Source organism: Artemia franciscana, chromosome 7 (genome assembly GCF_032884065.1).
Source record: "Artemia franciscana chromosome 7, ASM3288406v1, whole genome shotgun sequence".
In the NCBI taxonomy this organism is placed as follows: domain Eukaryota; kingdom Metazoa; phylum Arthropoda; class Branchiopoda; order Anostraca; family Artemiidae; genus Artemia; species Artemia franciscana.
The window spans coordinates 55,419,059-55,563,237 of NC_088869.1; the positions used below are offsets into that span (position 1 = coordinate 55,419,059).

A 144,179-nucleotide genomic window follows, 5' to 3' on the forward strand; every position below is an offset into this window, starting at 1 on the left:
AGTTCCCGTGGGAGGGGCTGCAAGTTATAAACTTTGACCAGTGTTTGCATATAGTAATGGTTATTGGGAAGTGTACAGACATTTCAGGGGGTTTTTCTAGACGTTTTAGGATTTTCTAGCATTATCTAAAAAAACAATGAAAAAATAAATTTGAAAAAGAGTTTTCAACTGAAAGTAAGCAGCAGCATTAAAAATTAAAACGAACAGAAAAATTACGCATATAAGGGGTTTCCCCTCCTTCTAATACCTCAATCTTTATGCTAAAGTTCTCTTAGTAATTGCAACTATTTATTCTACAGCCTTTGTGATTCAGGTGTCTTTCTTAAGGAATTAGGACAAAATTTAAGCTTTAGAGTAAAGAGCAGGGTATTTCCGAGTGGGCAAACCCCCTCATATACGTAATAAAAACATACGAATACAAAAGTTCGTTACGTAAGCTAATTCGTAAGTTACGTAAATGTTTTACTAAGGAAAACGTTCGTAAAAAATTAAAAGTTCTAGTTGCCTTTTTCAGTAACCAAAAAACTGGAGGGTAAATGTGCTTCTTCCCCGCTCCTTTTTTCTCAAAATCGTTCGATCAAAACTATGAAAAAGCCATTTAGCCAAAAATATAATTATGCAAATTTAGTTTTAATTATTCATCTGCGGAGAGCCGAAATCAAAACATGTATTATCAAAAAAATGTTCAGAAATTAAATATAGAAAAAAAGTTTTTTTTTAACTGAAAGTAAGGACCGACATTAAAACTTAAAACGAACAGAAATTACTCCTCAACGTTCCGCTCTTTACGCTAAAGTTTTTACTGTTTTAAAAAGTATAGTTGAGAGAAGGAGTCAAACTTTAGCGCAAAGAGTGGGGCGTTGAGGAGGGAACAGCCCCTTTCATATAAGGTTTAATTTCTGTTCGTTTTAAGTTTTAATGTCGCACCTTACTTTCAGTTAAGAAAAAAACTTGTTTTTTTATGTTTAATATGTGATAAAGCACGTCCCTTATTCCTACAGTTCATTTCCACAGTCTTCTGTTGCAAAGGAATCTGTATATTAAAAAAAGAAAGAAAACAGAGAACAAGATTGTGGGTTAATGAAGACGCTTAAAAAACAAACAGGATTGTTTTGATTTTGTTCTGCACTTTTAGTGAATTAACTTTATCTGTTAAGATATTTCTTTACTTGTTTCATGTTTTAACAGCTGGCTTTTGCATTTATTTACTGATTGATTTTCTTAAATATAATTTATTTTTTTATTTTCCTCAGTTTTGATCCCTTGTATAAAACTATAATATAAGGAAATTACTTTGCTTCTTATTCAGATTTATTTAACTGCCTTGGAAATAAAAAAAAATCAAGAAAACTAAGCAGAAATGAAGAACGAAAGGAATGGAAAAGGCCAATGGCCAAACCATAAAATTTCTTATTCTTCCTTAGCCTCCATATATGGTAAAGACAAACAAACATAAACAGCTTAGAGCGACTAGGCATAAATTTCCATAGAAACTAATCATTTAGAAACAAAATAAAACGTGCAGTATAAGAAGTATACCTCAAGAATTTACTGTTCGTTCCTCTAGTTTTAGAATCAGCTCAGTACAAGGAAATATAAACTAGATAATTTTCATTGATTTAAATCTATTTTAAAATCGAGTTTAATATTAATTTCTGTTATTTTTATATTATTTTTGATTTAATTTTTGATTTGTTATTTATATGAAAAAGAAAACAGCTAAATTTTTCAGGGTCATAATATGGTTTGTTATATATGCATGTTGATGGATAGCTCTAACTTGATTCATGGTCTCAAACACTGGATCCTGCGCACAGATAAAAAAAATAAAAATAAAAATCCCAGTTCAAAATAGGGATGATACCTTTTTACTGACAATGAATAGATATAAAATTATTTAACTGGATGTTTCGAACACATATACAGTGTTCATCATCAGCAGTAAAACTAAAAGACATGAATAAAAATAAACAAAATTTATACCTAATAAACTAATTACATATAGTTTATTGCTCTTATTTTTTTCAATGCAACAGCCGAGGCAAATCTCTTTGACCTTTTCGGTTCCGGTTCATTAGAATTATCTGACATATTACGTGGACACAGGTCATAGCTCTTAGGTGAGGTGATATTTACTTTATTTGACCTCAGTAAATTATCATAAATTGAGTTCAATCCAAATTCACCTGTATCTCTGTCTATGGAATTATTCTTGAATAGAATTTTTTTTAATTTCGATTGTTTCCCTCAAACCTGTGGGATTTGTGAAAATCCCACAGGTTTGCGACCTGTCGGCCGGATGAAATCCCTTTCTTTAGATACAGGGGGTGCACTTTCTCATAAATTCAATAATGTTTGCATGCAAAGGTTAAAAATTTTGTTCGGAGGTGTCGCAGCCCCTTTCTACACCTTCTTACTTTGATTTTCAGGGAATTCTATTGAACCAAATAATTAACCGTAAGAGGTGGAAGAGAAATTCATAGACCGTTTCTCTAGAGACTCTAAGACTGCAATAAATGGAAACAAAAACTAAAAAAGACTCTGTGTAACTAGTTATTAGCCACAAAATCGCCGTGTTTACCCTAGCGGGCGCTATTAATACGATAAACTATTCTTTAAAGTCGTGGTTGAAAATCCCGATGTAATATGGTATTCCTTGTTTTGTCCACACATTATGTTCAATAATGAGGTTAAGTACCCTGAGACCAATGGCATGATAGCCTTTCAAGTTGAAAATTCAAGATCTTTTAAGTGAATAATCATAGTTACTAATCTTTTATCTAAGTCTGAAATTTGACATTCACAAATAAATGAATAAACAAAAAAACAACCTGTTTTTTAGTTTTTTAACAACCAGTTGTTAAAAAAACAACTGGAGAATACCTATGAGGATTAGCAATTGCACGAACGTCCACGTAACTTTTCACTTATTAACCCAACTATTAAGAAAATCCTCAACTATTTAATTAATTCTATTAGCTTCACTTAATTCTAATTAACTTCAATTGGTGACTCTTTTTTAATTGATAGTTGTTTCCAAAGCACGTTTACAGAATTTCAGTTACTATAGTTCAAGGTTCATTCTTTACTAGGTTGCCCCTAGGAGGACAACCATAATAGTTAACACGCGATGATGAGTTGATCGCTTCAGTCTTGAATCCTGTCCGTGCTCAGCAAGAGCAAGTATTTCAACTGGCTGTAAAACTCTTGTTTTTGTATACCACCATAGACAACACTGATATGTGAGCTAGCACAATAACCCCTGCCAAATAGTGAAGTATATTCTTAATCTTCAAGCTGATTGCCCAGACTATGTTATAAGATTCCCTGCAACGTGGAAGTATTGTGTATCGTAACTGTTGATTGTCTACTACTACTGTTACTACTATTACTATTACTACTATCAATAGTACTACTAACACATCAATGCAGCACCGAGGAACTTGAGGCCAACACAGCCACACACGCTCGTCATCAGTCCTAATTTATTCACAGAATTTAAGAAAGAAAAAGCACGTGTAATTTAAATAAAACAGTCGAAAAAACAAAAAAAAAACAACGATAAACTTTCAATAAAAGAGATTGAAATAAAAGAAATCATTTTCACTAAGCACGCATTTCAGTTCTTTTGTTTCATTTGGGGGGGGGGGGTTGTAAATGAATAATTCAGTAATTTGGTGTTCATCGCACTTTTTCATCTTGTAGAATTTTGCAAATGTCATAGGTGATCGCTCAATTTTGTTTTTTAAAATTAAAGACTCACCCAAAGTAAACTTAGGCGTCCCTTCAATGCATTTTAATTTCGTTTCATCTTCTAAATTCTCACGCATGCTAAACTCAGACATGCCTTCATTCCATTGTGATTTTGCTTAGTTTTGCTTAGTGTGATTTTGCTTTGCGCAAATTTCGTTTTGCTGCATTTTCATTTACTATTCAATTTGGTTTTTACTGTTTCTTGTTGCGTGCCTTTTTCTTTAGCTGTTTAGTACAGTTTGTCATATTCTGTAATTTTGATTACGACATAATTGCTAAAATTGCATTATCATCGTCTTATTTGTTTTAGTTTGAAGTCGTATAATTCTAAGTCAGCAATTTCGGTTTAATGGAGAAATTCTGTCGTGAGTCCGATTCCTCCTTCCTGCCTATCCTTTACAAACACTGAAATAACAGACCCCTTATTCAATTATATATATTCAACATAAAATAAGATATGATGGTTTCATTGATATTTTTCTTATAATCTTAATTCTTACATTGTCATAACTTTCATCCAGGAGCTGACTTTTCTTGCAAAAATTTTCGTATACAAACACAGGGGCAAAAACCATTGAGCGAAAAATCCATCCTCTTCCCCCTAAAACAGTTATATTGAGATTCAAACTACTATGTATAATCATATTTTATGTTTAACCTATTTTTAATGTTATTTTTCGAAGCTACTGTCCCTTTTAAATATCGTACACCTCTTCCGAAATAAGTCTTTTGTACTTTGATAAGTTGTTTGACATGGTAAACAGAAGGGTGAACTCTTTCTTGTAAATAGAAAACAATAACATTGCATTTACTATGAAGGATGTAGATGTAAATAGCCATGGTAAAAATTGTGAGTATTTTTTTAGGAAGGCTCTGTCAAGGTTACCTTGTCGCCTTTTCCGAATGCTTATCTTTATCTCCGTGCTAGAATTATTCACATCTATATTATGCATATTAAATTCAAGCCAAAATTACGACAGCCTTGTCCATGAAAATATTTACCGGAAAGAAAAAAGTCAGATTTTCTTCGCTGCTAGATATTTCCTTCTCTGGAAAGTTTCCTTTCTCCTTGTTCATTAAGAGGGCAATGGAGTGTTTAGCCTAATTTCATTATCACACTTTAAGTAGACTGGTTCCCGACTTCTACACAAGTTGTTTGATTTCGATTATTTGATTTAAAATAACCCTTGTGAAGAACGGTTATATTTATTTCGAAAAAGGAAATGTATAAAAACAAATCCTTTCCTGTGTAGTTCCAAGTAAGCTAAGATATTGCACATACATAAGAAGATAGTTGACAGGACTTTCCCCCATATAAAACTGATGAACTTGGTAAAACATCTTGGAGTTGTTTTTGATGAATTATCGAGTTAATTTGAGAATAATTAATATATTCCTCATAGGTGGCAAGAGAAATTAGTTTTATTACAAAAGTTGAAACATTCTTTTTCATTGTCAGTTTTATAGTTATTATAGTTTTCTACTAGCGCGTTTTACCTTTTACACTTTTATTCAAATAGGTTTTGTATGTCTTATCCTCAATCTGAATTTAAGCCAAGATATGTAAATTTCAGCAATTCGTGTTTTGTACACTTACGATTCCTGCATTTCAGTTGGGTTTGTTTCTGAGAGGATTTGTTCTGCACCACCTGGGCTTTTTTATTTACCACAAAGGTCAGTAGTAGTATGATAGTAACAAATACAAGCGTCACCCTATCGCGATGTACTGACGGAGTTACCAATCCTTCATATCTCTTCAATAAATACAAGCGCAGCCATATTACAATGTGGTATTTAAGTTGATAGTCTATTGTATCCAGCTAAAAACTTCTAAAGAAAGTCTTATAATTTTCCAGAAATGATATGTTCTCGGTGAAACCATTCAATTAATATAACAAGAGTCCTATACATATATGATATTATCTAAATTTTCGGTTGATGAGGAAGTTTCTAGATGTATTATAATCTGAGTTTCGTTTTGTCAAGTATGTTGGCTCAATAATTGTAGTGAGTTTAGAGTAACATGATGTCTAATAAACGGAGTTTTGATATGGATTATAATATACAATTGGAAGGGATCTTTTTGTTCTTTAATGTTTTCGAGCGAATTATTGATTATTGATAATTTTTTATGACTACAACCGGTCAGGTATCACTTTAGTAATGCAATGGTCCTGAGCGCTTCTGTTTTCCATTACTGGGCTTGCCCATGAGTTTGGGTCCCAACACTAGTATAGAAAATGTATACTCTGCCTCATCTAGATTACCCCATCAATTTATGTCATTTTCAGTCCATTTTACATCATTTTAACACCGATTATTGCACATTTTGAACGTTTTCAATCCCTATATTTCACATGAAAATAGGTTCATGGAAATCAAATTTAGTCTAATTTGTATGCCTTTTCACAATGTAAACATGGGCTCTAGACCCCACTTACATCATTCCATCAATTTATCCCATTTTCAATTGAATTTAAACCATTTTAAATAAAAATTTCCAACTGATCAAAGCCAAAACCCAAACTGACAAAGCTCTTCTTCAAACTCGAATAATTTTAAGCCTCGCTGGCTACTTCAAGGGTGTATAGCTGGTATAGGCCTATATTAGCTGAACTTGGAAAGTTCTTGGGTTTCTTACGATATACCTACCTCGGTATACTACCTCTGTTGTTTAAAGGTAGCTCAATTGCATTCGAGCTATACTCTCAGCCTTGAGTTACCTAATATTTTGTATATTTTGGTTATATTAAAAGAACCCTTGAACCTCGGAACAATCAAGAAGAACAAAGAGAAGATATCGAATATTCTTTTCAAATTACAGAAGGGCGATAGATTCCCCTATTCTATGCTTTAGAAACGAAATGATCCGAACATCCTATGTTTAGAAGTAAAATAAAACGGTTTGTCATACATTTTCTAGGCAGTTTTCTGCTGAAATTACTGAACAAACCAGCAGACCAGAAATAATCTTGACGATTTGTCCAACAAAAATCAGGGTCGACTCTCTTCGCAAAAAAATGGGGAAACTATTGAAAAGTTGTGGCGGAAAAAAATGGCTATGGCAGTTTGAAATACAATCCAAGGGCGTCGTTGGAGTGAACCCTTATGTCCTACTACATTGTTCAAGTCCAGTTAAAGTAAACCTGAGCCATAGAAAAATGCTGATAGGGCTTGAGCGTTTGCTCGTTTATCTGTAACCAAGGGTCAGAAAAATATAATTTTTTAAATGTTTAAATTGTACTTCGACCATCTCGGGACATGATTTTCTCTATCAGTGGTACTCCACCAAAAGTCATTCTCATGGTTCTTTGGTCAAAATCTAGCCCACCAAAAGATTCCCACCCTGGGTGTTCAAGATTCAACAATCGAAAGTTTAAGTTTGCATGAATAATCGAAATACTGTGTTTGTATGTGCCGTATCTACATTTAATTAGATGTTTTACATACTGTATTTCTACGGTATAGTTTTAATACTATAATAACATTCCAGGTCCTATTTTGCGACTTAAGTTGATTCTGTCTTCGGTCTAAGCTATATTTAAGGGTAATGGCATAACATTTGGGTTTTGAAAAAAGTAACACAAATATATTATGTACATAACTTATAGTAGGTATGATAAGATGAGAGAAATCCAGTTAAAAGTGTGTTTAATATTTCCGATGTTCCTCTGTTATATAATAGGAATAGGGAAGGAACTAGTTTTTTTTACTAGAGGATCTTCGATCATGAGAAACATTTGGGAAGGAGGGGGATCACAAAGCCATATTTGTGGACGTGCTTATTAAGAAAATTTGTTACGCAATTTTCCATCTAATTTAAATATATGCTGCTAAAAAAAAATTCATTTCTGCTTCCTCATAGAGTGTCTGCAGCCGTGAACAACCTTGGAACATGCTTCACTGAAACTAAATTTATTTTTACTTGTCCTGTTTGGGGAATTGCATCATGAAAGTAAATTTCATTATAAGGTTGAAAGGACTTAGAACAGAACATCCAAGTTGACAAGTTCCTCTTTCACTTTTCTAGAGAAAATATTATTAAGGTCTAGTGCACTTTGTATACAAAAAGGCTTTTACTATCGGTTATTTCTATTTTTCAGAGATATTGAATATATTTTCATCAAAAGTTTGAAAATATTTGCACATCACAAAAAAAGAAAAAAGCCATAAGATAAAAAAATGTCACGAGCTGGCGGCGTATCACCTTATACTTGGAGGAGGTGGAACAAGTATCATTCTTTATGTGAAAAAACGAAATGAATAGGCCTTATAATATTTTTTATATTCTTGATACTTTCAATAGAAAAAAGTAGCAAAACGTTAGGGTAAACAGTTAGTCGTTTAGGGTGGTGGAAACTTCATTTTATAGGGCAATTCTGTTTTGTTTATATTTTAACATTAGTCTCTACTCTGACCCATTAAAAAATATCCAAGAAAATACAAGATTTGCTTAAAATTTACAGCGAACTGATTTTTATTCTTCCTTCCGATTGGAGCAAAAAGTATAAATTAAGTCAAATAGAAAACGAACTAACACGATTACGAGTAAAACGACTAGAAATTAAAGAGATACATATTTCAAACTAAATACAATTTTCAGATTTTACAAGAGGTGCAAACTTCCATTATAAGTGTTACTATGCATGAGTTAATGAAAGCTACACCGAAAACAATTAAGAAAGTGTTCAGGCTAAGCGCAAAACAAACACAAATTATTGTAAGTAAATGTGGAGCTACTATCCTTCAAATATCTACAGACTATATCAAGAGCCATTTAAAGGAAGGGGTATAAGAGCATAGTGCCCCAGGTTGCGTGGCTGGTGAGTGGGCCGTGGATGGGCATGCCCACTTTTCTCACTAAATTGTTTACTTTGATTTGACTTTCTATTGCTTATATTTGCGTCAGAAGTGGGCGCTGTCTTGCTCAGAATTCTCAAACTTACAGGAGCTTTTTATTATACATGTTACTATATTAATATGTTTTTTGGAAATAGTTTAAAATTATTTTATTTTATTCTCAAATCATCGAAGTTTTATTATTGAAATCGTAATTTCGTAATTCTATAATTTTAGAAATATATGCAGTGTCTGCAACTTTTCTGCATAAAAGCGAATTCGTTGGATTTAAACCATAATGTTTTGACCAAATTTGAATATTCAGGCAAAATTTTCGATTAATCGTAGTCCGTTCGATAATTTTTGGTTCGAAATGATTATGCAAGAGAATTTAGATTTGATGGAAGCAAGGTTTTTGCGGCTAATAGCTTATGTATAATATTCAGAATTCTGGCTCTAAACATCCTAGCCCCCTTCTGTGGATGCTTTGAATAACTACGCATTCTAATCTATCATTTTATCTTGTATTCTGTCATATTGTAATTTTTAAGTTTTTTTTTTAGTAAATGCATTTTTAGATTATTTATAAAAGATTATTTCCTAAAAAAACTTTTGGGCATCATGAACCATTGCAGCAAATTCTGTTACCCAAATTGATTGTGTCATTTGAGGTCACATTGGCGCTGTCTATAAGCCCTGTAAGTTTCAAGCAGATAGGTAAAGAAAAAGGTAAAGGATACGGCATTAGACTTCACAGTCCCTACCGGCAGTGCTGATCTCCGTTTCTTGGCTTTTCAGCCAGGAAGTGCAATGGGGGGTTGGGGGTCAACCATCCTGTGCTTTCGCATAACCTTACTGTTTACCTTCACCAGATTTCTCCAGGTACCCATTTAGAGCTGGGTCGACTCTGGCTAAGCTTACAGAGTCACATCACTGACCCCCGTCCCAACTAAATAATTGGGTACGCTAGGATTCGAACCCTCGCCCTCTCAGACAAAGGGTCCTGAATAAATATGCTCTAAGTCGCCACAAGCCAATTTTAAAAATTTTTCGCCCCCATCGATGTTTATTTCCGCTGACCCTCATAATAAGTATGTTCTGGCTTGTGGCGACTTAAAGCATACCAGAATAGGTCCAAAGTTTTTTTTTCTGATCAGCCTCAAACTCAATTAGGACAACAAATTTAAAATTAAATTTGGCTGCATCAGTTTGTGAAGCAAATAAACATTTTGTTTTTACCTATGAGCCGTCCTGGCCGAGTGGATTAGTGCGCTGGATTCAGGACCCTTTGTCTGAGAAGGCGAGGGTTCGAATCCTAGCGTACCCAATTATTTAGTTGGGACGGGGGTCAGTGATGTGACTCTGTAAGCTTAGCCAGAGTCGACCCAGCTCTAAATGGGTACCTGGAGAAATCTGGTGAAGGTAAACAGTAAGGTTATGCGAAAGCACAGGATGGTTGACCCCCAACCCCCCATTGCACTTCCTGGCTGAAGAGCCAAGAAACGGAGATCAGCGCTGCCGGTAGGGACTGTAAAGTCTAATGCCGTATTCTTTACCTTTTTCTTTACTTATCTGCTTGAAACTTACAGGGCTTATAGACAGCGCCATTGTTACCTCAAATGACACAATCAATTTGGGTAACAGAATTTGCTGCAATGGTTCATGATGCCCAAAAGTCTTTTTAGGAAATAATCTTTTATAAATAATCTAAAAATGCATTTACTAAAAAAAAAACTTAAAAATTACAATATGACAGAATACAAGATAAAATAATAGATTAGAATGTGTAATTATTCAAAGCATCCACGGAAGGGGACCAGGATGTTTGGAGCCAGAATTCTAAATATTATACATAAGCTATTTTCCGCAAAAACCTTGCTTCCATTAAATTTAAATTCTCTTGAATAATCATTTCGAACCAAAAATTATCGAACAGACAATGATTAATCGAAGATTTTGCCTGAATATTCAAATTTGGCCAAAACATTATGGTTTAAATCCAACGAATTCGCTTTTATGCAGAAAAGTTGCAGACACTGCATATATTTCTAAAATTATATAACTACGAAACTCCGTTTTCAATAATGAAACATCGATGATTTAAGAATGAAATAAAATAATTTTAAACTATTTCCAAAAATATGTTAATATAGTAACATGTATAATAAAAAGCTCCTTTAAGTTTGAGCATTCTGAGCAAGACAGCGCCCACTTCTGACTCAAATATAAGCAAAAAAAGTCAAATCAAAGTAAACATTTTAGTGAGAAAAGTGGGCATGCCCATCCACGGCCCACTCACCAGCCACGCAACCTGGGGCACCATGCTCTTGTACCCCTTCCTTTAAATGGCTCTTGATATAGTCTGTAGATGTTTGAAGGATAGTAGCTCCACATTTACTTACAATAATTTGTGTTTGTTTTGCGCTTAACCTGAGCACTTTCTTAATTTTTTTCGGTATAGCTTTCATTAACTCATCCATAGTAACATTTATAATAGAAGCTTACACCTCTTGTAAAATCTGAAAATAGTATTTAGTTTGAAATATGTATCTCTTTAATTTTTAGTCGTTTTAGGTTTCATTTTTTTAAACGTGATCGTGTTAGTTCGTTTTCTGTTTGACTTAATTTATACTTTTTGCTCCAATCGGAAGGAAGAATAAAAATCAGTTCGCTGTAAATTTTAAGCAAATCTTGTATTTTCTTGGATATTTTTTAATGGGTCAGAGTAGAGGCTAATGTTAAAATATAAAACAAAACAGAATTACCCTATAAAATGAAGCTTCCACCACCCTAAACGACTAACTCTTTACCCTAACGTTGTGCTACTTTTTTTTATTGAAAGTATCATACAATATACAAAAATATTATAAGGCTTATTCATTTCATTTTTTCACGTAAAGAATGATACTTGTTCCACTTCCTCCAAGTATAAGGTGATATGCCGCCAGCTTGTGACATTTTTTTAATTTATGGCTTTTTTCTTTTTTTGTGATGTGCAAATATTTTCAAACTTTTGATGAAAATATATTCAATATCTCTGAAAAATAGAAATAACCGATAGTAAAAGCCTTTTTGTATACAAAGTGCACTAGACCTTAATAATATTTTCTCTAGAAAAGTGAAAGAGGAACTTGTCAACTTGAATGTTCTGTTCTAAGTCCTTTCAACCTTATAATGAGATTTACTTTCATGATGCAATTCCCCAAACAGGACAAGTAAAATAAATTTAGTTTCACTGAAGCATCTTCCAAGGTTGTTCACGGCTGCAGACACTCTAAGAGGAAGCAGAAATGAATTTGTTTTTAGCAACATATATTTAAATTAGATGGAAAATTGCGTAATAAATTTTCTTAATAAGCACGTCCACAAATATGGCTTTGAGATCCCCCTCCTTCCCAAATGTTTCTCATGATGGAAGGTCCTCTAAAAAAAACTAGCTCCTTCCCTATTCCTACTATATAACAGAGGAACATTGGAAATATTACACACATTTTTAACTGGATTTCTCTCTTCTTATCATACCTACTATAAGTTATGTACATAATATATTTGTGTTACTTTTATCAAAACCCAAAATGTTATGCCATTACCCTTGAATATAGCTTAGACCAAAGAAAGAATCAACTTAAGTCGCAAAATAGGATCTGGAATGTTATTATAGTATTAAAACCATACAGTAGAAATACAGTATGTAAAGCATCTAATTAAATGTAGATACGGCACATACAAACACAGTATTTCGATTATTCATGCAAATTTAAACTTTCGATTGCTGAATCTTCAACACCCAGCGTGGGAATCTTTTGGTGGGCTAGATTTTGACCAAAGAATCATGAGAATGACTTTTGGTGGAGTACCACTAATAGAGAAAATCATGTCCCGAGATGGTCGAAGTACAATTTAAACATTTAAAAAATTATATTTTTTAGTCAAAAATGCTTTTATTAAAATTTGATATTTAGTCGGCAGTTAATACATTTGGAATTCGCCAATTAGTTAATTTTGCTGTACTTAAGAGTGTTGTAACTAAATTTCTGTTCCTCAATTACCAAATAAAAAATCTTATTTTAAGAAAAAATACATTTTGAGTAAGAACTTCGTATATTTTATCGTCTTATTTCAAGCAGTAAAAGATTTTGAAGAAAATAATTTGAATTTTTGAATTTTTTATTTGCTTATTTCCCTCTTATTTCAAGAACAAATACATTTTGAGAGACATCATTGTATATTTCCCCACCGTATCTTGAGCAACACTATCACATATTTCATCATCTTATTTTAAGCAGTAAATCATTTTCAAGAAATTCTTTGGTATTTTTTAATTATGCATTAGCTTGTTTTCATCTTTTATCAAGAAACAGCATGTTTTTAGAAACATCTTCACATATTTCCCTTCATCTTATTTCAAGCATCAAAATATTTTGGTGAAAATAATTAATATTTTAAATAATGCACCTGCTTATTTCCATCTTATTTTAAGAACCAATATTTTTTTTTAGCAACACCATCGCAGATTTCCTCATATTATCACAAGCAGCAAAACATTTTGATAAGAAAATTTGATATTTGGAATAATACATTTTTTTATTTTCGTCCTGTTTCAAGAAATAATGCATTTTGAATATCACCATGGCATATTTGCTTGTCTTATTTCAAGCATTAAAACGTTTTGAGGAAAATATTTGGTATTTTTGAATCGTGTTTATTTGCACTTTTATATTTTTCTTTTTCTACTTTTTTTTTACTTTTGTACTTTTTTGTGGTTATTTTTACTTTCGTTCAAGAAACAATACATTTTGTGTGACGCCAATGAATATTTCCTCATCTTATCTTAAGCACCAAAACATATTGATTAAAATATTTGACATTTCGAATAATGCATTGGATTATTTCCGTCTTATTTCAAGAACCAATACAGTTTAAGCAACACTACCACATATTTCCTCATCTTATTTTAACCAGTAAAACACTTCGAAGAAAAATATTCTTTATTTATAAAAAATATATTTACCTATTTCCATCTTATTTCAAGAAACCACACATTTTGAGCGACATCATTGCATATTTTCTCATCTCATTTCAAACAGTAAAACATTTTGAAGAAAATATTTTGTATTTTTGAAGAACCCATTTGCTTATTTCAATATTATTTCAAGAACCAACATATTTTGAGCAAACCCATCGCATAATAAACCAACTACTGTTAATGACCAACCATAGACTACCACAAGAGCGGCCGCATATAATGTTATAAATATAACAAAGTAATTCAATGAAGTATTCTTATTGAAATATTGGCACATACAATCCTATATATTTGTGTAAAAATTAACTTGTTTTTATCTTCAGAAGTTTTTATCTTACTCAAAAATAATATAATTCATTTTCCAGTAATAACAGTCAATTTCTTCATGTTCTGCATTCACTTACAAAAGTCCACTTTCAAATATAATGTTAAAAGATGGTGTTTTCAAGCTAATAGGAAAAGAAACTCACTTGTTATAATTTTAAAATACAAAATGAAAATTATATATAAATTTAGTTTTGTTAAGAAAAACAGTATTGATAATCGAACATTCCTTGTGTCCCAGTCGCTTTCTCTTTGAGTGTCCAGGTCGTCATTTATATTCCCTATGTCCGGGTGTCCCGGTCGAAATTTGTGTCCCGATGTCCCGGTGTGTAATTTCGTCAATCAACAAACATGACGTCAGTCGACACACAAACATGACGTCACTCGACACACAGACACACAAACAACTTATTTTTATATATATAGATAGATGTCCCGATGTCCCGGTCGTCATTTGTGTCCCGATGTCCTGGTGTGTAATTTCGTCAATCAACAAACATGAAGTCAGTCGACACACAAACATGACGTCACTCGAAACACACACACACAGACAACTTATATATAGATTAGTGCATGTGTTCTGGCATCCCAAAGGCCTTTAAATACCTAAAAAATATATCTAGGTTCTATTCTACACTCTATTGTTTAGTCTTAAAATTTTAAAGCATGAGGGTAACCTGGAAAAAGATTTTTAATAGTGATATTAACTTGGAAATAAAACATATATTAATTCTAAAAATAAGGGTTTTCGCTCCTGTAACCTTGATTGGTGTTATAATTTCATTTATTTTCTTGTTATTGCGTTTCAGGTTAAAAAAAGAAAAAATGCAGGAAAATTATGACATTTTGGTATTTAAAATTTCAAGTTTCCAGGTGGTATTAAAAATATAGTTTTTTAAGTTGTAGTTTATTTGGACGTTAGATTCTTTATCTCGTTATTATTCGGTCGTTTTTAGAACTTTTAATTTTAAAAGCTAAGTATAGGCTTCTTACAACGGTCAAGGGTTACTCAAAATAGCTCAGGTGTAATTACGGACGAAAATTGTTATTGCCCCTCTTGATTTAGGATCACAAGTTCTTCGTTATAGACTCCCAGATACTTAATTAAATCGAAAAAATATCCAATATAATTTATGGCTTGCTGTTACATGTATAATATTTCACTTTTATCTTTCCAAATATTAATAGCTCCTGTTACGAGAGGTGTATATTCTGGGGACAAGAGTCATTAATTATTTATTTTCTCTATAATGAAGGTTAGGGGAAGGTCATATTTTCAGTTTATGAACCTTAAAACATCAATTCTCCTGAAGATTTATTATTTGCTCCTGTTTTCTTAGCATCTCTAGGAAATTTAATCGTTCTGAGAATCTTATTGGCCTATTATGACATCATTTCCCGGGAGGGCGAACAACCCTTTAATCAGCTTTTGAGAAAAATCGAAAGTCATTCTTGAATAACACACCATAATTGACAATGTATCTATTATAGTATTGTATTTTGTGGTTTATCTCATTAAGCCAAAACGAAAAAGTATTCAGCAAGCGATCATTGATCAATTGCGCTTTCTATGACTAAATAATTTAGTTGGAAGAAACGACCCGTGATGTAAATACAGTGATTTTTAAAACATTAGAAAAGAAGTAATTTATCTGTTAAATTTATGATATAGAATTATATTCACCGAATCAAGTCACCGGGTCAAAATTCTGAAATAGTCATTTTATTTAGCATAGTCAAAACACCTAAATACTATGTCTTTGGGACGACTTACTCCCCCACAGTCCCCGTGGGAGGGAATGCAAGTTGCAATCTTTGACCAGTTTTTGCACATAGTAATGTTTATTGGGAACCGTACAGACACTTTCAAGGGAATTTTTTTGGTTAGGGGGTGAGGGGAGGGGGTTATGCAGGGGAAAATTTCCATGAAGGAATTTGTCTTGGGGGTAGATAATTTCCATGTAGGGCGCAGGATTTCTTAGTATTTTTTAAAGAGCAATCGAAAAATAAATATAAAAAGTTTCTTCAACTGAAAGTAAGGAGCAACATTAAAGCTTAAAACGAACCGAAATTATTACGCACATGAGGGGTTCACCTCCTCCTAATACCTCGCTCATTACGCTAAAGTAATCTTATTAATTTCAACAATTTATTCTACGGCCTTTGTGATTCAGGGGTCATTCTTAAGGAACTGGGACAAAATTTAAGCTTTATCAAAACATGCATTGATTCAAAGACGTTCAGAAACTAAATAAAAAAAAAAGTTTTTTTTAACTGAAAGTAAGGAGTGACATTAAAACTAAAACAAACAGAAATTACTCCGTATATGAAAGGAGCTGTGCCCTCCTCAACGCCCCGCTCTTTACGCTAAAGTTTTTTATTGTTTAAAAAAGTAGAGTGGAGATAAAGAATGAAACTTTAGCGTAAAGGGCGGGGCCTTGAGGAAGGAACAGCCCCTTTCATATACGGTATAATTTCTGTTCGTTTTAAGTTTTAATTTCGCTCCTTAATTTCAGTTTTAAAAAAAAACTGTTTTTTTATTTAATATATAGAATGAAACACTTCGCTTCGATTAAAGTTATTAATGACCAAGAACGACCATTGTGTTTGCTTTGTATTAATACTTTGGCCTCAGACAGCATGAAACCAAATAAATTAATACGACACCTTGAAAAAGTAGATGCACATCACGTTGGCAAGACAAGAAAAATTTTCCCAAGAAAATTAGAAAATTTAAATAAACAACAAGAATTGTTTTCAGAGACCATGTCTGTAACACAAAAAACATTGCTTGCGTCATATAAAGGTCCTTATAGAATTACTAAATGCAAAAAAAATTCAATAGAAACTTTGGTCCTACCTACAGTTATTGACATGATAGAAATGATGCTCAGTGAATCATATGCTGATCAACTTAAATTCATTCCACTCACAGATAATACGGTGGGGAGACAAATATCCAATACATCTGAATATTTTCGCGATCAATTACTATAAAAAGTAAAACTGTCTTCTTTCGCATTGAAAGTAGATGAGGCTACCGATGTTCTTAAGGATGCACACTTAATAAAATACGTGAGATGTGTTGCGGAAACTGATGTTAGAGAAGACATGTTATTCTGTAAACCTATTGAATGCATTACTGCAGCAAGGGAACTTTTTAAAATTGTTGATAATCTTTTTTTAATGAAAATTTTATTCTGTGGGAGAACTATGTTGGACTACGCACAGATGGAGCTCCATCTACGGCAGGAAAAAATGCTAGTCTACAGGCACTAGTTCGAATGGTAGAACCTCGTGCAGTTCGGAAACATTGCATGATTCATCGACAATCACTTGTTTCAAGAGATATGGGTGAAGATCTACTAACAGTATTTGAAGTTATTACAAGAGTTGTAAATTTTATCAAAAATAGCCCGCGAAGAGGAAGGCTTTTCGCATCATTGTGTGATGACATGGGTTCAGAATATTAATCACTTCTATACTATTGCGAGGCACGTTGGCTTTCTCATGCCAAAGTTCTTCAAAGGGTGTTTGAGCTGAAAGACGAGATCGCCATATTTCTTATTGATAATAATAGAGATGAATCGCACTTGTTTTATGACACGAAATTCCTTGAAAACTTGCGACATTAGTTGATATTTTTCAAAGACTCAGTATTTTAAATAAATCAATGCAAGGGGCTCAAATTCATGCTTTTAAACAGAAAAACAAGATTACTTTATTTATGAACATATTGGATCTGTGGATAATAATTTTGAAAAATAATAACTTTAACATGTTTCCCAATTTTTAAATTACATGTCTTGCTGATGAAAGAGAAGAAAGTTTAGTTCTTATTAATATTCATTCAACCCGTCTATGGAAGCATTCTCGTTGTACTTTCAATATCCAAATATGAATGGATTAGAAACCCATTTGTGATTGAAAAATACGGTGATTTTTGCCTTACGACAGCAGAGCGGGAATCGAAAATGTGCTATCTGTTGATAGCGCATTAAAGCAGATGTTTCGAGATGAAAATAATATTGTTACGTTATGGCTACAAGTAAAGAACGATTTTTCTACTTTGACAAACAAAGTTTTAGAAATTTGATTGCCATTTTTAACATCCTACCTATGTGAAACTGGTTTTTCTACAATAGCTTTCTTAAAAACAAAGTATTAATCTCGCTTAATGATTGAAAAGGAACTGAAAACCGTGATTTCTTCAATGATACCATGGTTTGAAAAACTTGTGCTGAAAAACAAGCTCAATGTCGCATTAAATTTTTTTGTTGTAGTAGTATTAATCATATATTCTTTTTTTGTTTTATTATTATATTTCTTATAATAAATATATTATATTCTTTCATAATTTTGTATATTATTTTGTAGCCCATTAAATAAACTAAAATACCAGTTGAGTATCGATGATATTTTATGTTTAGATAAATTAACGGGACACAACAGTTTGTTTTTTAAAGGGGGCGCACCTATTTTTTTAAGAGGGGTGCCAGTGCAAAAAGATTGGAAACCGCTGCATTATAGACAAAAGACGAAAAAAAATGAAGAAAAGAATGCATCACCTCCACAAACCCCGATAGATATCGTCACATTGGTGGATGATAAGAAACTTTTTACTCTTCTACCCTACATTCCAAAATTGAGCGACAAACTGAAAAGAATCCTTAAAAAAAAACATAAAATTAATGCCAACTTTAAAAATTCAAGTACAATATAGAGCTTTTTCAACAGCAGCAAAGATAAAACCAGCCCCATTCTGGGTAGTGTAGTTTATAGAATTCCCTGTTCTTGTGGTTGTTTTTATATTGGAAGAACGCAACAGCAATTAGGGGAGAGGTTATCGGAACATAGGTGCTCAATCAATAAGGTCATGGGGCTGTGCCAAAGGCCTGAGATTTTCCATTCCGCCATGGATTCACATTTGTATGACAATCCACACCATTTAATTTTATTTGATAACAACTCCATTACAGTCCCCGTTTAAGGTCCCATACAAGTTTTCAGGGAGGCAGTTAAGATATAAAAAAAAAAAAAAAAAAAAAAAAAAAAAACCATACACCGAGTCCCATTTATAGTAAAATTATTAAATTCTGATCGTTTTCACGTACATCCACAAAATTATGCTGTCGAATCAAATAGAATCTCTGATAATAATCTACCCGGAAAGAAATTAGCCTTTAAGAGTGCTTTACGTAAGATGAATTTGTGAAATGCAATTTAGACTTGTGTTTTCTACGCAGTTACCCTTTCACTGTTACTCTGAAAGGGTCATCATGTCTTAGCTGTGTGTTTTGTTTTAAGGTTTTTATTATATATTTATCAGCTTTATTCTGCGCTGAGGACGGTCAAACGGAGGTTTTGACCGAAGTATTTGTATAATTTTTCGACTTTTCACTGGCTGTTTATTGTCCTCATTTTCTTGCTTTCTTCGCGATTTTATGTTTTATCCAGACTAGCGACAATAAGAATCAATATAGTTAAACCTGCCGCGGGCCAAATACCGGGCCCAGTGGTGAATATATTGTCTTTTGTTGATTTTCATCTGCAATTTTTCCATCCATTACTTCCAAGAACTGCATGCCTACTAATTGCGGTCTTTTTCATTCGGAATTGGGGTTCAATTTTTCTTAATTTTTAAATGCATTGCCTATAGTTTTGAAAACTCCAAATTGACCAATTCAAACAATCTAATTTAATTATTTTCTCTTTATAGTGCTTTGATAAATTTCAAGGAGTTTGAAATATCTGCTACGACAAAGGGTTCAGACCTCAACTCCTTCAATTTTAGCAAAGGGCCAATAAATGAATCAGATCTACATCCCCATTCTGGTAATCTTAAATATTATAAACTTGGGTATATTTTATAATTCTATATCATAAATTTAACAGATAAATTACTTCTTTTCTAATGTTTTAAAAAATCACTGTATTTACATCACGGGTCGTTTCTTCGAACTAAATTATTTAGTCATAGAAAGGGCAATTGATCAATGATCGCTTGCTGAATACTTCTTCGTTTTGGCTTAATGAGATAAACCACGAAATACAATACTATAATAGATACATTGTCAATTATGGTGTGTTATTCAAGAATGACTTTCGATATTTCTCAAAAGCTGATTAAAGGGTTGTTGGCCCTCCCGGGAAATGATGTCATAATAGGCCAATAAGATTCTCAGAACGATTAAATTTCCTAGAGAGGCTAAGAAAACAGGAGCAAATAATAAATCTTCAGGAGAATTGATGTTTTAAGGTTCATAAACTGAAAATATGACCTTCCCCTAACCTTCATTATAGAGAAAATAAATAATTAATGACTCTTGTCCCCAGAATATACACCTCTCGTAACAGGAGCTATTAATATTTGGAAAGATAAAAGTGAAATATTATACATGTAATAGCAAGCCATAAATTATATTGGATGTTTTTTCGATTTAATTAAGTATCTGGGAGTCTATAACGAAGAACTTGTGATCCTAAATCAAGAGGGACAATAACAATTTTCCTCCGTAATTACACCTGAGCTATTCTGAGTAAACCTTGACCGTTGTAGAAGCCTATACTTAGCTTTAAAATTAAAAGTTTTAAAAACGACTGAATAATAACGAGATAAAGAATCTAACGTCCAAATAAACTACAACTTAAAAAATTATATTTTTTAATACCACCTGGAAACTTGAAATTTTAAATACCAAAATGTCATAATTTTCCAGCATTTTTTCTTTTTTTAACCTGAAACGCAATAACAAGAAAATAAATGAAATTATAACACCAATAAAAGTTACAGGAACGAAAACCCTTATTTTTAGAATTAATATATGTTTTATTTCCAAGTTAATATCATTATTAAAAATCTTTTTCCAGGCTACCTTCATGCTCTAAAATTTTAAGACTAAACAATAGAGTGTGGAATAGAACCTAGAAATATTTTTTAGCTATTTAAAGGCCTTTGGGATGCCAGAACACATGCACTAATTTCTCATTAATCTTATTATTGTTCTCACCATACTTAAGAGTTTGTTGAAACAATTTGTGGGAGGATAATTTGACTTTTAACTTATAGGTCTGGTGGGAGCTTTACGGTATAAAGTGACTGGAGGCAACCAGCCTCTTTCTATGCGCTTCCCATATAGCCTCCGCTTTCCACACCTCCCTTCTCATAAAAACTTTATATGTTAACAATTGTCAACTTGCATAGCTCACAGCTTGTGCCCCGAGGCTGGAAAGGGGACTGTCAAATCCCAAGGCATGGTTCTTTGACCTTAGAACAATTTCGAACAAAATGGCTGTCTCAAAATTTTCATCGGATGCTTTCGGGAAAAAAACTGTGTGGGATATGACTTGTTGCCCTCCGATCACTTTTGACTCTTAAAATAGCACTAGAACTTTTAATTGGCAATCAAATGAGCCCCCTCCGATGTTTAAACATCCACCCCTTCCATAAGAAATGCCACTAGGAAAAAAAAATTAAATAATAATACGTTGAACCCCCTAGGCTCTTTACTATAGGCTTTACAATTGCAGTAGTATGGCCATTTTGGAGGCTAATCTTATGCTTGAGGCTCTAAAGATGATACCCTAAACCTCATTGCATATACCCTAAATATCATTAGCCTATTACAGATGGAACATCTCATTAGTGTATTCTGGAGGGCATATACTAACAATTAAGTAATCCCCTGACAATTCTATGAATACAGTTTTTATCTGTATTCTGTATTATCATTATTTTTATCTGTAAGTCGAAAGAAACCGCCTTATATTATCAAAAATTCACTTTAATCAGAGAATATAAACCGGGATTTTAGATGTACTATATTAAAAGGTATCGAGAATAGAATTTTAATAACATAGAAATAAAAAAAAGCTTAAAAACAAAATGACAAAATATTTTTAAAAAATGTCACAACAAATACTGTTTTTCTAAACAAACTATATTTATATATAATTTTCATTTTGTATTTTAAAATTATAACAAGTGAGTTTCTTTTCCTATTAGCTTGAAAACATCATCTTTTAACATTATATTTGAAAGTGGACTTTTGTAAGTGACTGTAGAACATGAAGAAATTGACTGTTATTACTGGAAAATGAATTATATTATTTTTGAGTAAGATAAAAACTTTCGAAGTACTGTATTACGCAATATGAATTTTTACGCAAATATATAGGATTGTATGTGCCAATATTTCAATAAGAATACTTCATTGAATTACTTTGTTATATTTATAACATTATATGCGGCCGCTCTCGTGGTAGTCTATGGTTGGTCATTAACAGTAGTTGGTTTATTATGCGATGGTTTTGCTCAAAATGTATTGGTTCTTGAAATAATATTGAAATAAGCAAATGGGTTCTTCAAAAATACAAAAAAAAAATTCAAAATTTTTACTGTTTGAAATGAGATGAGAAAATATGCAATGGTGTCGCTCAAAATGTGTGTTTTCTTGAAATAAGATGGAAATAGGTATATATTATTTATAAATAAAGAATATTTCTCTTCGAAGTGTTTTACTGGTTAAAATAAGATGAGGAAATATGTGATAGTGTTGCTTAAACTGTATTGGTTCTTGAAATAAGACGGAAATAATCAAATGCATTATTCGAAATGTCAAATATTTTAATCAATATGTTTTGGTGCTTAAGATAAGATGAGGAAATATTCATTGGTGTCACACAAAATGTATTGTTTCTCGAACGAAAGTACAAATAAGCACAAAAAAGTACAAAAGTAAAAAAAAGTACAAAAAAATTTATAAAAGTGCAAATAAACGCGATTCAAAAATACCAAATATTTTCCTCAAAACGTTTTAATGCTTGAAATAAGACAAGCAAATATGCGATGGTGATAGTCAAAATGCATTATTTCTTGAAACAGGACGAAAATAAAAAAATGTATTATACCAAATATCAAATTGTCTTATCAAAATGTTTTGCTGCTTGTGATAATATGAGGAAATATGCGATGGTGTTGCTAAAAAAAATATTGGTTCTTAAAATAAGATGGAAATAAGCAGGTGCATTATTTAAAATATGAATTATTTTCACCAAAATATTTTGATGCTTGAAATACGATGAAGGGAAATATGTGAAGATGTTTCAAAAAACATGCTGTTTCTTGATAAAAAGATGAAAACAAGCGATGATGAAGTATGTGATAGTGCTGCTCAAGATACGGTGGGGAAATATGCAATGATGTCTCTCAAAATGTATTTGTTCTTGAAATAAGAGGGAAATAAGCAAATACAAAATTCAAAAATTCATATTATTTTCTTCAAAATCTTTTACTGCTTGAAATAAGACGATAAAATATGCGAAATTCTTACTTAAAATGTATTTTTTCTTGAAATAAGATTATTTATTTGGTGATTGAGGAACAGAAATTTAGTTAAAGCGCCTTTGAGTACAACAAACTCAACTAGTTAATAAATTCTGAGTATTTTAGTTGCTGACTGAGAACCAAAAATTTAGTGAAAACACTTTTTTTTGAAAACACTAACTAATTGGTGAATTCCAGGTGTTTTAACTGCCGACTAAATATCAAATTTTTAATAAAAGTACTTTTGATTACAACAAACTCAGCTATTTGATAATTTCCGTGTGTTTAACTTGCAGGGAGTGAACCAAAAACTTAATAAAAGCTTTTTTGAGCAAATTAAACTCAGCTAGTTGGTAAATTCGAAGATTTATAGTTACCGAGTCTTTTAAACTCTGTATTTTACCGAGTATTTTAATTGTTGACTTAGTACAAAAAATTAAATTAAAGCACTTTTGAGTACAACAAACTCAACTAGCTGATAAATTCCTAGTGTTTTAGTTTCTAACTGTACATTAAAATTTGCGAAAGCACTCTTGAGCAGAAACAACTCAGCTAGTTGGTAAATTACGATGGTTTTGGTTCTTGACTGAGTAACAAAATGTTTAAATGTACTTTTGAGTACAACACTAGCTGAGTTTGCTGTACTCAAAAGCGCTTTTGTTAAACTGTTGCTAGTTGAAAAATTCCGTGTCTTTTAGGTACCGACTTGGTTTACAAAATTTAATAAAACCACTTATTAGTACAACAAATTTGAGCAGTTTATCAATTCTTGGTTTTTTAGTTGATGACTGAATTTCACAAATTTAAAAAATCACATTTGAGTAAAGCAAGCTCAGCTATTGGTAAATTCTGAGTGTCTTAGATGCCGACCGAGCCAAAACTTTAACAAACGAACTTTTGAGTACAGCAAACTCAACTACATGAAAAATTCCGAATATTTTACTTAACGATTGTGTATCAAAAACTTATTAAAAGCACTTTTGAGTTCAAAATTTTCAGCTAGTTAGCAAATTCAGAGGTGTTAGTTGCTGACTGAGTAAGAAATATTTCATGAAAACACTTTTTAGCACAACAAACTCAGCTAGTTGATAAATTTCGTGTGTTTTAGTTGCAGGCTGAGTACCAAAAGTTTATTAAATGAACTTTTGAGCAGAGAATACTCAGCTAGTTGGTAAATTCCGACTGTTTTAGTTACCAACTGGAGGTCAGATAATTTTATAAAACCACTTTAGAGTACAACAAACTCAGCTAGCTGGTAAACTCTGTGTGTTTCAGTTGCTGACTGAGTAAAATGAAATTTAAGGAAAACACTCTTATGCACCAAAAAAAGCTAGTTCATAAATTCCGACAGTTAATAGTTCCTGGGTGAGTATTACAAAATTTAATGAAAGGACTTTTGAGCACAGCAAACACAACTAATTGGTAACTTAGGACTGTTTTAGCTGCTGACTGAATATGAAAAATTAAATAAAAGCACTTTTGAGCACAACGAATTCAGCTAGTTGATAAATTCTGTGGAAGGCTGAGAACTAGAATTTAATAAAAATCACTTTTGTTTACAGCAAATTTGGCTAGTTGATTAACTTTGTTTCTTTTAGTTGCAGGCTGGGTACCAAAAATCTGTTAAATACACTTATGAGTTGAACAAACTCAGCTAGTTGGTAAATTATGAGTGCTTTATTTACCCACTGGAGGTCAGATAATTTAATAAAACCACTTTAGAGTGCAACAAACTCAGCTACTTGGTCACTCTTGTGTACAAAAAACCAACTAGTTCATAAATTCTGAAAGTTAATAGTTCCTGGGAGAGTATCATAAAATTTAATGAAAGGACTTTTTAGTACAGCAACCCCAACTAGTTGGTAACTTACGCCTGTTTTAGTTGCTGACTGAATATCAAAAATTTAATAAAAGCGCTTTTGAGCACAACGTATTCAGCTAGTTGATAAATTCTGTGGCAGGCTGAGAACTAAAATTTAATGAAAAGCACTTTTGTGTACAGCAAATACGGCTAGTTGATAAATTTTGTCTGTTTTAGTTGCAGGCTGAGTACCAAAAATTTACTAATGCACTTATGACTAGAACAAACTCAGCTAGTTGGTAAATTGTGAATGTTTTAGTTAAGGACTGGGAATCAAAAAATTAAAAAAAAGTACTTTAGAGTACAACAAACTCAGCTGGTTGGTAAATTCCGAGTCTTTTAGTTGCTGACTGATTAACAACTATTTAATGAAAACGCTTTTGAGTAAAAAACCATCTACTTCATAATTTGCAAAATTTTAAGTTCTTGGCTGAGTATCATAAAGTTTAATAAAAGGACTTTTGAGTACAGCAAACTCAAGTAGTTGGTAAACTCAGAGGTTTCTAGTTGCTGAGTGAATATAAAAAATAATAAAAACACTTTTCAGCACAACAAATTCAACTAGTTGTTAGACTTCGTGTGTTTTAGTTGTAGGCTGATTACCGAAAATTTATTAAATGAAGTTTTGAGCAGAGAAAACTCAGCTAGTTGGTAACATCCGAGTGTTTTAGTTACCCAGTGGAGGTCAGATAATTTAATAAAACCACTTTACGGTACAACAAACTCAGCTAGTTGGTAAACTCCGCGTGCTTCAGTTGCTGACTGAGTAAAATTAAATTTAATGAAGACACTGTTGAGTACAAAAAACCAGCTAGTTCATAAATTTCGACAGTTAATAATTCCTGGGAGAGTATCATAAAATTTAATGAAAGGACTCTTGAGTATAGCAAACCAAACTAATTGGTAACTTAGGACTGTTTTAGTCGCTGACTGAATATCAAAAATTTAAGAAAAGCACTTTTGAGCGCGACGAATTCAGCTAGTTGATAAATTCTGTGGCAGGCTGAGAACTAGGATCTAATAAAAAGCACTTTTGTGTAAAGCAAATTCGGCTAGCTGATAAATTTCGTGTGTTTTAGTTGAAGGAAGAGTACCAAAAATTAATTAAATGCACTTATGAGTAGAACAAACTCAGCTAGTTGGTAAATTATGAGTGTTTTAGTTACCCACTGGAGGTCAGATAATTTAATAAAACCGCTTTAGAGTACAACAAACTTAGCTAGTTGGTAAGGGTCGCGTGTTTCAGATGCTTAATGAGTAAAACAAAATTTAATGAAGACACTCTTAAGTACAAAAAAAAAACCAACTAGTTCATAAATTCTGAAATTTGATAGTTCCTGGGTGAGAATAATAACAGTTAATGAAAGGACTTTTAAGTACAGCAAACCCAACTAATTGGTAACTTAGAACTGTTTTAGTTGCTGACTGAATATCAAAAATTTAAGAAAAGCACTTTTGAGCACAGCGAATTCAGCTAGCTGATAAAATCTATGGCAGGCTGAGAACTAGAATTTAATAAAAAAGTACTTTTATTTACAGCAAATTCGGCTAGTTGATAAATTTCGTGTGTTTTAGTTGAAGGCTGAGCACCAAAAATTTATTAAATGCACTTATGAGTAGAACAAACTCAGCTAGTTGGTAAATTTTGAGTGTTTTAATTAGCCACTGGAGGTCAGATTATTTAATAAAACCACTTTAGACTACAACAAACTCAGCTAGTTGGTAAGCGCCGCGTGTATCAGTTGCTGACTGAGTAAAATAAAATTTAATGCTAGACATTCTTGAGTACAAAAAAAAACAACTAGATCATAAATTCCGAAAGCTGATAATTCCTGGGTGAGTATCATAAAATTTAATGAAAGGACTTTTGAGTACAGCAAACCCAACTAGTTGGTAACTTAGGACTGTTTTAGTTGCTGACTGAATATCAAAAATTTAATAAAAGAACTTTGAGTACAGCGAATTCAGCTAGTTAATAAATTCTGTGGCAGACTTAGAACTCGAATTTAATAAAAAGCGCTTTTGTGTACAGCAAATTCGGCTAATTGATAAATTTTGTGTGTTTTAGTTGCAGGCCGAGTACCAAAAATTTATTAAATCCACTTATGAGTAGAACAAACTCAGCTAGATGGTAAATTGTGAGTGTTTTAGTTAAGGACTGGGAATAAAAAATTAAATAAAAGCACTTTAGATTACAACAAACTCAACTAGTTGGTAAATTCTGAATCTTTTAGTTGCTGACAATTAGCGACTGACAATTTAGTTGCTGACAACAACAATTTAATAAAAACGCTTTTGAGTTAAAAACCAGCTACTTTATAAATTTCAAGATTTAATAGTTCTTGGCTGAGCATATAAAATTTAAGAAAAGGACTTTTGAGTACAGCAAACTCAAGGAGCTGGTAAATTCAGAGTGTTCTAGTTGCTGACTGAATATCAAAAATTTAATAAGAACACTATTGAGCACAACGAATTCAGCCAGTTGATAAATTGCGTGGCAGGCCGAGAACTACAATTTAATAAAAGATTTTTGTGCCCAAAACATTCAGATAGCTGATAAATTGCGTTTGTTTTAGTAGCAGACTGAGTACCAAAAATTTATTAAACGCACTTTGAGTACAACCAACTCAGCTAGTTGATAAATTGCGAGTGTTTTAGTTAACGACTGGGAATAAAAAAAAAATAGATAAAAGCACTTTAGAGTACGACAAACGCAGCTAGTTTGTAAGTTCCGAGTGTTTTTGATGCTGACTGAGCAACAAAAATTTAATAAAAACGATTTTTGTAAAAAAAAAAGGACGGTTCATAAATTCTGAAAGTTAATTCTGAAAGTAAATTCTGAAATTAATGAAAGGTTTTTTGAGTACAGCAAACTCAGCTAGTTGGTAAATTCCGAGTATTTTAGTTGCTGACTGAAGATCAAAAGTTTAATAACAGCACTTTTGAGCACAACAAATTCAGCTAGTTAATAAATTCCATGCGTTTTGGCTATAGGCTGAGTACTAATAATTTAATAAGTGCACTTTTGAGAAGAAGAAACTCAGCTAGCTGATTAATTCCGTGGTTATTACTTGCATATAGATTACCAAAATTTAAGGAAAACACTTTTGTGCACAACAAGCTCACGTAGTTGCTGAATTCCGTGTGGTTTAGTTGCAGCTGATTACCAAAAATCTAATAAAAGTACTTTTGAGTACAAATAAATCAGCTAGTCGGTAAATCCTGAGTGTTTTAGCTGCTTATTGATTAAAAAAAATTGCAGAAATGGCTTTTGCTGAAAAAATTGCTGAATGAAAATCAAAAATGTACAAAGCAATTTTAGCACACCAAATTCAGGTAGTTGATAAATTCCGTGTGTTTTTTAGCTGCAAGCCGATTACCAAAATTTAGTACAATCACTTTTGTGTACAACAAACTCAGCTAGTTGATTGATTTCGTGTGTTTTACTTGCCAACAGAGTGCCAAAAATTTTATGAAAGCGCTTATGAGCACAACAATCCTACTTAAACAATCGGAATTTACCAACTAGTTGAGTTTATTGTAGTCAATTGTGCTTTTATTAGATATTTAGTAGTAATTTGGTACTCAGTCTGCAACGAATACACAAGGAATTTATCAACTAGCTGAGTTTACTGCTGTACTCTTCAGTGCTTTTATTTAATTTTTGATATTCAGTCAGCAGTTAAAACACTCAGAATTTGCGACTAGTTGATTTTGTTGTGCTCAAAAGTTTTTAAATTAAATTTCTTGTAGTCAGTTAGTAACTAAAACACTCGGAATTGATCAACTAGCTGAGATTGTTTTACTCAAAACAGGTTTTCATTAATTTTTTGCTACTCAATCAGCAACTAGAAAATCTTATTTCAAGAAATAATACATTTTGAGCAAGACTTTTGCTAATTTTCTGATCATATTTCTGTCAGGAAAACATCTTGATAAAAATATTATGTATTTTGAATAATGCATTTGCTTATTTCTATCTTACTTCAAGAAACAATACATTTTGAGGAACACGATTGCATATTTCCTCATTTAATCTCAGGCATCAAAACATTTTGATAAAACTCTTTAATATTTTGAATAATGTATTTGCCTATATGTATCTTACTTCAAGAAGTAATATATTTTGAGCAACAATGTCACATATTTCCTCACCTTATTTCAAGCAGTAAAACATTTTGAAGAAAATGTTTCGTATTTTTGAATAATGAATTTGCTTATTTTCATCTTATTTCAAACACCAATATATTTTGAGTAATACCAACCACCTAGTGTCATTGATCAGCCATAGACTACTACGGGGGCAGCCGCATAAAAAATAGAAAACAACAAAGCATCAATGAAGTATTCTTATTGAAATAATGGTACATATAATACTATATATTTACATAAAAATTCTAATGGCGTATTATAGTACACCACAAGCTTTTCTCTTACTCAAACATAAAATAATTTACTTTTCAGTAATAACTGTCAATTTTTCATGTTCCACCGGTCAATAACAAAAGTGCACATTTCAAAAATAATACCACAAGATGATTTTTTCAAGCTAATAGCAAAACAAATTTGCTTGGAATATCTTTAAAATACAGAATGAAAATGGTATGGATATGTTACTTGTGATTTTTTTTTGAAAAACAGTGACATTTTTTAATTTTTTCATCTATTTTATTTATTTCAATGCTATTAAAATTTATTTTTGACACCCTTTGTTATGATACACTTAAATTCCCGCTTTACATTGACTCAGTCAAGAAAAAGTTTGATAATATAAACCAGTTTCAGTCAACCCAGATACAAAATTTATCCATAGAATTATCATGGGATTACTGAATATTAAGTATGTACCGTCTGTAATATACTAATGAAATGTTCCGTCTGAAATATGCTAGTTATGTTAAGGGTACAGGCAATGAAGTTTGGGGTATAATCTTTGGAGCCTCAGGCGTAGGATCAGCCTCCATAATGGCCAAAATACTTGTTGCATTGCCTCTGATTTAAAGAGGTGAGCAGAACTTTTAACTTTTCTTCCAATAAACATTTGAAATTGTCCAGGGAAATTTTTCAAAGGGATAACCTGCGGGAGGATTCTCCGGGAGGCGGGAAAATTTCCTGCTGGGAGGAATTCTCAGGAGAAATTTTAACAAGGGGAGGGGTGAATTTCCAGGAAGTGCAAACATCTAGACCCATATGTATGATCTGAGGCAGAAATGTGGCCTGTGGAAACTTTTTTCCGAAGAAGTTAACAACCAAGCTCTAGGTCGTGCATGCTTATCGCACGCTTTTGGTTGGAGTAGTACATACAAGCTACTTATTATTGCAAGCACATTTTATCAAAAAGTTTTCTTATAAAAACAGCAAATAGAAAATGCAATTAAATATTCCGAAGATAGAACGAACTCCTTTCTTTGACATATATAACCAATTTAAGGATGACATCTAGGAATTTGACTTTCTTCAATCAAGCATCTTCTTAGAAAGCCGTCAAATTTTTTCTGAATTCCTTTCCACCGGTCTATGATTAAATTCCTTAATCAGTTAGGGGAAAATGGGATCCTAGGTCTTTTGTATCACAGTTTCCGATATAAAAAAAAGTAACAAGATAATTGATCAGCTAGTTCTAACTTGACAAGAGAGATAAGAACCTCTGTTTGATTTACGGTGAACTCGTCTCTAACTGTGTGGAGGTTTGTTTCTTCAGCAAAAGTAAAATATGCTAATGCTGGCCACAACAGATGCCGCAAAACATGTCAACCAGGAAGTGTCTTGTTTGATGTGTCCTATTAGTATCAAACTGGATCCACATAGTCTACTGTTGTACACTAGATACCAAAATGCCAATCACCCAGACGGGGAAGGTTAGCCTATGCATTAAAGAACTGGAATCTCGTTCCAAAGTGGTTGAGTAAACTTCAATTATAATGACAGATAACTGTTGCATGAATGACCTCTAGCTAGCTTCTTTGGTTTTTCCTCCAAACTAAGGAATTAATGATTATTAATTGTTTAGTTTGGAATTAATGGTTATTACTTCCGTCCGGTATTAATAGTTGACCATTGTAAAAGCTTGATATATTATTCAACTGCCTTGGTCTAAGTCAAAAACATAAAAATTGATATTAGAAAAATAGAATGTAAATTTTCTGCTAGCCATTTGGAACATACCGAAAAAACATATTTTTATAACAAAATGCTTCTTTGTCGCTAGAAGGTCGCCAAATTCCATTCTTACTGTTAACTGACAGATTTGAAGTGGTTATAGGAACATACTAGATTTTTTTTTTATTATTGTAATAACGAACATGGTTTTCCAAGGTTTTCCTTAAAAAACAAGCAGAAATGCGAGATGTGTAGGCATGTCGTATTCCAGCTTGTCCGTCGTACCTAAATAGGTTTTAGGTGCGCTGACCTATTATGTTTACCTTTTTAGGTACAATTAACTTATTTAATAGGTTAAATAGTTTTTAAGAAACTTTTAGTGCTGGTTATAGAACCAGTGCTAAAAACTTCTTAGAAAAGAAAAATTCTTAGAAGAACTTCTTAGAAGCTTTTAGTACTGGTTATAGAACCAGTACTAAAGACTTCTTAGATCCCTATAATAAATCCTAAAAATACATCACAGGGACTCCTTAAGTTTCTTGAAATAGATTTTCAGATTAAGACAAGCCGTAGAGAAAAACCTACAGAATGATTGTCTATAGGTATACACAGACTGGCTTTTGTTCTTTTTCCAAGTACCTCAGTTGGTGTTCTAAAGACCACCGGAGACTTCCACCAGTTTCTTATGCTCTCACAAAGACAAACCTAAAGGGATATTTTTCAATGGCTAGCACAAACTGTCACCATTGCAAGTCTAGGTTTTAACTAGGAAAAACTATCACGTAGTTTATTGAAACTTTTATCACATGATTTGACACATGGATGTTCTTCATTATTGTATAGAGATAGGCGCTTCTAAACGGTAATGAATTGAGATAACGGGATTCTTACAAGAAAATTTTTTAGCTGGTACCCATGCTGTTATTTTTCTTCCACTCGGAAATATCTATGGTATAAATTCTAGGAAGAGATGATTTCTAAATTAGCACCAACTACTCTGACAGCCTTCCTAAGCTATATTGTGGTTAAATATATATCTGGGTCACCTCTTTCTTCTAGCTCTGGAAAAGACGGGTCAAAACCACTCAAGTTTTAATGGTGCTATACCTTTCATTTGTAAAAATTTAATTTTTTTAAGTTTTTACATATAAAGCTGAATAGTAAGAATATCGCAGTATATTGAATACAAAAACGTTTCATTTTGACTGAGACAATTTTAAAGGGCATGATTGGCCTGAAACTAAATTATTGGCCATAGGACTAATGGGTCTGCTTTGCTAAAAGTATAGCTAAATTTTTCATCTCTCACAAACCATGTAAATGAAACTAGTTTGGACAGTTGACTGATACAAAGACGAGCAATCACTATGAACAATTTTATTGTTATTAACATAATAGCCTGACAAGAACATTCAGTTTTCTTTACGCTGCCCTGGCGTCATGTTGAAATAGTTTAGTGGACAACAGAAAGAAAAATTTAATTAAAACTTGTTTAGTAGAAAAACTGTACATATGTGCTCTGAAGAATGTCCTCTTATTTTCCAGAAAGTTTCTAGAGTGAAATATTTATGACAAGAAGTTAAATAAATGAAATCATTTCTGAAGAATAGCTAAAAACTAGGATCTACAGAACTGTCACAGAACTTGGTTCTACTCTCTACTTAAAATTAGCTTTTTAATATCATAGAGCATCTTTAAAGAAAAATATAAAGAATATTTTAGCTTAAAATCATTCTTTAAAAAACCAAACATAAGTGTTTTAGCGAACATCCTATCATTTCACTAAGATTTTCGTGAAGTACTTTTAAATTTTATAAAAGCAACGAAACTACTATAATAGTTACCAGGCTTCGACGAGCTAAAGAAGTTTTGAATGTATAATCTAGGACAGAAACAAGTGCTGAAAACGAATATCTGGTAGAGTATTCAAAATTTCCTTGCACCAGTGGAAAAAAGGACGTATCTGCAGAAATAGGAAAAAACAATGTTTGGATATATTTTTATTCCGGGAAGCTTTTTTGAGCATTTTGTCTGGTAAAATATAACTTCATGAGCGCAATTTCAGATCCAATTTCACTAAAGAGGGATTTCAAGAGTGGAGGGGGGGGGGGTATTATCTCTTCACTCTACTTTTCACATTTACGTTGCCTTAATTTGCGCTTGCAAGCATTGAGGATTTACGAGTTCTTCAACGGATTGAAATTAGCGTAAAGAAGCACACTTTATGCAATACTAAGTGTTTTTACAAGTTGTATTTAATAGATACACATTGGATGTATAGATTGGTTATCGATTTTGTATCTTTTAGGCTAGGAAGGTTACAAAACTTTTTGATCTTTTTGTTGTGCCATACACGTTCAGTAGTCCTCATATCTAGTCCCGTATTGGAAATAAAAGAAAACCTGTCGTTTTAAACCCAAAGAGAATCTTATATTTTTCTGGGTTCATTCTGTCAATTTCTCTGTCTATTTATATTTCTGTTAAGCGCTAGAGTAATGATTCCGCTGGTAGAGATTCCGCTGCCAACTTATAATTCATCAAAGTTTATATGGACATAATCTGTCCGAATTATTTTTTGGTATTGATATTACCAAAAAAAAATTTGGTAATATCAAAACGGTTGACGTTATATTCAAAACGGTGACGTAGAAACTGTGCTCTCTTGCTATTCCAAAGCTGCAATAAGAACCCCCTCCTCCCCCTTCCCCCAAATACAGTTTAAAACCTCGAAGCTATGAGTTTCTTGAATACAATCAAATTTTTTGCGTGGTGTTTTTATGCAATCAGGCCGGAATAAAAACTAGTTCATTGTTTACAAATAGTGTAGTGACGATTGGAGGATAGGAGTCTTGGATTGGGATGGCCCATTCCCCACCCTACCTCCTCCGATGTGACCCAGAACTTTTCACGCTGAGACTCTCGCTTTGCACTACATTTATGCACCTAGTGGAAATTTTACGGGAGCCCCTACCTCGCAATGCAATCTCATTGCATAAACGTCAATGCCATCACATCGATGATAATCGAAAATTTTAAAACTAACAAAGCACTGACTAACTGTCACAGACAAGAAGTGTGTAATACAGACGTCAAATGGAAATGCAGTTTAGTTACAGCCATTTGCAATTAAATGCCTAGTAACACCACGTTCACTACCTTTTTGCATACTGACGCTGACAAGATGCTTTCTGCTATCGTCGTCATACTGACGTTGACAAGATGCTTTCTGCTATGATCGTCAAAACCAACGTTTTAGTGTCATCTTTTTCGTCTTCGTCGTCTGCTGTTGAATTTCCTACTGTGTTAATTGCTTTAAAATCTATCTATTAGCTATAAGTGCCTTGGGAAAGTTTGATATGTGTAAATATTTAAGGGCATTTGTGTCGAGGATAAAGGTTTTTCATCATAAGAGACAAAATCTGTTATCAGATCAATGAGATTCTGAGTGTTGTTACCTAGTCTGATTTAATTTGTTGCTCCATCAATTTGAAAACCACCGTTTTCATTCAAAAATATAACAATCCTTTATTGTGCTCCCAATAAATCCAATAAGCCTAATAAATCAAACCCTGGAATAAATATAATATTTTCATTAAAGTTTCTTCCAATGACATAGGTAACTTTAAAATGGTATTGTTTCGCTGTGACAATTCCCTATGTACAGAAGTCACAAAACTGACGAGTTTAATTTGATGTGGTGTTTTTCTGTCAACGTAAGGAAAATTTGTTTGAAAAATTAAACATTTTTGATCATCGGGTGTGCTATCATCACTAACAAATATATAAAATTGCCCTTAAGGGCTCGCAATGGAAACAGAGCCTCATCAATTGCAGTCAATTTACATTGTTTTGTTATTGTTTATGTTCTTATGATTGAGGAAGAAAAAAATAATTCTAAAAAGAACAGCAGTCATTGGCGATAAAAGCGTGAAAAAACTTCTCCACCTTAACCAAATGTTTTCGTTTCTGTATTGACCAATTTTCTTCTTTGACTGGTCACGGACAATAGCTTGATATTGCCTAGCCAGTTTCCTAATTGCATCAGGCATTTCAACATTGGCTGCTGTTATTGCCTTCAGATTCAAAGTTGAAACAGGAATTCAGGCTGGTCCATATAAAAGCAATGAATGCAGTTCAGGGCAAGAGTTCACATATACAGACTAAGATGGAATATGCTTTGTCCTCGCCAATCATAAGACAAAAGTTAGGTCCGGTTGGATTGAATACGACATCCAAAACTTTGATAAATGTAACTTATGGTTCAATTGCCTTTTTCCTACTATGTGACTTTTGTCAAACACTATAGAAGCAGTATATATTTTGTGAATTTCCCACCAGTATTTCACCACGAATCTGAATTATTTCAGAATAAGCGTGGAATAAGCAAGAAAAGCGTGGTTTTCCCACTCATTGATGGCCCACAGAGAAGTGCTGTGAAAGAGTTTTAAACTTTTCGTAATCTATTTGTGTTTCTATTCAATGGTGAACAACAACTAATTCAAAATCAGACAGTTTATTCTGTAATATATATATATATATATATATATATATATATATATATATATATATATATATATATATATATATATATATATATATATATATATATATATATATATATATATATATATATATATATATATATATATGCACAAGGCTACAAAATAGCACAAAAAGACAACAATAAAATATCTGCTCTAAGCCATTTTATTAAACAGCTACCCCCCTACAGCCCGAAGCCAGGACGAAGGCCCCCTCAACGACCTCTCACCAGGGGAAATTTTAAAGTGGTTTACTCATACCGAGACTTTCCCATGGTGGACATGCACGTTTCGGTTGGAAGCTAAATAGTGACCGAGGGGAAGAACTCTTACGTTATCTCTACAAACATACACTTTGTCTGATATGATTTTATTTTTACATGATGAGTGGACACATCCTTGCAAGGATGATCTCCTCGTTGGGTGTCAATGTAAATTACACCATCGGACTCACGTACATACCTTGAGAAATCATGTCGTTTCCCTTCTCTTATTTGAAAAATCAAGTTGATTTGGAGCCGGGCGTTTCACCATATCCGAATAGACTTCCCGGCGGATGTAGTCAACTCAAGAGCTAATGTTCTCACCATTAGCCAAATCATTTAACAAATTTTTGTTTTACCTTTAACAGTAGATAATCAGTGTCTTCATAACCAACCTCTACTTATCCCTCCCCCAGCCACCGTACCCTAGGAACATGGTATTAGAATTTCAAAATGAGAACCTTGGAAATTCTCAGGGTGGCACTATCCACTGCATTATCATAGGCAGCGCAATAGCACTGCGTAAATAAAGAACAATGTTGGCACAATGTGGTATTAATTTTTTTGGTTAGACCTGGGCACTTCGTATAGAAAGAGTTGTCGTTGAAACTTCGAAAGGGGCTCATTCGATTGGAAATTGACAGGGGTAGTACCCTTTTTCATAGTCAGAAGAGATTTGACGACAGCCAGCCAACCCTCCCCCTCGCCCATCATTTCTCCCAAAATCATCCATTCAAAATTATGTGATAGCCATTTTATTTAGCGTAGTAAAAGGGTTCAGAGATTATGTTTTAAGGATGAGAGCCACCAATAGCCTCTAAGGCAAGGGTTGTAAGTTCTTCCCTGGAAACATATAATGTTTTTATAGAACAGGTCGTCGTATACACTTCGGAGGGGGCTCATTGGGCTGGTAGTCAGAAGTTCTAGAGCTCAGTTAAGAGAGAGTGAGATATAAAGAAACTTTTATTATACATACCATTAATATACAAAAGAACCACATCAGCCACTTTAGAAAGTCAAAGACTTGTTAGTAGTGGCTGGTAAACATTCAATGAACAACAATACTGACAACATTAACAAAGCAAAAAAACGAAATGAAATGAGACAAAAAAGTGAGAAAAGATAACAAAAGGAAAATAAAGAAGAAGAAGATAGAGAAAGAGAGAGAGAGAAAAAATCCTACTTAAAAAACAAGACAATAAGCCATCCCATTTAAATTATTTACTTAATCTCTTCCCAGAAGGTGGTTCTTCAGTCTACTCATAAACTGGCTAACATTGTCAGATAATCTTATACTCGTTGGTAATGAATTCCATACTACTGGTTCAGCAAACCTGGGACTAAGATTTGCCCTCTGAGAGCTGCGACACTCATATACCAAATCATCCATATTTCTAGTCTCACAATTGTGGTATGAAGAATTCCTTGTAAACATTGGACGAGAAATTTTAGGGGACAAACCATAAATACTCTGAAATACAAAAATAGCATGTTGATAATCATGAAGTTGGCTAACATTAAGAATCATAAGTTTCCTATAACAACTAACTGTATCATTTTCACCATGGACATATTTTTAATACTCTAATAATTTTATTTTGAAAAAACTGAACAGGTTCAAAATTTTTATAAAATCCACCAGTCCATATCACACAACCATAAGAAATATAAGGCGTGACATATAGAATGACTAAGAGCTAAAACGGCAGAACGAAGTAACTGATTTCTCAGACATTGAATGAGACCAAGCCCTCTAGATACCTTAGCTGCCACTGGATCACTATGTGCTCTCAAACTCAGATTTTGATCAAGCTGGAAACCAAGGTATCTCACCACAGCAACTTGTTTCAACAGCCTATTACAAAGAAATATTTTTCCACTTAAATCAACTGGACTACCTTTCCGACTAAACAAAATAAAATGAGTTTTTAAAACATTCACTGATAAACGGCTATTCTTTGTAAAAAATTAAAAGACGATTTAAAGCTTGATTGATTTTCTCCACAAGATCATCAGTATTAATGCAGCAGCTGGCAATACCATGTCATCAGCAAAATAAGTATTAACATCACCCAGAACATAGAACCGCATAGTATCTACATATACAAGATATAACAAAGGATCCAAAACAGAACCTTGTGGAACACCAGAGTTTATAAAACATTTATTAGATATAACATCATCAAAACATACGCGCATCGACCTCCCTATCAAATAGCAATCAAACCACTTTCAAATACTACTTTGACTCCAAGTGACCTTAGCCTATCAATTAAAGTTTCAAAATCAACCTTGTCAAACGTTTTTTAAAATCTATAAAAACCGATAAAATCATTTCACCTTTTTCCATTGATGCATTCAGAAAATCAAGAAAATGCTTCATAGCATGAACAGTAGATTGGCCTTTTCTAAATCCAAACTCACTATCACTTAAAAAATCATGTTTTGTTAAATGTGTATAAAGTCATACATGACTTTTCGTACAACTTCGAGAGAACCGACAGAAGAGAAATCGTCCTCCAGTTAGTCAGATCGGTCTTTGAGCCAGTTTTGTGTATAGGAAACACTTGCGCCTCTTTAAGTTTTTGCGGGAATTCTCCCGATTTCAGTGTTAAATTAATCAAGTAAACAAGGCATGGCAGGAGGTAAACCATAATAAGCTTGAAGGTCTTAAGGCTTATACCATCACTACCTGAAGACTTTTTTGAATTTGACACTCAAATTTTTTCATCAATTTTCTCCATCTATCAATGTTCCGAATTGTTCGAGAATTTTGTTCACAAATGATGATATCAATTTTCTAGTACCTCATGGAAAAATATATTTTAGTCCAATTACTACTAATCATTTTAGTGTCGGGACGGGGAAAAGATTCCAAGTATTTCTAGGATTATATCCTCTAATTTTAATTATATTTTATTTCGAAACTTATGGGAGTTGACCCCTCACCCTCCATGGCCCGAAAACACCCGTTCCCCCCTAAGAAATAATATTAACGATATTTTATTCCAAAACTGATGGGAGATGACTCCTGGCCCTCCATGGCCTGACTCCCTTTTCCCCAAAAAAGGCTTAATAACATTTTAATTCAAGGCTTCTGGGAACTGACCCTTGAATCTTTATGGCCCAAACTTACCCCGCAAATAAATTAACGACAATTTATTCCAAAACTGATGGGAGATGACCCCTCGCCCTCATGGCCTGACTCCCTTTTCCAAAAAAAGGCATTAATAATATTTTATTCCAAGGCTTCTGGGAACTGACCCCCGAACCTCTACGGTCCGAGCTTACCCTACAAAAAAATTAACAATATTTTTTTCCAAAATGTGGGACCTTACCGCCGGCTCTCCATGGTCCGATACCCCCTACCCAAACAAATCATTAATGATATTTTTTCCGAAACGTATGGGAGTTGACCTTGACTCTCCATGGCCCAGCCCTTCAAAAAACTGAATATTTTATTTCAAAATTTATGGGAGCTGACCCCCTGGCCTTCCATGGACAGACCTCCCTCCCCTCCCCAAAAATAATATTAAAAATATTCATTCCAAAACTCATTGTAGCTGCCTTCTTGCCCTTTACTGCTCGACCCCCTCCGCCAAAAAAAGTATTAACGATATTTCATTTGAAAGCTTATGGGAGCTGACTCCTCGCCTTCCATGGATCGATCTTCTCCCCCTCCCCCTCCCAAAAAATTCATGATATTTTATTCCAAAACTTATAAGAGCTGACCCCTGGCCCTCGCTGGCCCGACCCCCTCTGTCTAAAGAAACCGATTTAAACGATATTTTGCTCCAGAATTTGTGGGAGGTGACTTCTGGTCCTCAATGGTCCAAATTTGGAGCATTGGTAGAATATGTTTTCATTCAGAGGTCATCTGGTGAACATCATCTAAAAAAAGAACAATATTTCAAGTGAAATACATGGTGATGAAACTTGCATTAATTGAATAACGATAAAGAACTTCTTTTTGAGCAATTTTGTAATCATCAGATACTATGCTGGTATGTCTTTTACCAATGACTTTTTGATTGCAATAGTAGTTATTGATTGAAGTTCGTAATAAAGACTGAAATTAAGAGTTAGAAACGAGTTATACCAGAATTTGAAAAAAAGAGTTAATCGTCGGGGGTCATTTGTTAATGGTTATTGCCGGTATTCCCTTAAGAATAAATTTTCCCTTGATAGGTCTATTTAAGGAGGAGCAAGCGCTCAGTTTTTAGAAGAAGTTAATTTCAAGTTAGACCTAACGCCTCGCTTGACTGATTCATTGGAAAAGACGCTTCCTGAAGCTCTAACTAAAGCTACTTCAGTTGAAAGCCAATTAGCTGCCATAAATGAGAAATTGGCAGGAAATGCACAAGCTAATGAAGAGATGAAAAAGGAAATCGAGGTATTGAGAAAGTATTAAAGCGCAACTTGTCGACGCTCAGATGCTTTAGAGGAAGAACTTAGAAGGTCAATTACAGTACTCTATAACTTTCCTCCCATTAACATGGCAGCGACTACTCTGAAAGAAGAAATTCTTAAGACTCTGAATAAGTACATACCCAATTTAGGCCTTTCCCGCTATGACGTGAAAGATATGTTTCGAATTCCTTCTGGTACAGGGGTATTAAAACTAAATTCAGTTGACATTCGTGGTATTATTTTGAGATATAACCCTCTATTAAAGAGAAGTGGAATATCGGCAGCTCCAGATTACACTCAAAGGCAAAGGGAAGCACGCAAGCATTTGAAATTGGTCTTGAATGATGCCCTTTCTAAGCGCCACCAAGCAAAGCTGAGGGGAGAGAAATTGTTTATAGACGGCAAAATGTTTATTTTCGACTTCTCCTCCATGTGTGCGAAAGAGGTAGTATCCACCAGGGCAAACTTTAAGCCAAACTGGCAGAATAGAGAAACGTACTTAAGGAAGTTTCTAGATTAGTTATTAACGGCATCCAAAAAAAAATTTTAATTCTAATTTAAGAAAAATAATTCAAAAAATTGTTACTGATTATTTGCAAAAACATATTTTCTTATCCGGGAGCTTGAAAATAAACCTTCAAATGTAACAAACTTTTTAAAATAGACCAATTGAACTTTAAATAGGATAAGAATGCAATACAAAAATACAGAACGTAGAAATGTTATTTCACCACTATGAAGATTCTTGCAAGAATTAAATTCGTTTTCAAATCTTTGAATTTTTTGCTCAAAATCCATCAAAACTTTTGCCTAACAATGTTTGAAACTGTTAGAGAACTCTATTTGCTGTCATTGATAACAATTTTTTGTTGGCTCATGTAAATGCAACTGTGATTAAAATGTCTAATAACCCTTTTTTTGTTGGGATAGTGAAACATACCAAATATTCCCATGATTCTTCTTTCTACTGAGTAAAAATAGCTTTTAGTTGGTTTTTCTACTTAAGTGAATTTCAAGGTTAGTAATGGAATGTTATCCAAATAGCATTAAATGGATGCTTGTAGTAAAATGATTATTTATATTTCTGGAAATACTAGGAAAAATTTAGTCCCCAAACATATTTTCTTTGCGGAGTGCCAAACCGTGTCCTTGTTTCCTAACTCAAAGTTACTCTTTAACTAATGGACCATTAAGAAATTCTTAAAAGGATGCAAGAAGAAATTTTTGTAAACGACTTAGTATCTCTTTGTTATTATTTAAGTCTTTTGGATTCATGTTGTTCTTTAAATACAGGATAGAAGAATGCAGAAAAATAACTCCTTATTAATATTAACTGCCTTATTAATTAACTGCCTTATTAATTATTAAAAAAATAAACCTTATGTCATTTTTAACATTAATTTCGATTATTTAATGAAAAATCTTGATGTAAATGAAGAGGCATCGTCTCCAGAAGAAATCATAGCCGCCGTCAGAAAGCTGAAGAACGGATGAATGCCAAGAGTAAATGGAATCACATCTGATTTGCTGAAAACTTCAGTCCACGACTGCATGACAGTTTGGGTTAAGCTGATAACTCAGATATGGAGCGACCAGAAAGTGCTCAGTAACTGGACGAAAGGAACCATTATTAAGAACAACCATTATTAAGAACATTATTGAACAACTACGGGATAGAAATTTTTGTAAACGACTTAGTATCTCTTTGTTATTATTTAAGTCTTTTGGATTCATGTTGTTCTTTAAATACAGGATAGAAGAATGCAGAAAAATAACTCTGTTTCATGCCTTATGTTGAACTAATTTTGTCACCCAAATGAATTCAAATATTAAAAATTTTAAGCGATCTATTCCCTAGTTCCCCTTCCCAAGAAATGGCTTGTGAAAGTAAACAGAAAAAGGTAAAAATGGTATTGTGTGCTAGGTAGCAACTTTAAAAAGCCCAACTTTAACTAAAAAAAAAGGGACACTAATATTTTTTGGCTTTTGTAACTAATTTTTTTTTCTTTTTTACGTTTTTGATTTAATAAATATTCTCCCTCTTTTAAAACTCAAGAGTCTTTGGGGGATCAGAACAATGTATTAACTGCCTTATTAATTATTAAAAAAATAAATCTTATGTCATTTTTAACATTAATTTCGATTGTTTAATGAAAAATCTTGATGTAAATGAAGAGCCATCGTCTCCAGAATAAATCATAGCCGCCGTCAGAAAGCTGAAGAACGGATGAATGCCAAGAGTAAATGGAATCACATCTGATTTGCTGAAAACTTCAGTCCACGACTGCATGACAGTTTGGGTTAAGCTGATAACTCAGATATGGAGCGACCAGAAAGTGCTCAGTAACTGGACGAAAGGAACCATTATTAAGAACAACCATTATTAAACACATTATTGAACAACTACGGGATAGAAATTTTTGTAAACGACTTAGTATCTCTTTGTTATTATTTAAGTCTTTTGGATTCATGTTGTTCTTTAAATACAGGATAGAAGAATGCAGAAAAATAACTCTGTTTCATGCCTTATGTTGAACTAATTTTGTCACCCAAATGAATTCAAATATTAAAAATTTTAAGCGATCTATTCCCTAGTTCCCCCTCCCAAGAAATGGCTTGTGAAAGTAAACAGAAAAAGGTAAAAATGGTATTGTGTGCTAGGTAGCAACTTTAAAAAGCCCAACTTTAACTAAAAAAAAGGGACACTAATATTTTTTGGCTTTTGCAACTAATTTTTTTTTTCTTTTTTTACGTTCCAAAATTTGTTTTGCTGTTAAAAATCTTTTTTTACTGTATTTGTGGGTATTTATCTTACTTTAAGAAATCTTTTATTACTGTTATAATGGTATTTATTTTATTTGTGCTGTAAACTGTCCGATTACAGCGTACAAAAGACGATCATTAAGTGAATATTAAATGAATAAAACAAAAACAACATAAACCCATTGCAAGAGATTTTAGTGGCAAGGGTTTTATATTCTGCTAATTACCCTTTGTTCAATGAAATATTTTATAGCTAGAAAAGGAGTATAAATTTATCTAGGCTCTTTATTGGCACGGAACTTCACGGATCATTTCTTGGGTCAATGTGAGTTCAAATTTTGTTGAGAGATAGGGAGACCAAAAATAGGCCTTATTTGCAATGTATTTGTTAATAGATTTTTTCTTATTTATTAATAAATGATAACTTGATTGAAATTGTATCATATGGGTATAAGACTTACATCCGGCTGACTTCATGGATCTTTGCCTTAATTTTTTTCTCCGTTGCTTTTTTTCCTTATGTTAAGTTCCCAGGCTAATAGAAACCTGAAGGATCAAGCAAAATCCTAGTTTTTGGTATGAGCTCCTTTGGCCGGATGAACAGGCCTCCGAAAATACTACTAGTGCTGCTACTACTACTTCTACTGCTACTACTAACAACTCACTGCAGCTCCAAGCCACTTGAGGCCAACTTAGCTATGCACGCTCCTCCTCCATCAAATCTATTCAAAAAACCCATCTTTAAAACCTTCCAAGAATTTTCTGTTTCCTATAAATCTTTCCTTATGATATCCTCCTACCTCATTTCGATACGACCAACTATTTGATTAACCATACACAGTTAGCCGACAAGGACAATCTTTGGCAATCTGTCATTTTTCATCCGCAGAATGTGCCCTTGCCTTATCATCCTTTCTTTCGTTATAGCCTTTGAAAGCAGGATTGAACAACATTTTATACACCTTGCTGTTTGATTTACGATTATTCAGTCAGTCAAAACGATCCGTAGGCAATTTCTCTGGAAGACATTCAGCTACTTCTAGTCTGCTTTTCGGAGCACCCACGCTTCATAACCACACTTGACGGCTGTTATCACTGTACCTTTCAATATTTTAATCCTTGTTCGTAGACTTTACCTTTTATGAACTGTGAAAAAAAACTAACAACTTCTTTTTCCAAATGGTTGAGGTTCACTATGTAGGCATCTTTGATTAGTCCTGACCAAGCAACGTTACCGAGCTTGAAATGCTCCTGAACAGCCTTCAGTAAAAGCCTAGAAGGTACGTGACACTCTAAAAAAGAGCTTAATATCTTAGTTTGACCAAAATATTGCATCCATAAGTGTGTGATTAATGTAAGTCCTGATGATTTAATGCTTAATTGAAACATAAATATTCTCCCTCTTTTAAAACCCAAGAGTCTTTGGGGGATCAGAACAATGTATTAATTGCCTTATTAATTATTAAAAAAATAAATCTTATGTCATTTTTAACATTAATTTCGATTGTTTAATGAAAAATCTTGATGTAAATGAAGAGCCATCGTCTCCAGAAGAAATCATAGCCGCCGTCAGAAAGCTGAAGAACGGATGAATGCCAAGAGTAAATGGAATCACATCTGATTTGCTGAAAACTTCAGTCCACGACTGCATGACAGTTTGGGTTAAGCTGATAACTCAGATATGGAGCGACCAGAAAGTGCTCAGTAACTGGACGAAAGGAACCATTATTAAGCTTTTCAAAAAAGGCGAAGTGCTTGTTTGTGGCAACTGGAGAGGCATCAACATAATGTCGATACCTATTAAACTTACAGCGCCTACAGCAGAAACTGGACCAACATCTTTGTGATGAACAACACGACTTCCAACCAGGAAGCTCATGTGCGTACTTAATTTTTATAACGAGAATGCTGGTTGAAGACTCAAAGGAATGGAACAAAAAGCTGTGTCTCTTTTTCATTGACCTAGAAAAGGTCTTTGATTTGGTTGATTGAGAAATCTTATCGAAAATCTTTATGCACTATGGAATACACCCCCCCCCCCCTCAATATAGCAGAAATGATTATTGTCTTGTACAAAGAAACAGAAGGGTGTGTAAGAACAGAAAACGGAGGTACAAGATACTTCGAAACCATGGCCGGTGTCAAAAAAGGATGTGTATTGTCACCAATTTTATTCAAAATAGTAATGAACTATGTGCTCAGATAATCTACGGGCTATGGAGTAAACTTGAACAGCAAGATACTTGCGGATCTTGCTTTTGCAGATAATATAGTTCTGCTAGAATACGCCAAAGATCGAATACAGCTGCTTTTCGATGAAATCTCAGAAAAAGCTCGAGAGCTCGGATTGTCGATCAACGTCATCAAATCAAAAAGTATATCCATATTTGGCCCCCCTAGCATTTGCCTTCGAAGGATTCTCAAAATCAGTTCGCATCAGAAAATTACTAATAGGGAAACCCGGCTGAAAACGAACCAGCCCATAGTGACTGAAGTTTTGAAGAAACAAATATGGACATATGTGGGTCGTGTTCTACTCATGACCACAGACAGACTGCCCTCAAGAGTGTATCAACGTCAGCCTGAAGGAAGACGAATACAAGGCCAACCAAAGCACACACGGTGGAGGCAGTGTGATAGGGACCTAAAAGAGGCCAACATTTCCCTCGCTCCACAATGGGAATATATCACAGCAGCCGCACAGCCTCGTGATGAATAGAGAGACTTTGTCGACGCCCTATGTGCCACTGATGGATCAGGAGGATCTAAGGTCTAAGGTAACGAAAAATCTCACAGGAAAACTTCTTGATTCACAAACATAACTGTTTTGAATATGGTTAAAAGTGTATAGTTTTATTATTGCTCTTTACTTTCTAGTGAATGTCGAAACTCATAATTATTTATGGGCTTAGTTTGACAGTCACCCTATCAATAATCTCAAAAAGTTTCATCTCAGTAAGTACATTTAAACTTGAGGTATCAATTACGTAAAGTTCTTAATGAATATACTGTTGTTTGGTTTATGGTAATCATAATTTTTTAGTTTTTCTTCAGAATCAGCTAATGTGTATGGTGACCTATCTTATTTTACCATTAGAAATGTTGGCTTATAACATCTTTTGAAATATTAAAATGCATATTTTAAGTTTTGATATTATTCTTTACTTTCAAATAAATATCTAAACTCGAAAAAATCTATGGACTTTATTCAACTTTCACTCTCTCAACGACCTCAGAAAGTTTCATTATCAATTAGGTAATGATAGGGTGGGAAGTTTTGTTCCAGCCATTGTTGTGGGAAAACTAAATATGTTCTAAATCGAAAATAAATAAGATTTGCTACATTATGTATGGCCCTATTAGTCTTAGGCCCCCATGGTTCCAACTTAAATTGCCAAAGTTCCAACTCTAAAGTGCCAATCTAAAGTTACCAGAAGCTACATTATGTATGGCACTATTAGTTTTAGGTCCCCATGGTTCCAAGTTAAATTGCTAAAGCTTCAACTCTAAAGTTCCACTCTAAAGTTACCAGAAGCTGCCAAAGCTCCAAGTTTAAAGTGCCACTCTAAAGTTACCAGAAGCTACATTATGTATGGGACTATTAGTTTTAGGTCCCCATGGTTCCAAGTTAAATTGCTAAAGCTTCAACTCTAAAGTTCCACTCTAAAGTTACCAGAAGCTGCCAAAGCTCCAAGTCTAAAGTGCCACTCTAAAGTTACCAGAAGCTACATTATGTATGGCACTATTAGTTTTAGGTCCCCATCGTTCCAAGTTAAATTGCCAAAGATCCAACTCTTACAAGTTTCCTACTCTCTTTCATTGGACCCTCCTATCACTACAAGATTCCTGTTATTGGGGCAGGGATTTTAAGTTGTACCATGGGGCAGGCCACAACCGGGCCTGTCCGGTTCTGGCTATCACTGCAACCAAAATTTGAAAGTTATCTTCAAAGTTCATTCGTGGAAGGAAAAACAGAAACAAGACTCCGCAATAGGCAAACAAAGAAAGAAAGAAAGAAAAAAGAATATTCAAAAAGATAAATATTGAACCAGCCACCCAGAGGGTAACCACGGACAGCTCAGCCTGATACCCACTTATTCATGTTACATTCTTTTCTTATTAAAATAGTTTGCAATAAAACTAGTTTATTTTTTTAAGACTGGTATTATCCTATGGTCTTTCTTCTTTTTAATCGGACTTTGCATTTCTTAATTTAGTGTTCTTTTTTACATTATTTTTCGTTGTTTACGTCAAGGAAACTTTGTTGATTTTTTTGGGTGAAATGGTTCCAGTTGGTTTTTCTACTTTAAACTTCACTGGCTTTTAATCATGTTAAATTTTTTAAGGTTTCTAATTCCACGATAATAATAAAAAAAATTACACATTCAGGCAATAATGTACGAAGGGGGAACCAGAATCCTTCAACTTCTGAAGATTTTTATGACCTCTCTCAGTAATTTCAGCATTTTTAATATAATAAAAATAATTTCATGGTCCTTTACCCCCCCCCTTCCCCAGCCTGCAAAAAAGAATATCAGAGTATGAAGATGGTGAAATTTGTAAGTGCGTGTTTTAGCCTGTGGATTTAACACGTCTGTGTTGAACTCCAGAAGGAGATTATATTAAAATGGCGAATCGATGAAGGTTAGAGAAAATCACAACATTTATGACGATTGTAAACACAAACTATTTCATACATTGAGATTTAAGGAGCATATTCGATACAAGAGAAAATTTAGTTGACAAAAAAGAAAAATAAGAAGAAGCGCTTAAAAATAATTGCCCTACACTCCAAACATATTTCAATATCCATATCTAAATCGCTTTAATTAAACAAGTTCAAAAGACTAGTTCCAACTGAATTCCCCCTCCCTCTTTGTTTTAACGTCAGAGAATTCAAGAAAAATCGAAGGCTGAATATTTTGGGAAAAGTGCATTTCGGCAAAATTAAATGACACAAACTTAGATTTTAACGTCGTACAAGTCATACATTCGTCAATTAATTTTAGAAAAGATTAAACTAGAAGGTTACAATACAACGGAATTTTAATTTGAAAAAGTTACACATGACATATCCTACCCTATATAAGCTTTAAATTGCAGTGGAGAGATTTTTCCAAATAGACTAGTATAAAAAAAACTGTTAATATGATTATATAACGGTTTATAGTAAAACCAAGTTTTCAATAGTATTTGAAGTCGAACTCATTTGTAGTTTAAAACAAAATAGATTAGAATACTTTTGTTTCGCTAGGGCTAGCCCATTTTCGGTTTTTGAAAGACACATTTTGACATTCTCCATTAAAAGCTCACAAAAATAGCTCTTAATATGTCTTTTCCCTCTGTTGTGCAGCAAAATACGAGGAGGTTTTTTTGAAAAACACAATTTGATACAGATGTATAAACGTTTCTGTCGAAAGTTACTCTTAAACTTCAAATCAGGAAAATACAAACGGTGGACTTCAGACCATTCTTTCATCGGAGTTATTACTTAAGGATTGTTAAGAATGGCAAAAATAATGATAATGACCGCTAGAAAAATAAAATTCAACGGTATTTTGAGAACCTCTCTTGTGTGAGGAAACAAATGGAAATTACTGGACATTGAAGAATCCTTAATTTTGCCAGGAGAATAAAAAAATAACGGCCACTAATCGGGTTATGAAAAAAGTTTCCGTGAAAGCTTTTAAGTATCTTTCTGGAAGTGCATTAGCATGGTGTCCCAAGGGCAAAAAAGCCGATTATCTTTATTAATTGAAAAATCTTTTTCGTTGAAATTCAATTTTGTTTTTGTTTAAGATTAGAAAAAGGAAAGTCGGGATAAACAGCATCAAAAAATATTTCTTTAATTTATTCTCGTGACACTCAAATATATTTCTTATCTGTTTAAACGAACAATAATGGTATATTTACAAATTTATGTATTCCTTCTCGGAAACGGCTCTCTATTCTTAGCATTGCCGTCACTTACTCTCTAATGAACTCCGCAAACAGAGCCAAAATTATAACTCATATTTCACTTTAGCTTCATTCAATGTAAGTGATGATCGAACCATCAATTGTCGTAGTTTTTTCAGCTTCAAAGTAGCTGGACAAAATTATCGCAAAATCAGTTGTGGGGTGCATCCATCTGAAACCCCTGGAGGTGATTTTAAAATCAAATTGTACTTCAAATTGTCTGCAGCAATGTGGGTAGTAATGCCCAAAGTATTGACTAAGAGTTCAATGAGATAAGACCTAGCTAAGAGGATTATAAATTGAAATCTAGTTTGAAATTTGTGCTTAACCCAGTTTTCGATATTCGTTAATTCAGTGCTTCTACTTTTCCAAATTACCTTGTTTGGCCGGTTTAATGGCGTGCCGACTACAAGCTCAATAAATATTGCCAATTGAAGTTAAATTATAGCCGATTTGTTCTGGAGAGTGGGGGGTTCAAAATTTCTCCTGAGCAGCTATTATAGCGAAAATATTCAACAATGGCGGTGACCCAATCATCGCTTAGAAAAGCAATTAAGGACTTGAAGAACTGCCTGATTTAAATTTCTACTGATCAATCTTTGATCAAAGCTCACTAGGCTAGTATGTCTTCCAAGCTCGATGCGGTTATGTCCGACATACAGTCACTTAGGCAAATCTTGGCATATAAAGATGATGAAATAGTAGAACTGCAATTTTCTATTGAAAGCCATCAAGTTGAGCGGGTGAAGCTTGAAAAATGGTTGCTTGAACAATCCGGTGCCAGACTCTAATGGGTAACACACGATGAATGCTAATACCGTTTGCATATAACTCTATATAATGATTTGTCATACTGATTACGTTTTTTGATTTAGTATATAGTTTACGCTGCTGAAGGATATGAAGAATGATAAGTAAAGGGCCATGCTTAAAAAAGAATTGAATTTATCTCGTTGTCTGTGTTCGTCTGTATTTTTATTTTCTTTCATTTTTCTCTTTTCGTTCTTATCTGCTTACTTTTTTCGTATTTTTTATTACTTACTTAAAAACCCCTACTCATCAATCTCTGAGTTCCTAGCCCTAAATTTATTATAATTGGTTCAGTTTTCTTGTCATACATCTTTTGTTGCAGAAATTCTACAAGAACATACTGCCGCACTGTCAGCGTTTGAAAGTTCAAAAAGGTCTGACTTTTTTCCGCTCCGTCATCCCAGCCCGCCTCCAAGTGGGAATATGGGTGAGTAATATTTTTGATTTTCTAGTATTTTCTAAATTGGTGGTGGCTGCGGTGGAAGTCGTAATAGGTTGAGTGAGTTGGACGGGAGAACCTTGAACTTATCGCAGATTCTTTCATGCATTGATAGAGAGGAAGAAAACACATTTGATTATTTTACTAATAATTTGCCCACGAACAAATACCTTTCTCTTGGAATGATTGTGACTAAATCAACAAAGAAGTGTCGGAGAACGGCATTTCTAAATTGTTGTGAATTTATGAGTAGTTTAGAAAACATTTCAACACTCCTTCCCGACCATAAGATTGATGTATTTGGTGTATGTGAAACGTTTTTAAATGAGGAATCTACTGAGCAAGCTCATTATGGGTATAAGTCGTTGTTATAAAATAGGATAGGTAGACAGAGAGGAGGGTTAGCTTTTTTTGTAACTGATAGTATACCTGTAAGAGTAGTGAATGAGTGTGATCACCTTTATGAAGAAATGTCATTTGAATTTTGCTACTGAGCTAAGTTTAAGTCCTTAGAAGTGTTATGTTGTGCCCTATATAGGCCACCAAGTTCGGCTGCTAAACAATTTGTAGAAATGTTTGATGAGCTTAACTCGCTGATGACCCAAAGAAAATGTAATTTAATGATGATGGGTGACTTCAAAATTGATATTAGTAATGTACATAAAGATGTGAATTCAATGCTTTCAAATAATGTTGCCGTTGACTTTGTAACGAGTTGTATGTCCACGGGTTTGCTTCCGACATGCCAGATCCCGACGAGAATCACGGAGTCATAAGCGTCATTGATTGACAATATTTTACAAATTTTGAGACACTGGGTTGTAACGTTATAGTTGAAGATACTTCTGACCATTTTATGATCCTGTGCGACCTTCAAACCGACCACCTCCCTTTACACCCTCTTCTTTGAGGACAAGAATGCTTGACGCTGCTTCGATTGATAAGCTGAAAAGTTTACTGCCCCAAGTCGACCGATCTCCCTGCTTAGAATGTGACGACGTGGTCATAGCTACTCAGTACTTCATCGACCAGTTCGAAATAGTACTTAATAAGGCATGTCCTTTATCAAGCCAGCAAGCTAGGCGCTATTTTTAACCGAAGAAAACATGAATTAAGGCCGCTGTTCTTCTATCCATACCAAAAATAACCTCTTCAGGAAATAAGTGGCAGATCCTACACATGAAAATCAGGCCAAACTTTGGCAGTACAGAAATTGTCTGACAAAGCTACTGCGACAAGCCAAGCAGTCATACTATCTTGTTAAGTTTCAAAATGCTGAAGGGTCCCTAAAAAAGACTTGTTTGATTATTAAGGAAAGCATTGGAAAAAAGAAACTGAAAACTCTTCCGGAATAGATATCATTACCAAGACAAGAAAATTGTTAAAGGAAAGCAAAATGTTGTTGGTGTCCTAAACGAGCACTTAGCAAATATTGGTCAGGTTTCATCGCTTGAGGCTTCAACTCGAAGTTTACTCGATTCAGCATATTCTACTTCCATGCCGCCTCCATCGGATTGCTCCTTTTTCCTAACGCCGGTGTCAGCGGAGAAATTACTGCAAATTATATACCAACTGAAGAATGGGACGTCAGAAGGTATGGATAGCTCGTCGACAAGTCTATTAAAACGGATAATACCAAATGTTACAGTATTTTTAGTTCATATTATCAACTTATGTTTTTCAAGTGGACGTTTCCCAACTTGCTACACGTCTGCACGTGTTTCGGCTTCTCATGAGGGTGATGACGTGAAAGATCAAACAAACTACAGGTCAATCTCGATCCTAGATTCATTCGCAAAAGTAACTGAACGATATCTTTTCAACTGCATAGTTTTTTGATAAGAGGGAAAGTTTTAATGACCTTTAGTTTGGGTTTAGGAAAGGTTACAGCGCTGAACATGCAATTCTGACACTCGCACAGTTTATAGAATGAATGAATGAATGACTGTATTTAAAGCCATTTTTCAGGCCGTATACATACATATATAACAACAAACAAACTAAATTATGTAACAATCGACTTTCGAATAACAATACCCTTCCGGACAAAATTTGCCACTGCTACTATATTTATTTTCGACGTCGACTTCAAAGTTCCAAGAAGGGGCTCACGACTATCCACTCCAAGAAAGCTCCCTCTTAGCTCATTTAGCCCCTGACACCTGAAAAGAAAATGGTCTAGCCCATCAAGATCACCGCAAATTGGACAAGTATACCGCATTTCCGGGTGACACCTATTTTTCCAAATACTGTGAAGAGGGAGACAGTTTGCTCGCACCTGCATCCAAGACCTCAGGGATTCTTTTGGAATCCCTAATTTAAAATATAACTCTTCACCATAATTTTCTTTCACCTTATAGTAAGAACTTAAGCTTTCCGACTGGCTAAGGTCATTCCACCATTTCTGAATTTCTTGGTCTTGATGGAACTCCGGATAAAAAAGATTTTCCGGCTACTATATTTATCGATACAAAAAAAGCGTTTGTACTATTTGTCATGCAATTTCGCTTTGTAAACTGGAAAATTATGGTATACACGGACCTGTAAATTCTCTGATTGAATCATATTTAACTGGTCAAGTCGGTGATCTTCAAGGGTCCATACTTGGACCTCTACTCTTTCTTATTTTGTTAACGACATCAACAGGACGTAGGGAGATCTCGAGCCAAACGTCCTATTTGCTGACGATACGGGCTGCACAGTCTGCAGTGCTGATGTAACGTCGCTCAAGAAGAATATGTTGGCAGCTTTTGAGAGGATGTAAACTTGGTTTAGTGCAAATAAATTATCATAAACTACCTAAAATTATCTTAACCACTACAAGGAGTCTAGTTCATTTGTTAATAGATATATCTACCTATTATCCGTCCATGCAGCATTGCTTTGGCAGTAGAACCAAGGTAGATAATTTATTTACCTGTTTATTTATCTATTTATCTATATATACCTGTTTAATTTATCTATATGTCAAAAACAAAGTACATGATTTTCCCTCGTACTGGCCAGTCAGTAACTGAACTTAGTAGACTATCCATTAATTATTCTACATATTTAGAGCGTGTATGTACTATGAGATACTTAGGTGTGCTAGTTGATCAGAATATGAGTAGGAAGAAACACATTGCTAAATTGCGGCTGAAGTTTTCATGCAAGGAGATCGGTAAATTTTGTCCTAGTCTATTCTTATCTGAGTTATTGTCCTCTGATTTTCCTGAATACATTTAAAACTCATATAAAACCACTTCAAATACAAAAAAACTACGTATCACTAAAGCACTACGTATCCTAAAACTTTCAAGCCCTCCCCTATATGCCTACCATCAAAATCACTAATTAAAAGTATATTTTTTCCTTAATATAATACCTGTGGAATTATTATTATATTTTCATGAAATCAATTCAATTCAATTTATTTTTAACCCATCTTGTACGAAAAGTGGATGAGACGCCCTTAAGATGGAGTAATAAGAGAAAAAATACAAAAAAAAATAAAAAAGCTAAAATAAATAAAAATTATTGGGAAAAAAATTTCCAATCATTGGATTGGAAATCAGAAATCCTAGTGTCCTTTTTAAGATTTAAAATGATCGGAGAGCAACGAAACCAACTCCCCCCTAACCCCCCAGAGTCTGGAGGCAAGGGTTGTAAGTTATGCCCTGGGAGGTTATAAGCTTTTTGTCGAAGGGGTCGTTGTGTAAACTCCCGACAAATCTTATTTGGTTGGAAGCGTATAATTCTATTTCCCTTTTAAGAGTCAAAGTTGATGTAATTGTAAGATAGTCATTCTGTTCACAAAGTCCAAAGAGCATTTGATAATGGCTTAAGGTTGGCAAAACCCTCCAGAGCCCAGGCGCAAGAGATTTAAGTTCTAAGAGAACAATTTTGTTCAGTATTATTGAAAGGTTCAGAAATTACGTCTTCGGTGATGTCAACCTCCTCACAATCCTCATGCCTCATGCCATGCCTTTAAGTTAGGCAATTCGTTTATTGCTGACATATAGCATTTGTTATTGAGAAAGGTATGCATGTTTGAGCTTCATTTTCCAAAAAAACTAAGGGAATGTAGTTGAGGATTTTAGAGAATGTTGAGGAAAGTGCTGAACAAAATTCAAACAAGTTGTATGCATACGGATTGTCAAAAGGGCGTAACTCATGAATGACTTAATGCAGTAGTTTGGAACTTTCAGGAAATGACAAGGGAGATGATCAGAATGGGGAATGTTTGTATGCTACCGCTGCTACTACAATTACTGCTACCACTGCTACCCATTTACAATATTGATCGAAAATATGAACTAAATCAAAAGACGGTACGTGCTTGCACGCTCAATATTCTCAAATATATGTCTCAAGAACTTACATTCAAGAAAATGTTTAATATTTTCCAAAATAGACATGTAGATTTATTTTGAATAAATCCAATTGATAACTTAAGATTGAAAAAGTACAACGTAAATTTAAAAATTTAGATATATTTTATATTGTATTTTTTTTTTAAATGATTTTAAGGTTTGGTCAAATGCACGCATTGGTTTTAAGTTCAAGTCTTTTTTTCTCCTGATTTATGGAAAATTAATTCAGTTTACAAAACATTTGAAGGGTTAAAAAGATTTTTGCTAAGCAACGAATTGTCAAACTTTATATCAATTTTGTGTACCCTATACGCTTTTGTACATTTTTGGTGATCTATTCGAGCATAACTTTTTTTTAATTTCAAGTTCCTGTAATATCCATTACGTTTTTTGTTTCTTCTGGTTCATGAAAGGTTGACCCATTTTCTTCCAAAGGTGTAGAAAAAATAATCACCGAACAATGAAGTGTTAAAATTGATAACATTCTAGTGTATACCCATCTGTGCATTTTTTGCGACCCTTTGTGGCCGAATAATAAAACCATAAATTAACAGCCACTCTACATTGGGATTTATGATTTTCCAAAAATTGGTATTTTCCGAAATTCCAATTTTCTCCGAATATTTCTCGAGCTATGGGTTAGTCCTAGTCTGACTGAAATCAATATTTTGATTAATGTTACTCCTACGTCTATTTTACTCCATGATACAACAAAGACGGTAAAACTGCTAGGCAAGACAATTTATTTATCCAACTCGAAAGACAGTATTGGCGAATATATACTGAACTAAAGCGCAACTAATTTATAAAATTGAAAAGTCAATTAAAATACAGTAAACTTCTTTTTCTCACTTTCTTCTGTTACCCTGGCCAGCTAAAATGGTAGCAATTCTTATAAATATATTGATAGTATCCAGATAGATAGAAATGGACCTGCAAGTAGAATGCAAAATTATTAGCAGAATAACAAAGCCCCTGACTTATTACAGCTGAGTTAAGTTCTTGCAGGAGTTAAATCGTCGCTGTTACATCTAAAATCCCTGTCTGGCATCTTCAAACATATGTGGTAATTAGCAAAAAGCGTTTGCTAAGATGTTCAGACTGGGGGATCAGAAGGATAATGTAGATCAGAAGGGTTGAAGTACGATTAAGCATATATTGTCCTCTTTATCCTCCCTTTGGATGATTTGTACTATTCATGCACAATCCAGCTATCCAGCCGGATTGTTACCTTTTTCCACCCCATTCAAGAACGTCCTACTTTTAGTTTGGTCCCAGATCGACAGCCAAAATCCTTTTTTGTGACCTTTTCCCAGCCCAATCAAGAACGTCCTACTTTTGGTTTGATCCCAGATCAATGGCCGAAATCTTTTCTTGTGACTTTTTTCCACCCCGTTCAAGAACGTCCTACTTTTGGTTTGGTCCCAGATTGATGGCCAAAATCCTTTCTTGTGACTTTTTCCACCCCATTCAAGAACGTCCTACTTTTGGCTTGGTCCTAGATTAATGGCCAAAACCCTTTCTTGTGACCTTTTACCACCCCATTCAAGAACGTCCCACTTTTGGTTTGGTCCCAGAGTGATGGCCAAAATCCTTTCTTGTGACCCCCCCCCCCCCCAATTCAAGAACGTCCTAATTTTGGTTTGATCCCAGCTCGATGGCCAAAAAAACACAATTTTTGGCAACCTGTCCTCTTACATCCATAAAAAGTGGCATAACCATCTTAGCCTTTCTTTCACTATAACTTCAGAAAACGGGATCAAACTTATGTTTCTTGTACGTATTTCTATTTGATATGAAGTCATTCAAGCGAGTATCTAAGATAATCCACAGACAGTTTTTTGAAGAACATCTAGCATTTCTTCCTCAACTGTTTTGCTACTTTATTTCCAGCTTTCTATCTGTCGCTACAATTCATTCTTTTTTTATACTCTCTAGGATAGGTTGAAGAAAGTCGATGATGCTTAACTCAAATCAACCAAGTCTTGCAGCTTTTCGTAAGTTTACTTTATGAAAATCTCTTACAGCTAAAGCACCAATGAAAACTGAACAAGTCAGGAATCTCTGCAGGGTAGTCTAATTTAAGTTTTTGATAAGACAACCCCTTCAGAATCTCGCCCCCGAGTCGGTTTGATACTACCCATCCTGGCTGAGTTACTCAATCCCTGGTTGCCGTATTTTCAAAATGAAATTGTAAACATATGTGTTATGGATCATAAATGCTTGGGTATTATCTGCAAGTCAAGTCACTATTTGAATGTGTAAGTCTACGATGTAGCTAGGAACTCTTGTCCGCATCCAAGGTAACCAGGCGACTGCACGAGCAGAAGAGCATCTCGACTAGAGTTCTTTCAAGCAGAAATGAACAAAAGGATGTTTCACTTAATATAAATACAAATCCTGAATGAACGGTTTAGCTAAAAAAATAAAATAAAAAGAATGACCAAATCGGTTCAGATTATTTTGTTCTAAAACTTTTATTAACTATTGTTTTATTAGATACTTTTGAAAGCTATTTTTGGAAGATCGACGACTTTTTATGCTAAAAATATCCTTCGACAGACAATCCAGCTGTAGCAGCTTCGATGACTAAGCCATGTCTAGTGCCCTGCCCTAGCAACAATTCCCAAAATCGCTTCTGAGGGAAGTATTGATGCCTTTTACCGAATGGTATAGCCTACTAAGCACTGGAGAGAAAGAGAAATCCAGGAAGTTCTGTCATGATGTTGTCAGAGAAGAAGCCCCAAGTCAGCCAACCCAGTGGGCTGGAAAGTAAGTGCATATCATTTTTGAAGGTTTGTATTCTTCTTTCTCCCCTCACCATTTTCAATACTGCCTGATGTAAAACCACTTGAGGCAATTAGAAAATGACAGAATATCTAAAAAAGACTATTATATTGTAATAAAATAGAGTAATGGAAAAGTAATGAAATAAATGTAAAGAAATACTATTATATAACGTAATAAAATATCTATTGCTAGATATTTTATTCCACAAATTTGTCAAAAACAAAAAGACTTAAAGGAGAAAATCTTGGTTTCACTATGATCAGTTGAAATTATGTTCTTCTAAGTAGCTTTAGACATCCTCAATGCTTGTGATATACAACGATCTTAATCCATGTAACAACTTGCCTTAACTGACAAAAAAAAAAAAAAAAAATCCATAACAATTCAGTAAAGTTCCGTTTACGTTAAATTTCTCTTTACCTTGCGTTGTTTGGTATCCATAAAAAGAAAAATTAAATTCTACTGGAACAAAATAATTAGACCTTCCAAGAAAAATTTAAACAGATTATATTTTTCTTGGTTGCAAAGGACAAAGCTAGGCAGAATCCCTGCCTGGAGTATTTGCATCTTCTTACTTGTTCTCCCTCAACAGTTAAAAACGACACACATCAAAACGATTTACTACCTAAGTATTTGTTCATCGCGTCAAGCAAGAGCAGTCATAAAACTTAAAAACACGAATTATATCAAAAAAAGGAAAAAACTTACGCATTCACAGGGTCAAAACGGGTCAAGCCGTAATTTGGATAAGTTTCTGCAGCCCTAATGATCCTCTGGGTGTCATAGAGCAAAAATCCGGAGAAAAGGACAAGTCCACCATAGAGAGATAGTGAATACAGTCCAGCACCCAACGCTGTTGTTGGGGGAAGGAACATACTTCCTATAATATAAGTAACAATGATTTCAAAACCTCATAGCAACAGAAATAATTTATTTATAATTCTATAAATGACAAGGAGAGTGGGATAATAAAGTATAAAATAGAGAAAGAAAATAAAATAAAAACAAAACAATGAACAACAGAAAAAAAACATGGGGAAAAAGCATGAAATAGCTCACACTTCAAAACAGCAGACTCGAACAGCCCCTGATGAAGCAAGACCAGCTATGTTGTAATATCTGGGGCCTCAGCCCAATTTTTTGCTGTTTTACACAGGCAAATACAGTAAAGGCCTCAAACACCAAAAACACGCTGCAGGGCACTCAGATTTTTAGAAGAATTTGAAACAGAACAGATAAAAATAAAATTAGAGTGGCCAGAATAAATTTAGTAAAAATTTATTTACGTTTTATTTCTATATTTAATCCTGTTAGCAACAATTTTTAAATGCCCAATCTGGAGCTTAAGGGTTCTGTTTACTGGGAAAATGTTTTGGTATGTTCTTTTCCTACTTTTCGAAGGTTTTACCATATTAACCAAAACCGTGGACTTTGGTATCATTTTATAGCTGAGATTTGGTTCTACCCATCTCCCAAATTAAATTTTGACATTTAGTGTACAGGGATTTTTTAAATAAAAATATGAAGACAGTTGGTTCAAAATCATTAGAAAAAGAATTATTTTCTTATTTTGTTTCAGCAAGTTTGGATACTTCCCTATGAAAAAATCTAAGCAATATCATACTTTTGGCTTAGTGCAAGGATACATCTGAGACAAATGGATTCAACGAAATGGATATATTTTCCTTTTGGTATAAACTATAGGTGCAGGCTTATCACAAATATGCTTGTTTCGGAGGGAACATATACCTTAAGCTTAGCATCGTAAACCGTGCACTAGTAAAATGACAGTAAATTATTTTGTAATAGATAATCAGAGCCATCCAGAAGAATAACCGGAAGATATAGCAAAGTTTATACAACTGAGTGGCAACCCTGAACATTAAAAGAGAGTAACTCCCATAAATCAACTTTCACAGAAAGCCTTAGCGGAGAGAGAAGAAGCAAAAAAATTAAGAGACAAAAAAACCCTTCCAGGTACGACTAACTAGAAGAATATCATCCACGCAAGTTACGTATTTTTTATACATTCGACTATTTTATATCTGTTCTTAAAGTGTGACCGATTTTCCTCAACAAAGGGTGAAGAACGACTTCTTTTTTCTTGAGGAAGAGGGTAGATATTGGGGAGCATTATTTCCTATTTTCTTATTTTTTGCGCCTCAAGAACTGCGCCTTAAGGACTAACCCTTTTGGACACTGGTGTTGGAAAATGGGTCGCTCTGAAACAGTTTGCAAGATCGTTGAACATCAATAAGAACATACTACTCACGAATTTCAATAACAAATATCAGTAAAATTGATACTGACTGGCAAAACTTTTGATTGTATTACTTCTTTATAAACTGCCCCTAAATTCTTGACGGACAAAGGACAGTGAAAGCGAAATTTGATTTTTTTTTTTTTTTTTTTTTTTTTTTTTTTTTAGTTGATTTTGTGAAACGCAAACTACTATATGTCTACACTTCAAAAATTGCAGATGAATACGGTCCAAGATTATTAGTAAAATAAATAAACCCGATGACTTACCAAGGGAAGCTGCAAAGACAACACCCAGCCCTATAGCCAGAGGGCCACCCATTGTAAGAAATTTTTCGTTAGGAGCACAAACAGCAACTGTGGTCAAACCTCCAACAACTCCTGCAGTATAACTAATAAAAACAAATTATTAGTTTAGTTTATCCTTGCGATAGTAAAAATAAATATATTAGAAAAAGGTGGGCTTAAACCATGAAGTATGGACAAAAGAAATATAAATTCAGAAATGTCTAAACCTAATACAAAGCCTAACTGAAATCATAATTTGAACTACTTTTCATAATCTTCAAGCGTTAATTCGTAGTTTAAGAACACGAAAATTAAAGGAGGAAAAAGCTCAGAGTGGTCTTAGTTAAGTCAAAACTGAAGGTTGCATAAAAGCTCAAGTTTTGAAAAAAAAATTAGAATCGATTATTGGCAAAAGAATATTATTATAAAATAAAATTTTTTGGAAACTGGAATAACTGTTTTAATACTTAAACATTTTATATAAAAAAATATGATTCTCTTCCTACTGAACGCCTTTCACTGACGCATCAACTCTATAAGGAAACAGAATTATTTGATGACAAGTTTTAAACTAAAAAAAAAAAAAAATTATTTAACTGAGAACTTCAATCCGGTGAAAAAAATAAATATAAAATCGATCCAACAAATACTTTTTTAAAAATGAAATTACTTGATAACAACAAGAATAACAAGTTTCTTCCCTCTAATTTACTTCTAACGTTTAAACAGTAGATTTTGAAGAGGTTTCTTTTTATAAGAAGTATTCATGGACACTAATGTGCAAAAGAGCCTGGATACAATAGGGGCTTAAAATTTTGCAGTTAACGCGCATATTTCAAGTTCATACCTAAGATTCATAGGCCACCAATCCAACGTAGCTTGTCTAGCTTGAAAGTACAACACCTACCAAACCAAAAGTTTGAAAGAGGTTATATGCAGCACCAACAAAATTAAAGTGTCAGGGGAGTATTTACCCTTCAACTAAGGCGATATCTATAGAAGCTTAATAAGTTTCATGTTAGCCTATAAGAAAATGGAGGCTATGAAAAGACTTAGAACAATAAAATTATTATTAAAGATAATAGCGTTGCTGCTACTGTCATATTGTTTCATTTTTCACGAATGTCGGACTAGCGTTTTCATAGGAAAACGGCTCAAAATTGGTGTTACCTCTGGAAAATAGCAGAAATCACATATTTGCAACTAGATGTCTTTTTTAGTCAGGCTTTGCAGTAGTATGTTGTAGATGTACCAATACAATGGAATAAACACAAATCCCGATAGTTTTAATGTAAGAGTCTAGAACTTCGGTTACCTAGCCCTCAGTTGAACCAATCAGGTTTTTCATAGGATTTTCTGATTCGTTGAAAAATTCTACAAAAATTTTGATTGGCTTAAATTAGCGCCAGATAAATCTCAGCATTAGTAAAAATTTATTGTGAGTGCGGCATTAGGTATGCAGCATACGTCAGTATCACCTACATTTTTGCCATTAATGTAAACGTCCTAAGCAAGATATATCCCATTTCATTTCGATTTTAAAATCATTATTCAGGGCAACTATACTTAAAGACTCTACTGAACTCCTAATGAAAGGAGGGGAGCCATCCTTTGGATCGAAACCGATACTACTCCTAAATAGTACACCATTCAATTGAACAAAAAAAACAAATAACTGATCAAAGAGGTTGTTAAAAACTCGTGAAAAACTAAAACCAAAGAACTTACTAAAATAAAAACTTCTAAAAATAATGAACTTACTAAAAATCACATACTAAAAAATACGGTCAAAGATCTTCGAGAGTAGCAAAAGGTTGAAAGGGGGTATATGTATATGTATAAAGGGTATTGGGTATGAGGTAGAAAGTATGTATATGGAGTATAAGTATGAAATTCGAGCATCAGAGAAGTATATAACAATCAGCATTCTACAAAATTCTGGCAATTTTGATGGATGTTTGATAAGTTGGCTGTTTTTATACAAAAAAATTGGGACTATCAATAAATACTGAAAAAGTAGCAATTATAAACAACATTATCGCTGCTGCAATATCATGAAACTAGCCATTTTGCTCAGAAAATCATTCCAATTGGCTAAAAAATTGTGTTACTATTGGAAGATAGCATCAGCCCCATATTAGAGCACAGCATACGTTCTATGTAATGATTGGTTATGTCTTTCCTATTAATTTGAATAACATATTTTTTATTTAGGTTTTACTCAATTATTATGCAGGTTAAAGGCTCCATTCATCCCCTGGGTTGGTGAGAGGAAAGGAGCCGTCTTCTGAAAGAAATACTGATGCTACTTTTAAACAAGACACCAGCAATGATAAACAACAGTAACTGATTTTTAATTAAGCTTTCGCAAGAAATGGTCTAAGAGCATCGGCAGCTAGCCGAAGACCGAGGGAAAAGGACCTTCACTACTACTATTACTACTACTAACAACTCCCTGCATCACCAAGCCACCTGAGGCCAACACAGCCCACGCTCCATCCCAGTACATTCAAAGCCTCCTTTTTTACAACTCCCAAGAAGTTCAGATTTTCCTTAAATCTCTCTTTACAGCATCCTTTCCCCCATTTGAGGATAACCTATTTTTTGTTTAGCCGATGGTTGGGTATTACATTGGTTCCAACGACTTTTGAAGTTTGACACTTACTAAGATAAGATCTCCTTACTAAGACCTTCCATCTCCTGTCCCGAATACGGCTTTTTAGGATTCAGCATGCAAAAATTTTGTTCTTTGAGCATAATAAATCGACTTAACATCGACACTCATTATTATCTAGATGAATTTATACGTTTAATCTATCTTACCTAAAAAAAATTAAGCCCCCATTTAAAAAAAAAATTAAGCAACCAAATAAATATTCCTTGAATATATTTGAAGATCTGCCAAATTACTTTTAAAGAGCAGGCTACACGACATTTCTTGTTTTTTTTTATGTAATTTATTACCCACCCCCAGTCCCACACTCAACTACTATCAACAAAATCAGCACACAAAGCGTCATCTATATCTTTTTAATAGTTTTCTATTGTAGATGCTACGCAACAATCTTTCGGTTGTTTTGTGCATAATTGGACCTCTTTTACTGTTGTTTTTACAGAAAAAAGATAATTAAAAAAAAAATCAACATCTAGTTGATCCATGAAAGTACCCCAAGTCCCTAGATAAAAAAAAACCATTGTAACATTTTAATAACATTTCTAGGAACTCGAATTGGCAAGAGTTAGGTTTAAGGCATGTAAAAAATGAGGTGAATTGCTTATGAACGCAAACCTTCATTTTAGGAGTCAGAGTCAGAATTCTAAAGCACTGAGCCAAAGATTTAACTTGTTCGATTTTATACAGTTTTAGTCTTGGAGTATATAAGTCAAAATCAAGTATGAATCCAATCTAAAAGCTGTACCGTATGAATCCAATCTAAAAGTTGTACCTAATTTAAAAAAAGCTTTCTCTTTTCCATTTTATATATTTTTTATACAAGAGCAATAGATATAAAGGCACAAAACAGAGGTTTTACTTAATCAGTATCATCATTCCAAATGTTCGGGATTTTAACATGTGTAACTCTAAACAGTATGGGGATGCAATGCAATTTCATCTTGTTTTAATCGTTCTGGACTTCTGTTTTCTTTCTTTAACTTATAACTTCAATTTCCTAATAAAGAAACCAAGTTATACATTCAACTTCAAATCTTAGACTCGATCCAGTAACGATCCCTTATCAGTGATTAAGATAGATTAAAAGTTTTGTTCAGCGTTGCCCATCTACTTGAACCCTATTCTCGAGAGAATCATTTGCTTGCCGCCATATTTCTGATTCCTTGAAATTAAGTTTGAATAGACCAATAAAGCCTCATTTTCAGCTGGGCAAAAGACCAGCGGGATGGGATATAGGTACTCAAGACAGCTAAGGGAATGCGGAACATGTTACACAAATACAAACCATAAAATGAAAACACTAATTTATCTATTAGCAATGATTACTCCTTATTTTTTTTATAAAAACTTTTCGCAGCCCTTGACAATACAATTGAGCAGATGTATTTTGCTGAGTATTTTAGGTCCGCTACCAGAACAATAGCTTGGGCATAAATAGTCACACACTTAAACACTTACTAATACTTTCAGGGATCAGTTAAATTTAAAATTCTTGGACAAAGTTATCAATTAATAAAAATTACCAAGCAGCACGAAGGAGAAGAGGACCTCCAAGAAGAGTGAGGGGAGCAAAAACTGCACCAATAGTTGAGCTGTGTAAGATCCACGCCAACTGTTTCTTACCCAATCCTTCTTCATAGGGTAGACTTCGTACAATCATACCTGTACCAATCATCAAGGCCAATGATCCAAGCATTGACTAAAAGAGATTTTCATGCATTGTAGAATAATCAATTATAAAGAAAAAATGATTAAAGAAATAACAGAAAACAAGAATCGAAAATTTTCTGTTCCTTTCGTTTTTCAAAATATTTACAAAGATATCCAATTTGGACATGCGGTTCAAGGCTCATTAATAGACTTCACATAGCAAACCCTACTATTGCTTTGCTAAACTTACAGAAAAAGACAACCAAAAGATTTCAAACCAAGCTTGAAAACAACTCCTTTTACACCAGTTATATTATACAGTGTTATGGCTCTTCTTCTTAACATTTGTTACAAGTGCCTGTGTTCTTCTTTATTTTTATGTTAATTGAATTGTTTTTTGTCTTAGAAAGTATATAGTAAGTATAATTGATATATATCATTGACATATAATTGATATATATTGAAAGTATAAATATATATACTCTTTTTCTCTTTTTTTTTGTAGTGCTCCGTCAATTTTGTTGTAGGAAGACGGAAAATTAATAAATAATAATAATAAACACAAAGATACTAATGAGACGAGGCATTGGGTACTGACAGAAATGGCTGAAATATCTGACCGTCCAAATTGCGTGGCTTAAAGCAAAAAGTGCGGCCCCGAAATGGGGCTAACTAGGATACTAGCTTTGATTTACACACAATCTTGATCAAGACCCAGTCACTTGATCACTTTTTGTAGATGTCCTGATAGTAAGAATTGCTGATAAAAAGAAAGAATTTGCTGAATTCACCCTTTACTGAATATAAGAAAAGGCGAGGATTGAACCCCAGACACATCATTTATGCTTTTTTAATCCGTGTTAGTAAGTCAGGATGTTTGGGGAAAAACAAAATAAAAAATTACCTGGAACAAATGTTACCACTCGTAATCCATATGAGAGGCAAATATCTAAGTAATACAAATAAAATACTAATTCAACAGCAACACATTTTGTTCGTTTTTTCGATCTAAGTTCAACAGTTCAACACCTTTCAGTCTGACCTAGTAAAAGGCACACTAAAGAAAATGGAGCCCAGGTACACAATGCTGTATCCAGGATTTTTGTTCAGGCGCGGGGGGGGGTAACAAAAAAACTTTTAAGAACTGATCAGAAAAATTTTCACATGCATTTTTGTTACTTTTTGACGAGTCAGATAAAATTCTAGGGGGGGGGGGGTTAAAACCTGATACGTCACCCCTCCCTGGATACGGCCTTACCAGTACATAATTTTAGCATACTTTGAAAAGAAGTGTGAGAAAGAATGTCCTACCACCCATGTGTTAGAAAGCATAAAGTTCATAACCATCCTTGATCGAAAAAATGCTGCGGCACTGGCTGCAGTTAAAGCGATCGATCCTCCAAAATACATATATGTTGATCGAACCCTTTCCTTGACATAATCTGGCCATACTCTGAAAAAGAAAGAAGTGAATGAAAATTATCTCTGATGAAGAACCGATACAAACCTAGAAGGAACTTTTAGTTGAGCAAGGGCCTAGGTCCAAGGAGACGTTGATTATATGAATTAAGAGCGGCAGAAACAAAACAAATGTTCTTTCCTCACAAAAATCGGAAGATAGCGCTTATGTTCTCGATCACCTTAAAAAATCAGCTAAAACATGATGCATTACTTATGTTTTTTCATAAAACAAACTATAGTTAATTTTAGCATCCTTTCTGCTCTCTCTCATTGGCAGCCAGGCTTGTAAAAATCCATTTTTTTTTCGATTTTCTAATATATTCGTATCATTTTCCAGATTCGACGCTCAAAATCTAACAGACAAAACAGCTGAAAACTTTCGCATTAGCTTTTGATCACTGAGTAATATCATCAAGTATATTAATTATCTCAGGAACGTTAAATTCATGTTCCAAACTTCGATTTGGTTGAAAGAAATGGCACAATCTGTTTTTATATCCCTTTACTCGGCGGAGAAGATATAAGTCCACTTTTAAAAGCAAGTCTAACTATTTCAGCTATTAGGTGACCTCTGCTAGTAACATAAGAAAAAATACAATCATGATCTGTCTTTATAGATCATAGTCTGTCTTTATTGGTTATTTTTATGTGGACATAGTCTGTCTTTATTTGGAGTACAGAATGTGCAGCCACGTTCAGAATCAACAATTTACCCCATAAGACATAACTTTTAAGGAAGGAAATGCAAAAACGTTAAATAATTAATTTAAAGAGTTATATACACCTGTAGTGCCTTGGGTTCAGTCTGATTTAAACCCTTTTGTGGCGTGTTCAAGAGTGTGGAATACCCTGTCAGCTGTCACATGAGGCTACCATTCCTTTGGCAAATATCAAACTTCTGAAGGTTGAGTCTTTAAACTTTAGGTTAAACGTATAAACACTGAAAGATGATTTGATTTAATACAGTGTTATTCTTTTATTTAGCTTGGCTATATTGACTCTTTCTTTTTTCTTTTTTTATATGTGTAAGGATTGATTTTCTGAAATAGGTTCCATTTTGTAGTGAGCTGGTTATTAATAGATGATTTTACATACTTTATTTTCGAGCTGGTTATTTTATTTTATTTTTTTTTTGCCAGATCCCTGGAGTCCTGCATTGTCTGGCTTTGATTCATTAATGTTGATAAATGGCATTAGATTGGTCTTTTTCTTTTTTATTATCTGAACTATTTTATTCTTCTCTTTCTCCGACTTTCCGGGTTATGGAGCCCGCTGAAGGAGGGGAGGTGTCTATTTTCGTGTTTTTGCTGTTGTACGTATATTTTTAATAAACAAACTTGGGCCTTAAGGGGGGGGCATCTGGATTTTAGGTAGCCTACGTATAGGCCGGGCACATAGCATCACAAAAACAAATGCGCCAAGATCGAGGAATGTAAAGTTAAAAGATAAAAGCAGATTCTGAAAAGAAAAAAGGCAATTCTGAAAGACAAGCAAATATTCAAAAAAAAAAGACAGAAAATTTGTTGTTTTAAACTGTAGAGCCTGAGCCTTTTAGTTTACTTTTTTTTACTCGAAAAGTTATTCTACTGGAGTTACTTACTTTCTCTCTATGAGTACACATTCCTCTATTACACGAAATACATTGTTATAATAAACAACTTGCATTTCAAAGAATTGAAAATAAGTAGCCTATATTATCCTATTTGTTTTTTTCTTTTAAGGCTTTTGCATATAAGGTGTGGAAAGCTCAAATTGGCCGCAGTAATTCAAAAGACATTATGTGACTCTTTATTGCAAAATGTTACAGCTCGTTCTCTCAGAACCAACAAATCCTTTCAGTTGGTTCAACCCCCATGTAATCTATGTTATCTGATTTTCAAGATATTCAGATTTTTTTCTAGAAGTGCCTTATATTCTCTTTTATTATGTAAGATTTCCTTCTTTTTTGCATTTACAGAGTGATTTCATACAACCCTAAAAACAACCTTTGTTAATCTCGCATTCTTACAATCATATCAGGACGACATCAGGAATATGTGTCAAAATAAAAGGGAATTCAAGAAAGGAGGGTTATTTAGCAAAACAAAAATTAATACGTAAATTTCGTTTTAATTATTCATTTGCGGAGAGCCAAAATCAAACATGCATTAATTCAAAAACGTTCAGAAATTAAATAAAAAAAAAACAAGTTTTTTCAACCAAAAGTAAGGAGCGACATTAAAACTTAAAACGAACAGAAATTACTCCGTGTATGAAAGTGATTGTTCCCTCCTTAACGCCCCGCTCTTTACGCTAAAGTTGTTTACTGTTTTATAAAGTAGAATTGAGAGAAAGAGTCAGTTGTTTACTGTTTTATAAAGTAGAAATGAAAGAAAGTCAAACTTTAGCGTAAAGAGCGGGGTATTGAGGAGGGAACAGCCCTTTCATACACGGAGTAATTTCTGTTCGTTTTAAGTTTTAATGTCGCTCCTTACTTCAGTTAAAAAACTTGTTTTTTTTATTTAATGACTTACAAGCCCTAAGGAAGAATCATATCTATATCCATTCATAAAGACTTTTGTGACTTTACAAAACGAACTTTTATCACTCCACTAAAATTAGACATTTCTAACAGCTTGAAAAAATTAGAGAAACCAGCTTTTTAAAACTCTTTAGCCAGTTCAGGCATTTAGTTTCAAAATATTGCCGATTTTGTAACATTTCAAAAATTAATTTTAGCTTTAAACAAAATAAAATTGCACATAGATATAAGTAAGAAATAAAGACAGAAAAATAAATTACAAGGAACGGTCAACTGCTCCAAGTTGTGAAGACATGCCAAGTCCATAGTAGCAAAGAGCTCCAAGTCCCAAAGCAGAAGCGCCTGCTACGGATGCTTTCCCAATATTGAATGCTGAAAATATACAAGCTATTAGATATAGTTCTGTATTTTTATCTGTAACGCAAACATTTTAAAACCAACACGACTACACAAGAAGGGAGGAGGAAAAGACTTAGGGATTCATCTGAAGGACTCTCCTCTCTATAAAATCGAAAGATAGTGGCATTAAAATTGCAATACTTCCTAATTTATACCCCAACCCTACAATTTTTTTTATTTGTGGTGCCAGGCAGCTTTAAATTTATGGTATGACATGCCACTAGTCGACAGCTTCTTTTTGTTTTCTCTCTAGAGTTGTTCTTACAAAACATTCTATTTAAAAAGTCAACGGGTGGTTTTTCAGTAACAAATTCTTTGTGAGACCGATTTGAACGAAAATACAGCGTTTAACAAGGCTGTCCATCAAGTACTGAGTGAGTGGACATCTACTCTTGAAGATAGTCCGACCTTACCGTGTTTGTGCCTCTTTGCCGTATAGGCTTTGCAAATAGCAGTACAAGCAGAGATAGATTGTAATAGGGAGGGTAGCGGATGTGCTTGTAGATGACGAATGCTCTGAAAGCTTAACCCTGTCATGCAGATTAATTCCTATCAGTGTTAGAATTCATCAATGGGAGGCCGAATTGGAAATTGACCATATTTCAGTTAAGAGCTGATATGTGGATTAGTTTCTCTTAGTTGTCCATCTTCTCTCCATCAATACTGGTTCTACAACTTTAGCAATTCATCATGATATCAGAGATAGATTCCATGTGCAAAAAAAATTAAAAATAAAAAACTGATCTTTCCTTAACGAAAAGTAAATGTGTCTTATTCTGCGTATTTTTCAAATCCGACTAATCTATGAGTAGTACTGATCGTGCATCGGGTCCATTCCAAAAATGTCTCGTATGCAGTAGACTTGAGATTAAAATACATTTTCATTTTCATGTGTTTTTTCTCATTAATAATTCTCATTTTTATTATTTGTTGTCAAGTATGTAATCTCATTCCAAATATTTTGCAATTTCTAACAATGGTGATGAGCTGGGAGATCAATCCTAACTAACCCAAAGTAGAGCTGATCAAATCTAGGGAACATTCCAAAATCCTTTCCCATTGAAGCTAACATAGACTGCGTTCTTATTTTAACTCCAAGTATTTCCTGATTAACTCTTCCTGACTATCATTTTGATAAGAAACAGACATTGAAGTGCATTGCACGGCATCAATTGGAATTCTTCTTCTTGTTATTGTTTGGTTATTTAGAGACACTAATGCACAATCTTCACGCAACTCCAGGCCCAGCAGCAATTGAGATAGAACTGCGAGTACAACAGAGACGAATCCCACTGTGCCAGCACAGGGTTCGCGATATATCATGCCTTCTGGACGGCGTAGAATATTACCAAGTAACTTAAAGCAGCATCTTTTGATCTTAAGGGATAGCTATTTCTCTTCTTACTTCATAACTAGAAATCCTATTTGATCTGTATATACGGGAGATGTTTCAAACGTAGGATTAATCAACACTCAACTATCACAGACATCTTAATAAATAATTGCTCTATGATTCGTTGGCTGATGCGTTTTAGAGTTAATCCAAGAGAGCCTGAAATTGCTTATAGCAGTTGAAAACAATACAAAATCTCAAAGGGAAATAAGAAAAACAAGCATAAAAATACCAGCTCAAAAACTAGTATATCGTAGTATCAATTTTTACATGTCCAGCTTTCTTCTTAATAGTTTTTCAATTTATTTTCTGGAATTTGTTATCCCATTTTTCATAATCATTAAATGCCCATTCTGGGACACGTTACTCACAAGAGGGATTAGGTACACTCCCCCTCCCCCAATATATTCCATCATAGTTTTAAATAATTGAAATTGAGCAATTACGGTATGCAGCTCGAGAGTTTTCCTACTGTTTCGCTGGTTTTACTGCAATTTTTACCGTCATGGTACCAAATAAACAGCCAGTCGGTAAATTTGTCCCCTCCGAAAATATTGGCTATTGAAGTTTTTCCTGCCAGTACATGTGATTTCCAAAAAACAGCTTATGCCACTAAGCAACTAATACCCAGCATTTCATTTAAACAGGAATGTTTGTCCGAGTTATCCTGATTAAGAGACTCTAATTCTTCAAAGGTTTGCTAGCTATAAACTCAAAATTATTCCTAAGCTTCTGAAATGTTTGAAATACTCACAGTAACTTGAAGATAAAATGGAAGGCAAGCTATAGTATCGAAGATGTTAATGATGTTTCCTCCTCCTCAAAGATTGGTCCAGTGCGCACCTTTATACACACAGCAACAGTTACAAGAAGGCATCCCTATTTATAGACACGATCACGACAGGAGGGGATGGTGGGCATTAAAAACGGGAAATGTGCATTTTATTTCCCTTATTCTTTGAGCAGTCTCTTTAGATTAATATTAGGGTGTTGGGCCATCCCCTTCTCTCTATCCTCTCTTGTGCTAATTCTATGACCTACTTAGAGCAAGCGTTAATTTGACAATTTTATTATATTTTTCTATGACACATTTATTATTGTATTTTTGTTAATCTATTTAACTATATTTTTGTAAATTTTATTTCAGTAGCTTCACCTTATTTAAATTTTGGTCATTCTAACACATACTTTTCAAGTGGATTTTCCTTAGTTTTTGCATGGATTTTTCAGACTGCTCTAATAAAATCCTCTCATCTTACTTCCAACTGTTCTAATTAAATTCGTTTTTCGAACTGTTCTAATTAAATCCTCTAATCTCTAATTAAATCCTTCATTAGATTCATCACATTCTAAATAACACACATTACATTCAAAATAAAAAGCAATTTCCTTTGTGTTTTCGTTTTTTGTTAAAATTCATTGTTCCATCTCAATACGGATGCACGTTCAATGTAAAATGAAATATAACTTAAAAACTTTTGTGCAAAAAAGGCATGCTCCCGAAATCAGTATTTCAGAAGAAAATTTTACAAAGCTTGCTCAACTCATATTTTGAAGTTTTGGTATCAAAGGAATTAACTGACAATTGGATTCAATAATTATAATGATCTTTCTATATAATAGTTCATTATCTCTGTTAGAACTGTAGCCCTATCACAATCGTTTGGCCTCATACTGCTGAGACGCAAAGCTATTCTCTGTCAAATGAGATTATGTTTGTCTCATTATACGGTAGAATATATTAAAATTCAGACAAATTTTATAAGCTTCGACCTATTTTTGTCTCAAACCTGGGAGATCAGGTTCCAACTTTCAGAGAATGTTTTATTGAGTGGGAGTGGACTTATAATATGGGGGAGAGGGCAAAACATTTTTTCTCCAAGTCTCACCAAAGAGTGCATACAATAGGGACTTCAATTTTCTTTTTTCTCTTTTCTTTTGAGCTGAAATTTTAATAGTATGTAGGCGTTCATAGAAGATACGAATGTACGAAAAAAAAACACTTAAGTTTCTGTTTAGTTTATAAGGGAACGCTTCTTTGTAATCGACAGTCTATTGGTTTTGTACAATAAAATCATTTCCTGGTCTTGACATTTGCGTTTTTTTTTTTTGTCTTTTTTATTCCTGTTATTCGACAGTCTCTACTCCTAGTATAGTTATAATCTAAAACTGAGGATTGATACAAAAAAAGGCAGGCATTTTTTCATTATTGTTTCGGTAAAAGTTATTTGATTAAGTCTTTTCTAAAATGTACTTTATTAATTTTCCAATGCTCAAGCACAAAAAAAAACATCTAAAAAAATTGTAAACGTTTTAGCCACCAGCTTTAAAATGGAAACCACTAATGATTTTTTTTTCTGCTGTTTATTTTATGGAGTTGATAAAAGTAGTCTCTGAACAGTGCACATATGGAATAATCAAGGACTTAATTCAACAAAATACTACTACTTTCTCCAGAAGGTGCCAGTCATGATTTTTTCCTTGAAAGTCTCATTTTTTTACATAATGACTATGGACCACTCCCATTTTTTGATGAGAGGTCTCTTCTGATTTGACCTTTTCATGAAGTAAACTAGGTTATTCAATTCATTTGGATCAGTTCATTTGGATCAGTTCATTTCAGACTCAGTCAGAGGGATATTTTTAACTGCTGCATATGAAATAATCATGACACAGCAGACTTGGTGGGATAGAATAATACCTGTTTCTCCAGCAGGGGCCATGATTGTTTCCTTGAAGGTTCTTCCTTTTGCAGCCCTTCTTGTGAGAGCACTTCTATAGTTATTTCCGAGTGATCTTTGCTGTTGACCAGATTCATATAAGCTTTTACCATTTCGAATACATGTCCTCACAGAGATCCCTGATTGAATAAGTCGCTGACCACTTAACGCTTTTGAAAGTATTGACATGGTTAATCTATAAAAGAAAAAGCGTTTATTTGAAGAATTTTGACAGAAGAGACTAGTCAGACATTCCATGGTCAGGGTACAAACTTGGTCTTACCAAAAAATACAGTACATTCTTAATCATATAATTAAACCACAATATCCTTGCAGTTAAAGGGTATCTCTTTTTGGTAATTCTCGTCTTTTTATAATTTAGAACAGAAAGTGTTAAATAGGTGAAAGGGAATCGCAGACGATGTGAGCTAAACTAGCTAATATGTTACAAGAAATAGCAATACGCAATAAGAAAAAAAGAAATTAAAGTGCAATATAATACAGTAAGTACACAAAAAAAATATATGCTACATGTATATAATGATCCTTAATCTGTTATAAAACACTTCCAATTTGACTACCATGAGCTACAGGATTAGAGATGAGATGGTTACCCAGCAAACAAAATCAGAATTCTTCTCTATGATTAGTAAAAAAGAAATCCCCAGTCGTCTTAAAAACTTCAGTTCAATATAATATTACAAGCTGTTAGGTTCCCTAAAAATGTAATATTCTTTTCCTAAAGAATTAGACATACAAGACAATGTAGGTTTACCTGACTACATGCAGAGGGGGATAAAAAAAAATCCCAAAGATCTATTAAATGCATACCCTAAAGTAATCTGAAAAATTGTGGTCTAAAAACAAGACATTTCAGTATCTTCAACTCTCCTCCCAGAAAACATGTATTTCTTTTCATTTTTCTTTAATGTGAAAACCTTCAGGGGTCTGCTTTGATCTTATTTTGGCAATATCATGATTGCCCATAAATTGGAGATGTGTGATACTATGGCAGCTCAAGAAACTTGTGAGGTTTTTGTAGGGAAGGTCTTCAGAGTGAATCATCAGGCTCAAGAACAGCAAATCTCTCATGTCAGGATTCAGGTTAGTATTCCGTGAAATCTTGCAAGATGGTTCAACTCTCAATAGTCAAGTGGTTCAGAGATTTTAATATAGAGTTGCAGATACTAGAGTTTCTCTTAATTTTATAGTAAAGAATATTTTTCTCTCTTGATGAAAATATAGAAGAGGATTAACATTTTTACTTTTGGAAGAGTTCTTCTTCTAAGTACCTCTCTGAAGGCCTGAGAGTTCATCTAAGGTTAATTAGACCTTTCAAGGAGTTAATCGACAACTTGTCTGCTATCTCATTATCAAGCTTTTAGGTAGTTCTAGGAGGTCCTTTTGGTAGATCTTTTAAGGTACATTTTACCTAACTATGTCTACTTGAAGGGAATACACAGATAGTTCTAAAATCTCTGTTTTTACACCCAAAATGTTCGAACCTCGATGGCACAAAGACCCCTCATGGAAAATGTGCACCTTAAATAGACTTTCTCTTGCATTTTGACCCTTCCTTCTCTATAAAAAGTTATAAAAAGAGTCAAAGCACCATAAAAAACTATCAAGAAGAAACTGAGTGTCCTCCAGCACTTTTGTGTTATAAAAAAAAAACATCAAAATAAACTACAGACTCAAATTAAAGAATAAAATAAAGAAATGCATAAAAAATAAGAAGATCACATCAAATAGTCAAAATATTCAAACATTTGTTCTACAATTTGTCTTTTACTCTTTAACTCATCATAGTCCATTGTAAAACAAAAGAAATGGCAAGCAGGCAAGACAAATATTGTCACTCAGGGTGGCAAAATAGTATTAAAAAAAACTTTCTACCTCCTGCCCCTCCAACTCAGATGGAACTTTAAATGGACAGTCAAAACTTACACATAGCTTCTCTTCTAGTGTATTCTAGTGCAAATTTAAATGATACTTTTACTAGCAGGGAGCTGGACAAAAGTTTTTACAGTACTAAATCTGAACAATCTAATGGGGAGTTGGACTTTATAGTGTGAAACTTGAACAGACCGTTGAGTGACGAAGTTTTAAAAGATCATCAACCCCCTCTGACAGTAGAAGCTGTGACAACATTAGAACATTGTGAGCAGTGTTGACTGTCTAACTTCCAAGTCTCAAAAAATTAAGTGTGTTGTTGCATCAGGCACTTCATACATTTACACCTTCTGTGAAGTAAACCCAAAAGGAATATTCCTCTGAATGAAGAGCAGATACAAATACCAGGATACAAAATTGTGAGCAGCCTATCAAAGCAGGAAGGAATGGGAATTGTCTATACATCCCAGAAACCTTCCAGGTAGAAAATATTAATATCAATTCTGATTATGAGCCTTATTTGGAACAAGTGTGGATATCAATAAACCTACCTGGTGAACCAATTCATATTCGTATAATTTACAGAAGTCCAAGTTACCCGAAGTTAAAGAAGTCCCTATATGAAGATGTAAACTGATAGAGAAGTTGCACTGACAGGGAACTCTCACAGCTGGGTATTTTAACCTACCTACCATTCAATGGACAGATGGCTGTAACTATTCTGGACAGAAATCAGTTAAACCATATCTTGAGTGCCTAGCTAACAATTGACTTTACTAAGCTGTAAACTTTCCAACTAGGTACCAGGATGGCCAGCCACCATTATAATTGGAACTTGTAATAGTAGGTGACCATGAAATATTATTAAATGTAACCCTAATACCGTCCTTTAGTACAAACAATCACGCTGCTATACAATGCTCCCTTAGACTGTACCATGAAAAAATTAGTTTTTACAAAACATGAATATAGAGATTACTGTCTAATGAGGCAAAAGAGTTGACAGGGTGTAATTGGTCCTTTATCACTGTGAATGATGTTGACAAATCATAGAAGATGATAAAGAAAATGCTGCTAGAGGTTAAAGAGAAAAAAACTACAGTAAGATGGACTCGAAAACCTAAAACACTACCATTTATGACCAAAGAAATAAGAAGGGCAAGATATAAAAAGAAAAAGTGTTGGAGACTATATAAGTAGAATGTATAACAAGAATAACTACACAAAAAATATACCAAGACATGAAATCAAGTCACAAATCTATTTGAACAGCATGAGGAGGCTATAGCAGTAGCAAGCAAGTCAGATCCAAAACACTTTTGGAATTGTGCCTCAGTCCATAAACCTGGCAGACATTCAGTTACACATCTAAAAGTCCATGAATATGTAGTAGACAACCCAGAAGAAATTGCTAATGCTGCGAATAGGCAGTTTACATCTGTACTTACTCTACCTGATAATACCCCTTTTCCAGCCCTCACACCTATACCATCATAACCCCTATGCCCCCAATATCAGTCAACAGGGCTGATATAGAGACATGCCTAAAAAAGTTGAACCTAAATAAATCAGTTGGACCTGATGGTATACACCCAAGGCTTCTATAAGAATTGCATGTTGAACTGTTGGGCCTGCTAGCTCTAGGCTTTTTTTCAAAAATCTCTTGATGAAAAGTTTATCCCACAAGATTGGCACACAGCTTACATAAAACCCCATACACAAGGGTGGTAGCAAAGAGGACGTAAGTAATTACAGGCCAATAAGCATCACCTCTGCAATTGGGAAGCTTCAAGAGGCAATTGTTACCACTGCAATCTTGAAACACTTAAAAGCCAATAAACAATCCTCATAATGTAAACACTGCTTTAGATCTGGTTGGTAGGTTGAAACAAACCTGATAGATGCTTATAATTAAATCACTAATCTTTTGGACCCTGGGTTCCCTGTTGACATTATACTAAGGCCGCCATAAAAGACTTCAAATCAAGCTCCGAGCATGACGATGTGGTAGAGTGGGAAAAGGAGTTCCTAACAGATAGGAAACAAACCTGATAGAAGCTTATAATTAAATCACTAATCTTCTGGACCCTGGGTTCACTGTTGACATTATACTACTGGATTTGGCATATGCCTTTGACAAAAACTGCCATAAAAGACTTCAAATCAAGCTCCTAGCATGAAGATATGGTAGAGTGGGAAAAGGAGTTCCTAACAGATAGGAAACAAACCTGATAGAAGCTTATAATTAAATCACTAATCTTCTGGACCCTGGGTTCACTGTTGACATTATACTACTGGATTTGGCAAAAGCATTTGGCAAAGTCTGCCATATAAGACTTCAAATCAAGCTCCAAGCCTGAATATGTGGTAGAGTGGGAAAAGCTGTTCCTAACAGATAGGAAACAGATGGTTAAAATATTTGGAAGGGATGGAGGGACGTTTTTCTCTAAGGTGGCTGCTATTGAAAGTGGTGTCCCCTGGGCACAATATAGGGTCAAACTCTCAATGTATACATATATATATATATATATATATATATATATATATATATATATATATATATATATAAATGATGTGCCAAAAATCCTTAATAGCAAAGTAAGCCTCTATACTGATGGCTCAAACCTTATTGGTTGTTTAGACACAGCAGAAAATATTGAGTCAAAACAACTGGACCTTAATGCATTCACTCACTGGATTAATATTTGGAAACTTGAATTCAATGCAGCAAAAGGTAAGAGTCTCTACCTTGGGAAGAAAGACTTGCACACTCAGTATCATATGAATTGTAGTGAAGGGTCTTGCAAAGCTATTTCCACCAGCCATGTGGAGAGAGACCTTGGTGTCCTGGTAGATGATGAGTTGAATTTCAATATTCATGCACAAGCAGCTATTGCAAAGGCTAATCAGACACTTGGCTTAATCAAAAGAATGTTCACTAGCAGATCTCTGACTGTTACTACTAAGCTAAATAAAAGTCTACTTCAGCCAAGGAATGTGCATGTTGCATGTCCTATCAACAAAACTAATCAAGCAGCAATAGAATTAGTTCAGAGAGGGGCAACAAAATGTATTAAAGGCCACTGTGATGTCCTATATCCATCCTGTCCCTGTAAACTCAAAACACCATCTCTAACATATAGATGCAAATGGGGCAATGTGACAACAGCATACAAGCTTCTAAATTCTGAGGATAGCATTTCCAACCTTTTCCAACTGGATAATTCAAAGAGAACTTGTGGTCGCCCTCATAAGCTTTCCCAGAAATGGGCCAATACCAGATTAAGGAACAATTCTTTTCAAACAGAGCTGTCAGTTTGTGGAACACCTTCAGTGAAAAACAGTGACATCTACCAGCAAGGAAACATTCAAGTCAGTGGATAGGGAGTGGCTCAATAAACCATGGACTGCTTGGGATCCAACAGATTAGGAACTACCATCACTGAAGCTGGCGGACACAAGATGGTAAAATTCTAGTTTAGTGACTTCTTGCTATCTCAGAAATGGGTTAGGTTAGGAAAACGAAACTTTCAGAGATGGGTCTACATGCTAAAGTATGTCCCGGGAAGGTATTTTAAAGTGCCTACCTCCACTCCTTCTCCCTCTAGAGGGCCCTGACCTTTGATGACCTTTAAAAATATGTGTGTTATAAAAGTGAAACCTTGCAAAACAGTTCTTTTGCTTGAATGAAGTACAACAAAATTGTTTTCAGCTTCACAACTTTCCTCAATCCCAATTTATAAGGTTTTAAAGATATGCAAATACATTTCCTAACTTTGAAGAAAAAAAAACATTGATATAGCTCAGAATTCTACTCAAATAACAGGAATTGCATTTTGCCCAAGATAGCAAAAAGTCACTAAACTAGAATTTTACCCACAAGATTTATCCTATTGCTAGCAAGTGTGATTTAAGATAATTTAATGTAAAGGTAAGTTCAACTTGGCATGATTAAGACATGCATGAATCAATACTAAATATTTATGTACATTAGAGGCATACATTTCTATCCCTTAGTAATGGCAAGGGGGTGTACAATTAGACTAAAAAAAAATTTCTGGAGGGGGAGGGGGCAAACCCTAAAAAAAGCCTCCATATACATATATTTTTATACCATAGTGGATGTCAGTTCTGAAATTAAGAGGAGACCTTGGGGGCTTGCCCCATGCAAAATTACCCGATTTTGTTAGCTTAATTTATTGTTTGCAGGAGTTCTCTTTAATTTGTTGTATGTTTGATAACTTATTTGAGCAAAATGTCTCTTCTTGGCAAACAATAGTTTCCTATTATACATCTACCAAGGTTCTATACTTTTAATATAATTCTCATCCAAAAAGCCAGGAATTTTACTTCTCTTGATCACCTCATGTTTGAAGTTACTCTCTTATTCTCAGTGCTTCGATAAAAAAAAGGGATTATTTTATTTTGGTGAGATTTCTTTTAGAATTTTTGAGAGTCCAAGACTCCTAAGTATTTTAAGACATCAAAACTTATCCTTTTTTACATTGAGATAGAGGTAGGCTGGAATTATCAGAGCATGCTTTTATGTTGCTATTGACAATTTAAGTGCCAAAAATGTAAGCAGTAAGAAGTATAATGAGAGGAAAATTTACAAGAGGTGGTAGTAAGCACTGATTAAGATCCTCAGAGAAACGCCATGGAAATGTTTTCAGTTGTGTGGCAACTCTTGCAGTTACCATTGTCTCAACTAGTGGAAATAGAGTCTTTAAGATTTTCAGGCCTTTAGAGCACAATTTCTATATAACTTAGTGGCTGAAACAATACCTCCAGAATCAGACAAGAGGTGGCAGATTGAATTGGCTGGCACATTTCTCTATAAATCAAGATGTTGTGGTGAAAACTGTTCAACTTTGGCAAGAGATTGAGACATTGAGAGTTAAAAAGGCCTACCATTAGAGCTCTTTTATTCAGTAAACCAATATTTGCAGTTGCAGCATAAAAATGAGCACGTTTATTCATGAACTTATATATAAATGCTCATAGACAGTGAGACTATAACTTCTAGCCTCATGACACTGCATTACTTGGAGGTTTTGAACCCCTGGTAGCTTTTAGCAAATGCCCTACCCCCCCTAACAAAACACCAAAATAGGTACATCATCTATGGCTGCATATATATATATATATATATATATATATATATATATATATATATATATATATATATATATATATATATATATATATATATATATATATATATATATATATATATATATATATACCAGGGTGGACAGAAAAAAAAACAGATTGAAAACAACTGGCTGTTTTTAGATAAAGTAGAGATTCTTCCACTATTTGGGCTGCAACATAGACCTTCTCAAGTCAGTTCCTTAAGCAGTGACTACATAGGATGTTAAGAGTGGTTTGTTATCAAGCATTTTCTTTTGCTGTCTTTAAAATCATCATGGCAAATTTAAATAAAAAATGGGCATGATTTTTTTCCTTTTTGTTTGGGAAATTGGCAGAACATGCTATGCCTTGTATGGGTTTTGAGTGATTTGGATACTTTAAATTTGGTTAAATAGATTTGGAATGTCTTACTCTTTCTGGGGCTTCTTTGTCAAATTGAAATGGCAGCAAGGGTTGTTATTTTATAACTGACGAGATAAACACCTCTGAATAATAGTTTGAAATTTTTGTATTGAAACCCAATTCAAGTTTTCCTTGTTTCATATATCCCACAACAAAAACTCAGGAACATAGAGATCATAAAACATTTTTCAGAAGCAGAAATGATGCAGAGGCCAACAGCTCAACAGAGGTTGATGGCTGTACCTCATGGTTTTAGTTCAACAATTACTACAAGGTGTGGACTCCAGACTACCTTTGAGGCTACCAACACCTCTGCAAGGGAACAGCATAATGCCATTGATTATTCCTTGTCATTCAAAGCAGCATTGTCTCCAAGAAATCTCATTTGCAGTGTAGGCTAACAAATCAAATAAGTGGTAACTTAGGAATGGGTCATGTTCAAGCATGCATATTACAGGACAATTACATAGCAATATAGCATATTACATGGTAGCTGTAAAAAATACTGAGATTTTGGAGGGGAAACAGAGCTGAAGCTTTCATACTGTATATGCACCAAGTCATATCTCTCCTCATTCCTCTGTGGGATCTACTTATGATTTGCACCACTATAAGTTCTTATTTATCTACTTAATATAAATTATGAGAACTTAGTTTTTGTTTAATTAGCTTATATAACTTGATGTTTAGGAGCAACTGAAAAAACAGTCAAGAATAGAAAGTTCAAGACTGCAACTTACTACTAGAATCACTCATTGACTGAACAGAAGCATTCAGCATTCCTTATAACTAACAAAAAAAAAGTCAGAATTGGAGACATTTTGTCTGAGCCCCTTATATAACAAGCAGAGTTGTAAAAAGAAGTGGGCTTGGTGTACTGTTTTTTTATTCAATTTATCAACAAAATAAACAGAGGTGTTGTAAGGATAATAACAATCATTGTAGATGTCACTAAAGCACATAAAAGACAGCATATCCAGTAGGTACCCTTATTCTGCAAGACAATATTGACAGCCTAACAACTAAATTATAGAACCTTAGTCTTAATTTTAATCCAACAAATCAAAACCAATCAGCTTAAACGAGAATAGATAGTCAACTCCTCCACAACCAATAATAAAAGAAAAAATATGACAAAAAGATACCCTCAACACAATTAGAACCTGAAAGAGATCTTGGCATAATCTTCAATTAAACTTCCATGAATACACATATCAAAATTACCACAAAAGCATCATAACTACAGACAGAGTTTTAATCACCTTGTCATGCACATATTATTGAAGCTCTATAAAGGACTTACAAGGCCCAGTACTGAATATGGTAGCATCATACTGCATGTCTCTGTATTACAAATTAGCAGAGACACCACAACAACAAGGATTCTGTCAAAATAGAAAAATCCAACAACATACCACAAAACCTCTTCTTGGAGTGAAAGAGATGAGCTACAAGGGTCAACTGCTAAAACTACAACTACCTTACCTAGAATACAGATGCAGGCAAGAGCACTAGATATAGATATAGAATACAATAAATAAATTGAAGAATCTCAGCTTTGAAAGGTATTTTCAACCAGTACAACTTCAAACCTTAAAATGAGATTCCAAAAAAGTAGCCGAACCACTTTTAAGTAAACCAAGAGCACGCTTTTGGAGCCTTCAAGCCATAGATAACTGATATTCTCTCCCCAGCTCACTAGTCAAACCTAACTTGCTTAATAACTTCAAAAACAGATTTGATCAATTTTGAAAAGATTACTTTTAAACACATGACATGTAGAGAAACATAAACTGACAAACTTATTGATAGCCATTTTGAGAGTGTCATGACAGGGAACTGCTTGAAGGCCACTGGGTACTTATATGATCAATGCCCTACCACTCAAGTTGTTCATTCATTAATATATTGCAGAACCAGTTTGTGTTAGTTTCTTTCAGCTTAGCAAAAGACAAGACAAAGAAAAGTGACAGAATGGATAGAAAATATATAATTTGGACTATATATTTGCACACTAGGTGGGGGGGAGGTAAATTATTGGACAGTGTGAAGTTAGAAAACAATTCTTACTACATAATATACAGAATGATTATAACTAACACATTGGGCATGCAGACCTGCTATACTTTATCCCCCTCCCCCCTAATGTGCAAATATATAGCCCAAATCTGTTTTAAATTATTCTACTTTTACTACACTTATGTATTTTTCATTAGGATTAAGCATTAGAAAAACATATTAGATGAAGGTAATATTTTAGTTTAGCTACTTTTTGCTACCTTGGAAAGCAGTTAGGTTGGGAAAAGAAAACTTTAAGCAATGAATCTACAGGCTAAAGTATGTCCTGGGAAGGTATTTTGAAGTACCTGTCTTCACTCCTTCTCTCTCTAGAGGGCAGTGACCCTTGATGACCTTTAAAAATCTTTGTGAAACCTTACAAAATAGATGTTCTGCTTATATGAAGTACAATAAAACTGTTTTCAGCTTTACAACTTTGCCTAATCTCAATTTATGATGTTTCAAAGATCTTCAAATACATATCCTAAATTTAAAAAAAAAAAAAAAAAAAATAATATGACTTAACATTCTACTCAAATAACAGGAATTGTATTTTTAGAACTAAAACCAGAGGAAAAGAGAGTAATATCTGAAAATTAAAGTACAATGTTGATTCATCAAAATTTCAATAGGCCTGTCAAGTATGCAAATTTCTAGGACTTAGAAATCAGAAGATGGTTAACATAGAAGCTTGGCAATACCTTCATAGACTATGTTTTTGCCCCTGAATTCATTGATATGAATTTCATTTTCCTAACCTAGCCTCTTTCCAAGATAGTAAAAAGTAGATAAACTAGAATTTTATCTTAGAATAATACTAGGTAGGACATTGATTATCAAATACCAGGCGCTTTATCCTATGAGTTCTGTTTTCAATGTCAAGGACTGAGCCAACTAAGGCTTGGGGTGAAAGTACTTACTAGCTGTAGTAGTGATGGCTTTAATCTATACCACATTCTTGGCAGATTAATCAAACAATTAATTATCTTGCTCTTGGGTTGATGACTGCCAGTCAAATCTCCACTGCTTCTTCTCTCACTCCTTATCAAGTTGGTTTTAGAAGGACTGGATAGAGGGGGCACTGACAGTTGAATCCAGTAGTTTATGACTCTTCTCAAAAAGAATGATTGGTGAGTTCTTGATTGGGAGTTTGACTTTGGTAGCTTCTTGGAGTGTCCTCTCATGTTATACTGGCTGGAACTGAGATTGCTGACTTTTTATTCTGCAGCTTGTAAGTAAGCATCATATTGCTGTGCAAGCATCTATAAACTAAAGTGGGTAGCTTGAGGTACCTGAGGTGGTCCTCATATGAGGTTGATGTAAGATTTCTTATGCATCCTGTTGCTTGTCTCTGTACATTTTTGATGAGCCTTATATCTTGTTGATAAGAAGGACAAGCAAGACACATGCCAAAATCAAGATGGGGTGAAAAGAGCTTTATAAAGTTTTATAAATATAGATCCCTGTCTGCTATTAAAAGTTGTTTTAGGAATCCAAGACTGGAGCTTGCATGGGAAACAACATGCTGAACATGGCTATGAAATTTAAACTTATCATCAATGATGACACCAAGATTCCTTTCATCTGCTCTGCTCTCTAACTTTTGTGGTGGGGCTATAGATTGTATAGTTAGCCCTTGGATTATTAGGTCCAAAGTTTAATATCGGCATTTGCCTATGTTGAATTGGAGAAGCCAGTCTTGCAGCTCATTATGTCATGCTGGATGATTTGGAGGTATGCAATACCAAAGAGTTTGGCATCATCAGCAAACAGGAGCATACCCTTGTTTATATGGTTAATATGTCATTGATGTAAATCAGAAAGAGTTGGACCCAGTAGAGTACCCTGTGGTGCTCTACTCATTACTTCAGCCTTGTCAGAACAAAATCGGTTGGCCATCTGTAGCAAATAAGCAAAATATCTGCTTGCAATTTGTAAGAAATTTCATTTGCCAGTCTTCAACAGTCTAAGTAATGCCAACAGTGGATATTTCAGAGTGTAGTTGACTGTGAGGAACCTTGTCAAAGTCCAGTAACAGCAGGTCAACTGGATATGCATGGTCAATTAGATCTGTGATATCCTTGTATGATCCCAAAAGGCTTGTTTCAATTGATTTCCCTGACTGGAAGCCATACTGCTTGGGTGACAAGATCTTATTGGTGGCCAAATGTTCAAGGATTGAATCATTGACTATACACTGAAGTATTTTGACAAAAACTGAGGCCAGGCTAATAGGCCAATAATTTTTAGGCTTTAAACAGTTAACTTTCTTGAAAACTAGTGTAATGTTCACAATTTTCTAGTCTGCTGACAGCTCTCTAGAAGTGATTCCTGGAAAATTTTCCTAAGTGGTTATGCTACAATTGCTGCAGTTTCTTTTAATAGCCTGGGATGTAGGTTATCATGTCTTAGCAAGTTGCTAGTATCTAATGTCTGTAAATGTCTGAGAACCTCTGTGAGCAAGAGAGTGATGCTACCCATTGGGGTTTTTATAATATATTCTGTGAAGGAGTTAAAGGACCATTGGGTTCAGTAGTAAAAAAGAAACAAATTGCTGATTTAGTGAGTTTTCAAGCTAATTGATGTCAGTTATCTCTTTACCTTCCTCTATTACCAGTTTTCTGATGCCTGATCTATTATGGTCTTGGCTAGAGACATACTGCCAGAGCTTCTTTGGGTTTGTCTTAGGTCTACAAGCTTAGAATAATATGATTCCATTACTTCTGCTACTAGTGAACCTTAATTTGAGCCTTTGGCTTGTTTTCCAGCCTTATTGGCCTTGTAAAGTAACCTCAAATCAAGCAAATTTGCACATAGGGAAACATAAAACTGTTCAAAGGGATTGGAAATGGAGCAGCCACATTTGGTATCTAAAAGATCTAGGGATGTTCAAAGGAAAAGGTAATTTAGGGCAAGCTGTCTGGGAATCATGGCCAAGAAAATGTAGTGGCTTGGGCTTCTGTTTTTTTTTATTATAATTATATGTTTGAGTCGATAGGAGGCACCAGCTTTTCCCAAGGGCGCCACTAGCCCTAGGAACAGCCCTGAAATGATCTATAGTTATTATATAAGCTACAATAGAATAAATATTTAAACAGGCAAGAAACCAATAACCAAATAGCCTAGCCTAAACACAATGCATCAATAAATGCAAAACAGTTGACAAATATATTATTTCAAGGCTATATCTGGGACTATATTGTATAAATTGACCCCTCTCCCCTACTCTATTAGGCTATATAAAAAGATTATGTCACTTACCATAAGAGATGCAGACAAATTAACTGTTGAACGTAAGAAGTAGACCTGATTGTTGCTTTAAACAACGATCACATTTATTAACCAAAGTTCTGATGATTAACTAAAGCTCATACACAGTTTATAGAATTTAGTCTTACCTGTGACTTAAATTTCTAGAAACAAAAGGATGATGAAACTACACACGTTTATCAATTTTGATTTTTCTGGCACATTCCGCGATAGCACTACCATCTAGCAAAACCAATAAGGCTATAGCTAGCGCTGAGAAAGCCGCTTGCGTCGGTGATGAAAGCTGTTTTCTAGCAGTTCTAAAAAATCGTTTGTTAATAATTTTAATCACTGGGTGGAATGCAGGAGGAGGCAATGCCCCTCTATATTTTTTTCCTCTTTTATAAGAAATTCTTAGTATTTATATATTCTAAAAATAAATAGAAAAACAAAATTACACCCCCCAAAAGATTTTTGAGTCAATATAAAATGTTTGAGAATACTATTAGCCAATGTATTTAGCAAGTTGAAACGCTACTAGAGGAAAATTAATAGAAAATTTGAAGGACAATTCTGACAAACTAATCAACCAGCAAACCAGGATGACTGGTTTCTGTGCTATAAACTACACCACGGTGAATTGTGGTTTGTGAATCGCACGAGCTTTTAAAATAATGAATGAGGCTCTCGAAAAGAAATGAAAAAAGTAATAGAAAAAGATATAAATCTGTTTTTTTTTCAATGGAAATAAAAATAAACGAAAAATGAAGAAAATTTTAAATCGATTAAAGTCTAACTCTATTGTTGCAACATCTTTAGACAAAAAATCAAAGTTATTCTGGTTTAGCCTTGGCTAAGTAGGCCCTTCACAGTGGTTTTCTTAAGGTCCATAAGGGTCATAAGCTTTTTAATATAACCACTTAATCTCCGTTACGTAAGCCGATTATCAAGCTGATAATTTTACAACTGAAGTTCCGCAATGTAAGCAGCTTAGAAAATTGAAAATGATTTGAATAATCTGAATTTACATTGATGATTTGGATTAAGTGTGAAAGTAATAAAACAGTTCGTGGTAATAAAGTGTAAGTATGAAGCGACACGGCTAAATAATAACCGGAACTCCCAAAAACAAAGTTTTGATAACAATTGATGCATATAAAACAATCAAGATTTTATGCTAATACAAAATATGCAAATTTCTTTAAGTTTAATGGTAACTATTAATACAGGGCTCCCACGGCTTCATCAAAGTTGATAAAGTTTTTCATAAAATTGCACACCATATAGTTTGTCCCGCCCAAACAAGAATTTAACCTTTTTGACTTTACAGCAATTTTTCATTACAAATGACTGAATTAATCAGACACGGAGCAGAGAAAACTATCTTCTAAAGTATATTTTCCTTTTTTTATAAGTAACGCCTAGATAAAACATTTTTTGGTCTAACCTTTATTCTATTACCAAGCAAACTATTTAGACAGTTATACAGTATCATATAAGTAGACATTTAATTGTTAGTGGTTTTTTTGAAGTTTTTTCACAAGTCTTCCGCTATTGGCAGGACTTGAAAAAGTTAAATAAAGTTCATCTTTTTTCAGGCACAAATAAAGTCAACAAAGTTATGTGAGGAAAACAGTTAGTTAACATTGTGGATAGCATTATTAACTTAATTGACGGCGTGAGAGCTCAGCATAAAAGTTATAAGCCTCATGAAATTTACCAAATTTTTGAAAAAGGGGGAAACAACCCCAAAAGCTCAAGCAATCTCAAATAAAATCACCCAATCAGATTCAGCATGTCAGAGAACCCTACTATGGAGGTTTCAAAAATGTGGAATTTTATAGTCTTTGCCAGAAGAAAGATCATACATGCAATTTTATTTGTTTTTTCCCAGGGGTAACTGTATCGAAGCAGCGACCCTAGAAGATCAGAAGAGGGCTTATTTGATACAAAATCAAAATTCTTAGTACCCTTTTAAAGTTTCAAATAAATTGGAGTGCAGCTAGCCCTTCTCCCAAACCTGATTCTCCCCAAAGTCGTCCAATCAAAGTTTTGAGGTAGACATTTTGTTTAGGATAGTTTAAAGGTCAAAGAACTATGCCTTTGGGAAGAACATACCCCCAACACCTTAGAGAAAAGGCTGTAAGTTATGATGTTTACCACTGTTTGCAAATAGTGATCGTTATTGGGAAGTATACAGACCTTTTTTCGGTCCAATAACTGTGCCTTTGGGAAGAACATACCCTCCCCCCTGAAGAAAGGGCTGTACTTTACGATGTTTACCCATTGTTTGGATATAGTTATCGTTATTGGGAAGTATAGAGACACCTTTAGGGGGGGGGGACGTTTTTTACTTTTGGGGGCTTTCCACGGTGGAAATTTTCCGTGGGGAGGGAAGTTTCCAGGGGTGAGCTGTTTCTATCAAATGAAAGTAGGCTAAGGAAAACTTTTCAGAAGGAATCGTCGGCAAGAAATTCTTCCGGGGGATTTTCAGCGAGGATGGAATTGTCCAGTGGGAGTTTTTCGGAGGGGGGTATTTTACCTAGGAGAAACTTTACTTTAAAAATTTCTGGGGGGTTAACGGAGGGGAAATGGATTTACCGGCATTAATTGAAAAAGATCAGAAATTAAATAAAAAACAAGATTTTTCAACTAAAAGTAAGGAACAACATTAAAACATAAATAAACAGAAATTATTCCCTATATGAGGGTGGTTGCCCCATCCTCAATACCTTGCTCGTTTTTTCTAAAGTATGGATTTTTGCCCCAATTCATTCACAATAACTCCTGAAGCACAAGGACAGTTTAATAGAATTAGAAGCTTTTATAAAAGTTCTAAAACAGTTTAGCTTGAAGAGCGGGGTATTGAAGATCCGCTTAAATTTCTAATAATTGTTTTTTTTTGCTTCCGTCTGTTGCTCGTTACTTTCAACTCAAAAAAGCTCCGTAGCGTAAGCAACTTAGCGTAAGCGATAAAGTTGCAATGTGAAACTGCCATTATTGTAAATAATAATCTCAAAAAAGTTTTTGAAAGCCCAAAAATATTTAAAGTAAGTTTATTAGTTTACCACCTGCACTTTCCATTTAGTGTTTCATTGCTCATAAACAAAGCCCGGCTGAACCGGAACAAAATTATTTTTATAGCACTATAAAAATTCAGTTTGAAGTTTTAGTATCACTCTTTACAACCATTTGAAGAGAATATATTTTTATATTATTTACAAGTAAAGTTCAAGTATATCGGTGTAACAGACGAAAAGCTCTATCAATGGGAAGAAAAGGAGAAGAGAACCAGATTAGAAAAGTTAACACATACTAGAAAATAACATGAAAAGACAAGACTAGTACAGAAGTTCTATAACTGTCATGTGACAAAATTTAAATATATGTATGTGTTATTGTGAATGTCGACATTCACCGGTGAATGTCCAAAACCCTTTTTTTTCTCCTTGGATTTAGTCAGCATTGCCAGTCAACTTTTTCAAGTTCATGCAGGGTTTGATGATGACAGGTAAGGTTAGATTAGGTTTGGTTAGGTTTTAGCCAATGTCTGATATTTATAATCAAATTCAACCTAACCTAACCAAAACTAACACAATCTCACCTTTAACTTTTACTATCATAGCTTGCATAAAACTGAAACAACTGACTTGCTAAGCTAATTGAATCCAAGCAGAGAAAAAATGAATTTCACACATTCACTGGTGAATGTCGACATTAATCAGATTTCGGACATTCACAGTAACGTATGTACTTGTTTGAAGACGTACTCGAGATGATAAAAATTCCATAAAACAGATGTTTTCGATATTTCATTTTTACGTTGGCCCCTGTAACGAGAGATTATTGGAGCTTGGCTACACCAGTAGTGAAGCTTGCCCATATCTGTTATAGGCATCGTTTGAATCCACGAAAGCGAATATTTCTCCAAGTTACCAAATTATTTGTTGATTCCCTACAAAACCTTCAAAGATAGACAATCATAGTAGACTGAATAGGATTCCTAAATTTTTTAATATTACTTGATCAATTAATATGTTTCTAAGAATTGTTCGTCTGTAACTTTGTCATTATTAGCTTACCATTGGACTTTCTATTATTATTGATTAGGCAATTTGTAGCATCAATTTGTGAGACAAAATACAATTTTTACGAGTAAGATAAAAAAAAATCATTAAAGAAAAGTGATATTTTTTACATTAATTGCAACAAAGCCTAAAAACTAATTGTAGGTAATTTGCAGTTGCAGAGGATAAACAAAAAACGGGCCAGGGGCTAATTTGCTAGTGGTACTGATCCCGATTAGAATAACAAATAATTGAACATTTTCTGATGATGCGAGCCAATGAGATTAATTCTCAGGTTTAGGAGTATTAATATGTCATATAAAAAGACATTACTTCATCCTCTCTGGTTTCTGGATAGATAGATAGAGATAGATTTATTATAAGCCATATTATTATTGGTCATATAAGTCGTAGACATTTTGAGTCGAAACAGTGCATAAATTAAAATCCGATTTTCTCTGTTTTAAGTTATTTATGAAAGATTAACTCAGCACTAGGGTGTTGTGACAAACTCTAATGCACCCATTTAGCAAATACGTGACGTACACTTTCGGCTAATCAGTGTGAGAAGGTACTTAAGTAAGATTCTAGAGTACTTAAATACAAAGACGTCGGATATTTCTACGAACAAGGAAAAATGTAAATCGACTATAAAGATAGTCAAGGCTCCACAAATTGGTTTAGGAAAGAGAGAACAACGGTTTGAGACAAATTTGCTGGTGAAAAGGAAGATAAAGACTGACTCACTAACTGATGAAGCTAAGGCAAAAAAGATGGTACGACTGAAAAAGAGATAAGATTCCGCTGTAAACGGTCTAAATTGGATGTCTTGATAAATCCTCATTACAAAGGTATTGGTGCTGGTAGAAATGGGTTATAGAATGATGACGGTGTTTCGTGCTATGCCAGTTCGGCACTTCAGCGCCTTTTTAGTCTACATAGCAAATTTTTTCAGATATTTTAAGGATTATAAGGATTCACTACCAGTCAAACATGGATTCTCAGAACATCACCAGCAGTCACTTTGTGAGTTCTGGGAAATACTTTTAATAACTATTCTACAAATGATACCAAGAGTCTCCTTGGTGATTTATTTTGTTATAAAGTCAAGAAATAGTTGACTTTTTGGTTTATCAATGAAGTCAAATTGAGTCAACAACTTTAAATTATACAGAAGCATGTTGCTTTCCTGTACCTGCAGTCCTGAATCCTTAAGCACATGCCGACCAAGATATCATAGATACGACAGACATACGATTTTCTAGAGTTCTCTACCCATTTCCACCAGGAAGTATATGTCCGGAAGGCCACGAATGTCGGCTTTAGACCATATTTACACACAATCCTAAATTTACTGCTTTAAACCTGGACAGATTATATTCACGTAAAATGAATAGAAGGAAGTAGATTTTGTAAGGAGAACGTACACCTGAGGAAGACACATGAGCATAATCCGATTCAGAGTCAATACTATGGTCTACTTGTGTCATCGGAACACTATCGTGCATGTTCTGTCGTCATTCATAGTGAATTTTATTTTAATAGTGGTTGCTATTACATATATCGAAAGACCTTAGAAGGAAACTGGTGTATATGCAATGACGAAAAAGTAAGAATGGTAAGCCAAACTGAAATTGACTTCTCAGGTATGACTTTCTTAGTTCTTAAGAAGTGTTCATAGGGAATTGAAATGTACATTAAAATATTGCTGTATTTTTTTTTTTTATTTATTACACATAACTTTATGTCTTTTCAAGTCAGTCATATAGAAGAATGACTATATATGGAAATCCTCGAAACAATCTGACACTTAAGGACACACTGGTCAATAGCGTGCGCTTTATGCAAGTTTTGACTAGCCCCCTTTTCTTCCTTGTGCTTTGTCTTAACATTTGGTAGCATTTGAACTATTCATTGACTAGCACATCTAGATAAGTTGGGAGGGGAGGAAAAATTTTAGTTATTGTTAAGTTCCCAACTTTTGCGAAATGGTTATGAAGTCAGAACTGTGTGTCCTAGCATGCAAAATCATAGATTTTATATTAGAAGAATCCTTCATTTGCATTTTGGTTTTCCTCCTGTAAAGGAATCGTGGATCTACCAATGTAGCTACTGATGCTAAGATAAAGTAGGGAAAGCGGCACCTCGTGGCGGCGGGGAACTGTGACATTATAGAAATATCCGATCTTTTTCTCCCTTAAAAAAAAAACAATAACCACGTGTGATGGTTGCATTTCCTTGGAGAAAAACATACTCTAAAACTGATACTGATTCATATGAATACAGAATGAGAAAACAATTCCGTCACGGCCAAGACCGCAGTGTAATTTTAATTGTAGATGCATTTCTGTTTTCAGAGCCTAAACATGTATGGTTTTGTAAAGTATGAATAATAAAGTTTTCGTTACAATCTGAAAGTTTTTCGTAACTGTCGAAGTTGTCTGCAATATTTTCTCAGGGTGTCTTATCTCCCTTAGAACAGAAATGATTAGAAATTATATGTTAAAAAAATTAGTTTTCCAACTGAAAGTAAGGACCGACATTAAGACTTAGAACGAAGAGAAATTAGTCCGTATATAAGGGGGCTGTACCCACCAAAAAAAATAAAAAGATCATGGCAGTGTTGCTTCCAGGATTTTTAATTTGTATCTTGACTTTTCCTCTTGTAAAGGAATCCTGGATCTACCACTGTAACTAACGATGCCCAAACAAAGTAAAACAGCGGCGCCTCATCGCGGCGGGAAAGTGTAACATAATGGAATTGTGCGTTCATTTTTTTCCTTAGAAAAACAATAACCACGTGTGATGGCCGCATTTCATTGTAGAAAAACGTATTCTAAAAACTGAAGCTAATTATGGAATACGCAATGAGAAAACAATTCCATCATGGCTATGACAGCTGTCTAATTTTGATTGTAGCTGCACTTCTGTTTTAGTGCCTAAACATGTATTGTTTTGTAAAGTATAGATAATAAACTTTTTGTTGTAAACAGAAAATTTTCGCAACCACAGAGGTTGTCAGTCCCCTCTAAGCCCCCCCCCGCCCCCTCTAGTACGCCATTTTTCACTGCCTTCCCCCAAAAGACATCAGATCAAAATTTTAGATAGCCGTTTTGTTCAAAATAGTCGAAAGGTCCAATAGTTATCCCTCCAGGGATGACATGAGCCACTAGAGCCTATAAAATTTACCCAATGTTCACCTTTAGATATTGTTATTAGGAAAGGGGGGGGGTATATTTGATCTAGGGTCTCCAAAAAGACTAATGGTATTAAGGTGAAACTTCCAGATAATGTTGAACTAAATGAAAATATACAATGTGCTTGCAGGTTGTCAAAAGAGGGTACCAGCAATATCTAAAGAACGGCAGAGGGTATAAAGTTCAAGCTTTAAGAGCATGTTGAGGGGGATATTGAACTAATCAAAAGACACTATGTGCATCTAGGTTGCCAAAAAGGTATATCTACCCTATTTCTGGAACGACCAAGGATCTTAGGATAAAATTTTAGGATTATATCGAGGGGGATTTAAATTAAATGAAAAGACGCCAGACACATATATAACTAAATCAAAGACACCTTATCCCGTCGATAAATCTCAGGAACAGCTGAAGGTGTCAGGTTGAAACTTCCAGGGAATGTCAACATCGGTGTTAAACTGACCGAAACCCAATAAGTGCACCATCGGTGTTAAGTGCACCAAGGTTGTCAAAAGGCGTACCTCTGATATTTCAGGAAAGGCTAAGAGTTTTAAGTTGCAAATTTGAATGGATGTTGAGGACGATGTTGAATTAGTGACAGTACTAAAAGTATTAAAAAATAATTAGGTCCTAGGTGTAAATAGTGTGGTTTTTTTTTTATGGTGGTAATGAAATTAGAGATAAATTACCGAGGATTATGAACATGATTTTGAAAAAGAGGAAATAAAATAAAAAGATTAAATATATTAAATTTATTTATATAAATAATAAAAGTAAATAAATAAATAAAATATATGCGATAAACTAAGTATATTTATTATAAAATAAATAAATAAATATATTAAACGACTAGGATTTAGTTAAAAATACCTCATTACTGAGGTGCCCCTCTTATAAGAATAAGCAACAAGAGTCAAATTATATAAATATATTAGATGACTAGGACTTTAACAGTACCAATAAAAACAAAATTTCCTGTGGACATACAAGTGGATCATCAGTAGAAAAATGAAGCCAGAGGGTATCGAATCACAAAAGCCACCGCAGTCCCGATGACCTGAAAAAGCATAAAGGATTTAACTTGAAAAGCGATAAAAATCGCTAAATAAATTTCTTGAAATTAACTATAGAGTTAAAACACTCACTCAACTATTTTATGAATCATTTAAATTGAAAGAGTATTTCCCAAATTTACCGTTACGTACAAAACATATTAATTAAGAATTACGTGATCCTCTAATGAAATATTTGTACCTCTCTTTCACAAATTAATTTTAAAAACTTTTTCCATAAAACAAGTTTTTCAAAGAGAAGTAAAGAGCTCCATTAAGCCACGAATGAGCAGAAATAAAGTCAAATAATCTTCCAAGCGTAAAATTACCACAAACCACTATCAATAAATAAATGAAACTCTAAACGGAGAGAAATTACAATAAATAGCCGAATCAAACTCAAAATGAGCAAAAATTAACATAAATAAGGCTGATAACCCCCATACCTTCTCAAGACCAGAACATAATTTGCGTTTTACGGAAAAAACAAAAACAAATGACCGTGAATTGTCAAATTAATTGACGTATACTGATTTTTATTCCTTAAAGTTTTGATAATTTCTTATTTATGAAAATAAGAAAAGTGAAAACATTCCAAACGCATTTGGTTTTCAATGATAGGACTGATTGCACTGATTGCCTTGGGGGGACTGATTGCCCTCCATTCATTTTTGACTCTTAAAATGGCACTAAAACTTCCAAATTCCAATCAAATGAGCTCCATCCGATCCAAAGCTTACGACCAACCATTCCATAAAAACCTTATATACCCCTGGGCATAGCTTACAACCCTTGTCCATGGGCTCTTGGTGATTGTGTCCACCCTAACGATATTGTTATATGTTCTTTGGACTATTAGTAACAAAACGGCTACCTCACAATTTCTATTGAATGCGTTTTGGGGAAAGAGGATGTCAAGAAGGGGAGGGCTAGTTGCTCTCCATAATGGTTGACTCTTGAAAGGGAACTAAAACTATTCATTTCGAATCAAATGAGCCTCTTCTAAAGTTCAAAAGACCACCCCTTTCATAAAAACCTTATTATTACAACCCTTGCCCCCAGACTCTGGGGGATTCTGTCAACCCAAAAGGCCTTATTATATGATCTTTGGACTATTTTTGAACAAATGGCTATCCCAAAAATTTCCGTCGGATGCAATCGCGGAAAATACGACGTGGGGGGGGGGAGACCGTATCCAGGATTTTTTCGGTTAAGGTTTTACAAGAAATTTTTTTTCGGGACGGGAGGGGGGAGTAAAAACCACAAAAAATGCATAAAAAAGTGTCTATATTCACTTTTGTTACGTTTTTATGAGTCGAGAATACATTTCCGGAGGTGGGGTTCGGGAGGTAACCACCTCCGGAGTGGAGGTGGGGAGGTAAAACCCCTAAACACCGCCCCCTGGATACGGCCTTGGGGGAGTGGCTGCCCTCCAATCACTTTGACTCATAAAAAGCGCAATAGAACATCTTATTTCTAATCAAATGAGCCCATTCCGGAATTTTTACAACTATTATTTCAATAAAAACCTTATATGCCCTCGGGGCATAAGTTACAGCCCTTGCGCTGAAGGCTTTGGGGGGGATATCATCCTCAAAGACATGATTTCCCGACCTTTCAACTACGCTGAACAAAATGGTTATTTCAAAATTTTGATTAGATCTGTTTAGGGAATAATGGGACTTGGGGGACTTGTAGCCCTCCAATCACTTTCGACTATTAAAAAGGCACTAGCCCTTTCAATTTCAAATCGATTGACCTCTTTTCAAACTTTCTACGACAACAAACAGACCTCTCAAAATTTCTATCAGACGCATTACGGGAGGAAAATATGAGATGTCGAGGGGGGGGGGGTTGTACCCACCCTCCGATCACTCTGAATCTTAAAAAGGGCACTAGAACTTCTGATTAATAATCCAATCAACCCTTTCGAAGTTTGTACGATCACCTATCCTACATATACCTTATATGCCCCTAGGACATAACTTACGTAAATAATGACGAAGACCACACTGCCTTTCCATAATACAAATACAGGAGAGAGAATAATGAGGACTTTTTTCCCAAGACAGTGAACAAACAAAACCTATTTGAATATTTCAACCCTATATCTAAGGGCCGTCTTCAGGAAAGAAAATAATAAACAATGACACACTTACAATAAAAGTTCTTGGTTAAAAATCAATTTTTTAAAATAGCCTAGGCATCATTACTTCTTAACGAAAAGTTCAGCCAAGACTGTGTGATAAAAGCTAACATTTTACAAGCTAAAAAGGTTCCTTCATTTCACTAACTTTATCAAACAGTTCGTGGTAACGAACTGTAGTAAGGAGCGACCCGGCTCAATAGTAACCGAAACTCTAAAAAATTGAATTTTGATATCAATAGGTACATCAAAAGAACCGCATTTTAATGCTGATTTTAAATATATAAGTTTCATCAAGTTTAGTCTTACCCATCAAAAGTTACGAGCCTCAGAATTTATTTATTATTGCCTTATTTAAGAAAATAGGGGGAAACACCCCCTAAAAGTCACAGAATCTTAACGAAAATGAAACCATCAGATTCAGCGTATCAGAGAACCCCACTGTAGAAGTTTCAAGCTCCTATCTACAAAAATGTGGAATTTTGTATTTTTGCCAGAAGACAAATCACGGGTGCGTGTTTATTTGTTTGTTTTTTCTTTTTCCCAGGGGTCATCGTATCGACCAAGTGGTCCTAGAATGTCGCAAGAGGGCTCATTCTAACGGAAATGAAAAGTTCTAGTGCCCTTTTTAAGTGACCAAAAAATTGGAGGGCATCTAGACCCCCTCCCACGCTCATTTTTTTCCCAAAGTCAACAAATCAAAATTTTGAGATAGCCATTTTGTTCAGCATAGTCGAAAACCATAATAACTATGTCTTTGGGAATGACTTACTCCCCCACAATCCCTGGGGGAGGGGCTGCAAGTTACAAACTTTGACCAGTGTTTACATACAGTAATGGTTATTGGGAAGTGTACAGACGTTTTCAGGGGGATTTTATTTTGTTTGGGGGTGGGGCTGAGGGGAGGGGACTATGTTGGAGGATCTTTCCTTGGAGGAATCTGTCATGGGGGAAGAAAAATTCAATGAAAAGGGCGCAGGATTTTCTAGCATTACTGTAAGAAAATAATTGAAAAATAAACATGAAAACGTTTTTTCAAATGAAAGGATGGAGTAGCCTTGAAACTTAAAACGAACAGAGATTATTACGCATATGAGGGGTTCTAAAAATACTTTAGCATAAAGAGCGAGGTATTTAGGAGGAGATAAATACCTCACTCTTTATGCTAAAGTATTTTTAGTAATTTCAACTATTTATTCTACAGCATTTCTGATTCAGGGGTCATTCTTAAAGAATTGGGACAAAACTTACGATTTAGTGTAAAGAGCGAGGTATTAACGAGGGTACAAACCCCCTCGTATACATAATAAAAATATAAGATTATGAAAGTTTGTTACGTAAATTAATTCTTAAGTTACGTATATTTTTTACTAATAAAAACATTCCTTAAAAATTAAAAATTTTAGTTTTAAGTAACCGAAAAATTGGAGGGCAACTAGACGCCCTTCTCCACCCCTTATTTCTCAAAATCGTCTGATCGAAACTAAGAGAAAGCCATTTAGCCATAAAAAGAATGAATATACAAATTTCATTTTAACAATTTATGTGCGGAGAGCCAAAACGAAACATCCATTAATTCAAAAACGTTCAGAAATTAAATTAAAAAAAACTAATTTTTTTTAGCTGAAAGTAAGGAGCGACATTAAAACTTAAAACGAACAGAAATTACTCCGTATATGGAATGGGTTGTCCCCTCCGCAATCCCTCGCTCTTTATGCTAAAGTTTGACTCTTTGCCACAATTCTATTTTTTAAAACAATTAAAAGCTATAGCGTAAAGAGCGAGGGATTGCGGAGGGGACAACCCATTCCATATACGGAGTAATTTCTGTTCGTTTTAAGTTTTAATGTCGCTCCTTACTTTCAGCTAAAAAAAAATTTGTTTTTTTTATTTAATTTATTAAAAATTGGAATAATTTCTTATTGCTATGTTTGCCTTATCTGCAGCTAATCTTGTAGTTCTTTTGGGATTGGGCTTGTTTTTATTGGTTCCTATTTTTGTTTTATTTTGAATTATATTATTTTCCATAATCAATTTTGTGTATATAGGGTTGAATGTATATTCACCCAAATCTCTATTTAGGGATGTATTATTATCTAAGTTTCGTTTGATTTCGATTGATTCGTTTGATCAGAACAGGCGTGGGATGGTTACTACTACTACTACTACTAACAGCTCACCAAAGCACCAAGCCATCTGAGGCCAACAAAGCTACGAACGCTCTTCCTCCATCGCAATCTATTCAAAAAATCCCTCTTTACACCCTCCCAAAAAGTTCCCATTTCCTTTATATCTTTCTTAATGACATCCTTCCACCCCAGACGAGGACGAGCTGCCTTGTGTTTGGCCCTAGATGGTTGGTCGAAAAGAACAATCTGTCATCCTTCATCCGCAGAACTTGCTCTAGCTATCTCAACTTTTCTTTCATTATAGCCCTAGAAAGCGGGATTGAACAAAACTTTTCGTACCCCTTACAGTTTGAAATACTATCAGTCAGCCGAGTACCCAGAACAATCCGTAGGCAATGTTTCTGGAAAATATCTAGTAAATCCTAATCCGCTTTTCGGAGTGCCCATGCTTTAGAGCAATATTTGCCCATCGTCATCGATGTACCTTCGATATCCTAATCTTGGTTTGCAGACTTATCTTCCTATTCTTCCAAACTTTTTTGATTGTGAAAAAACACCCTGAGCCTTCGCTATTCTACTTTTACATCTTCACTGCTTCCACCGTCTTTACTAATAATACTACCAAGTTAAGTAAAACTGCGCACCTGATCAATCTTTTCGCTACCCAACGTCACCTTTTCATCTTCACTTATTCCTAGTTATAGTGACTTAATCTTCTTAAATTTAATTTTCAAACCTATTCTAACACCCTGAGCACGCAAGACCTCGCAAATTTTATTCCTTTTGATCACACTTTCATCTAGGATGCTTAAATCATCAGCAAAATCTAAGTCCAGGAGAGATTTTCCTCCCCATTTGATTCCGTGGTCTCCCATTGCCTTTCCTGTGCTCCTTAAGACAAAGTCCATCAAAATGATCCATATACACGGGGATAGAACACAAACCTACTTAACTCTTGATTTAATACAAAGCCAGCTGCTAACCTCATTTCCTACCTTAACCGCAACAGTATTGTTTTCCTACATAGCAATAATCACTTTAATGTATTTGCCTGGCATACCATATAAGGATAAGACCTTTGCTAAAGCTCTTCTATCAACAAAATTGAACGCTTGCTCATAATCTATAAAACTGAGGACCAAAAATGTTCGACAACTAAGGCATTTCTCAATTAATAACCTAAGAGTAAAAATTTGGTAGACACATCCTCTGCCTTTTCTAAAACCACACTGTTCTTCTCTTAAGACATTGTCTACAGCATCTCTCAGTCTAAAAAGTATCATATTACTAAGTAATTTGCTACCTACGGAGACCATACTATTGCCTCGATAATTACGACAGTCACTCTTATCACCTTTCTTATACAGTGGTTTAATCAAGGTTTTCCTAAAATCATTAGGTACTTCCCCTTTTTCAAAAATCATATTCATAATCTTCAGCAACTCATTTCTAACCTCGGAGCCACCATATTTAAGAAACTCATTTACCACACTATCAGCACCTGGAGCCTTATAATTTTTTATTACTTCAATCTGCCGCTAATTCTTCATTATAAAACAAATCTTGCTTCACATCCAAGGTATCACAATTTTTTTTTCATTTTCTTCTATATCTATTTCTTTTCCGGCAGCTGTATCTTGGTTTAGCATATTATCAAAATGTTCCGCCCATTTCTATTTAACTCTTTCCTTTTCATTAATTGTGGTTCTGTTCCTATCTTTAATTGGGACAAGCCCGGGTTGACTACTCCCTCTCAATTTATTAAAATGCGAGTACAATATTTTACTATTATGCCGTCAAGCTGCATCTTCCAGATCCTCGGCAATTTTATCCATGGCCACCACTTCACACCTCCTTAGTTCATTCCATTTGTTTTCAAATGATCTATCACTCAGATAATTCTTGTACAAATCCCTTCCCCTCTCTATTAAACACAAAGCCTTTTCACTAATATTCCTAGCTGCAGTCTTAACTTTCTTCCCTAAGACACGGTTAATAACTTCACAAATTGTTTTTCTAAAATTATTCCAACCATCTTCCACATTGTCAAATTTTAAACTATCAAGTACAGCATTCAACTGTTCTGGAAAGTTTCTTTCAAATTCTCATCCTGGGGTATATCAACATCATAAATTCCCGGGAGGTAATTATCCTTCCGAAATTTCACCTTACTCTGAATCTTAAGAAGGGCACTAGAACTTCTGATTACCAACCCAATGAGCCATTTCCGAAGTTTATACGATCACCCTTTTCATATATACCTTATATACCCCCAGGACATAACTTACAACCCTTGTCCTGAGGGCTGTGAGAGGGTTGTCATAGACATAATTTCCGGACCTTTCAACTACGTTGCACAAAATGCCTATCTCAAAATTTTGACTGGATGTGTTTAGGGAAATGGTGGGATTTGGAAAGGGTTTACTGCCCTCCAATCACTTTCGACAATTAAAAAGAGCCCTAGAACTTTCGATTTTCATTCGAATGAGCCCTTTTTGAAGTTTTTACGACAACTCCTTATATACGAAGTGCCCTGGTCTAAAAAACAATAAATAAATAAATAATACATTGTGCCCGCATCACTCTTTACTTAAGCAGCGCTATTGCGCTGCCTATAATAAGCTAATTAATGAAGGTTCAGATAATTGAAACCTAGACTATGATTCATCCCGTAGCCCAAATATTTTTTTCACGTTTTCTATATTGATTTGTAACAGGCGATTCATTCAGCGAAGTTCGTTGGTTACCTCATGTTGCGACGGGTCCCAGATTGATCCGAATGTCATAGGATATACACATTCCAAGGGAAGCAGGATTATCTTGTCCTTATACTCTTCAGTATGATTTTGTGACTTAAGAAAATAGTAAGTTTCTCCTAGATTTTTCAGCAGAGGGAGATTCTATGTGTGAAGTTTCTCCAGGACGGTTTTCGTTAGGCTAGAGGAAAATTTTGAAAGCTGGGACAAACCTGATTTGGTTCTATTCCACTTTCTAGGGCTATAGCGAAAGAAAGGCTGAAAAGTCTAGGGCATATTTTACGGATGAAGGAAGACAGATTACCGAAGATTTTTCTTTTGGGCATTCCATCTGGGGCCAGTTGAATAGGACCATTATTTTTTAATAGTGGCCCTAATGGGCCGTCACCAAAAACGATGGGAAGAGATCATATGGAAGGATTTAAAGAAAAAAGGAACTTCTTGGAAAGGGTTGAATAGTGAAGCTTTGAACAGATTGTGTTTAAAAGAATAGCGTGCGCAGATATGTTGTCTGGCGGCTTACTGCTGCAGTGAGTAGTCAATAGAGTAGGAGAGGTAGTAGAATAACTTTGATTCTAAAAACGCAATTAGAGTGCCAATTATTCCCTAGGCTAAGGTAATGTTGGGTCCATTGGTAACCCAGTGTTGGGTCTTCAGAATCTAATTGTCAAATATCTCCAATTCGAAGGTCCTACAATTATCAGAACTATCATTACATAAATATGGACCATCCACGCCAACCTGAGGAATGAAAAATCTTGGATCATAATTCAAACGCAAAGATCATCTTCACTAAGTAAGGGAACGGGGGAGGGGGGGGGGGAGGTGGCTCAAAGGACCATTGAAACCTAGTCTGAGGGACGAGGTTTCAGACCAGACATGGGAGACCAGACAGATTTTCAATCCTGGGATTGTCCTGTTTCTAAAAATGTGTCATTCTTTCAGTGGAGTATATATCATTCATATTCGAGAAAAAGTGAATAATTTTGCATTTAATAATGGAGACATTACGTACGCACACTTACGAGAATATACATGAAAAAATTAACAGCTGTATGAAAAACTAACATATATCATGATTTTCCATTAGCCTTATGAAGTATTTGATGATACATTTTATGATGATACACTTTTTTATGATACATTTTATGATGATACATGAGGTATTTGATTTTCCATAAGCCTTATGTTAATCGTGTATTCACAAGGTGGCCGTAAAAAATGCTAATAAAATAAATGACAGTAAAAAAAAGTCCTAAGGGAAATTTACGAATTCTAATAAACTTGAACACATTCTTCTCCTCCTCTATAATTTCATTAGTATACGTAAATAATGATTCCCCATACTAGGAGGACACCCACCTTAATATGGTCTAAGGAAAACCTGCGGATAAACTAGCGAATTGTGGGCCTAAAATGTACTTTTTCGGTTTCTGATATCTCACCATCAGTTTTTGACTATGTTCAACTATGATAATTCAAAAACTGAAATACCGTACTGACAGTACATAAAAACGCCGAATAGTGAAAAAACGAGGCAATTCACACTACTGCTACTACTACTACTACAAACAATGTACTGCAGCACAAAATCCAATTTCCCTTAAATCTTTTCTTGCGACATCCTAACCCCATTTTGAGACGATCTGCTTTTCGTTTAGCCCGAAACAGTTGGCCAAAAAGGACAATCTGCCATCCTTCATCCGCAGAACGTGCCCTAGCCATCTCAACCTGTCTCTCATTATAGCTCTAGAAAGTGGGATGGAACCACACGTTTCGTACAGTCTAATGTTTGAGATACAGTCAATCAGTTTCAGTGACATCTAGCGAATCTTCCTTCGTTTTTCGGAGTACTCATGCTTCAGAACCATACTTGACCACTATTATCACTGTAGCTTCCAATATTCTAATTTTGGATTGTAGACTTATCTTCCTAATCTCCCAAACTTCTTTCAACTGTGAAAAATACCCAGGGACTTGTCAATTCTACTTTTAATATCTTAAAGCCAACCACCATATTTACTATTAATAATAACTAGGTAAGTAAAGCTGTCCACTAAATGAATAGATCTTTTCGTTACCCTACATTACCTTTTCGTCTTCAATTATTCCTAGCCTTGGCGATCAAGTCTTCTTAACATTAATTTTCATATTTATTTTTGCAAGCTGAACTCGCAATATCACTAAAGAGTTTATTCATTTTGCTAACAGTTTGATCTTGGATCCTTAAATCATAGACATAATCTAAGTCCAGGAGAGTCTTACTTCCCCATTTCATTCCGTGTTCCCCCATTGCCTTTGTTGCGTTCCGTAAGACAAAGTCCATGAAAAAGGATCCATGTAAATGGGGATAGAACACAACCCTGCTTAACTCCAGATTTAATAGGAAACCATCAACTAACCGCATTTCCTGCGATGTTATTAACTTTAAAGTATTTGTCTGGTATACCATTCAATGATAAGAACTTGGCTAAAGCTGTTCCATGAGTTGGAGCAAACACTTGCTAATAATAAATATAACTGAGGAATAAACATGTTTGATGACTAAGGCACTTCTCAATGATTAATCTAAGAGTGAAAATTTGGTCAAAATATCCTCTTCCCTTCCTAAAACAACATTCTTGTTCTCTTTAAACTTTGTCTAAGCATCTCTCAGTCTAAAAAGTATCATCATACGAAGTAATTTTCTTCCTAGAGAAACCAGGCCAATGTCTCTGTAATTACCACACTCACCCTTATCCCCTTTCTTAAACAGGGGTTTAATTAGAATGTAATTAATTCAACAGGAGTTTTACTAAAATCGCTAGGTACTTCCTCTTTTTTCAAAATCATATTCATAACCTTCAGTAATTTATTTTTAATTTCATAACCACCATATTCAAAAAACTTCAATTACCACACTATGAGTACCTGGGGCCTTGACATTTTTTTTTATCGTTTTAGTACTTTCACTACTTCTCACAAGATACATCTTTCCTCACATCCAAGTGTCCAAAACTTTTTCATTCTACTCTTTTCATATCTTTTTCTGCAACTCTATAATGGTTGATCACATTCTCAGAATTTTTCCTTACTTTAAATTTTTCCATATCACTATTTGTGATATGGAATCTTTCACTAGGGCAAGTCCACATTGACTACTTTCTTTCAATTTATTAACATATCAGTTCAATATTTTACTCTTATGCCGTCTAGCTGCATCTTCCAGGTCTTCAGTCCATTACCTCCACTTCAAACCTCCTTAGTTCATATTTTAACACTTTTTTTAGATTCCTCTTATTTTAATATGATCTATCACTGAGATATTCATTGTACAAGCCCCTCCTCCTCTCTATTAAACATAAAGCATTTTCACTTATATTCTTAGCTGCGTTCCTAACTTTCTTCCCTAAGACACCATCAGCGACTTCATAAACTATTTTCCTCAAATTATTCCATCCATCTTCTACAGTATTAAATTTTAAACTCTCCAGTTTAGCATTAAACTGTTCCTTTAAAGTTCATCTCAAATTCTCATCCTTGAGTCTGTGAACATCATAGCTTCTCGGAAGATTGTTACCCATCCCAAATTTCGGCTTTAAATTAACCCTAGACACTACTAGATGGTGATATATTTACTTTTAATATCAATAACATCACTCTTATATACCTTAGTATCTTGTATTGGATCCTGCCAGTTTTGGGTTTACAGCAACATAATCAATAATGTTAGCTGTTTAAGGTTTAATTTACAGCCAGCGAAGAAAGAAGGAAACTGAAATCTTCTGACAAGATCTCTACTCAACCTTGGTAAGTGCAAAAAGAACAAAAAGCAAATAGTAGTCCATGAACCCAAAACAAGCTCAAAAATAAAAATCCAAAACGAAGTCAGCTTCTTAAATAAAAAACACTAAGGCGACTGAACAAAAAACCTTATTACTGAATGGAAGGTACAATTTTCATTTGATAATTTATTTTTCATAAAGATTTTGTGCGTGCTAATCTCTTTCCTGATTTTGCAAGTATCGGAATTTTCTTTAGCTTGCGATATAACTGATGGGTCTATCATCTGGGTTATTGTAGCTATGTTGGGTTAAAGCAAAGTTAAATTTTTCTGGCCTTTGGCGCAACTTGATAGCTTTTTCGATTGAAGATTCACGCTCAAATAACCATCCTCTAATAATTGGTGGGTCTTTCCAATATAAAAAACAACCCCCTAGAAACAAACCCATAACGCAAATTAACTATTTGTACTGCATATTAACATTCGTGCATACCATGAACGAGAATTTTTGGGAGTTCCGAATAAATTATATTGAGATACTCAAGATGATTTGGATTCCCGTTGGTGGTATGTCCCAGAATGCTCATGAGTAAAGAAATTGAGCTTCATTGTAGTCTCAGTGCACGCTATGCAGAGTCCCCGCAAAGGGAAATAATCCCCAGATATCGCTTAGAATAGTTTTAATTGGCGTCTTTACAAATCTATATAATTTACCAGATTTGCCTGAATATAATTCACCTGAAGAAACAATATAAACAGCAATTTACCAAATAGAATTTACCTGAATAAGCAATAAGGTTTTACATAGCTTATCTTCTCTCATTGGTCCCAAGATATTCAGTACTGCATTGATAAGCGTCATATTCGAAAATTCCACAACAGAGTCATCTTTTTCTACCAAAGAAACTAATCGCAATTTACTTGCTATCAACAGCACTGGTCGTCCCAATGGGCCCAGTGAAGCAACTTTGCACTTGACTTTGCTAGTTTCTAATAATCCTGTCTCTTTATTCAACCTAGAAATAGTAGAGCAAGTGAAACATTTCTATTGAAAGGGGCAATAATTTCCTTGCTATGCTTTGAATGACTATCGAACAAGTACTTCGTGTAAAGCAATTCCTTTACAGTCAAATTTAAGTTGTTTTGTAACTTAGCCGACATAAAAATTAATAATCTGAACTCTAGTTGTTCCGGATATCTAAGAAATTTCAAAGAAATCCTCCGTAGAAAAGCTACGTTTAAAATCAGTAATATTTTACATTAGGGCGTGATGCACTTGGTTATAGATATGTCCCTGCAAAAGTCTTACGGTATACTACTGAAAATTTATATCCAGCCTGTTTGCAGGTATTTATTTCGGCCCAGGAGGGGGGGGGAGTGAATTCGTCACAACACCGAAAAAGCTAAATTACCAGTTGATAGTACAAAGCTATAAAAACAATCCCAAAGTTGCCCAGGAAGAAAATTGGGATATCCAAAACCTCCCCAAAGATGCGCGAAATGCATCAGGTCCAAGAAATGCACGAACGTATACGAAACACAAGCAGTTAATTTTTGTTAATGGTAATTTTCGGGGGGGGGGGGGTCTCACGAAACCAGATTTTCTCTTGGGGAACCCTGAAAATCTGAGGATTGTGCAAGCTTTGCTACGGAGGACCAATAAACTTTGAACTGCAAAAGAGATACAAAAAACAATGATAATTTTGAATACTAGGTTACAGATTTGTCACAAACAATTAGCACCAGACCTTACAGAGAAATAGCTTCTTTTTTTCTTTTTTTTTTAGTATTTCCATTAAGAAAAAAAAGTCTAAACTAACATCAGATGGAGCATTGAAAAGTAATGCAAGAGAGGAAAGAAAGAATATATAATTTTCTTAATATTTCCAATGAATAACTTTCGCTATTTCGCCAGAATTGCAGAATAATGGCATATCTGCTAAGCTTTTGTTGCTAGCCAAGCTCTGATAGGACCAACTACTAAACTAGGATAAGCACAAGGACCAAACTAGATAGTTTAAGTCCTGGTTTCACTGGTTATTTGGTTTGGAACGGGTGGCAGTAGCGTGACTTTGTAATCCCAGCCAGAGTCGACCTAGTTCTAAATGGGTACCTAGAGAAATCTGGGAAAGGTAATCAGGAAGGGTGTGCGAAAGTGCAGGATGGCTGGTCCCAGCCCCCCCCCCCCCATTGCATTTCCTGGCTGAAGGACCATGAAAAGTATCGCCATGTAAAATAGCTAGTAAATAATTTTGTTTGTTTAAATTGTTCAAATTGTTTTAAATTGTTTAAATTTGTAAAATAGCTATATCAAGGGATTCTCTAGAAAATTGTACGAAAACTGGTTTTCCCTACAAATGTGTTTTTTTCTTAGCTCTATGCATCAGGAATACAGATCCTATGGCTCTGTTTGTTAGAAAAACTGACATCAATTAAAAAATCCAAGAAAAAACAGACATCCCACTTCTGTTAACTGCATATTATTTGAAAAACAGAACACGAAGAAAACAGATGGGGTCTTAACAGATAATCTGTTTCTCTGTTCAGTTTTAAGGGAAAAATTAAGCAGGTTTGGAATACACAATCTTCGGTACTAGCCATCGGATAAGAATGAAAAAAAAAATGTTTTTTAGGTTTGGGTATATGCTTGAGTATAAAAAACGTAAGTAAATAAAAAAGAGTAACCTGGAACAAAACCTCTCATTGGTCATACAGAACACACAAATTTTTACGGCCCATGAATTTTTTTTTACAAAAAGGTAAAATGTTGCGGTGCGAAGTTATCCTAGTGTAGAATGAAAAGCGTGAATACTGAATTAAACGTAAAAACTAGATGCAATAACTTGAACAGTAACACTTGCTGATGAAGTCTTGAACGGAAAATAGGACAAACATTTCAAAATAAAAGCTTCGGTACTGTTTTTTCGATGTGGTCTTTTAAGTCACTTTTCGAGTAGTAGTAGTAGTAGTAGAACAATTTTATTAGATATAAACATTTCTTAAATCAATAGCACAACGTAAGCGAAGCTTGCGAGTCTGTGCTAAATTCAGGGGAAAAAAGAAAAAAGATAATATGGAGAATGAGAGAATATGGAGAATGTGAAGAATGAGACCATATACCGAAACCAACAACCATAAAAAAAAAAATAAACAATACATTACCTTGCGTGACCCCAAGACGACAAAAAAATACATAAATATTACAAATGAATAACCTATGTAAAATTTATTTTATTTAATCTGTTTCAAAAGTATACCTACCGAGCAACTCCAGACGCAAATCAGACTTAAACTGGCCAAAGGTGCCTATTTCCTTGATATCTATATTCAGTTTATTTCAAAGTTTTGAAGCTCTATAACTAAGTGAAAAAGAAGACCTACTTGAAACTAATCGAGGAACCTCAGTATTTCCTCGTATCCGAGTAACGTGGTGGTGAACATCAGACCTCTCACAAAATATTCCTTTAAAACAATCAGGAAGGCTCTCAATGTGATACTTATATATAAAAATCACGTAATCCAGCTGCAGGCATTATATTTAATTCTCCATACACAGACCTCATAGACTCCTGGTTCCCGACACCCCAAAAACTCGGATAGCATTATTCCGGATCACACGGATTGGACGAACTATCGAAGAGAAAGTACCAAGCCAAATCGACGAGCAATACAAAATGTAGGGGTGAATCAGGGAAAAGTATAACAATCGTAGAACATTTGGGGGAAAATATGTTTTATTTGCGCATGATACCTAAGTTACGTGACAATATTTTCGAAACTGACTTCACATGATCTTTAAATGATAGGGTTTCATCAACATTGATTCCGATGTATTTTGTGAACCTTGTTCGTTTAATAATTCCCCTCTCCGAAATCATTTCCGTAAACCATGGATAAAAATTCGAAGATCGAGTGAAAATAAAAAAAAAATGACTTATCTTTATTCAGGTCAAGGTGGTTTATTTTAAGCCATGTACATATCTTGCTCATTGCTGCATTTATCGTTGACATGAGCAGTTGTTCCTTAGGGACAACACACACCAAGGTTGGATCATCAGCAAATAAGGGCATAGTAACCTGGGTCTTACTTGGACCGTTGTCAACAAAGTCGTCGATTCTGGGCAGAGCTTTCACAACATGCGGCAGGTCATTAATGAAAATTAAAAACAGAGTCGGACCCAGTACGGATCCTTGGGGAACCCCCCATTAACAACATTTATACTAGACGAAAAACCTTGTAAATTGACACACTGTTGTCTATTTTGAAGATAACTGCAAAGCAAACCCAATGTAGCACCCCTTAATCCATAAAATTCACATTTTTTTAGATAATAATCGATGGTCAACAGTGTCAAACGTCTTAATTAAGTCCAAAAATATACCAGCTACCCCAAGCTTATTATCAAGAGCATCATTAATTATAGTAGTAATAAATGAAATCGCCATTTCTGTTGTTCTACCCTTCCTGAAACCAAACTGATTTGAATGTAGAAGTTTATGACGTTCCAAATGCTCATAAATTCTAATATTAATACATTTTTCTAAAACTCGTGAAACAACACCTGTTGTGAAGCAACACCAATTTCATTATTACCTAATAATGAAATTGGTCTGTAATTTCCCAAACTATTCTTGTTACCACCCTTAAACACAGGAGTTATTCTTGCGATTTTAAGACCATTGGGAAACTTCCCTTGCTTAAAACAAGCATTAACAAGGGACGTAAATATATGTGAAATGCTTGGAAACGCGGTTTTTAAAACAAGAAGGTTAATGGAATCACTCCCAGCCGAAGAACTTTTCATCACAAAGATGATCTTACGAATTTCATCAGGAGTGACGGGTCTTAGATACATTGACACATCAACAGAAGTACCCATAAGAGTCTCAAGCGGAGGATCATTATCAGAAGCTACTGTACCACGAGAAAATCGAGCCCCAACAGTTGCAAAATGTTCCGAAAGGGCATTACATATTACTTCAGGCTCATTCGAATTTAACCCATCACTTGTAGTAACTTCATCAGGCCGAACCGGATCTGTTGAAGATATAACACTTTTAATAATTTTCCATGTTTTAGCTGGGTTACCACAAGCATCTTTAAATTTACACTAAAAATATTTTTTTGGCGTTTCTCAAAAGTTTATTAAGGGCATTTCTATAATTTTTGTAAATTCTAGTGAAAACTGGATCATTTTCATTCCTTATTGAATCCTATAAACTGGATCATTTTCATTCCTTATTAAATCTCTTGAATCTTTCTTATCTATGCACCGCAGAAGACTAGGTGACAACCATGGCTTTTTGGGTATCTTTTTCTTTGACCTTGTCAGATTCATTATACAAGTTTTACTCAAAATAGAGATCAGTGTATCATTAAATCTCTGAAAATTTATATTTATATCATCTAGATTTTCAACTACACTGTTCCAATTAACATTAGAAATCTTTTGTTTAAACTTTTCTAGGTTACTCTGGTTGAGTACAGGTAACATACTCGTTTTCAATCTAAGGCCTTGCTGCCTCGGGAAACAAACTTTAAAACTTGCCGAAATCCCAAAATGGTCAGAAACATCAGTAACAATAACCCCTGATCTGAAAATTTTGAATTAGAAAAAATATTGTGAAACTTCTTCATCATTCTTTTCGTTATTAATCGTCTGATCAGACAGCTGCAGTTACATTTTGTAGCGTCATTAGTAAAGAAGAGCTTATGCGATAAGAAAGCAATATTTTACCGGTTTGACTCGAATCCCCCCCCCATTCTTGTTCAACTAGTAAACTGAACAGGAGCGTACGACAAGCCTGGCATTTTACTACAGTTAAATAAACTGTCGAACACCAGAGACCATTAAACATAGCCTACGACAATATATTCCTTTGGTAAAACGCGTAAAACATCGATCTTACTGATTTGTTTAAAAAAGATTTGGCCCTCACACAGTCCTGAGTTGTTCGGGACTATATTATCTCATGAAGTTAGTCATGTAGCTACTACTAACAGCTCATCGTAATACCAGACCACCTGAGACCAGTTGCGAAAGCTCCGCCCACGAAATTCCAAATTCTATGAATCATTTCTTATGACAACTTGCTGCATCCCTTTTCTGTAATTCATTCCGAATTCAATCAACCATTCTTTCATAGCCTATTTGGCCTGTTTATAATAAGGTGGCTAACTAAGCAGCACAGCAACATGCAAATCGCTGCGTACAAATTTGATTATCCAGTCCCGGAGAATTTAAGCAATAGCTTTTTCTTTAAAAAAAAAATATGTTACATCTTTTTATAAAAAGCTGAAAAACATAGCGGAATTGTTTCAAGGATCGGGAAAATTTATTCTATTCCCGATACAATTTTCGAGTCAGATTCATCATCCCACCACTGCAAATTTTAATTCAGTTTCTACCTGATACGTTGATCAGACCAGAGATAAAAAAGTTTTAATTCTTCGTATGAAATGTCAATTTTCTTAATTGTTGAATATTTTCTTAATTGTATTCTTAAAACCAATTATTTAATCAAACCAATCAATGAGGTAAAAAAATTTAATTCTTCGTGTAAAATGTCATTTTCTTAATTGTCAAATATTTTTTAAATTGTATTCTTAAAACAAAAAGGAGAGAAGAAAAATACTTACGTTGGTAGTCTGTGTCGTGGGCAGGGAACAAGTCTGAAGAGTTGAGGAACTGACAACAAGAAATTGAACACTTGTGGAAGGAAAAATAGCAACAGCGTCTTACTAAAATGGCCAAGAATGCCCACCACGGCAAAAGTCACTCCACTAAAATAGCAAAAGGTGTCTCCAACGAAAAATTTGGCAGGATACCTTAAAAAAAACATCATCGTGCCAAAAGCAATGTCATCATATCATAATTTCATAAGAAAAAAGTGAAGGTAAAGTGCATAACATTTCTCAAAAAATGTTTTTGTTCAAGGATTTCAGCAAATAATTACAGCTTGCTGCTGAGAGTTGAGACTTGCACTTTGCATACACTACACTAGCCAAAACTACTTGGCGTTGATCGTGAGTCTAAAACTCAGTGAATTTGAAAATTCACATTAAAAATCAAGAAAGTCAGATTAGTCAGAAAGGACTTTAGTATATTAATTAGAGGATTTTATTAATAGAAGGAGCGTATTGGTACTCATAAAGTGGTGGGAAAACCAGGATAGTTGCCCCTCTCTTAGTATTGAATTATGTCCTTAGCATAAAAATATACAAGTATAAGCTTTTGAATTCCGGAAAAAAAATGATAACCTCTTTTTAAACTATTCTAACCCCCTAAGAATTTATCTAAGCTACCCTCGCCCACACTTGGAAGAATTTATGTGAGTGCCCATAGAAGAACTAGACTGGTGCCTAACAAAGGTTCCACCGCAATGATTCATATATTTTCATTTTATTTATAGAAGACCGCTTCCATAGGAAGGACAATTTACTGGAATACTTGACTTCTGCTCTGTAATTATAAAAGTCCTAGTTTTACACAAACCACAAACAAATAAATATGTTTTTAGTAGCATAACCTCAGCTATAGCCTTACCTCAATCCCAATTCAACTACCTCTTATTATCATATCCACTGAGACAAATGACCTTAGTCTGTCTTGACCTCTGCAAGTGAATTACGAAAATTTAGTGTTTGGATTCTGTGACTTAGAAAAGTAGCATTTAAATTTGGACAAACAGTAAGCATGTATGTCGCAGCTCACTCTCTGAGTTTGTCATTACCTTTTTTATCCGGGTTGCAGCGGTAGCTAGCAATCTAGTAAGAGACAATCAGCCCCATAGTAAAAACTAAAAAACCCATAACTCCTAAAAAAAGAGTCAGATCAAAAACAAGAAGCACAGTATTAGAACTATCTTGTCTAAAACAATATATAGAAACTTTACCGTCTCTTGGCTTGAACAGCAAGGAAATTATATTGGCTTGAAAATCAAGAAAAGTGGTTGCAACCATGATATTCTGCATGTACGGCATCTTTTTTCATTACATTTTTTTCTCCTCAGCCAGTTAGGCACTGGAAAATATAGAGAGTTGCATAATCGCTCATTTTGAATGAAATTTCTACATCCAGTGTCTTTTGTAATTAAAAACAAAATAATTTTTAAAATATAATTAATTTTCAAGAAAAAACTGCATTTCTGTGAACAATTTTGATGAATGACGTTATAATCGGATAGGTTATAACCATACATGACGTAATAAGTGAATGCAACATTTATACACACTTATCTTTCGACAGGATAATAACATAAAACATATACAATTACAACAATCAATTTTTTTACAGTAAGCTACCTTTTTCCACAACACTGTAGTAACAAGTGTTGTTTTTAACATAGTAGAAAGCATGTAGATATAGGTATGTAAAATGCAGTAATTCTTTTAGGGGTTTAAACAAAACATTTGATTTTTGAATTGATCATAATAAAGAACGAACTCTAGCCCATAGTAGCTTAAATACTTTATACAAATTTCCAGGTTTGAACGGTAGCTAGCAATCTAGTAAGAGACGATCAAATCCCAGACTAAGAAATACAGTAGCCCATGGCTCCTAAAAATAGAGTCAAATCAAAACACAGAGTGTACTATCAGAATCGCCTTGTCCAAATCCTTATGTAGCAAACTTACGGCTTCTTGGCATGAAGAATATGAAATGTTGTTTGAACTACGATATTTTGTATCGAGGGCATCTTTTTTTCCTCCGTAGATTACGGGGCACTTGAACATCATTGTCAGAGCGCTGTTTAAAGGCTCATTTCGAATTATAGTGAAGAATAAACTCAAGTCCAAAGGAACTGAACCCGGTGGTTCGTTAATATAATCTTCATTATCTAGCTAGGTATGCTTACCACTGGAAAGTCGGAAATTTATGAAACATAAGTTGCATATAAGGCATGATAATAAATCCGTTAAAACACTAAAAAAAATTATATAAGGAATTGGTCTGGTTAATTATAAAGGGATATTATATAAGTTTCACCGGTATCATATTTGTATAGATGGCTGAAACATAGTAAGGAACAAACCATGGCACTTACTGGACTTGGTTTGATACCTCATTCTCTGAAGATCATCTCTTACTATTCCAAATAAGAAAAGGCCACGGGCTTTATCCAGGCTGTTACATAATTACATATAAGATCGAAATATTTTAAAGTAATTTCACAATAAAAAACGAACTAAATTATAACAATCCAGGTTGCAGCAGAAGGTGGCAACCAATTAAGAGACGACCATGCCTCATACTATGAAATACAATAGCCAATCTATATATATAAAAATAAGCTGTCTGTCTGTGTGTCTGTCTGTCAGGTGACGTCATGTTTCTGTGTCGAATGACGTCATGAAGTTAGTTGTCGTCATTTTTGCTATGACGGTGACGTCATTTACGGTATTTAAGACATTTGTTCACGGAAAAATGTTTAATTGTAAAATGACTGAAGAACCTACAATGGCAACAGCCGAGGAAGCTGCTCAAAGAGTTTATGCCAAAAAACTTGCTGCTGATAGAGAAAGTAAGAAAAGAAAGCGTTCCGAGGAATCACAAGAACAGCAAGAAAACAGGCTTGCAGCTGATAGAGAAAGTAAGAAAAGAAAGCGTGCCGGGGAATCACAAGAACAGCAAGAAAACAGGCTTGCGGCTAAAGAACGCAAAACCGCGCAGTTAGATGAAAATCCACCTGGACAGCGAGAGTCAAAACATATCAAAACTGAAAATGATAGCGATGATGATTGGGTTTGGGATTTTGACTTGGATAAGGTCATCAATGCCTACCAGATTTAAGTTAAAAAAACAAAGGTTCGTCGATATGTACTTCATAGTGACGCTGAAAAATAAAGAAGAAAAAGAAAACTGAAAAAAGAAAAAAGGTAAAAAACTAAAAAGAAAAAACACTCAAAGAGAAATTACAGACCGGGACACAAATGACGACCGAGACAGAGGGAATATAAGTGACGACCGGGAACCTCAAAGAGAAATTACAGACTGGGACACCCGGACACAAATCACGACCGGTACACAGGGAATATAAATGACGACCGGGACATAGGGACACAACTACAACGGGGACGCCGGGGGCACAGGCGGGATATATAAATGACGACCGGGACACAGGGATTGTTCGAATAGAAATTACAGACCGGGACACCGGGACACAAATGACGACCGGGACACCGGGACACAGGGAATATAAATGACGACCGGGACACTCAAAGAGAAATTACAAACTGGGACACCGGGACACAAATGACGACCGGGACACAGGGAATATAAATGACGACCGGGACACAGGGACACATCATTAGAATAATGAGGTATATCTCTGAATACGGATTGTTTTTCCCATGGACAATTATATGTTGCATGTTCAAGAGTCAGTAAACCTGACAATCTATTTATATGCACAGACAATGGGACAGCGAAAAATGTTGTATATTCGCATGTTTTACGTAGTTAAAAACATATATTTATATCTACCTCTATTCACGGGTGGGACACAGGGACACAACTACAATGGCGCGTAACTAATATGGCGCGTAACGACTTACGCGAGCGGGGGGGCTTGGGGGGCGCGAAGCGCAACACCAACTAGGTGTTGGGGTGGCGCGAAGCGCCACCCCAACAGCTAGTAACTAATAAAAGTAGAGTCAGATCGAAACACAAAGAATAATATTAGAATCGCCATGTCCAAAACCCCTATGTTGGAAACTTACAGCTCCATGGCTTGAATAACGAGGAAAATCCATAGGCTTGAAAAACAAGATAAGTTGCTTTAAGTACGATTGAACATCGATTTGAATCGATGGCATTTATTTCTTTTTTCTCCTAAAATAGCTGGGCACTAGAACCTCACAGAGAGATGTTTAATGGCTCATTTGAAAGAAAATTGTCACATCTATTGAGTTTCACAATGAAAAAAATATTTAAAAAGAATATTTTTACACGGCATTATACCCCAGAGAAGTAACTTAGCAAAAGATACGTGTCTTGTCTTGACTTTTCAAACAGTTCGTGGTAACGAACTGTAGTAAGGAGCGTTCCGGCTCAATAGTAACCGAAACTCTAAAAATGGAAAAAATTTTGATAGTTACATCAAAAGAATCACATCTTTAAGCTGATTCTAAATATTTAAGTTTCATCAAGTTTAGTTTTACCCATCAAAAGTTATGAGCCTGAGAAAATTTGCTTTCTTTTAGAAAATAGGGGGAAACACCCCCTAAAAGTCAAAGAATCTTAACGAAAATCACACTATGAGATTCAGCGTATCAGAGAACCCTACTCTCTACAAAAATGTGGAAAACTACAAAAATAAAATTTCTACAAAGAGAAGTTTCAAGCTCCTATCTACAAAAATGTGGAATTTTGTATTTTTTGCAGGAAGATAGATCACGGGTGCGTGTTTATTTTTATTTGTTTGTTCTTCTTTTCCCCAGGGATGATCGTGTCGAACCAGTGGTCCTAGAATGTCGCGAGAGGGCTCATTCTAACGAAAATTAAAAGTTTGCCCTTTTCAAGTGACCAAACAAAATTGGATGGCACCTAGGCCCCCTCCCACTCTCATTTTTTCCCCAAAGTTACTGAATCAAAATTTTGAGATAGCCATTTTGTTCAGCATGGTCGAAAAACCTAATAATTATGCCTATGCAAGTCACAAACTTTGACCATTCTTTACATAAAGTAATGGTTATTGGGACGTGTACAAACGATTTCAGGGGGGACTTTTTCACGTTAAAGAGGGATCGATGAAGGGGGTTACATGGGAGGATTGTTCTATGGAGGAATTCATCATGAGGGAAGAAAATTTCCCTGAAGGGTCGCAGGATTTTCTACCATTATTTAAAAGAACAATGAGAAAATAAATAAATAAAAAGTTTTTTGTGGTGGAGGTAAGGAGCAGCATTAGAACCTAAAACGAAAAGAAATTGTTACGTATATAAAGGGACTCCTCCACAATACCTCACTCTTTACGCTAAAGTATTTTTCGTAATTTCAACTATTTATTCTGCGGCGTTTGTGATTCAGGGGTCAAACTTAAAGAATTGGGACCAAGTTGAATCTTAAGTGTGAAGAGCGAGGTATTGACGAGGGGGAGATCTCTTTCATATACGTAATAAAAATATACAATTCGTAAGTTACGTATATCTATTACTAATAAAAACAATCGTAAAAAAATTTAAAAGTTCTAGCTGCCTTTTTAAGTAGCCAAAAATTGGAGTGCAACTAGGCCTCCTCCCCCACTTTTTTTTCAAAATCGGCCGGTCAAAACTATGAAAAAGCCATTTAGCCAAAAAAATAAAATTGATGTGCTAATTTCGTTTTAATTATTCATGTGCGGTGAGCAAAAATCAAAACATGCATTAGTTCAAAAACGTTCAGAAATTAAATGAAAAAAACACGTTTTTTAACTGCAAGTAAGGAGCGACCTTAAGACTTAAAACGAAGAGAAATTATTCCGCTTATGAAAGGGGTTGTCCCCTCCTCAACGCCTCGCTCTTTACACTAAAGTTTTTTATTTTAAAAAAAAATAGAAAAGTTGTGAGAAAGAGTCGGGGTGGGAGGATGTGGTTCTCTTGTACCGCTGAACGCGCTAATTTTATACAGGCGAAATGTCCGTGTTGATCGTTTCTTTCCCATTTTCTCTTACTGGTCATAGACATGTTGTTTTTTTGTTTTTTACTAGATTTATTTCTTTGTTTCGAACATTTAGGAAGGATAAACTGTTGCAGATAAACTGAGAACATAGTATCCATAGTAAATTTGGTGAAGGAACGGAGTTGGGTGAAAACGTTCGAAAATGTTGGGCTAGCGTTTTTGAAAATGCTGAATCAACAATGAATTTGTCCGTTTAGATCAAACAATGGTTAAGGTATATTTCAAAATTTTGTCAAAACTTTTGTATATTTTTAGTGATAGACTGACAACCTCGTAGTAACCATGCAGAAGAAAAGAGCTCGGGAAGAATGGCTAAGAAATACTGCGTAATGGTTTCTACAAATGTTGATTCAAACATTTTTTCGTTTGAATCAAGGAACATTCCCGAATACGTCCCGTAATCTTTTTTGGAAAATGTGTGAAACTTTTCCTCGCCACTGAGCAACATTTTTTGACAAATAAAACAATAATAGCATCAATAAAATAAGGCCAACAAAATAAAACAATTATACGGTCTAGAAAAGACCTTAAATGTCTTTAGTTAAGACAACTCCGATCAATTTGTTTATTTATATCGTGTATTGTCCCATGTGTTAGGTTTGACAAGTTAGGATATGTAGTTAAGCCCTCCTTTTCTCATTTATGGCTTCCTCCCCTTTATATGGATCATTTTGATGGGCTTCGTCCTAAGGAGCACAGGAAAGGCAACTGGAGACCACGGAATCAAATGGGGAGGAAAAAAGCTCCTGGACTTAAATTATGCTGATGATTTAAGCATATTAGATAAAAGTGTGAGCAAAATGAAGGAATTTTTAGAGGTTTTGCGAGTTCAGGGTGCTAAAATAGGCTTGAAAATTAATGTTAAGAATACTAAGTCACTAAGGCTAGGGATAAGTGAAAATGAACAGGTGACATTAGGTAACGAAAAGATTGATCAGGTTGGGAGCTTCAGTTACCTTGGTAGCATTATTAGTAAAGATGGTGGGAGCAGTGAAGATGTTAAAAGTAGAATAGCTAAGGCTCAGGGTGTTTTTTCACAGTTAAAAAAAGTTTGGAAGAATATAAAGATAAGTCTGCAAACCAAGATTAGAATATTGGAAGCTACAGTGATGACAGTGGTCAAATATGGCTCTGAAGCATGGGCGCTCCGAAAAGCAGATGCAAATTTACTAGATGTTTTCCAGAGAAATTGCCTACGGATTGTTCGGGGTACCCGGCTGACTGACCGTATTTCAAACAGTAGGTTGTATGAAAAATGTGGTTCAATCCCGCTTTCTAGGGCTATAATGAAAGAAAGGTTGAGATGGCTAGGCCACATTCTACGGATGAAGGATGACAGATTACCGAAGATTGTTCTTTTTGGCCAACCGTCTGGGGCTACACGGAAAGCAGGTCGTCCTTGTCTGGGTTGAGAGGATGTCATAAATAAAGATTTAAAGGAAATGGGAACTTCCTGGGAGGGTGTAAAGAGGGAGGCTTTAAATAGAATAGGTTGGAGGAGGAGCGTACGTGGCTGTGTTGGCCTCAGGCGGCTTGGTGCTGCAGTGAGTTAGTAGTAGTAGTAGTAGTTGGGACGACCAATTGAAACAGAAAACAACAATTTTTTACTTTTAAAATTTGGTGTCTTAATAGTTCAACCATAATGATTTTTAAGAATGACTCATTTCTCACTCCAGCGAATTTCTTTCTATGGTAAAATTATATCAGATTAGGAGGATTCCGGTTCTGATTACCAGTTTATGCTTTATCTTTGTCTGTACTCTTGTAAAAATTCGATTTAATTAGGTAAAAGAGCAACAAACATTTTTTTTTTATCATTTTGAAACTTACATTCGTTAACTTAACAGTGAAACTTAGTCAGTTCATTCAATGTTCTCAGCCGAATAGCATTGTTTTCGTTCGAGCCCGTTGAAATATAAGTGGATTATACACCTGTTGGGACGTAATAAACTAATTGCTATTACAAAGGATAAAAAGAATTAAGAGCCTCTCAGTTCATTCAATGCTCACAGCCAAATAGCATCGTTTTCGTGAGAGCCCGTTGAAATATAAGTGAATAATACACCTGTTGTAACGTAATAAACCAATTGCTATTAATGGGATTGTCTCCTCGGCTGGTGTTTGCTAATTTTCCTAACAACTTCAATGGGGAAAACTAAGAAAAGACATATGGATTTAGAATCCACTCGTGAATCCACTGATAGTATGGCGATGCATGAATCAATTCAAAGCCACGCAACGAATATTCAACAGATATTGTCAACTGACAAGCATTCAAGCAGAAGTAAAATGACTGAGAAGTGAAATGTCAGAAATCAGAGGTGAGATAAGTAATCTATCATCCAGGACTAAAAGTTCCAAAAAAGTTCATGATGATGTAATCAATAAGCTACACAAGGAAGCTAAGGACCTCCAGCTATCAGCGAACCAGTCCAATGATAAGCCCAGCCTTGGACGCTTCAAAAATAAAGTACTGAGCTTAGAAAATGCTGACCGACGAAGTAATATCATAGCCTGGAACCTAGTGTTCGTCGAAAGAAGAGGGCGTGAAAAAAACTGGTGAACTATTGCGGAAATTACATATTCAACGTGAATTCCTGGTCATTGAATTAAATGAAAAATTCACTAAAATCCGACTCCACAACTTTAAGGATAAGTTTCCGATTCTGCAAGCAAACAAACTACTTCGCGATCGAGCTTTTAGGGGAAAAGCCTGCTTGGATAATTGTCCTATATTCTCTAAAGTATATTTATCCGATGATTTGAGCAAGTCTGTCCGAGATATCTGCTCATACCTTTTGAAGAAGAAAAGTGAACTTAAACAGAATAGATTTCAGGCTTGGATTCCTCCAGTAGTCCTACCTATGCTATATCGATGAATTTGGAGAGAAGAAAAAGATAGATTGGATCCGAGTCAAACCAAATTGACTTTTTTCTTTGTGTGGTAAATTGACGACACTTAGCTGAGAAGTAAATATTTTCTTTGTGCTATATATATTTTTTTTCCCGATATGGTGTGATTTAACATTACATGGGCTCGTTGCTGAGTGATATGATATCTTCCGCGAGAATAAGCCTATTTAGTGTGAGTTATAGTGCTTTTAGTTTTCTGTGGGGGGGGGGGCATGGGGGTACTACTTGGCGTAAGGTCAATATACGATAATGGTTAGTCAAGTTCATATGATCCCTGCATCTAGACTGGATGATCTTGAAAGAAATTCAGCCATTTTTAGTAATGTATTCCAGGCGACCCTAGCCCATGATAATAATGAAATTTTAAACCCTTTTTAGTCCCCAACAAATAAATAGTCTTTTTCATAAAAACAAATAAATATTCTTTTTCATTAAATACTTCATAAAAACCTAAATATGAGGATAATATTTTTTTTTTTTTTGGAACTGTCGTGGATGGAGGAGCGGGCATTCTTGGACTTTGTGAAACATTTTTAGATGAAACTTCGGCAAATAAAATCAAGATTAGCGATTTCCAATTTTTTCACGTAAGCAGAACTCGAAAAAAAGCAAGGTGGTTTAGCAATACTAGTTAAAAATTATATCCAGGCACGGATGAAAGAAGAATTTCTATATCTGAATACTGAGATGTTTTTGAAATGTGTATTGTTGAATGTGTTTTACCAAAAACTGAAAAACTTTTAATTGCTATAATTTATCGTCCTCCCTCATCCAGCATGGCAGACTTTATTGACAAATTTGAAAATATATTAAGTGTGATATAAAATCTTTGAATATCATTTTTTAGCCTTGGGGACTTCAATATTGACTTAATGGGATGTCTCCCATCAACCCAGCAAGGAATTGACCCACACGTCCTTCAATTTTTAGAATGTAACCTTTCTCATGGTATGAACCCAGTATGTTTTATTCCGACACGAATAACAAATAGTTTTTTTTTCTTCTCTCTCTGATCAATAACATTTTTGTACCTTATCCACGTGACGCTACATTCGCGGTTATGGAACATAGATCTGATCATTGTATTTTAAAGTTTGATTTCAAAGCGCAAAAGATAGTCAATAAAGAAAATCCCATGAAGAGGAGAAATTTCTCACAAGTAAATATGAATGAACTAAAATCTAATCTTAGCGATGTAAATTGGATTGAAGTTACTAATGAGAATGACGCAAATAAATCCTTAGATGCACTTTATCGAGTTTTGAATGAAAAACTGGGTCTTCATTGCTGATTTAAAACTGCATACCAGAAAAGAACCTCACCCAAACAACCTTGGTTAAGTTTATCATTTTTAAAATCTATCAAGGAAAAACTCGACTGTATAACATAAAAATGAAATATCCCTCAACTCATAATGTACAGCAATTCAAAAATTATGAAAATTTGCTGGTTAAAAATCTTAGAACAAATTTATTATGAAAATTAACTTTAAAAATCTGATTTACTTCCGACTACATGGAAATTAACCAAGGAAAAATTTGGAAACAATACTAAGATACCACACCCAGAAGTGATCATAAATGAAAATAATGTTGGTTTGAAGGGGAAGGATGTTGTTGCAGATTGTTTTTGTAATTATTTTTCTCATATTAGTGCTATTGAACTGGAATTCATTCAATAGCCATTTTATTCATACAAAGTATATCTCCCGCCATCTGAAAGTTCTAGTATGTTCCTGGCCCCTGTTACTTTCGGTGAATTCCAGAAAGTAATTACGCATCTAAAGGGTGGTAATTCCCTAGGTCTAGATGGGCTTCCCATAAACATTCTGAAAGAACCTGTTTGTGTAACTCATGTCCCGTTGCTTCAAATTTTAAACGCATCGATATCATTAGGGATCATTTCAGAAGTATGGAAATCTGCACGAGTTATTCCAATTCATAAGAGAGGTGATAGGACAAATACAGGCAACTATCCCCCACTAGCTATTTTTTCCCCAATATAAGGTTCAGGCAAAAATTATTCGAAAAAGAATTGTTTCGTACTTTGATGAAAAGGAATTTATTTACTAGAAATCAGTTTGGATTCAGGTGGGGTCATTCAACTGAACAAGCTATTGCTGCGCTAATTTTAGAGATTAATGATTCACTAAATAATGATAATCATGTGTCTACTCTTTTCTATGATATAAAGAAGGCATTTGATACGCTAAACCATGAAATTTTAATGAAGAAAATAAATAGCAGGGGTATTAGAGGTAAAGGCTAAGATCTAATCAAATCTTACGTGCAATGTTAAAAAATTCAGGAAGAATAAATGGGTACCTGTCAAGCCATATTGTTATTGACGATATTGGAGTCCCCCATGGACCAGTATTGGGGCCATTACTATTTTTGATTTATATAAATGACCTTCCGAGGTGTTTACCCCAAGGTAGTAGCTTAGCAGTAATTTTTGCAGATGATACGGCGGTGACAGTAAATGTTAAAATCCCATCTTTGTTGGTTGAGAAAATGGTGACAGCAATGAAATATGTGAATAAATGGTTTGCATTTAACTACCTAGCTCCGAACTTTTCAAAAACTAAATTCATGATTTTCGGGCGGTCAGAGAGGGCGGTAAATAAAATTACCGTAGAAGAGTTAATTTTAAATCAAAGTAGGATAAAAAGAGTAAATTCATTTCGTTACATTAGGATTATTCTCGATGAGCTTTTATCTTTCCATAAACATTCTGATTATTTGAGATTGAAACTTGCCCATAACTTAGGTTGTCTTCATAGGTTCTTTTCCGTCCTTAAAATTTTATACCATTCTCTAATTGAATCATATCTAAAATATTGGCCCGTAATTTATCTCAACACATTTATGGTCCATCTGCAACCTCTTCAGATAATCCAAAATAAGGCAATTTGAATTCTGGGTACTTCTGTTCATCGCCCATTGAGGCTTAAAAATCTCTCGGAAACCCAAACTTTATATATTTTTATCAATATACTTAATCTCAACCAACGTGCACACAGCAATGTGGTATTATGATATCCAATCCTCAACAAATTATTTCCATGATCTGGGTATAACTGAGACTCCCATTTCTCCTGCCCACCACGTCCGCTCAAAGAAGTATCGCCTCCCCCCAATTAAAACAAAAAGAGCTAGATTCTCAATCAGATACCAGATTCCTCATGTTGTAAATAAACTGAATTTAGTAGCAATGTCCCAAGTTTTAAGAGCCGATTTTCTTTGACAAAACATATGTCAAAAATCGTTCTTTGTCTGAATGTTGGGATTGATATATAATAGATATTAGTATTAATTTTTTTGTGGTGTTCTCGCGCTGGGGTGGTCTCTATTTTCTTTTTTGTCGTTTCGGCATTTCCTTATCATTGTTTATGGCCGACACATCGAGCCCTGCTCCCCGTCATCCAGTATAGAAAATTATTTATCATGTCATTTGTCAATAAAAGATCTTGTCTCTTGTCTTATCTGGTCTTGTTGGAGTGTCTCAAAAAACTGAATGCATAAGAAACAAAATTATTTAAAAAAAAAAGTAACAATGTAGTTTAATTTATCATCAAGAAGCTCTCTTCATACTGTTAAATTGCTGTGTGGCTAATGACTTAAACTACCCCAAGGGCATAGCTAGGACAATCCTTTAAGGGTAGAAGAACCCCTCCCCCCCCCATCCTGCCTTCATAATAGGGATAAAATTTTTTTTAACAAATATAGATTTTCATATTCCCCCCTGCAAACAGGTTGTCCCCCACCAAAACAAACTCCTGGCTCCTCCCTCAAAAATTTTTCAGGCCTAGTTAGATCGTTAGAACCCGTCCATCAAAAACTACTCACCAGTTAAGTTTCAAAAGTCCAAGGCTAGTGGCAATATAAGGCAGCATAAAATAGAGGGAGAAACGGTGGTATCGTGACAATTCACCAGACAGTTCCACTGCATTGAATATGCATATCGAACAAGCAATTATGACGCTTTGACCCACTTCAAGGCCATTTACTCCGGCGTAGATATTAATAGCATTTGTACAGAATACTGCGAGCATCCCCATATACACATAATAAAAAATACCTGAAAATAAAGAAAGGCACTTACTATTTAAGCATTAAACCACATACCCATATCCATGAATGTTAGGAGAGCTTAAAAATTAGGATTTTTGAATATTGAAAGTCCGGTTGCCACCGGACAATATTGCTGGAAGACAAATGTCAAGGTGACATCAAAGTTCTTTTGTTTCTTCTTTGTTTTCTAACGTCAACTCTGGTATAGTTTGTAGGAAATTTAAGTTACAAGAGCTACAAAAAGTAATACAGTGGAACTAAATGTATAATCTATGCAAAATAATACTCATTCTAAACAGAAAAAAACAGTAAAAATCAACTCATTTCTTCAGCCAGGTTTGGATGTTGCTTTCCCAACTTAAAACTAAATGCCTAGAATGTACACTAAACATTGGAGGCGATGATTCAGTTTTTAAGTTCCTTCATTCAGTTTCACACTTTCTTTATTCAGTTTCTCACTTTCTTAATTTAGTTTCTCAGTTTTCTAATTCAGTCTCTCAGTTTCTTAATTCAGTTCCTCAGTTTCTTTATTCATTTTTTCTCTTTCTTATCATAGTCTCTTAGTTTCTCAATTCATTTACTTAGTCTCTTAATTTAGTTTTCCATTTTCTTAATTTAGTTTCTTATTTTTTTTATTAAGTCTCTCGATTTCTTAATTCAGTTTCTCAGCTTAAAACCGAGTTCCTCGACTGCACACAGAAATTAGAGGCGACACTTAAAAAAGAACATTAGTCATTCCATAGCATATAACAAGAATATAATGTATATGGATAAAATCTTACCAAGGCAATCAAGGAAACAAAGCAAACCAAACATTCTTACCAAGGCTGACAAACAAACCCTCGGAGGAACTTGAGCATAACTACAGAATATAATAATGATGACAACAAGAATAAAATACACATGGATAAAATGTTACCTAGGTCTCAGTTGGGACCAACAAATCCTCTGAGGAACTTGGGAATAACTACAGAATATAATACTTACGACAACAAGAATATAATACATATGGATAAAATCTTACCTAGGTCTATAACACGATTTTATCCATATATATTATATTCTTGTCGTCGTAAGTATTATATTCTGTATTTATGCCCAAGTTTCTCAGAGGATCTGTTGGTCCCAACTTTGACCTTGGTAAGATTTTATCCATATGTATTATATTCTTGTTGTTATAAGTATTATATTCTTTATTTATGTCCACGTTCCTCAGAGGGCCTGTTGGTCCAACTTCGAGTAGGATTATAATGCATAAGAATAAAATCTTACATAGGTCGAAGTTGGCACCAACAAACCTTCTGAGGAACTTGGGCATAACTACAGAATAGAATACTTATGACAACAAGAATATAATACATATGGATAAAATCTTACCTAGGTCTTACTCGAAGTTGGGACCAACAAACCCTCTGAGGAACGTGGACATAGCTAAAGAATATAATACTTATCACAACAAGAATATAATATATATGGATAAAATCTTACCAAGGTCGAAGTTGGGACCAACAAACCCTCTGAGGAACCTGGGCATAACTACAGGATATGATACTTATGACAACAAGAATACCTAGGTCGAAGTTGGGACCAACAAACCCTCTGAGATTCTTGGGTATAAAAACAGAATATAACACTTATGACTACAAGAATATACTACAGAGGAGCTCCCTCTGAGGAGCTTGGGCATAACTATAGAATATAACACATGTGACAACAAGAATATAATATATAAGGATAAAATCTTACCTAGGTCGAAGTTGGAACCAACAAACCCTCTGAGGAACGTGGACATAACTAAAGAATATAATACTTATGACAACAAGAATATAATATATATGGATAAAATCTTACCAAGGTCGAAGTTGGGACCAACAAACCCTCTGAGGAACCTGGGCATAACTACAGGATATGATACTTATGACAACAAGAATACCTAGGTCGAAGTTGGGACCAACAAACCCTCTAAGAAACTTGGGTATAACAACAGAATATAACACTTATGACTACAAGAATATAGTACAGAGGAGCTCCCTCTGAGGAGCTTGGGCATAACTATAGAATATAACACATGCGACAACAAGAATATAATATATAAGGATAAAATCTTACCTAGGTCGAAGTTGGCACCAACAAACCTTCTGAGGAACTTGGGCATAACTACAGAATAGAATACTTATGACAACAAGAATATAATACATATGGATAAAATCTTACTAGGTCTTACTCGAAGTTGGGACCAACAAACCCTCTGAGGAACGTGGACATAACTAAAGAATATAATACTTATGACAACAAGAATATAATACATATGGATAAAATCATACCAAGGTCGAAGTTGGGACCAACAAACCCTCTGAGGAACGTGGACATAACTAAAGAATATAATACTTATGACAACAAGAATATAATACATATGGATAAAATCATACCAAGGTCGAAGTTGGGACCAACAAACCCTCTGAGGAACGTGGACATAACTAAAGAATATAATACATATGACTACAAGAATATAGTACAGATTGATAAAATCTTACCTAGGTCTAGGTTGGAACCAGCGAACCCTCTGAGGAACTTGGGCATTACTACAGAATATATTACTTATGACAACAAGAATATAATGCATTTGGATAAAATTTACCTAGGTCTAAGTTGGTACCAACAAACCTTCTGAGGAACTTGGGCAGAACAACAGAATATAATACTTATGACGACAAGAATATAATACATATGGATAAAATCTTAGCTAGGTCTAAGTTGGGACCAACAAACCCTCTGAGGAACTTGGGCATAACTACAGAATATAAGACTTATTACAACAAGAACATAATACAGATAGATAAAATCTTACCTAAGTCTAAGTTAGGACCAACAAACCCTCTCAGGAACTTGGGCATAACTACTGTTGTAAGACCAATATGTATATAATAAATTATCAACAAAGGCAATGCAGAAAGGGGTGGGAAGATCAGCTTATATCGCCATTTCAAATTTAAAACGTCATCAGCGAAACCTAAAGAGTGCATCCATGAGATGGAAACGAGAGCGGCTAAAAACTCTTCAAGCTGAAATAAAAGATAAAAAATAAAATAAATTCAATTTTCTGGTAAATACTATCAGATGCTTGTGATTTTTCAAAGGAATAAATGAAACTGAATATAGTCAGATCTTTGAAATTTCAACAAGACTCATAGAGGAATCAAAAACACTATATCCAAAGGGAACAGAGTAATACAGAATTTAACGGATCAGTTCAAAACAAGGTTAAATTAATTTCAATGTAGAGAAATATACTAAGTTTTTCGAAATTTATTCTTTTTATTTCTTTTCTTCCTCTAAAACTAGAGTTGTTTCAAGGAAAGGAATTTTTTGTTCAATTTTAACTTTTTACATCAAAAGTAATACCCCTAAAAAAGGAGGAATTTGAATAAAACAAACGGAAAATTTTGGAGTCCGGTAAATCCGCCAAGGCAAGTGGTCAAGACACATGTTTGGATATGTGTAAATTTAAATTAAGTAAAATTTATTCATTCTTTCAGGCAGTGGAATCTCTTCAAGAAAGAAAAATCATTCACCGATTTGACAGTAGTCTATTTTCATTATAAGCCTTAAAAAGAGGAATTAAACAAAAAATATAAAAGAAAAATGTTGGGAAAATTCTATGATTCTGGAAACTTCGTGAAGACTGGGATCAAAATATGGCTGTACATAATATAAAACTTAGTTCAATCTATTAGAACTTATTCATCCTTTCAAACAGTGGAATCACTTCAACACAGTCCATTTCGGCCCTAGTCCATTTTGACCATGAGCCCTAAAAAAGGTGAATTAAACAAGAATATCGGGAAATTTAGGCAATATCTGAAGATTTGGGAAAATCCGTCAGCGCCCAGGCTTAAAAAAATATTCCTACATCCAAGTTCGTGTACTATCGTACGAAATAAGAGAAAAAAAAATCAGTCTATTATGGCAAGAATCATTTAGGCTGAAAACTCTTCTTTCTTTGAAACTTTTCATTTGATATTGTTGAAATACAAATTTACGGACTCGGCCATTGGTTAAGTTGAAAATTTATTTCAAGTTGCTAAAATTCATTAAAAATTTCGAACAGTCGAGTCACCACTATTATTAATAAATATTATGATATATTTCAAATATCACTAGCATTTTTGTTATCGGATTTGACTTTAATACATGACATGATGATGATGAACCAATACAAATGAAATATTAAAAAATAGGGAACTCAAACAAAACTTATAGGGAAATTTTAGGAGCATAAACATTTTTTAAAGAATCCCTCCCCTACATACGTGCATGCATACCGTTATATGAAAGTAAGCGAAATAAAAATAAAGCATCTACTATGGAAGACTCATTTAAGCTGAAAAGAATTCTATCTTTGAAACTATTGTTCCGATATTGCTGAAGTACAAAACTTATGGACTGGACCACTGTTTAAATTCAAAATTTATTTCAATCTGATCAAGTTCGCTTATTAAATCCAAGGGGCGTCCGGGAGAGCCAAGCACGAAATAATTGCCCGGCTCGTAAAAAACGTAACAAAAATGATTATAAACAAATTTTTGATAAGTTTTTTAAACAAAAATTTGGTACCCCCTCCGGAACAAAAATGTTTTGTTAGCGTCTCTTTTTTTTCAAATAAAATCCTTTTATTCAAAAAAGTACGTTCATGGACATTGCCAAATTACGGTTCACATCAATGAATACAATCAGTCTATAAAGCAAACACATAAAAGAAAGAAAGCTATAAACATACAATTTGATAAAGGGTAGCTTTGTACACGTACACAAAACCCGAAACAAACGCTCTTTCATACCACTTTCTATTAGTGATAGCTTAAATTATTCGAGAAAGAAAATAATGCTAGAAAAAAGTGCCAGCAATTGGACCAACATTGATTCATTCAGGCAAAGATGAGACTAAGAGAGGCAAAGAAAATGAAAGCAGGAACCTTAAAAGTATGCTAAACTCGTCAATTGACAATCATTTGAAATATTTTTGTTAAACAATATCATATAACTTTCCAGACAAAAAAAAAATAGTATTCTTTAAAAAAGGCCTACAAAAATATACCAATGCTGTTCTGAACAAAGTATAGATCAAGAGAAGAAAAGATTACTGTTGTAATGTGAAAGATTACTGTTTACATGAAGATTCTTATTCGATTATATTCCTCTATAAGTACAAAATATTTTTCTGAAAAAGAGATGTTTTGCTTAAATTTCTGTTAGCTCCGGGACTTGTCCCGCAATAACCATTGGATGTGATTTCAGGATAAAATAAAGATATCCCGGTGTTTATGGGTATCTAGACATTTTTTTTTTTTTTGTTTTTAACTAAAATCCATACTTAAGTTCTGCCTTCTTTGCTCTAGCTAAAATTGTAACGTAAAACAAATAATACTGGCAAGGTCATCTTTGTTCTTCCTTTCCGACACCATTTTTTCATTGATCTGGACTTGAAAATTTTATATAAAAAAATGTCGTATATAAATATGTGTTGGCGGAGAAATTACAGCTAAAGTTTGTATCGTTTCGTTGTAGAATCACAAGTATTATCTTTTTGACGTACAACGGTTTCTAATTAGGTACTGATATTTACGAAAAAGAAGTTTTGCCTACCACCGTAAAAGTTAATAGCTAATTGTTAATAGCTATCACCGTAATTAAAAATTGAGATTCCACCAAGAATACTCATTGAAGCTGAAAACCATTCTCACTTCTAAACTGTTGTTGTTGTTATAAATTTTGTTGACGTACAAAATTTTGGACCATTACCAAAATTTGAAATTTATATCAAACTCATTAATTCTTTCAACGGGCAAAGCATAATAAATCAAAAAGAAAAAAACATAGATAAACGCTAAGAGCATGGAAATTTCCCGAACGGATCACTCCAACCCCCCGCCACCTTAATATGTGCCTATATACCCTCACATGAGAATTAGGAAGATAAAAAATACAGTCTACTATGGAAAATTCATTTGGACTTAAATTCTCTCTTTGAAACTATTGTTTTTTTTAACACTGATGTACAACATTTACGAACTGGGTCATTGTCTGAATTTAAAACTTATTTCGATATAATCAAATTAATTAATTCCCTCAAACTGTGAAATCGTGTAAATAAAGAAAATTCGGTAGCAGATGCGAATTCAGTAGGATAAGTTTTGATCATGAACCATTAAAAAAAATAATAAATAAATAAATATATAGATTGTGAAATCTTAGAAGCATGGACATTTCACCCATGTCCAGACTCCAAAGATCCCTCTTGCATACGTGTCTATACACCACTATATTATACGTATATTACGCGTCGCAAAAACCCAGTTCTGTTGTGAGGTTTTTTTTAACTGTTCTGTTGTGATGCCTATTATATAATAGATAATACTAGTAAAATCATCATTGTACCTCCGTTTCAACATTATTTTTTTTACCACCATAGGCTTGATACCTTCTTCAAAAAAACTTTCTTGCTCGGTGCATATAGAACATACATTGATTGATGATACATTGAACATATAGAACATACATTGATTGAACATACATTGCATTGATGAAAAATCATGTCTGAAAATGTAAGTTCATATATTTTCATGGTAGATTCACTGGTGTCATTTTTGTCATGTTTTATGTTTTGGACACGTTCAGCGGATATATGTGGAAAAAACTTTTGCTTGCCACAGTCAGTTTAAATACCATTAAAGTCGGCATCTATTAAGTGGGGTGCAGCTTTGTCCCTTGTATGAAACTGACAATAACAGTAACTGAAAAATAACGGGTAATTTTGGGAGACAATGCAGACAGTCAGAAAAGTAGTTTTTTGGTCATTTTTTTCCTCATCACGCAAAATACAGGGAATGTATAAAGAAAATCCTGAGAATCTGAAAATTTCAAAGGGGCCGCTAGATGCTTGTCTGGATGACAAAAGGAAATTCTACATACAAATTTAAAATTTACTTCAATATATTAAGACATTTTTCATTCTTACAAATAGTAAATCTTGTGCGTAAAAAGAGAATTCACGAGCCGCTTTGAACTTAGTATATTTTGACCATAAGCCCTAAAAGAAGGCGAATAAAATTGAAATCATAATGGGAACACCTTCAGAATATCATTGCCCGAATGTTGAGTTCAAAACATACTATCTATACACGTGAAAGCATAGGCTACATTTAAACCCAAACATTAATAGGGAGAAGTGTGCCCTTGGTTCCCCAGATTTGCTGTCTTCCCTCCCTCATCCCTGGATTGTTTAAATACCGCTTTTGGGGGTGTCTTCATTTAAAATTTTTGTTGACATTTTCATTGAAAAATAACAAAATCGCCCCCTCTAGGCTCTGCACAATATATGCGGCAACATAATGAACTGCTTAACGACTCAGGATAAATAGGAAATTTTAGAGTTTCATTATACAATTTCGAAATGTTTTACACTAAAATTTTCAACTGCTTAATAATAGAATTCCGGACATTAATTAGAAATAAACGGCACTTCTTAGCATCGTAGTTTTAATACCTTTACTTAAAGTGATTTAACAATTTTTGTTCTTTTATCATTTGTTTCCAAACAAAAAAAGGAAGAGCTCAGAAATCAAATATATTAAAAAGGCAAAGTCTTACCTCTCTTTCGGACAGAGGAACCTTGTCGATAAAAACTCCATTTAGAAAAATGAGCATCAAAAAAGTGATAAGTGACACTAAATACACAAATCCTGATATGAAACCGCCTGCTTCCGGACTGAAAGAAGAGAAACACTGAATAATTCTAATTATAGACAGAATTTAGAGTAGAAAAATAAAATACAAAACAGAAGAAGCCCAAAAATAAGGCAAAAAATTGGAGCAAAGAAAAAAAGATTGAGGATAATCACAACAAGTAAAAAAAAAAGAAAAAAGAAAGAATAGTATGCAAATCTTTCAGTGGAGAATTTCGCTCAACCATCTTCGGTGTGAAATTAGGAAATGAAAAATAAAATACAGATAGGTCCAGAGGACAAGATAAAAAATACAAACCTTAAAAAAAAGCACCAAAATAAAAGGGACCCTTTCCAATTAACATCAAACGGCAACTGACCGAAAATTCAGACATTGAAGGACAAATCAAACATAGGAATTCATTTTATGTAAGGCTGTTTTGAATGCCAATCACTTACCAGGTACTGTGTTACCAATCATCGTATTAGGTTGCGATACATGATTTTGTGCAAAAATATATGAAGCATTGGAATCAATAAGTTTATTATAAATGGGGCTTTTGTGAAGGATGGGATATTTGGGCATTAAAATACTTTTTTAGGCGTCCGTTCCCCCCTCTGCCTACAAAGTGAGCCACTACCCCTCCTTCATAATAGCTGCTGCGCACTTACACACCTCTGTATATTGTTTTAAAAAATATGAAAAAAACATCAAAAGCAGAAATAAATGCAGAAAAAAAACAGAAATAAATAAGTAACTTTTTTGTGAATACACTTAGTGATTTCCACTGCCTTCCTCAAAATCTGCATTAGGCCTTTAGCAAAGGCAATAATGGAGGTGTTATCAAACAAAATGAAGTGGTGTAGGTTATCGTAATCGTGTCAAGCCGAGGTGGAATCAAAGCTATCAGGCCTTTGGCCAAGCTTTACGGCTTTTTTTATTGACGATTTGTGTTCCAATAGCCTCTCTCTTAATTGTTGGTAAATCCTCGTAACAAAGAAATAACTGCAAGAACAGGGGATTTTAAAAACGCCATAAAACAGAATTATTTAACACACTTACATTTAGGACTTCCCGCGCCGGTTGGCGCGTAAGGCGGCACCGATGCCTCTCCACAATAACCTCTTCTGCGTTTTCGACCAAAGATCATCAAGGGATGTGGTTGAGAGCGTTGCTTCTTTTTCAAGACATCGTCCAAGTGTAGTTTTCTGTCATCCGTGCCGTCGAACTCCGGGAGGAGTCCAAGTCAAAATTTCATTAGGCAGGCGATTGATGGCCATTCTAACCATTGTGTCCCCAATATCACTGCCGACTGCTTATGATTTTGTCAATAACAAGCGGCTGTTTAGTCTTCTCTCTAATGACTGAATGGGCAATTTTGTCCGTCCAGCCGATTCCGACAATTCGTCAAAGACAATTATTTTCAAAACTTTGGATTCTTTTCTCTAGCTGCTTTTTCAGCGCCCAGCTTTCAGAAACATACATCAGCAGTAACAGAACATTACTATTGAAGAGCCTCCATTTCATCTTTAAAGAGAAACTGGTACTTCTCCACACGTTACTTAACTTGTCAAAGGAGCCTCCTGTGTACGTGATAGTGTGGCCATTTCACGATCGGGGCTCCTATAGGTGCTCAATAGACTCCCAAGATATCTAAATTTCTCAACCTCTTCCATGTCATTTTCTTTAATTATCAGCGGCTCAGCAGGTAGTTTATTCACATTATTGCGCATAATTTTCGTCTTCTGTGTGCACTTTGCCAAACCTGTTCGTTCACCTACCTTCGAGAGCTCATTTATGTTGTATTGAAGCTCCTCTCTTAAGTGGGAAAGGAGTGCTATTTTGTCTGCGAAATCTACGTCAAATAAAATACGACTCTCGTTGAAGTTGCGCAGCCACAGAACAAAAGTCAATGAGTATCGTCAACAGTATTGGGGACAAAATATACCCCCTGTCAAACGTCTGAGTTGACTTTGAACTCACTCAGTCATGTCCCCATTGTCAGTCCAAACAGTACACATTTGTTCATCAATTTTATCAGGGAAATCACAGTAGCGCAGTATTTTCCATAACGAAACTCCATGGGCTGAGTCAAAAGCCTTCGCGAAATCGATTAAAGCCATTATGATTTCAGTCTGCCATTCATTAGAATTTTCAATAAGAGTCTAAGACTGAACATCAAGTCAGAACATGGCCTACTTGGTCGGAAGCCATGCTGTTCATCTCTGAGTATGGTGTCAACTTTTGTCTGAAGGTCATTCAAGAGTACTTGCTAAAGCACTTTGCTTCCTGCAGACTGCAGGGTGATGCCTCACCAATTGTTGCAATCAACCGTTCTGCCCTTCTTAAATAGTTTGACTATAACCCCTTTCTTCCAATCTGTGGGAATATCCTCAGTGCCCCATATCTGCATTAACACTTGGTTTTTGCGGCTCAGCTAGAACTCCAGCACCATATTTCAATAGTTCAGGATGTATACCGTCAATGCCAGATACTTTTCCATTCTTTAGTTCATATAGCACTAAAATTTAGCACAAGTAAGAAAAATATAATAGGGAGAACCTGGTGATGCAAAGAAAGAAAATTTGCTGATCTTTGACAAGAAGCAGGAAGAGTTTAGACAGCTTATGTCCACTTTTAGTATGATTCCTAAGCAAACTAACTGCAATCAAAGTCAGGATATCAGTGTTGGGGCCCTTGGCCCTATTTATCAGATGTATTTCCTTTTTGTAAACTTGATTTTATTTCTATTTAATTTCAGTACTTCAACCCTGAGCCTAGCTAGTATTAAATATCCTTTCGCCCTCTTAATATTCTCTCTTGATTGACTGATTACGACAAGTCTGGAAAGAGTACGATAATTAGCTGGCTTCTAAAAATGCAGGCGACCAATGAATGATACAGGTACAAATTTGGCGCGCAAAATCCAAAAATAAACATTGTAGTTCGATTTGAAGAGGTCATTCATTGCCCCTGGTCAGAGCTACGTGAGCCTTATGCACAGAGGCGAGTCACAAAGCGTTTTGTTTCGTTATTCTGAGTTGATTTTTAGTTAGTTCGGATTGTGATTCTGGTATGAAAATAAATACGCTTTTAGTCTATTTCTACTTTTGACTTCTTTTCAACTAGGTAGCCTGGAGAGTAAAATCTTTTGCTGTAGGAAAAGGGTCCTATATTATGCAAGATAGCTTTCTTAAAGGGGTGTAAGACAATTAGAGGAAGAATTTGGGCTTGATACTGTGGGCCCATAGCGTGGCACATACATACCACAGAAAGTAGACTTGTAGTATCCCTTCTGGCTATAGCTGTGGAAAAACCACAATACGAATATTAGTGCGGGAAGAACTCATAGAATTCGTGGCGCGTCAGAGTTGATCGTGGCACCAAAGGCCGTATTACTTACACTGGTTAACATCGTTGGTGCCAGAAAGTTTACACTAGAGGCTTCAGGACTGACCGGGGCAGCCTACTAGATTACGAATTGGTGGCAGAATAGTGCACAAGAGACCATGGCCCATCTTGACCGCGATACCATACCCTAGTACCTACAGTAGTGGCACTGGTGGCGCTGTGTCACGTATCAAGGCGGCACCAGGTAATTACACTGGTGGTGCTAGGAACAAACAAGCAGTGTTTGTAATACTTATGGATTTCTTTAATGTAATTTATATAAAAAAAGGCGACTCAGTTATTTCCAAAGTTGCAAGTTTCTCTTACTTGAAAAGTAAGTCAACTAAGAACACTTTTATAGTTTAAAAGTGTGGAGACTAACATTAGTTTTGATGTGTGTTTTCAGAAGTTTTCTTTTCGTGTTATGTTTTAATCAGTTTATTTGTACGTGTAATATGTTTATATATATATATATATATATATATATATATATATATATATATATATATATATATATATATATATATATATATATATATATATATATATATGCGTGTGTGTGTGTGTGTGTATGTATAAATAGGACTATACATAACGAGTATGTTATTAATCTTTGAAGCTTGATCTTTGAAGAATTGTTCTTTGATGCTTGGTCTCTATATATGATTAATTGTGAACTACTCCGTAATTAAATCTGAAACTAAAAATGAAAAGAAACAAAAAAGTTTTCTTTTAGTGTTACGTTTTACTCAGCTTATTTGTACGTGTAATATATATATATATATATATATATATATATATATATATATATATATATATACTAGCTGTTGGGGTGGCGCTTCGCGCCACCCCAACACCTAGTTGGTGGGGGCGCTTCGCGCCCCCCCCCCCCCCAAGCCCCCCCGCGCGCGTAAGTCGTTACGCGCCATAATAGTTACGCGCCATTGTAGTTGTGTCCCTATGTCCCACCTGTGAATATAGATAGATATATATATATATATATATATATATATATATATATGGTTTTAACTACGTAAAACTTGCGAATATACAACATTCTTTGCTGTCCCATTGTCTTTGCATATAAATAGATTGTCAGGTTTACCGACTCTTGAACATGCAACATATAATGGTCCATGGGAAAACAATCTGTATTCAGATCTATACCTCATGATTCTAATGATTGCCCTTGAGCTTTGTTGATGGTGATTGCTAATCGACCATTCCCTGTCCCAGTGTCCCGGTCGTCATTTACATCCCCCTGTTTCCCCCGGTGTCCCCGTTGTAGTTGTGTCCCTGTGTCCCGGTCGTCATTTATATTCCCTGTGTCCCGGTCGTCATTTGTATCCCGGTGTCCCGGTCTGTATATACATTCGTTTTTTAGTTTTGTTTTTCTCCTTTATTTTTTTCCTTTTTTTTTCTTTTTTAGCTTATTTAGATTTTTAGATTTTTTAGTTTTTTTATTAGTTTTTAGTTTTTTTTTCTTTTTAGTTTTTTTGTCCCGGTCGTCATTTATATCCCCCTGTTTCCCCCGGTGTCCCCGTTGTAGTTGTGTCCCTGTGTCCCGGTCGTCATTTATATTCCCTGTGTCCCGGTCGTCATTTGTATCCCGGTGTACCGGTCTGTATATACATTCGTTTTTTAGTTTTGTTTTTCTCCTTTATTTTTTTCCTTTTTTTTCTTTTTTAGTTTATTTAGATTTTTAGATTTTTTATTTTTTTTATTAGTTTTTAGTTTTTTTTTCTTTTTAGTTTTTTTGTAGTTTTTACCTTCTTTTTAGTTTTGTTAATTTTTTTTTTTACTTATGTCCTGGTCGTCATTTATACTCCCTGTGTCCCGGTGCTTTGTTGATTGCTAATCGAACATTCCTTTTGTCCTGGTCGCTTTCTCTTTGAGTGTCGTCATTTATTTTTTTCTTTTTTAGTTCTTTTAGTTTTTACCTTTTTTAGTTTTTTTTAGTTTTTTAGATGAAAATTTTTTTTAGTTTTTTCCTTTTTTTCTTTTTAGTTTTTACCTTTATGTTAGCTTATTTTTCAGTTTTTTCCTTTTTTTTATTTTTTTTTATTTTTTATTTTTTTTAGTTTTTTACCTTTTTTAGTTTTTTTTAGTTTTTTTAGTTTTTTTAGTTTTTTAGCTTTTTTACTTTTTTTATTAGTTTTTAGTTTTTTTATTGGTTTTTACCTTTATTTTAGCTTATTTTTCAGTTTTTTCCTTTTTTTAGTTTTTTTTAGTTTTTAGTTTTTTTAGTTTTTTACCTTTTTTTAGTTTTTTTAGTTTTTTTAAATTTTTTAGCTTTTTTATTTTTTTTATTAGTTTTTAGTTTTTTTGTAGTTTTTGCCTTTTTTTTAGTTTTTTTAGTTTTTTAGCTTTTTTATTAGTTTTTAGTTTTTTTTGTAGTTTTTGCCTTTTTTTAGTTTTTTTAGTTTTTTAGCTTTTTTATTTTTTTTATTAGTTTTTAGTTTTTTTTGTAGTTTTTGCCTTTTTTTAGTTTTTTAGTTTTGACGTCACCTGATCCAGTTTTTTCAGGTGACGTCACCTGATCCACGATCCATAGATCCACAGACAACTTATTTTTATATATATAGATAGTTTTTTTTTTTACTTATGTCCTGGTCGTCATTTATACTCCCTGTGTCCCGGTGCTTTGTTGATTGCTAATCGAACATTCCTTTTGTCCTGGTCGCTTTCTCTTTGAGTTTCGTCATTTATTTTTTTCTTTTTTAGTTCTTTTAGTTTTTACCTTTTTTAGTTTTTTTTAGTTTTTTAGATGAAAATTTTTTTTAGTTTTTTCCTTTTTTTCTTTTTAGTTTTTTATTGGTTTTTACCTTTATTTTAGCTTATTTTTCAGTTTTTTCCTTTTTTTTAGTTTTTTTTTTATTTTTTATTTTTTTTAGTTTTTTACCTTTTTTTAGTTTTTTTAGTTTTTTTAGTTTTTTAGCTTTTTTACTTTTTTTATTAGTTTTTAGTTTTTTTTGTAGTTTTTGCCTTTTTTTAGTTTTTTCAGTTTTTTTTTAGTTTTTTATTGGTTTTTACCTTTATTTTAGCTTATTTTTCAGTTTTTTCCTTTTTTTTAGTTTTTTTTAGTTTTTAGTTTTTTTAGTTTTTTACCTTTTTTTAGTTTTTTTAGTTTTTTTAGTTTTTTTAGTTTTTTAGCTTTTTTATTTTTTTTATTAGTTTTTAGTTTTTTTTGTAGTTTTTGCCTTTTTTTAGTTTTTTTAGTTTTTTAGCTTTTTTATTAGTTTTTAGTTTTTTTTGTAGTTTTTGCCTTTTTTTAGTTTTTTTAGTTTTTTAGCTTTTTTATTTTTTTATTAGTTTTTAGTTTTTTTTGTAGTTTTTGCCTTTTTTTTAGTTTTTTCAGTTTTGACGTCACCTGATCCAGTTTTTTCAGGTGACGTCACCTGATCCATCCATCCACAGACAGACAGACAACTTATTTTTATATATATAGATATATATATATATATATATATATATATATATATATATATATATATATATATATATGTGTGTGTGTGTGTACATGTATATATAGACCTATACATAACGAGTATGTTATTAATCTTTGAAGAATTGTTCTTTGATGCTTGGTCTCTACATATGATTAATTGTGAACTACTCCGCAATTAGCTCTGAAACTAAAAATTAAAAGAAACAAAACTTACATTACAGGCTGATTTATTTTGTTGAGATCTTTTCCTTTAATGTTAACGTCAAGAAAAGTAGTGATACATCTTGGTAAAATAATTCTAGTGGCTATATAAGCAAAACTAGAGCATCCAATGTTTATCAATAAACAATCAATCATTGATATTCCAGTGTGAGTCCAAACCCTAAAACAATAAATTAACAAAATAATTAAAGTAATAAATGAGTTTCAGCAATAAGGAAATTATTACTTCAATGCACTGTACCAGGTTTAAATATGTGCCAAAGCTGTGCATTTTGTTGATGAAAAATGACAGATTGCCAAAGATCATGTTTTCTAAGAATATCCGTTCCGTCATCCATCTAAGGCCAAACAAAAAGCAGGCTGTCCCCAAATAGGAAGAAAAAAAGTCGTAAGAAGAGATTTTAAGGAAATTGGAGCTTCTTGGGACGGAGTAAAGAGGGAAGACTTACATGAATTGGAATGGATGAAAGCATGCCTAATTAATAATATATATGCCCAATATACATATATATATATATATATATATATATATATATATATATATATATATATATATATATATATATATATATATATATATATATCTATATATATAAAAATAAGTTGTCTGTGGATCTGTGGATCAGGTGACGTCAAAACTGAAAAAACTAAAAAAAGGCAAAAACTACAAAAAAAACTAAAAACTAATAAAAAAAATAAAAAAGCTAAAAAACTAAAAAAACTAAAAAAAGGCAAAAACTACAAAAAAAACTAAAAACTAATAAAAAAGCTAAAAAACTAAAAAAACTAAAAAAAGGCAAAAACTACAAAAAAAACTAAAAACTAATAAAAAAAATAAAAAAGCTAAAAAACTAAAAAAACTAAAAAAACTAAAAAAAGGTAAAAAACTAAAAAAACTAACTACAAAAAAAACTAAAAACTAATAAAAAAAATAAAAAAGCTAAAAAACTAAAAAAACTAAAAAAAGGCAAAAACTACAAAAAAAACTAAAAAATAATAAAAAAGCTAAAAAACTAAAAAAACTAAAAAAAGGCAAAAACTACAAAAAAAACTAAAAACTAATAAAAAAAATAAAAAAGCTAAAACACTAAAAAAAACTAAAAAAAGGTAAAAAACTAAAAAAACTAAAAAAACTAAAAAAAAGGAAAAAACTGAAAAATAAGCTAAAATAAAGGTAAAAACCAATAAAAAACTAAAAAAAAACTGAAAAAACTAAAAAAAGGCAAAAACTACAAAAAAAACTAAAAACTAATAAAAAAAGTAAAAAAGCTAAAAAACTAAAAAAACTAAAAAAACTAAAAAAAGGTAAAAAACTAAAAAAAATAAAAAATAAAAAAAAACTAAAAAAAAGGAAAAAACTGAAAAATAAGCTAAAATAAAGGTAAAAACCAATAAAAAACTAAAAAGAAAAAAAGGAAAAAACTAAAAAAAATTTTCATCTAAAAAACTAAAAAAAACTAAAAAAGGTAAAAACTAAAAGAACTAAAAAAGAAAAAAATAAATGACGACACTCAAAGAGAAAGCGACCAGGACAAAAGGAATGTTCGATTAGCAATCAACAAAGCACCGGGACACAGGGAGTATAAATGACGACCAGGACATAAGTAAAAAAAAAAACTAACAAAACTAAAAAGAAGGTAAAAACTACAAAAAAAACTAAAAAGAAAAAAAACTAAAAACTAATAAAAAAAACTAAAAAATCTAAAAATCTAAATAAATTAAAAAAGAAAAAAAAGGAAAAAAATAAAGGAGAAAACAAAACTAAAAAACGAATGTATATACAGACCGGGACACCGGGATACAAATGACGACCGGGACACAGGGAATATAAATGACGACCGGGACACAGGGACACAACTACAACGGGGACACCGGGGGAAACAGGGGGATATAAATGACGATCGGGACACCGGGACAGGGAATGGTCGATTAGCAATCACCATCAACAAAGCTCAAGGGCAATCATTAGAATCATGAGGTATAGATCTGAATACAGATTGTTTTCCCATGGACCATTATATGTTGCATGTTCAAGAGTCGGTAAACCTGACAATATATTTATATGCAAAGACAATGGGACAGCAAAGAATGTTGTATATTCGCAAGTTTTACGTAGTTAAAACCATATATATATATATATATATATATATATATATATATATATATATATATATATATATATATATATATATATATATATATATATATATATATATATATATATATATATATATATCTATATTCACAGGTGGGACATAGGGACACAACTACAATGGCGCGTAACTATTATGGCGCGTAACGACTTACGCGCGCGGGGGGGCTTGGGGGGGGGCGCGAAGCGCCCCCACCAACTAGGTGTTGGGGTGGCGCGAAGCGCCACCCCAACAGCTAGTATATATATATATATATATATATATATATATATATATATATATCAACTCCGCCTATTTAAGGTGCACAATTCGTAAGTCTCAGCAGCCAGTCCCAAGCTTGGGCAAAGGAGGGGGGTCGGGAAACAGACTTGTTATTCGTTTCCAGGAACCAGAGGAGTACTCTTCTGGGGAGATATTATCTTGCAACTGAAACGCTAAAGAAGAGCCTCAGATATGGACCCCTACCAATGGCGACAAACGCATGCCCCCGGACAAGATTTTTAAAAGCAAACAACAGCCTACAATTTGGTTTTTGGAATATCCACGCGATGTCCCAACTATCGAAGACCGAACAAGTACTCAAGGAGATGCGCTGATACCATATAGACATCCTGGCACTGTCTGAAGTAATCCTCTACAGCGTTGCCAAAAGCAGGCATGAACAAGGAGTTGTACTCATCACGACGAGGGAAACCTCAAGATCTCTCTTGAAACGGACTCGCATATCGCCAAGAATTCTCGTAGCGCGTTTCACTGTTCAAGCAAAACTTTCTGTAATAGTCTCCTACGCCCCCATTAACGTCGCAGAAGTGCCAAAAGCAGGCATGAACAAGGAGTTGTACTCATCACGACGAGGGAAACCTCAAGATCTCTCTTGAAACGGACTCGCATATCGCCAAGAATTCTCGTAGCGCGTTTCACTGTTCAAGCAAAACTTTCTGTAATAGTCTCCTACGCCCCCATTAACGTTGCAGAAGTCGATACCAAAGAAGAATTGTACCAAACTCTACAGGCGGTGGTCAATAACATTCCGAAACATGACATCATGTGCATCCTCGGCGACTTAAACGCCATCGGTGGCAACGATGAGTCCTACTGCCCACAGGCACTCGGTAGGCACGACATGGGCCTGCATAGCGAGAATGGAACGATGCTTATCGACTTTGCAATGGCTAATGATCTGGTGATAGGAGGCAGCACTTGATATATATATATATAGTTCTGCTCTAGTATACAAGATGTGACAGCATATAGAGGTGCCGACGTTGTATCAGACCACAACATGCTAGTAACTAAATTCCCCTTGAAGTTGAAGAAGAATGAGAAAAAGATACCCAATTCAGAACCTCAATTTGATTCTGGTAGGCTCCTAGACCGACCCAGGCATGAATTACATACCAAACTTAGCAACAAGTTTAAAGCACTATACATCAGTTACCTATACGACCTAGAGATGATATGGGACTAGATAAAGAACCTCTGCATTGAGTCAGCAAGGAAGACCATTGGGCACCACAAGAAACCGAAGTACCAGTGGCTATCGGACCGCACTTGGCAGCTCATAGAGGAGAGGAAAGTCTCAAAACTTCATATCCTTGCCTGTCATGACGCAAATCAGATCTACAAGATCTACGCAAATCCCATCTACAAGACCGAGAACTACAGACAGATTGATAAAGCTGTCAAAAAGAGCGTATGCCAAGACAAACACCACTTTTACAAAGCAAAGGCCGCGAAAGCTGAAGAAGCTGCTAAGAATGGACACAGCAGGTCGTTGTGCAAGATAACGAACACGATTATCGGGAAGAAGAGAGTCAACAATGGTCCGGTGGAGGATGAAAACGGCATGCTGGTTACCGGTCCCAAGGAGAAGGAGGTGTGGGCCAACCGCTTCGACCAAATCCCGAACAGACCATCCCCAGACGAGCCAATCTCCATCACCGAAGATCCTCAAATCTCATAGACATCAACGCCGAGCCCCTGACTGAAGACAAATTCTAAAGGTAGTGAAAAAGCTGTAAAACGCCAGATCACCAGGAGACAACTGCATCACGACAGAAATGCTGAAATGCTCCATGGATACCTGCGTCATCTACTGGAAAGACTTCTTTGGAACCATCTGGATAACAGTAAAATCACCCTCAGAATGGCGCCACAGTACGCTTGTAAAGCTCTTCAAGAAGGGCAATACCAAGCTCTGTAACAACTGGCGAGGCATCAGCCTGCTTATGGTTCCTGGCAAACTGTTATCTGATGAATACCTGCGTGATGAGCAGCATGGCTTCCGCCCAAACCGCTCTTGCACAGACCTGCTATTCACCCTCCAAATGCTCACAGAGGAGAGTTGCGAATGGTGCAATAAACTCTACATGATTTTCATAGACATCAAAAAGGCGCTCAACTCATTAGACCACCAGTCTCTCTGGAAGCTCCTTTGCCACTATGGTATCCCTGAAATCATAGTAAATTTCATCATGGCGATGTATGAAGATACAGTCTGATGTGTGAAGACAGCAGAGGGAAATTCACGTAAATTTTCCATCCTCTCTGGGGTGAAACAAGGGTGCATGCTATCTCTGCAACTGTTTGCAGTTGTCATCAACTTCGTATTGAGGAACATCGACTCAACTGGGCTACCCCTGAATGATCACCTCCTGAGCAACCTAGAGTTTGCTGACGATATTGCCATCCTCAAAACCTGCAAATCACGGCTTCAGGCACTGCTCACGAACTTTAAACAAAAAAGCAGAAGGTTTTGGACTCAATATCAATGTCAGTAAAACCAAAGGCATGACATCTAGCAATTCACATA

General features: G+C 34.4%; 3 protein-coding genes and 1 long non-coding RNA gene across 7 annotated transcripts in view; 2 read left to right on the top strand and 2 right to left on the bottom strand.

Annotated features, from left to right (window-relative positions):
• Positions 1–19,193: 19,193 nt before the first annotated feature.
• LOC136029481 (uncharacterized) lies at positions 19,194–64,910 on the top strand. Of its 2 annotated transcripts, XR_010618057.1 has the most exons (3): positions 19,194–19,249; positions 50,295–50,399; positions 57,326–64,910. It is a non-coding gene; the product is annotated as an uncharacterized LOC136029481 (long non-coding RNA). The 2 variants fall into 2 exon arrangements; XR_010618056.1 differs by lacking the exon at positions 19,194–19,249 and having other exon boundaries at positions 50,284–50,399.
• On the bottom strand, positions 55,490–85,919 carry LOC136029480 (growth hormone-inducible transmembrane protein-like). Of its 2 annotated transcripts, none has more exons than XM_065707908.1 (8): positions 85,824–85,919; positions 72,900–73,114; positions 68,667–68,778; positions 65,736–65,877; positions 64,298–64,473; positions 60,083–60,204; positions 58,262–58,433; positions 55,490–55,696 (listed from the first exon to the last, which is right to left on the bottom strand). In XM_065707908.1, the coding sequence occupies exons 2-8, from the start codon at positions 73,105–73,107 to the stop codon at positions 55,612–55,614; spliced, it is 1,017 nt and encodes a 338-aa protein (XP_065563980.1). In that variant the 5' UTR covers positions 73,108–73,114; positions 85,824–85,919; the 3' UTR covers positions 55,490–55,611. The 2 variants fall into 2 exon arrangements, with proteins under 2 accessions (XP_065563980.1, XP_065563981.1); XM_065707909.1 differs by having other exon boundaries at positions 85,687–85,845.
• A 7,932-nt stretch (positions 85,920–93,851) lies between these two features.
• Positions 93,852–144,179, bottom strand: part of LOC136029482 (UDP-N-acetylglucosamine--dolichyl-phosphate N-acetylglucosaminephosphotransferase-like) — a 55,601-nt gene continuing 5,273 nt past the window's right edge. Inside the window, exons 2-8 of one of the 2 annotated variants that reach the window (XM_065707910.1) lie at positions 139,207–139,374; positions 132,080–132,197; positions 127,281–127,494; positions 124,208–124,439; positions 111,425–111,613; positions 105,566–105,800; positions 93,852–93,995 (exon numbers count right to left, since the gene is read on the bottom strand). In XM_065707910.1, coding sequence (XP_065563982.1) covers positions 93,936–93,995; positions 105,566–105,800; positions 111,425–111,613; positions 124,208–124,439; positions 127,281–127,494; positions 132,080–132,197; positions 139,207–139,349 — 1,191 coding nt within the window. In that variant the 5' untranslated portion in view covers positions 139,350–139,374 and the 3' untranslated portion in view covers positions 93,852–93,935. The remainder of the gene's footprint in view (positions 93,996–105,565; positions 105,801–111,424; positions 111,614–124,207; positions 124,440–127,280; positions 127,495–132,079; positions 132,198–139,206; positions 139,375–144,179) is intronic. The other variant, XM_065707911.1, reaches the window with a different exon arrangement.
• LOC136029729 (uncharacterized) lies at positions 143,443–143,868 on the top strand. The gene has a single exon (XM_065708234.1). The coding sequence runs from the start codon at positions 143,443–143,445 to the stop codon at positions 143,866–143,868; it is 426 nt and encodes a 141-aa protein (XP_065564306.1).

Bases quoted from the DNA above. Each gene is read 5' to 3' on its own strand.
- LOC136029729 (XM_065708234.1), top strand. From the start codon at position 143,443: ATGGATACCTGCGTCATCTACTGGAAAGACTTCTTTGGAACCATCTGG.
- LOC136029480 (XM_065707908.1), bottom strand. From the start codon at position 73,107: ATGTCAATACTTTCAAAAGCGTTAAGTGGTCAGCGACTTATTCAATCA. The intron at 60,205-64,297 runs GTAATTTTTATT...TGTTTTTATTAG, and splicing joins CTTCTCCTTCGTGCTGCTTG to TTATACTGCAGGAGTTGTTG. The intron at 58,434-60,082 runs GTAAGTCATCGG...CTTATATTATAG, and splicing joins TGTCTTTGCAGCTTCCCTTG to GAAGTATGTTCCTTCCCCCA.